Here is a 144,179-nt window from a genome sequence, read left to right on the forward strand (position 1 = left end):
AGGCAGATTACATTGATTAATATTTGCATATTGAAACAACCTTGAGTTCCTGGTATAAATCTTAATCATGACATATAATTGCTTTTAAAGATTACTGAATTCTATTTGCTAATCTTTTGTTAAGGATTTTTTACATCTATATTCTTAAGGGATACTGGTCTGTACTTTCTTGGGACTGTCTTTATCTAGCTTGGGGATCATGGTAATGTTAGCTTAAGAAATAAATTAGGAAGTCTTCTATTTTCTGGTAAAGATTGTGCAGAATTCATGTTCATTTTTATTCAAACTTTTGAAAAAATTTCCTAGTGAAAACACATGGGCCTGGAGATTTCTTTTTTGATAGTTTTAAAATTATGAGTTCACTTTCCTCAATAGTTTTAAGGTTGTTCAAGCGATCTACTTGATATTGGTGGGTTGTGGCCATTTGTGTTTTTCAAGAACTTGGTCCATTTCAACTAAGTTGTCACATAAATATTTGTGTTCACGACTTTCATAGTAGTGTTGTTCACAGCATTCCCTTAGTATCCTTTTGATTTCTGCAGAGTTTCAGTAATGTCCCCTGTTGCATTACTGATGTTGGTAATTTGTGTCTTCTTCCTCTTTTTTTTCCCCTTTGTCAGTCTTGCTAGAGATCTGTCAGTTTTATTGATTTTTTTTTTAAAGAAAAGAATCAGCTTTTTGTTTCCCTGATTTTCTCTATTGTTTTTCTGCTTTCAGTTTTATTGATTTATGCTCTCATCATTTTTATTTCCTTCCTTCTGCCTCTTTTGGATTTAGTGTGTTCTTTTTGTTCTAGATACTTGACAGAGGAGCTTACATGATTGATTTGAGACTTTTTCTCTTTTCTAATGTGTTCATGTAGTCTATAAAATTCCCTTTTGTCATTGCTTTAGCTGTTTGTCACAAATTTTATGTTGCATTTCATTTCCATTCAGTTCAGTATATTTTAAAATTTCTCTTGAAACTTCCCTTTTGACCCATTGATTATTTAGAATGTTGTTTAGTTTTCAACTGTTTGGAGATTTTCCTGTTATTGATTTTCAGTTCTTTCTTTTCCTATTCATTTTCTAGTTTCCTTCTGTTATTAATATCTAGTTTGATTCTGTTGTGGTGATAGAATATACTATTAATTAGTTTCTTTTAAATTTGATGAGGTTTGTTTGATGACTCATGTTGTGACCTTGACATATATTCTGAGGGCACTTTGGAAGAATGTGTATTTTGCTTAGTGGTATCTTTCATCCATCCATCCATCCATCCATCCATCCATCCTTTTATTCACTTAGTTAGTTGGTTTCTAGAACTACCTTAATTTTTTTAGGGTAGATCTAATGATGACCAATTCTCTTAGTTTTCCTACATCTGAGAATGACTTGACTTCCTCTTCATTCCTGTATATTTTCACCAGGTTATAATATTATGGGTTAATAGTTCTTTCTTTCAGCACTTGAAAATGTTATGTCATTTACCTCTGGTCTCATGTTTTCTGATTAGGAATCTGCTTACTTAAAATTGTTTTCCTTTTATAGACAGGGTCTTGTTTCTTTCTTCCTGCTTCCAATATTTTTTCTTTGTTTTTAGTTTTTGTAAGTTTGACTATACCGTGTCATAGGGTAGATTTCCTTGGGTTTATCTTGTTTGGGGTTGGTTCAGTTTTGGTGGCATTTTCAGGCATTATCTCTACGAGTACTTTTGTAGCCCTGCCCTTTCTTCCTCTTTCAAGATCCCAGTGAGACAATTGTTAGGTCCTTTGTTAGAGTTTTACGTATTTCTGAGATTTTTTTCTGTTGATTTTTTTCCATTCTATTTTCTTTCTGTTGTTCAAATTGGGTGATTCCTATTGTTTGTTGATTCTTTCCTCTGTCTCCTCCATTCTACTTTAGGGCCCATCTGCTGTGTTTTTATTTGATACTGTATTTCTCAGTTCTAAGACCTCCATTTGGTTTCACTTCCTATCTTCCATTTCTTTGCTGAAATTTCCTATATATTCATTTTTCTAAGCATGTTTCTAGTTGCTTCCTGAGTCATTTTATGATGGCTACTTTAAATCTTTGCCAGATCAGTCTAACATCTATGCATTCTTGCTGTTGTCCTCTACTGATTGTCTTTTCTCAAGTTGAGGTCTTTCTGATTCTTGATACAAGTGAGTTTTGATTGAAACTTAAATATTGGGGCACTACATTGTGAGAATCTGGATTTTATTTAAATGCTATGTTTTGGTAGGCCTGTTCTCACAACTTTGGAGCAGGGAATTGGGGTGTAGCCTCATTACTGCCAGATGGTAGTGAAAAGTCGAGGTGTTGACTCTGTTAATACAAAGGGAGAGGGCTTCCTCATCACTGCTGAGAAGGGTGGGAATTCTGGCTCCCCAGTAGTCTTTTGCTGATACTATTCTGGTTGGATGGGGCAAGGGAGCCTCACTACTGCCTCTTACATGGAGTCCAGTGACACTGTTGGGAGAGAGTGACCTCATCATCACTGAGCCATGGTAAGTATCCTGAATTTCCATGTCCTCCACTGATTATCACTTTACTGGAGAGGACTAGGGTTGCCTTGTTACTGCTTCATGGGGGCTCCCTATGTAGTTTCCATTGAAACTGCTGAGGGGGAATGCCTCATCACCTCCTGACGGGGATGCGAGTTCTGCCACCCAACTTCTCCTTTACTCTGGTAGAGAGTTTGGGATAAGGCTGGAAATCTGGGCTCTCTGTCTACATTTGTTTGTGGGGGTGAGAGTGGGGCTACGGTTCTTTCTGGGGTGTTTGGCTGAATTGGAGTGATTGTTTTTTTTTTTTTTTTAATTTTATTTATTTATTTGAGAGAGATTGAGATTACAAGCAACGGGAGCAGTGGTGGGAAAGGGAGAAGCAGACTCCCTGCAGGGCAGGGAGCCTGTTGCAGGGCCTCAATCCCAGCTGGGATCGTGACCTGAGCGGAAGGTAGTTGCTTAACCGACTGAGTCAGCCAGGTGCCCCAAAGTGATTATTGTGTAAAAGTTTTCTGCCCTGCTAGGCTGCCCCTTTTCTTTTATTTAGAGAGAGCAGGCTTTGCTGGAGATTTTTTGTTTGTGTCCCTTGCCATTTCAAGATTGTTAGCTTTCTCAGCTCTAAGTTTGGGATATACGAGTGTATTAGTTTGCTAAGGGTCATATAGCAAAGTACTATAAACTGGTTGGCTTTATCAACAGACTCAAAATTTTGGGTACCTTATCCAGGTAGCATAATATCTTCAATGAAATAAATTCATATTTTCCAAAATGACTTAATTATGTTGGGCCATTAAATCCTCTATTTTCTTTTTCTTTTATTTTATTTATTTGACAGAGAGAGATCACAAGTAGGCAGAGAGACAGGCAGAGAGGCAGGCAGAGAGAGAGAGAGGAGGAAGCAGGCTCCCTGCTGAGCAGAGAGCCCGATGTGGGACTCGATCCCAGGACCCTGAGATCATGACCTGAGCCGAAGGCAACGGCTTAACCCACTGAGCCACCCAGGCACCCCAAATCCTCTATTTTCTTAAGTACTCATATTTTTAATATTAAAAATAGTGACATAACTACGTGTATATTTCCCAAGCTCTGAGATGTTCCTGACTCATGTTTGTTTTTTAAACCACCGTGTTGAGATATGATTGACATACAAAGTGCTGTACATATTTAATGCCTATAATTTGATGAATTAGAAGATAAGTGTATGTCCATGAAACCACCATCACAACCTATATCATAAGCGTATTTGTTTCCAAAAATTTTCTCCTATCTCATTTTTGTTATTTTCAGAGCTTCATGTGTGTATATGTATGCATGTGTGTGTATACGGCATACATGTACTTATATACACACACATACACACACACATATATGTAGCAAACTTTGTATGTAGCAAACTTTGAAACCAAAGAGCTGTTTTAGCTTGGTTAGTCACAATTTTATCCATCAAAATCATTTGGGAATTACCCATCAAATAATTTATCTCAGCCAAGAGATATGTTTGGATTGGAAATAGTTTCAGCTCAAACAGTACTGACTTTTGGAAAATTTTCCCCAAGCTGGTGAAAATGAAGAATTTCAAAGCTTGTAATATTCTTGTTTTTAGAACTAAACAAAAACCCGAAAGAGATCATACCAAATGGGGAGAATGTTAGCTCCATTCTTTTATAGTTTATCATTTTAAAGTATAAAATTCTCTGATGAAGACAGATCTATTGTGCATACCTCAAGTACAATATAGCATAGTCTTAGTATTGGCCCTTTGGCCTCATCTTCTATAATAATTTTTTAGGCAGTTCACCGTATCTTTTAGGTAGTTCACCATAGAAGACCTATTTTTTAAAAGATTTATTTATTTATTTGAGAGAGAGAGAGAGAGGAAGCACGAGTCAGGGGGAGGGGTAAAGGGAAGGAGAGAATCCTCAAACAGATTCTCCACCAACTGCGGAGCCCGAGGTGGGGCTCAATCTCAGGACCTGGAGACCATGACCTGAGCCAAAATCAAGAGTTGTCTGCTTAACCAACTGAGCCAGGCATCCCCATTACAAAAGACATATTGATGAAATAAATGAAAACTTATTTTGAGTTTAAACTCAAACTCTGTGTGTTTCATGCAAAGCCAATAAGTTTTATCTCTGATAGGTTCTTCCGTATCAATTCTATGTGAGTGAATCGTATTCAGGAAGCCACACCTCAGGGTCTTGTGACACAGCAGAGATCTTAGTGATCAGTTATCGACTGTCAGTGTCAAAATAAGTATGGTTTCCTCTAACCACTTAGGTCCTGGGGAATTTTATTTCCCCCCTCCTTGGCAGGCAAGGGAGGAAGAGATTCGGTTTAAATTGTCAATTTTGTAGCATCTATCCTAGGGTGCCTCCCCAAGAGAGTTTCCCTATGAGTTTCATCCTGGGACTCCTAGGACTGCAATTCTCTTATGAAGATGGTAATTCTCACCACGTTGAGATTCAGTATAGATCAATTTGGAGAGAATTGTCATTTTAACCCCTATCAAAATCCCAGCAGTCCTGTTTTTGCAACATCAGGAACCTGACAAACTAGTCCTAAAACTTATGTGGAAATACAAAGGGCCCCAAAACAACCAAAACAAACTTGTAGGGGCACCTGAGTGGCTCCATTGGTTAAGTGTCTACATTCAGCTCAGGTCATGATCTCAGGTCTCATGTCGGGCTCCCTGCTCAATGGGGAGCCTGTTTCTCCCTCTTCCTCTGCCCCCACTGCTCGTGCTTTCTCTCTTTCTATCCCCCCCCCTACGAATAAATAAATAATATCTTAAAAAAAAAAGAATCCTGTGAGTTGGAGGATTTACACTTTTCAATACCAAAACTTAGTACAAAGCCACAAGAATTAAGACTATGTAGTACAGGCCTAAGGATAGACAATGGGTAGATTCCAAGATAGACCAATGGAACAGAATTAAGAGTCCAGAGTATATATATTCTGTGTGTGTGTGTGTGTGTGTATTTATATTTATATTTACAGTTAACTAAGTTTTCAACAAAAGTACCAAGACAATTTGATGGGGGAAAGAATTTTTTCAACAAATGATTCCGGGACAATGGCAGCCATATTTGAAAAGCTGAATCTGGACTCCTACACCACACAATACAAAAACACTAACTCAAAATAGATCACAAACCTGATGTAAAACTTAAAATTATAAAACTTTCAGAAGAAAATATTTGTGATCTTGGGTTGGGCAAATATTTCTCAGATACAATGCCAAAAGCACAATCCATACAAGAAAAAAAATGAATTGTACTACGTCAAAATAAAAAACTTATGCACTTCAAAAGACACCATTAGGAAAATGAAAAGTAAGCCACAGACTCAGAGAAAATCTATGCAAATCTGATATCTCATAAAGGACTTAAATCCGAACTATATGAAGAATTCTTATCATTCAGTGAGAAGAGAAATAATTATAAGATGGACAAAAGATTTGAATAGACATGTCACGAAAAAATATGGTTAATAAGCCCACAAAAAGATGCTCAATGTGATTAGTCATTAGGGAAATGTAAATCAAAACTAGAATGCGCTTCACACACACTGAAACGACTATAATCAAAGAGAGAGGAACAAGTATGGGAGGGGATATGGAGACTTGGAATGCATCTACATTGCTAGCAGAAATGTAAAATGGTACAGCTACTTATGAAAACAGTTTGACAGTTTCTCTTAGAAGTTAAAAATGAATATACCATGTGACTCAGAAATTCTCCTCCCAGCAATTGGCTCAATGGAAATGAAAACATATCCACACACAGACTGGTAGGTAGATGCTCATAACAGCTTTATTTAGAATAGCCCCGGACTGGAAACAATAAATGTCCATCAACGGGTGAAATGGATAAACAAAATATGGTTTATTTGTACAACCAAATAGCAGGCAGCAAAACAAAAACAAAAACAAAAACAAAAAACTGATGCATGCTAAAATACAAACCACCAAAAATTACTAAATGAGAGAAGGCAGATGCAAACATCGACATATTATATGAATCCATTTGTAGGAAATGTTCAGGTAAATGTCAGAGACAGCAGGTTGGTGGCTGCCTGGGGTTGCACATGAGGAGAGGGGGTGACCGCAGATGGGCACAGAGATCTTTTTGGGGTGAGGGAAATGATCTCAAATTGGGTTGTGGTAGTCATTGCCCAACTTTGTAGATTTAGTGAAGTATCATTGAATTATACCCTTGGAAGTGAGTGAAATTTATGGCACGTAAATTATTTCTTAATAAAACTGCTAGTGATGAAATAGGTTTACTTTATATTATAGTGCCTAGCACATGGCCTTGCATAAATGATGGCATTGTTCTTTGAGGATATATTTTGTTTTCTGAGCTCAGACCTGTTGCCTCAGAGGACGAGGAGGGCAATAAGGACTAACAGCTAGCATTTCCCGAGTACTCTCTGTGTTCCAGACTCTTAACTGTTTTCTGTGTATTACCTCTTTCAACCCTCAACCATTTTTGGACACAGTATTATGACTGATCACAGATAAGGAAATGGAACCTTTCTGGAGGTCAAGGGGCCAAGGTATGGGGAGTCATTTGCCTCCAACAGATCTAAGCTATCCTAACCATCAAGAACCTTTAAGACCTAAGAATTTCTAGTCTGGTCATGGGGCTAGCTAACAGCTCTGGGTACCTCCTCCACTCTACATGTGGCCCTGCTGAAGACTTCCCTGTTTGAAACCTCGTGATTCTGGATTACCTGGCAGTGCTGCTCTGTGATGAGATTGTTGGCCGCCATGACACTAATGGCCCACCTGACTCTGACTCATGTTTATTCTTGTTATAGGACTGACCCCTCTTGACCCATGTTGGAGGACAGTGATGAGTGGCAGCTTCTGAACACTGTCAGGGTGACTTCCGTGACTCGTGCCGATATTCTGGCCTCACCTCTGCCCTGAGAGTTCCCTGGAGGTCATGAAAACCTTCCCTCAGGATTTGCCCTCAGCCAGGACTCAGTAGGCCCATAGTCCATTCACTGTCATCCCTGGGCCACGGGGCAACCTCGTTAGAGGAGGGAAGAACCTTCTATTAGTTTAAATATTTTATCCTTTAGAGTTTAGCTCCTGGTGACACTCTAGGCTACAGAGTTGGAAGTGTCGGGCACCATTTCAGTTGCTAACGGGGCTTTAAGTCCTTGGGCCCAAATCCCTCATACACTTTCTACCATATTGCTCAAGTCCTAGGATTCTCGGGGCTTCATTTGCTCTGACCATGAAGCACCGTGGCTAATGTTCTGTATCAGAGTCCTACTAGACATAGTTGAAACATAAAAAGGAATGTGTACTCAGACAGACAGTCCTGTGTGAGCTGAAGGAATAGTGAAGGTCCCCCTCACATCCATCAGGTTTCAGACAAACTTTTATAGTCTGTACACTCTTGTGCAGCTGACAATTTCATACGTCTTGTGTTTTGTCATTTCCATAAACTGCCTCAAATTTGCTCTATTCGTTTTCTTTGCTGAAGGTATCGCCCTCCCCCACTGCCATATTTGGATTCAATTGTCCCATCAATCACTACTTACCAAATGCCTCCCATGACCAGGACCTGTGCTAGGAGAACAGGGGAGACAGGGTAGCCTAAGAGGACTCTTCTCTTCTAGGATCTTTCGGGCCCATTGGAGAGACAGGAGGCACATAGATGGATAGAAAATTGATATTAGTACAGATGGTGGAATGGGGAAGAGATAACCCCATACCACTGTTGAAATTCTGATTCTAGATTGCTTGGGCCAGGGTAACCGTGGGTGAGGCCTAGCAGGGACCTGGACAAACCCCCTGCCACGGAGGCCCTCTAATGAGGCAGCCTCTAGGATGCTTGGCTCTGGTGGTTCTCCCAGAGTGAGACCTGGCTGGGGCTGCCTCTCGGAGGCTGGTAAGTGGGTGACTCCAAGCTCCACGAAGCCAGAGCAGCTGTCAACAGACAATCCAGACTTGTCTTGACTGACATTGAGGGTTACCTCTGATTATCCAGCAGCCCACCTTCCCTCCCACAAATATGCTGAATTCCCAGGCCAGTTAATATGCTCCTGAGTAACTGAGAAGTTAAAGTATATATTGAAGCTATTATGAGGCAAAAGTTAACTCAGGTCTCACTTCTTCCTTGAGCCAAATTCCAGTGTTAGATGGCCTCCGGGGTCTTTCCCCGGTTTTCTTTCCTTCTCCTCCTTCTGTCGTGTTATAGCTAAATCATGGGCTAACATGGCTTTTGGAGAAGGGAGGAGGCTATAACTGGTATCCTTTGGTCTCTGGAGGGTGGGAGTGGCCAAGGAGGAGCCAGAGAGTGCGGTGGGGGGGGGGGGGGCTTGCTCCTTCCCTGCTCTCAGCAGGCAAACAGAGCTGGCTTGCTTTTTATCTTGATCATATCTATGCTAGGCTTTAGCATTTGATTCCTTTTGAACAATGAATCCCGCTGTTAAGCAAAAAAATACTGAAAACTACTGTTTTAAGAAAGCCCGTATTAAGTGCAATGCTGAACTAGTGATTTAAAAGAAGTTTGCTTAGGGACTTGAAATAATAATCCAGAGGAGCAAATTCCCTGTTAGTCCTGGACGTGCTCCAAGTTCATGCTCTCTTGACTCTGTGAAGTTCTATGAACACTGTAGCTAGATCTTTATTTCAGCACACAGTTTTTAATCATGTCTCCAGCCTGAGAAGAATGAAGTGGCATTCAGATTTAGGGGATTGTAAAGATACATGTATTTAAGCTTTTGCATTGTTTGCATTTGCATTACGGATACAAAGCTTTTAGAATTGTTTCTGGAATGCCCTTTTCCTAACACATACTTTTTTTCTTCCCATCTTCTAAAGATAACACTGAAAAATATTTTGCATCCAGGCTAGAAATTATTAAAAAGTTTTAAAGCGCCATAACTTGTTATTTTTCTCATATAGACTTTTTTGTGTACACTGAAGACTTTGTACCCCTCAGATGTTTTGTCATGAAACAGGGCTTCTGTGGATAAGCCTTGCTCACCATCTGCTTGCTTACAAAAGGTGATAGCTGGGAAGTAGGAAGAGCTGGAGCCAATAATTAAAAGCCAGGCGTCTCTGACTCCCTTGATTACCCTGATTCTAGAAGTTTCTTAACAGCTGGATTCCCAGAAACAAGGATTCTAGCCTTGCTGACTTCACAGGCTTGTTTTGAGTTGGAATGGATATTGCTGTGTGAAGGCTTTCTTCAAATATCAAGAGCTGTACACGGTCCCATCTCCTAAAGGGAACGGGGCTCTGCATTTCTCGCATGACAATGATACTTATCTAGACATCTTGACTTCATCTTTCAGTATGTTGAGATTTAGTCTTTTCGAAGAGAAAAAGAAAACCGTAAAAGCTGTAGGACTTACCTTGAATGACTATAGAGGGATTTTTCATAATCTTTATATAAATGTCATTTTTAAAGAAAGAATGGATTGTCATGTTTACATGCTTGTAACTTGAATTTTATTGTCCACTACCATGCTATTACTGTTGTATACAGATTTGGCATTTATGTTTTCAGTCCACAGAATTTTGTATTCCTTTATTATATTAACAACAGAGGTATTACAGAGAAGAATGTCACAATAGTAATGTTTTATATCTTCTTGATCTTGTTCATGTCCATGAAGTAGTTAACATTAACAGGAAAGCTTTAATCTCTGGCTGGCACATATATGTTAAGTGTGTAAATAGCTTGTTCCATGTCTCATTGTGTTAAAACAGAGACATTACAAGGATGAACGCGAAACCAGTAAAGCTGTACTGTTTTTTTTTTTTTCCTAAAAGAAATTTTAGGATGTTGACATAGCTCAAAATAATGTCTTTTCATTCTTAAAAATCCTCGAGTTTCCAGACCTAGAACAAGTGAGCTGTGCTCGATGCGTTGGTATTTGGAAGGCGGCATTCTCTTTTCCTCATTTTGTGTTATTACAGACGAAATGCGTTTTCAGTATACACGATTCAAGTGGGGGAAAAGCCCCATATTGAATTCCACAATATTCCTTAGACGGGGAAACAAATCTTTTTTGGAGTAGTCAACGTTTATTTTCTCATTACTCTGCAGCCAAACAATTTACTATGTAAATGTAGAAATACAAACAGCTTTATCGAACAAAATATTTTCTAGCTGCCTAACAGAAATGATTTCTTAAGAAAACAGAACAAAATTTCTCAGTTTCATTATTCAGCTTTGTAAATATTTTGCCAGAGCTTTTTTTTCTTGGGGTGGGGGAAGCAAATAAAAGAGTTTAAAAGCTCATACGTGTCTATTTTGTTTTAGCTTGGTGTATTTATTAAGAGTAAATTCTGTATGTCTTTGCAGTTCATCAATATGCGTATTTAGAAGTTTCTCAAATTCTTTTGCTCGTTTCTCTTCCTCCAGAAGGAAATGCTGTGCAGCCAGAGAGGCTGGGAAGACTATATCTGGGGGAGACTAAAGACAGAAAGAAATGTTAGATGAGGAAACACAAAGCCTTCTAAACCTTCCTGTTTCCAGACGCGCTTCATCCCTGGCATGGTCGAAGGGCAACTCTCAGGGAGATAATCCACGCTAAACTCTCCCTGCTTTTGTAATCCAGGGACTGCTCGGGAAATCCTGACGGAACGAAAACATCACAGCACCATTATATTCCAAAGCTCTAGAAACGAATATTACTGTGTCCAACTGCAAAAGCAGGGACAACATGGAACTTGCCTGAAACATACTTGACCAATTTGTCAAACCGAGGTTACTCACCTGAAAATAGGCCACTCCAAAAAGCTAAAATGAATTTATAGTAGACTTGGGCAAGGAAAGCTTAATAGGAAAAAAAAAAAAAAATTAAGGACTAGAGGAAAAAGGGAGCTAACTGCTGTCTGGAGTTGGCCAGGTGGGGAGGGCCGGCAGCATGGTGCATGTTGCCGTAGGAGAAGCTTCCTCGTGGGGAAGGCCCTAGTGCTGGAACGCAGCTCATTTGTCTGATTAGAGCTGACAAAGCCTCAGTCGTGAGCGCCCAGTTACACACTTTGTGGTAATATGGGAGTGTTCATTTGATTCTTTATGACCTGTGAAGTCCTAATTTATACCAAATGACTTAGCAGATCCCACACTAGAGGAGTCTCTGATAGAAAAAAATTGCCTTGTGTAGCCTCTGGTGAGTTTAGTAGGCAAGTTGCATTGAAGGCCCTTAAGATTCTGCAACAAGGCCAGAGAACTCTATACTATTTGTAAAACAGTTCCTGTAATGCTGCTGAGCCCTGGTTGAAGTAGAGCATCTAAGAAGTGGGTAGGATGACTGGATCAAGCTCTGTCCTTAGCCACTCAGTGGAAATTACAGATGGGTCCAATGGTGCGGTCTGCCTTTAGCCAAGGTTAAGTTAGCTAGCTGTTGCTATTGAGTATCTCATCTGCTTGCAACAAAGACCAAAGCTGAGGAATTCCTAACAGGGCAGCATCTCTCAAGGACACCAACAAGCCTCTTGGCAATCAGTTCACACAGGGTCCCTTACACCTTGGAAAGGGCAATGTTTCATCCTTACCAGCACTGACATGTATTCTATGGGTTTGCCTTTCCTGCCCAAAGGGCCTTGGCCTTGACCACTACCTGAGAGCTCACAGACAGACCGATTTACTGATGTGGGATCCTGATTAATACTAAAGGAACCTAATTTGCAGCAGAGCAGTATGTCAGTGGGGCATGACATTGGCATTCATTGGGCTTCCTGCATACAACACCCTCTAGAGGATGCTAGCCTGATAGACTTCTTGAAGGCAGGGCTGGGACATCAGCTGGGAAATTATACCCTGTGAGGATGGGGTACCCTTCTCCGGGATATGGTGTAGACAGTCAACCAATGGCTATTACACACTACTGTGTTTCCAACAGGTAGAACACAGGAATCTGGGAACAGAAGGGAAGATGGAGGAATGGCTCCACTCTCTGTCATTTCTGTTGACCCACTTGGAGAATTTGGACCTTCTGTCTTTGTATCTTGAGTATCGAGGTGGTTGGTCTCAGAGAGGAAAATGCCTCCAACAAGAGACCTATAAGACTCTCACTAAACTTAAAGCACTAGCCACCACCTAGCCACCTTGGGCACCTCATTCCAACAAGATCAGAGGCTCAGAAAAGAGGTACTACCCCAGCAGAGGTACCTGGCCCTAATCACCACAGAGACTACTGCTACATGGGGCACCTGTGCGCTCAGTCCATTAAGCGTCTGCCTTCGGCTCAGGTCATAATCCCGGGGTCCTGGGATTGAGCCCCACATTGGGCTCCCTGCTCAGCAGGGAATCTGCTTCTCCCTCTCCCTCTGCTGCTTCCCCTGCTTGTGGGTATGTGCTCTCTCTCTCTCTCTCTCTTTTTGTCAAATAAGTAATGAAAATGTTAAATAAAAAAGACTATTGCTACATAACAGAGGTTGTAAGGAACATGTCTGATATTCAAATGAGCCACTGAGATTTCTTTTAATACCCTCGTGCCTACTTTTAACTGTTTAAGTAGCCACATCCTGGCAAGGGCATGGGCGTCTAGAATGGGTGAAGAGATGATGACTAGCAGTCAAGTCCTTGAGACCAGTTGCAGCATCAAGGCCTGTATTGTGTTGCACTAACCCTCCTCTTGAGCCTTTCCCAGAAATTACGGCCAGCCAGAAGCTTGGAGAAGCTAGGCCGGAATGGAATGAACAACAGGAAGAGAATATGATCTGAGCGGTTCAAGAGGCAGATGGTAGCAGAAGCTGTTGGTGCCCTATGAGGATTCCCTTCAGTGGGCTAGTACATCCATTCCCCAGCTGCTGGGGGTGTTGGTTCTCTGGACACCTACCCTCAGCTGGGCTGGAGCCTCCTGCCTCATCCAAGAAGTTGCAGTAGCTCCTTCAGCCCATTCCCTCTCCTCCCAGAAGCAAGGACTGATGGACACAAGGCCCGGAACGCCTGACTTCCTGTCACCAAGGAAACCTACTCTGTCATGCAATTCATGCTCCAAGCTCCTGGTGAGACCAGGCCAAGTTAACTTCTTGCTGAGACCTCACCCTTGTTTAGCTTTTCTCCCCGCCCTTAGACTGCTTCCCTGACTCTCCTTCTGTCAAGAATACTACCTTCCGTAAATCACTTTCATAAGAATCTCCATCTCAGATTCTAGGAAACCTGATCTCAGATGGATGACTTCCTAACTTCTGGCTTGAATGATGAGTGGGTGACATCAATACCATTTACTGAGAAAAAATAAAACAGTAAAAGGGGCCCATTAGGGTGAAGGTCTTACTTATTTTCGATTCCCCAGGTTCTAGCACAGATTTGGGCACAGAGTATATTTTAAATATACAAAGTTTTTAATTAATATATGAATGGAGTAAGTGCTTTTGATTTTGAATAATGCTGAATTAGAGGTGACTTGGGACTCAGACAGATTGTCATATAGAAGATGCAATAGGTCATCAGTCCAGATCTCAAAAGATAGGTCTGGATCAGAGATATTTCAAAGTTATAGATAATTAAAGCCCTGAGTCTGATTGAAATCATTCAAGACATGCAAATAAAAAAATCAGTTCAAAAATGGGATCTTGGAAAGAACTTCATTTCAGGCCCCCATCCCATGTTCATGTTCTCGACCTTGTCAGCAATGATAACCGTATTATGTATTAATGGAGATTTTCAGCAACCCGTCTGCTACCTTCCAGCTTAGTCTAGTATCCCCACTTTCTCACGTCACTCATCCCCTTCTAACTCTGCTTATATTCCAGATCCATCCTTACAACCATTCAGAAACTTGTCCCCCATCCTCCCCGCCCCCTGCCCGTATCCTGTCTCTGTCCTAGGGACTGGGTAAAACCCAGGCCTAAATAAACAGCCTGAGCCATGCCTGCATCTGAGGGGCAGGTAGATGGGCAGGTGGGGGTTATATCACTGCAGGGACTGATTCTACTTGAAGTCCATGACCGCAAATGTCAGATGGTTAGTTAACACTGCCTGACTGTCCTACTGCCCTTCCCTGGGATATTCACTTTCTCACTCATTACCTGGTGCCTCCTTCTCAGGAGGGAGCTCCCTCACCTCTCCACGCCCTTTTGCACCTCTAGCCATATTTTAGGCCATACTCAGTTTCAGAGACTCTTACTTCTAGCTCTACTGTGGATTCTATTTCTTCGTATCTTGTTGATGGCTGTTTCTGCAAATAAGCCTTGTTGCTCATGGGTCCCACCTCCTTTGCCATCAGCTTTTCCTCCTCTCTTTCAAGGTTCCCATTGAACCACTAAGTGTTATGGTCTGAGGCTTTGTCTTGGGACAGTTTCCCCATTTATACCCTGCAAAGTATTCTCATCCAGCCCTACAGATTTCAATGCCAGCCACATGCTGATTACTCCCATACTTTGTTTCCAGCTCTGATCTCTTGCTGGAATACCAGAGTCCCATATCCCAACACCTATCTGATATCCCCATCACATGACTAATAAACACATTGAATGCAGGGCCCTGTCTAGAAATCATGGCTTTATCCTCTCACCCCGCTCCTCCCCCTTGTCTTTCATGTCTGCACGTGGCACTAGCATCCACCCGGTGCTCAGGATGCCATCCTAGGAGTCATCTCAGAGTCCCCTCTTTCCCTCACCTCCCAGAGCCAACCCCCTGTCAGTCTGGTGTGTTCTCCACCCCATTTCCCAGATCCCAGATGTTTCTCTCTCTCCACCGTAGCCAAGCCAGCACCATCATCTCTTGCCTTGACTACTGAAATAGCCTGAAAATTGTTCTCCCCGTTCCTACATTTGCCCCTCTATAATTTATTATTAATTTGGCAATCAAAAGGGTCTTCTTAAAAGATATTTTAAAAACAAAACTCAAAGTCCTTCCCTTGGCCTATAGTCTCTACAGATCTTTTCTTCTGAATACTTCTCTGTCCCCATTTCATTCCATCCTCTCTCTCCTCCTAGGTCCAGACTCTTCCACCTACTCCTTGACTGGTTCTCAAACTTAACAAACTTGATCGTGCCTTACGGATCTGCACCAGGGACTCCCTCTGCCTGCAGACCTCCTCCTCCAGATCTTTGGATCATTTGTTGTTGTTGTTGTTGTTGTTAATTTAGGTCTCAACTTAATTTAGGTCCCCTCAGTGTCCCCTCTGCATTTTCCAGGTCATGTAACTGAAAGTAATCTTTCACACTCCTGTTACTTTCTGTCACATCACTGGCTTCTCTTTTTGTCATACAATTTATCACTATTGGATTTTTTTTTTTATATTCCTTTGTTTCCAGTCATTAATTGTCCCCACCCTTTTTTGAGGTAAAATGCACATCAAATAAAACCAAATGAATCACTCAGTGGCCTTTACAATTTACACTCACAATGTTATGGAACAACCATCTCTTTCTGGTTCCAAAATAGTTTTATCCTCCTGACAGGAAACTCAACCCATTAAGCCACTGATCCCCATTCCCCATGCCCCTTGCCGCCCTTGGTAACCACCAATCTGCATCCTGTTTCTATGATTCACCTATTCTCAGCCCTTCATATAGGTGGAATCATAAAATATATGATCTTTGGGACCTATTGCTCTTGCTTAGCCTTGTGTTTTGGGGGTTCATCCAACACATTGTAGTATGTATCACTACTTCACTCCTTTTTATGGCTGAATAGTATTCCACTGTGTCTGGGACACTATTTGTTAATTCATTCATCCATTTTTTGGTGGGGGTGGGGTGGGGCATTCCTCTCTTTTGCCAGACTGTAGACCTGTCTGTCTCATCAAAGATGTGTTTAGAACAGAACCTGCCATACACTTCATGCTTATAATATATGTGTATTTTATGCCTGAATGATGAACATTAATATTTAAGGGAGATGTATAGGAGGCAGAAGCTTGGAAGCAGACTGGGAAAAAGGAATTCGAAAGACAACAGGGAAATTAGTGAAGAATAGGGTCATAGAAGCCAGAGGACATGAGAGTTTTAAGAAAAAAAGAGGAAGAAGAGTTCTTAAAGGCATATTTAATTAGCAGCTAGAAGGTTCCTCATGGTCTTGGAAGGAACAGAATTGACATAGAAATTAAAATGCAGAAGTGTGTGTGGGGGGGAGGAACCACTGGGCCCAGAAGAGTGGACTGGGCTGTGTCTTTCAGGGAACATCACAGATTAAGTTCTCCATGCCCAGACTTAAAACAGTAGAGAATTTTCTTTCCTGGTGACTGTGGAGCTAGGAATTTCCTCAAAGGATTAACACGGAATTTTAGAGACAGAAGAAAGCCTAGTGCTTATTAAGTTAATAAAACAGATGATCTCATATGCTTTCTATGTGCCTAATAGTGCCACACCCTATTTTAGGTGCAGGGGTTACAATGGTAAACAAAGAAAAAATCCCTACTTTCATGGAGCTTAAATTCTAAAGGAGGGAGGCAAACACACAAGCAGATGTAAAATGGTTTATGGTGAAGTGCTATGAACAAAACAAAAACCAGGACAAGGGGTCAGGGAATAAAGAGGGAGGTGCTCTGGTTGGTTGGTTGCCCAGGCCCCTCGGATGAGGTGATAGTTGAGAAGAAACCAATGATCCTACAATGCCAACAACTGCTGACATTAGAACATTTAGCAATTCATCATGTTTGCTTTCCCTGGGATAATGCTTACTTTGGAGTCCTTAAAGGTCCAAATTTTGTTGATACAGAATTTGCTAAATCCCCTTAGTGGTTCCTGTAGCTTAAATCAGGAAATTTATTTCAGTTACTTTGTCGATATGAGATTTTATTCTGTTCAAATAATTCTGGCATTTCAAGGCTTCAAGGGTTAATGGTTTTAAGTCTTCTCTTTCCACCAGAGCTTAAATCTTACTTCCAAAAGAAGGGGATAGATTCCAGAAAAGCAGAAAAATACTCATGGGATAGCCATCCAGTTTAAACATTTTCTGTTGTAGCCAATGTTTATAATTTGTATCCAATATGAGTATACCATGGGGAGGTGCTGAAAAATTACATAATATATTTTGAATACAAGTGAATGCAATTGGTAAGAGTAATACTAGTTACTTTCTGAGGTAAATACTTACTTTAAGAAACCCCGTGAATATTATGTTCAAGAAATTAAATAATAAGGCAGAAAATTTCAGCACAGAACTAGAAAATGTAAAAAAAGAATCAAACGAAAATTCAAGACTTGAAAAATAAAAGACTGAAATCAACCTACCGGAGACCATTTTCTTGAGACAGGGAGAGTGGCTCTTTTATGTATAGAAACCAATGCAGAAAGTCAAGGAAAATGAAGAAACATAAGAATATGAAATTAAGAACATTTTCCCCCTGTTTTATGAGGTCAGCATAATGCTGACAAGGACAGCAAAGGAATATTACAGGCTAATTTCTCTAGTGAACACAAAGCAAAAATTCTAAGCCAATATGAACAGACCAAATACAGTAATCAAGTGGAGTTTATTCCAAAAATTCAAAGTTGGGTTAATAAGAAAAGCAGAGGAGAAAAATTATATGGTTTATAATTCAAAGTTGGGTTAACAAGAAAAGCAGAGGAGAAAAATTATATGGTTTATTTTATTTTTTTTTTCGGTCATTTCAAAAGCAGTAGTAAAAGCATTTGATAAAATTCCATATTAATTCGTGAACAAAGTTCACAATCTAGGAATAAAAGGGAATTTCTATAATCTTTTCAAAGGAATCTATAAAATACCTATAGAAATATCATACATAATGGTGGACTACTGAAAGCTTTCTCTTTTCAACTGTGAATGAGAGAAGGATACTGTCTGTACCACTGCTCCTACTCAACATTTACTGGAGGAGGCCTTAGTATAATAAAGCAAGAAAAAGAGAAAAAAGGTATAAAGATATGAAAGTAGAAAACAAACTGTCATTAGTTTGATTCTGGATACAGAAAATTCAATAGCATCTACAGGAATGGAAAACATGTGCAAATTCAATTGAATATTTTCATGGGAAAAGGGTTTGATAATACTACCTTGCACCATATGCAAAAATTGATTTCTGGTGTAAATGTAAATATGAAAGGTAAAGAGCCAAAGGTTCTAGAAGAAAATATTTTTATAACTTTGGGACAAGCCAAGTTTTAAATAGGATACCAAAAATGTTAACCACAGAAGTTTGAGCGTATTAAAATTAGAAACTTCTGGTTACCAAAAGATGTTATTAAGTGAAGAAACAAGTAAGAGTAGGAGAAGATATCTAAAATTTATATAACCAACAAAGGGCTTATATCCAGAATATAGAAGGAACTCCTACAAATCAATGAGAATAAAGGTGGTCCAACAGGAAGTTGGGAAAGGAAATTGAACAGACATTTTACAAAGGAGAATATAAAAATGGCCGGTAAATATATGAAAAGGAGCTCAGCTTCATTATTCACCAGATATATAACTAAAACCACAATAGGAAGTTACCACACACTGACCAGGAAAACTAAAATTAAAAAGACTAATAATACCAAGTGTTGGAAAGAATATATAACACATAACAGGAACACTCATATACTACTTATTGGGGTATTAACTGGCTCAAACAATTAGGAAAACAGTTTTGCATTCCCTCCTAAAACTGACCTTATGAATATCCCCTGACCTAGCAATTTCACTCTTGGGAATATGCCCAATGGAAATGTGTACACATGTGTGCCAAAAACACATATGAGAATGTGTTTAGCGGTATTATTTGTAATATTCTCAAGCAGGATATAACTCAAATGCATGCCAACAGCAAAATGGATAAATTGTAGTCTTCTCCCACGTAGCATTTATGTACAATGGACTACTATAGCGAAACAAAAATAGATCAACTACAGCCATAGAAAACAATGTGGATGATGGACCTCAGAAGTAATGTTGAGTAAAAGAAGCCAGACATAAAGAACACATATAGTATGATACCATTTACATAAAATTTACAAATGGCCACAACTAATTTGTGACATTGAGAGTCAGGGTGGTGTTTACCTTAGGAGCAAATGGAAGGGGTGACTGGAAGGGAATGCGAGAGGCGCTTCCCGAGTGTCACCAATGTTCTGTTTGTTACTTGCATGCTAATTACACGGATGTTCCCTCTGTGATAACTCATCAAGCTGAACAATTCTGATTGTGAGTATTTCTGTATGTATGTCAGAGTCAATAAAAAGAATTTTTTTTTTTTTTTAAACAGGCATAAAAGGACTCTTGGGTGGCTCAGACGGTTAAGTGTATGCCTCTGGCTCAGGTCATGATCCCAGGGTCCTGGGATCGAGTCCCACATCGGTTCCCACCTCAGCAGAGTCTGTTTCTCCCTCTTTCTCTACCTCTCCCCCTGCTTGTGCTCTCTCTCTCAAATGAATAAATAAAATATCTAAAAAAGAAAAAAATTTAAAAAGAAAAAAAATAAAACAGACATAAAAGATCATTTGTTGCTCTTTAAAATACGCAGATCATTGAGGGCTCATGCAGTGTCAAAGGATGAGTCCTAAGCATTTGAATTTTTAAAAATTTGAATTTTTAAAATTTTAAAATTTTCACCAGTAATTCTGGCCTGCACTCGAGGGTAATAGCCAGAGACAGAAACACTTCATGGAGCATTATGGATCTCTTTTCCTTCTAAGGAAAGGCATGGCCAGATGACTTGCAGACCCACCTCGGAGTCCAATCCGGAGCAACTTTTTTTTTTTTTTTTTTAATGTGTACATCAGTATATAGGTATCAGTGTAAGAGTAATCACTCCCTAAAGGAAAAAAATAAGCCACTCACCAGTGGGAACACTTCGTCGTCACTAACCAGGGGACTTGTCATTTCTTTGGTTTGAAATGGCAAAGGTGGCAGAGGAGGTGTCACACTTCTGTTTGGCTCTCGATCTTGGCTAAGTCTAGAAGAGAAGGATGGTCCTCGTTTACTGCTACACCAAGGACACTGCTTATTCTCGCGGCTAAGGTAGTTTCTCTGATGTCTAAAGGTGGTGGCTGGGCGGGGGGAAGCACAAAAACTTTGGGCTTCTTATCTCGGTATCTCTTTGAAAATCATCTTCCTGATGAGTCATTTCTAATGATTAATAGTGAACCAGAAACTTGGTAATTGTTAAAAATATTCTTCTATTCTTATTCCCTGGATTGCATCCCTTTCTGTGTTTTACTTTTGGGTCTCTTTGCCATTTAATTCAATAACATGATACCCAATTTGGGAAGAATCTAAGAACAGCTCACACTGCTGCCCTTGATGATTCTAAATAATCCTCTTTTTGTATTCTCTATTTCACTTAACCTTGCTAGCTTTCTTAACAGAATTATGCTGCTTTTTTTTTTTTTAATGCTAAACTAAGTCCTTGTACAATAATTCTAATTTCTACAGGGCTTAATAATTTGCAACATTTTGCTGTGCCTGGGTGGCTCAGTCAGTTAGGTGCCTTCAGCTCAGGTCAGGATCCGGGGGTCCTGGGATCGAGTCCTGAGCTGGGCTTTCTGCTCAGCAAGAAGTCTGCTTTCCCCTCTGCCCTCCCTCCTGCTCATGCATTTTCTCTATTTCTCTCAATAAAACCATAAAAAAACATTTTTTCAATTTGTATTATCTCCTAAATTCTTCCACACTTAGTAGTTTTATGACCTTGACCTTGAGCAGGAAATTATGTCTTTCTGTGACTTCAATTTTTTCTTTGATAAAAAGTGGGTTGTTGGGAGAAATGAACTTCACAATTGGGATGAAAGGTACAGTACAGAATTGGTTGTTTGTACTAAAATAGAAGGTAGAAGGTAGAAGACTGAATAAAAAACCAGTGAGATTTTAAATTTTGGTATGCTGACTAAACAAAGGAAGAACAAAGCAAAAAACCGAACCAATTTCCCATAAAATTTTACATAAAGAGGTCCTAACAGTACAAGCTACTTGGGACCAAATAAATGTCTTTCTGAATATTAATTCATGAAATTGGGGTTGAAATTCAATCAAAATCATCAAAGCCCATGAAAACATAAGAATCCCTTCAACTTAAGATTATTTATTCATTTTTACTGATTATTCAAATTCTCCACAGGTATTGATTTACCATTTTCAAAGCCTTCATATTTTAATTTCCTGCAGTTGCAAAAAATTCACATTTCTGTTCTCTGTTCTTATCCAAAGACTATCTGTCTATACAGGCTTGTTTCCTATCATGTAAACATTCTCAAAGTGGTGCATACAAGTAACAATAAAAGTTAAGTGAGACATCTGTAAATTAGGACATAAAAACAAACACAACATGTTTTCCATTTTTACTGATCTTGAAATATATCCTTTTTAAAATCCATTCTTCCAAACCATAATTACCATGGAAACAGAACAGCAAATTAAACTGAAATAACGTGGTTTATGATGTGCATGTTAAGATGAAACAGCCCACAATTCGGATAGAATTATAACAATTGTAGGGTACATCTGCACAGAGTCTGCAGTCGAACCTTTTAACTGAGTGAGGGTAACATCTACACGTCAAAGCACAGTGGGAAAAATAAGATAATTATAGAAGGGACTCAAGAAATATATATCTCTTCATAATCTCAATTATACAAAGATTTCAGGGAAAATATTTGTCCTAAATATTCTATAGAAGTATCTCAATGACCCCTTTCGCTTTGGATGTATCGATACAGTTTTACAGTGTTAATTCCTGAAACTTATAGGTGAACATGCATTTTACTGTAAGATCCATAAAATATAGAGATTGAAAGGAAAGTCTACATTATGGAGTAAAATCCTTTTGTTTTAAGTCGTCTTTATATCTGAAAAGTTCTTCTAAAATGCAGCTACTCAAATACTTCATAAAACCGTCTTGCAAAAATGCTCAGTCTATCAGTTTAAAAGCTATCTTAAAAGTTATTTCTGAAGGCTTTTATTTCCTTCTCACAAGCTGGTCTTTTCAGTTTGCTTTTCCACAGGCCCTTGTCCCAGGCCTCTGCCTGCTTAGGCCAGGAGGGCAGGACCCAGTTGTTGGTGGGAGCAGAGCTCTGCCTCTGAGGCCATGGTGTCAGCTGTCCACAGTTTTCAGAGTTGTCTGACTGGACATCTGTTCCTGGTCCTCTGTTAGTTTTCCCTGGGCTACAGGATAATATTCTTAGCATGAACAGGTTCCCTTCACAAGTGCTAATTTGCCTGCTTCCAACCTTGCCTTCTAGCACTCCACGTGATGCTCCCCGTTCCACGAACTACTCATTATTTCCTGGCCCGCAACTGTTCAGCCTGCTATGTTTTGCTCCTTATTCAGTAACGCCTTGGTACAAAATTTTCTCAACTTACTTTTTTGGCTTCTGGATGACTATTCCTCCCTTGACAAGGGATTCTGTGAGAGTGGTTATGACAAACCCACCAACTTTGGTTTTCTTAATATTAGAATCTTTTTATTTCTTAACTAGATTTGAAGCAATTTTAATGATTAATATTTATGATCACTAAACTCTCTCCAGTGCATGATGTAACCTTTAAAACTTTACATTAACTTTTAAGTATGTATTGTATATAGAGATGAAGCCCCTTTTATTACAAAATTGAGGTGTCATTAAAATTAGTCATGTTAATCACTCTGGATACGGCTATTCAAAATTAGCTTGTAAATTACCCTTAAACTTCAAAACTCTAACTTTTAAAAACTTTAAAAATATTCAATACCTCCTCACCAAATTCAATTATATCTTATTCATAATTTTTTAAAGTGCTGAATAACTTTCTTATCAGAAAGCAAATCTTTTGGAATATCCTAAAATGCTTTGCATTTTAAGTGGATGAGCATGAAGAACTTCTTATTCTAATAGGAATGAAAAAAAATTGAGTTACTTCTGAGTGGATAAAAGATTATTTAAAAATGTATTATGTGAAATACATCAATCAGAGAAAGAAAATTACCATATGATTTCGCTCATATGTAGAATTTTTAAAAAAAGATTTTATTTATTTAGTTGACAGAGAGAGAGATCACAAGTAGGGACAGAGGCGGGCAGAGAGGGAGGGGGAAGCAAGCTCCCCACTGAGCAGAGAGCCTGATGCGGGGCTCGATCCCAGGACTTTGAGATCATGACCTGAGCCGAAGGCAGAGGCTTAACCCACTGAGCCACCCAGGCACCCCACTCATGTGTGGAATTTAAGGAACAAAACAGAGGATCACAGGGAAATGGAGGGAAAAATAAAACAAGATGAAATCAGTGAGGAAGACAAACCATAGGAAACAGAACTGAGGGTTGCCGGAGGGGTGAGGGGCTGGAGTAACTGGGTGATGGGCATTGAAGAGGGCATGTGATGTGAGCACTGGGTGCTATAGGCAACTGATGAATCCCTGAACTCTGCTTCTGAAACTAATAATACACTATATGTTAATTAATCCAATTTAAATAAAATAAAAAAGTTAAAAAATGTATTATGCCAATCTTCCTCAGCTAAAAGGAGGAAGCAGCTAAAAATCAGACTTAAAAATTTTGTGGGGGACGTCTGGGTGACTCAATCGGTTAAGCATCTCCCTTTGGCTCAGGTCATCATTGCAGGGTCCTGGGATGGAGTCCTGCATCAGGCTCCCTGCTCAGTGGGGAGTATTCTGCTCCCTCTGCCTGCCGCTCCCCTTGCTTGTGCTCTCTCTCTCTCTGACAAATAAATCAATAAAGTCTTTAAAAAATTTTTTTGTGGAATACTTTCTTCATATACTTGTACCTAAAAGATTTCTCCTTTCTGAAATAGTTTAATGAGACCTCACCGCATTAGCCATTGCTATGTAAATATGACTCAGTATTTTCTGATGATTTTTATGTCTCATGAGTACATAGAGCTTTTGCTATTTGGCTTCACTGAGCTGTGCTGTGAGGGAAAGAAGGAACATTTCATTTTTCACTTGCTAAAATTAATAGACATGTACTTTACAGCTCTCTACTGCTGAGCCCGCTGTCCTTGCAACTCAACAACGCTTTCCCCATAGTGGGTTCTACATGGTAATAATTTATTCAGAACATTTGAAATGCTGTTTCTTTTAAAAATCAGGTCACTGGAGAACACTGAAATCAGACAAGGCATTAAAACTAATTTAATGAAACTTTCAACAGATGAGACTGGCAGGACACAAGGGTCTGCAGCAGAAATAGTAGGTCCAAACTGCTTATTAAGATAATCTCCTGCTGAGCACTTTACCTCATGTTGCTTTCTGTGTCCCCTACTGTCTTATTTTTGTTAGGCACTTTTAACACATTCTGTGCCGTCCAACAAAGCAGAAAGGGGGCAATCCAAACAATAAAATTACTTTTTTTTTTTTTTAAAGATTTTATTTATTTATTTTACAGAGAGAGATCACAAGTAGGCAGAGAGGCAGGCAGAGAGAGAGAGAGAGGGAAGCAGGCTCCCCGCTGAGCAGAGAGCCCGATGCAGGACTCAATCCCAGGACCCTGAGATCATGACCTGAGCCGAAGGCAGCGGCTTAACCCACGGAGCCACCCAGGCGCCCCAAAATTACTTCTTTAAAAATAACAAAAGGCAAAGTAACTGTCTTTTAAATAACAACTCCTGGTACTGTCATCTAAGGCTTTCAGAGTTATTCCCAACAAGCAAGAACAGGAAACAGTGTTCTGCCCCTAATGGGTGCTCTATCCAGTCCAGTTCTGGCTAAGACCCACAGGAAGACCCTTTATCATATCTTTAGGGGTTTGCTTTTCTCTTGCCAAGGGGGAAAAAAAAACAACGTATACATGGGTTTGTGATTTGACCCATGGAGAAATCTGCATAGTAGGATTAATTCCATATTAGAAAATATACTTCTGTGCCACAATCAAAATGAGACCCCTTTTGGACAGATTTTCAATTCTACTGGCCAGCACATGGGCACATTTACCAGAGAACTGGCCCACAGCCATGTCTCAGTGGCCTGTTCCATTTATCTGCACCCCCTCCCCAGATCCCCAACCTCTGCCCTGGCCAGCATCCTGCCATCAATTTTTTTTTTTTTTTTGGTAGCAGCCAGTCTGTCCTCATTTCCTTCCTGAACTACTTGACGAAAGGCTATTAATTTAGCGCTTTCAAAAGGTGGCCATTTCTTGCATCCAATTAGGACCTATCCTCTAACTTGTTTAGGGATGAGGTGATACCAGTAGGAGAGACATACACAACATCCACAAGAATGTTGAACAGACATATTTTTTGGTATGTCCCGTGGATTTATGCATTTATCCACCTGTAGAACTGGGCATGCTTTGTTACAAGGATGAGCCTGGATTCACCCCTCCTCCATCCTAGCTATCTCTGAGGAAATGTCAGATTCAGCCATTTGACCATCAACACCAACTTTTTAGGCACTGTGAGTTGTTGAAGAAGTATTCATATTATTCTAAAGGCTAACAATTTTGTTAGTAATAATAATTTCAATAAGAATGGCTAACATTTATGGAAATACTTGTTTTACATGGAACTATGTGTTCTTCTCCAATTCTCACAAAGAAACATATAATTATTATCCCTATTTATTGATTGGAAATTGAGGATAACAAAGTTTCCATAAATTTCCCAAGGTTGTAAATATTATGTTATATGAAAACAGTATGTGTGGTCTTCCTGCTAAGTACTATGAGTTCTTGAACTAAAGTTGTATTGAAGTTGGGTCCTATCAATTCACCATTTTGTGGCACCACAAAATGTTAATAAATCAGATATTAAATGAGTTTGGGGAGTGTTGCATACTACACCCCTTCTTGACCCTTACAATGTACACTAGCATGTTAATAACTCAGAGCTGTACTGTGAGAAAAGAAGCTTGTTTATTTTGCTGAGAATTTTCCAAGTCTGGAGAAAGACAAAAAAGTCTCCAGAGACAGATTTGATTCCATAAATATTTTATTAAAGTTGAATAAATTAGTCTGATTTTATAGTTGACATATTTACTTAAATTCTGAACTAAGGCACTTTAAAAGGGATTCTGTGGCTAGCAGATATTAATTCCCCATATGCTTCTCTTCACTCAGGGGAAACCTCCTACCCATTGTCCAATTCTTTCCCTAGGAAGCAATCACTGGTTTGTTGCTACTGTTGGAGTGTTGGAATAAAGTGTGTATTTTGAAGTGAGTCAGAAGTGACATAGTCCTATATTTCTACTTTGTTTGAACAATATATGTAACATATGAAAATCTAGTTTTTCTTTTGACATTAAAAATAAGATATCTTAATCTCACAAAACAAACTGAGGGTTGCTGGGGGGAGGGGGTTTGGGAGAAGGGGGTGGGATTATGGACATTGGGGAGAGTATGTGCTTTGGTGAGTGCTGTGAAGTGTGTAAACCTGGTGATTCACAGACCTGTACCCCTGGGGATAAAAATATATGTTTATAATAAATAAAAAAATTATATTAAAAAGAAAAAAAAATAAGATATCTGTTTATATATTTTATTGCTGCATCAGTATCTAAGAAGGGTCTGAAGAGACAAAAATTCACTGTAACACTACCCATTTCCCTGTTAGATTTTGAAAGCTATCGACAGCACAGAATTTCACATAAAACAACAGATCTATACTATGCAGTACCATTGCAAAATAAAATTTTTAACAACTGAAGAGCAAGTTTACAAAATTCTATTTTTAATTGTTTCAAAATTCATTTCTATTAAATGTGCATACATTTTTGTCCTTATATAAGAGAGTTAACATACCTATCTTCATGTTTTTCCATTTTGACTTGGTTTTGATAGGTGTACTGTCCCATTTCCTCATAGGTATTTTGGTTAGCCCATGCTGATTTGCCATTGACACGAAGTTTTGCAAGATCATTTCGGAGCCTTTCATTCTCGTGTTCCAGTTTGTTAATAGATGTATGCCTTGAATGTTCCCTGTTAGTGAAGTCCATAGTCTAAAGAATTAAAAAAAAATCACTGAAAAAACTGTTTCTTATAAGTGATGCATATATTCTGTGCGTTTAAACACATCTGTTGGAAGGGGTCTTCCATTGGAGTCCAAAGATACGGATCTACTCCTCTGTACTTCCTAAGGCCCTTCCCCCTCACCTCCTCACAACACAGGTACTCAGTGACGGCTGCCATTGAACACATGCCCAGGAAAGCAATGCATACTCTAGTGTCCATGTACGCATTAGCATTCTCTGTATCTAGAACAGATTAGCTGGATTTAAGAGTTTTCATGTCTATGGGGTATGCCTTCTGGTGTTAATAATGGAACAAGAATAAATATACATTTCAATTTTGAAAGACTTTTCTGATGACAAGAACACATGTCATTAGAGAAAAATCACATATTGCTTCCCCACTCTTGGGTGATGCAACAAATTATATACAAAATCCATATAGACTAGAGTCTGCTTCTGGACCATTTTAAAGCAAAGATCTAACAGCTGAGATGGTCCCAGTACCCTAGTTTTGAGGAGTACAGCTTCATGATGGAGTTCTACTATCTGGTATAAGCACCCCCCCCAATTTTTAATGGGTCTTAAGAAGAGAATGAGACACATGTTTAAATCACAAGATGAGAGGTATAGAGCAAGAACAAAGATTTCCAGTGTTTTTTGAATTAAATGCCGTAAGAAGTTCCTTAGGGAGAGTCTAAACTTTTCTTCTCGCAAGTTTTAAAAAACAGGATATATTTTCCCAAGAAAACTCGTAAAAATGCTTTAAATGAGTCTACATAATCTTTTCTAGTCCTGTGATTTAGGTATCTGTGAGTCGTGTAGTTGCTGATTCAACAATACTAATGTTGTCAGAGGGCAATATTTAAGCACAAAAAGTGTAATATAGATAAAGTATCATTTTTGAAGCTCCGAACTTCTATGGTTAAAAGCCCATAAGACCATAGATGAAAATGGCTTAGAACTTTATTTTGAAGTTTCTAAATGTGAGGCTTTGACATGGCAAACATGTCACGGGCTAGGTACTCCATAAAATCATTACAATTTCTTGGATGGAACCATGTGTTTTAAATTATTCATATACTACCGTATTAGTATCAGGATTGACAAGGAAGGGTAGAAATGTATACATATTAGGTATGAAAAATATTTAGCCATTTGTTGTATTTTTTCTTCAAAGGACAAGCCTGCTTACTATATTTTCTGTTTACTGCCTAATGTGTTACAGAAACTCATGAATTGTTAGAATGAAAGAAAATTCTCTGGAAGAGCAAATTCCCCTAAAATAATAGGGTTGTGTGTTTATACAGCTATTGACCAAGATGTCCTTTGGAAAGGAGGATCTTTGACGTATTTCTCTGCTTGGGAGGCCCATGCCCTTAAGTATACCTCTTCACATTTGCTCATTTGAGATACACCAATGCAGATAAAACAGTAATTTGTACTATGCTTTATAAGAGAAGGGATTTTTTATTCTAAAATGAGAGCAGATTTGCAATACATACAAAGGATGTGGTCTTATAAAATTTGCCCTTCATAAGGAAAATATTCATTTGAGCAGATATAGTCAAGAAAGGTCATGGAAAACATTCAAAATTTCATTCTTAAAAAAATCTATTCATCAAAATATATAATTCTTGATGGTCTGCTTCTCAGTTATAACTTTAAGTTTTTTCTACAAACTTAGATTTCATCTGTGATTCCTTTTGGCCTAGTGTTGGTTTAAAGTAATTAAGAATGATAGTAATAATTTTTTAAAGGACTTGGTAATTTTCTAAATATACCATAATTAAATAAGTATTGTGAGCATGACCTGAAAAAATCACACAGGTGATGTATTTACATGATATATATTTAAAAGCATATTCTATTTTCCTTGACAACAACATTTTGGGGATCCCTCATTTCATGTTTCTTTTAAATTATTTTCTAGTAATTTCAGGAAATAATCCTCCACTAGATGGTTATCATGTGAAAACAGACACTGATTAAATTCTACCTCTGTGATTCTGATGTTTTATTTTATAGACCTGTTATTCTAAATTTTTACCCCCATATTTTAAAGGTTTGTAGTTTTAACCTATTGCATTCTTTTTTTTTCTTTTAAAGATTTTATTTATTTCTTTGACAGAGAGAGATCACAAGTAGGCAGAGAGGCAGGCAGAGAGAGAGAGAGGAGGAAGCAGGCTCCCCGCTGAGCAGAGAAGCAGATATGGGACTCGATCCCAGGACCCTGAGGTCATGACCTGAGCCGAAGGCAGCGGCTTAACCCACTGAGCCACCCAGGCGCCCCATAACCTATTGCATTCTTGAAATGGCAAAACCTCTTAGTGTGTACGCGCTTTGACATGCTAGCACAAGGCCAGTTGAGTTACTGAAGTGTCTGAATAATAATATTTTATATGTATACTTTTTCTTTTTAAGTTCATGTATATTCAACAATACTAGGCTAACAAAATATTTCTACAGAAGGACCAGCTTTAATCATGTTTTTTGGTTAGTATATTAATTTTTAATATGTAAATGGATGGATTAGATACTTATGAGGATACTAATTTTTTAGGCTAATTTTATTTAGCAAACTTTATGGATAGTGAAGGACAAATCAGTTAAAAATTACCATAAATTCCAAGTTCTGATAAAATCTGATTTTATGATACCTGTCTTAAATGAAGGAAAATTTACTAAATATACTTCTGGGTCTACAGAAATATGGAATCACAAAAAACTAGAATGATAAACTTGATTTTTCATTAGCTACCCAGCAGGAGAATAAAGGTCAACCCCTCACACTTTTTTCTATGTAACTCTTCTTGCACAAATGCAAGGAAAACATCTTTTCCAGAGCTACTTCTGCGCTATTTTAAGTATCTCATGAGACCTGAGGAGAACTGACATACCAGGTAGTTAGTCCCGTCAGTGGACTCTGCAGATGAGAAAAAGAGCTGCCATAGCCCCACGCATGCAGCAAGTAATAACTGAGAACAGGATTGACTCTTACCCCTACTGCAGGGGGAAGGCCTTTTTTAAACTTTCTTTCCCTAAGTGTGAATAAGCAGGGTGCTTCACAGTTAGTCAAGCAGATAATTGCAAAGTTCTAGTGATTTTGGAGGGACCTACCTTAATATCAGTAATTTCACTTGTCTAGAAAGGAAAAACAAACAATTACTGTTTGAATACTATCCAAATACCACATATTTTAGAAAACCTAAAAATAAGGATGTAAATATTTTGTTTCTTATTGCCTGAGGTAAAATTTCAGTGCCCATTCTTTAGTTCCATGCTTATTTATCCATTCCAGTTATTTCAGAAAGAATTAACTATCTCATTATGGGATTTTAACACATAACAGGAGTTTTCTGTAATGTGAAATCTTTCAACTAATGATTGCTGGGTAAGTGACATAATAGATTGTAAACTCTTAAAGAACAAAGAATTATGTTTATTTTATTTTATTTTTTTTAATTCAATAGACACTCCAGATCTTTCTCTTTGGGGAGTGGCTTGACTATTTCAATTATCAAAGTCAATTTCAAATCTTCATATCCAAAAAAAGAGAGCAATTATAAAGTCATCTTTCTGTGTAAATTACAATCCTACATAAAGTGTATGTGATTAAGTACTATTTTAATAAGGCATCACACTGAGGGCAATTCATCAGTGGCATTCCATTTTATGATAGTCATTTAAACAATCTTTAAACAAATATGTACCTTGTATACATATGTGCAGTATATATATGTGCTAAGTGCTACAGAGGTGACCAAGTATGAAAAGTGACCTTGTCTTCATGGAAAATACAATAAAACTGAGTAGATGAAATTAACATGCATTTAAAAAGCGACTCATATAAAGTATAATTACATATTAAATTATGTTGCACCGTGTATGAACTCAAATGTATTCTGAATCAATGAATGGCAAGAACTATTGGACTAAGATCATGTAGGAGGTGGGATAAAACAGGGCTCTGGCAATCTCTTTAATGATGTGAGCAAAAATTTCCATGCAAACTTATTCGTTGCCTCTTACACGACTGGTGAGAGCCACAAATTCACAAGTATTCATTGAGCCCTACCCTATACCAAACCCTATATGAGGAAGTATAAAATATAGTCCACTTCTTCCCTCAAGGAGTCTATGACTGATGGGACAATGCACACATACACCACACAATTAAAATATAAAAGAAGACAATTCAAAACTTGATGTTAAATTGTTATAACTGCTAAATAAAGTCCAAGAAAGAAGAAGTAATTGGAGTCTAGAGTAATTAAGATGATTTCATGGAGGAGATACAATTTAATCTAGGTCCGAAGGGACTGACAGGATTTAGTAAAGTAGAACTACGTCTTTGCTTTGGTAAAGTAAAGGAAAGCATTCAGGTGGAGGGCATATAATGGATTCATTCATTCATTCTCTCACTCATTCACTCATTGCTTTGTTCATTCACTCATCTAACGAAATATTTTCTCGTTGCCTCCTACATTCAGGCACTGAACTAGGTGCTTGGGTACAACAGTGAATGAACTAGGACCATAACTGCCCTCAATGAGCCTACTGGTAAGGAGATGGTAGCTGACAAGAAATAGGCAATTTTACCATTGTGCTATGATAGATGTTAAGTAAAAGATGTTATGATACTTTCAAAGATGGACACTTAACAGAGCAAAGGAAAATCAAAGAAGATTTTGTATAACATGTCAAATTTTGTTGAGTCACCTGACACATTAATAGGACATGGCTATGTGAAGTAGGAAAAGGGAATTCTTCGCTAGAAGGAAAGCATGTGTAAAGGTCTGGAAGCAAGAAAGAGCATGAGAAAGGACCATTACATAAGCAGATGAGGCTAAGACAGGCCTAGCTCTAGCAGAGGATTTGTGTAGGTCACTAAATGAGAACAAAGTGGGAGAGCCAGATTAAGGAAGCCACAGAATATGAAGAGTTCTGACTTCCTACTGGGAACTGAGCACATGTTCTTGAAAGGGAAGGTTATGTTAGAAAAGCACATCCGGTATGAGGAATGGAGAGCTTGGAAGTCATTGGGTAATGCAGAGGAAGTAACTTGGAGTGGTTGCTGGATCTATACTGTAAGAGAAAGCATATCACCAGAGGAGCAAGAGCCGACAGCAACACCTGTGGAATGAGAAGGGGTAGGAACAGTAGGGTGAAGAGCCAGTGAACAAAATGGAAGAAAGAGAAAATCACAGAATATAATAACAATTAGTATCATGCATTTGGAGTTATTCAAACCAACTTACCACCTATGTGGTAAGTGCTCGATCCCAGGACCCTGAGATCATGACCTGAGAAGAAGGCAGAGGCTTTAACCCACCGAGCCACCCAGGTGCCTCCCAAGAACAAATATTATTCTAAACAGTAGCACTCTAAAACAATTTCATGTGAAATCAGAAAAACTTAAAGAAAAACTTAAAGATTTCACTCCTTTTTCTATGAAATGAGATCGTCATACTTTCAGCATATACTTGTTATAAGGCTACAGGCACTGATATGGGTAAAGCATCCCGCAAATTATAAGGCATGTATGTGACAAGCACCCAACGAATGAGTAGCAGCTCCTTGTTATCACACAGTTCTCCCAGGTTCCCTGATTCTTCCTCATCTCTGCCCTTTGCACATTCTGTTCTCTCACCAGGACTCTTTCCCATCAATCCATCTGACTGACTGCTCCCCAGATGCCCTTTAGTGCTCCCAAAACAGGGTTAGGTAATCCCTGTCAGGGTCCCTGAATTCTGAGCTTTCCCATCACTCTGGTTCAATTATCCAGGTAACTGTCTATATCTGGTAATATATGGTTTCCTACTAATATTAAGTTTCATGAATTCAAGGATCTTTTCTGACTTATTCACAATACTCCCATACCACCAGATACAGACTAGGCATTTAATAAATATTTACAGAAAGAAAGAAAGAATGAATGAATGAACGACATTCTGTGGTGATTGAGGCATATGATAGATAGAGAACAGAATAGAGGGACCAGAAATAAACCCACATTGTATGGTCAAGTAATCTTTAGTAAAAGCACTAAGAACACACAGTGGGGAAAGTATAGTCTCTTCAATAAATGTTGGGAAGACTAGATATTCACAAGCAAAAGAATGATACTGACCTCTATATTCTATCACTCACAAAAAAAATTAACTTGAAATGGAATGAAGATATAAATATCAGACTTGAAGTTAAAACTAGAAGAAAGCAGAGGGGCAACAGATACCTGATGTTGGTTCTGGCAATGATTTGTTGTATATGACAACCAAAAACACAGGCAACAAAAGCAAAGAGACAAGTGGGACTACTTCAAACTAAAAAACTTCTTGCACAATAGGGAAACAATCAAGAGAGTGAAAAGGCAACCTATGGGACAGGAGAAAATATTTTTTTTTAGAAATTATTTTGAAAGTATTGAGAATATTGTCATATAGAATCCAGGAATATGTCAAAATTGTTAGAATAGGATTGTTTGAGGTTGAAGGGTTGAATTTTGTCCCTCCACAAAAAAAAAAAGCATGTTGAAGTCCTAATTCCTAGTACCTCAGGATGTGGCCTTATTTGGGAAAAGGATCTTTACATAGCAATTAAGTGAAAGTGAGGTCACTAGGGTGGGCCCTAATGTAATATGACAGGAAGTCTACAAAAAGGGAAAATTTGGACACAGAGATGGACACGCATGGAGGGAAGATGATATGGAGAAATAGACAAAGGCTGTGTGAAGGGAAATACAAGGAAGATGCCTTGTGAGGACAGAGGACAGAATGGTGTATCTATAAGCCAAGGATTGCCAAAGCTCACTGGAAAATCACTAGAAGCTATCGAGAAGTGAGTAAGAACCATCCTCTACAGGTTTTAGAAGGAGTGTGGCCCTGTTGACACCTTGATTTGGGGCTTCTATTTCCAGGACTGTATGACAAGAAGTTTCTATTGTTCTAAGTTATCTGATTTGTGGTACTTTGTTATGGTAGCCCTAGCAAATGAACACAATGACCAAGGTTTATTCTAAAAATTCAAAGATGGTCATATCAGGAAATCAGTCTATTATATACAACAACAAACCAACAGACAAAATCCAGATGATGTCATAAATGCTGAAAAGGTGTTTGGTAAAAGCCAGGAGCAAATTTTAAAAACTCTGAGTAAAACTAGGAATAAAAAGAGTTAAGACCATAACCTAAGAACAAATATTATTCTTTTTTTTATTATTATTTTATTTGACAGACAGAGATCACAAGTAGGCAGAGAGGCAGGTGGCGGGGGGTAGGCTCCCTGCTGAGCAGAGAGTCCGATGCAGGGCTCGATCCCAGGACCCTGAGATCATGACCTGAGCAGAAGGCAGAGGCTTTAACCCACTGAGCCACCCAGGTGCCTCCCAAGAACAAATATTATTCTAAACAGTAGCATTCTAAAACAATTTCATGTGAAATCAGAAATTAGTTTGTCAGCAATCACTATCATTATTTCATATTCTCTTGGTTTTAGCAAATGCAGTATGACAAAAAAATAACTGATATGAACAGTAAAGAAAAAGAGTTGAAATTACTATTTTTGTTAAAATGATTGTATATCTCAAAAAAACCCTAGAAAACTTCCCACTAGAATTAAAAGACAATTTGACTTTTTTGCTACATTAGCAATAAGTTCTTAAAGGAAAAAAGAAAAATATTCCACTTAGAAGAGTGGCAAGAATTATATAACACCTGAGCATAAATTTTAAAAGGAAGGCACAGAACCTATACAAAGAAAATTGTAAGCTCTTATTGAAGAGCATAAACTGAGATATGAAGAAATGGAAACCCATGTCATATTCTTGAATGAGAAAACTTACTATCATATAAATGTCAATTCTTTTTTTTAAGATTTTATTTATTTGTCAGAGAGAGAGAGACAAACAGACAGACAGTGAGCACAAGCAGGGGAAGCAGTAGGCAAAGGGAGAAGCAGGCTTCCCACTGAGTAAGGAGCCTGATGCAGGACCCTGGGATCATGAACTGAGCCAAAGGCAACCACTTAACTGAATGAGCCACCCAGGTGTCCCAAAAGTGTTAATTCTTTCAAAGTTATATGTATATTTATTTTTATTCCAAATAAAACCCAACAGGAAATTATCTAGAGAAACTGGATAAATTGAACTTAACTTTCCTATAAAAATTTAAATTGGGTTCTTGTTTTATATCATATGCAAAATTATAATCCATATGAATTAAAGACTTAGATGAAAAATGTAAAAGTCATTGAAAATACTCTAAAAAATAGTGTATAATGTCTAGAAGTTGGAAAAACCTTGTTATTCCAGGATGGATATGCAGAAGGTATAAACAAAAAGATACATGTGTCTGATGGATAAAAGTTTTTTTTTTTTAAAGGTTTTATTTATTTATTTGACAGAGAGAGAGGAGAGAGAGAGCACAAGCAGGGCGAATGGCAGGCAGAGGCAAAGGGAGAGACAGGTACCCCACTGAGCAGGTAGCCTGATGTGAGGCTCGATCCCAGGACCCTGAGATCATGGGTTGAAGGCAGCTGAAGGCTGAAGGCAGATCCTTAAACAACTGAGCCACCCTGATGCCCCGACAAATAAAAGTTTAAAACTTTTCATATGGTAAAAAGATATAAATAAGTTATATACAATAAATTTAGGAAAACGCTATTATAAACTGACAAGAAAAAGACATTCCAACAGAAAAATGAGCAAAAAATATAATTCATAGTACAATGCCAATTAATATACAAAAATATACTCCCTATATCCAGGGTAAGAGAAATTAAAGTACTACTGAGAAATCACTTTACATCCATCAGACTGACAAAAATTTAAAAGAGCAGTAACACCTCTCACTGCTGAGGAGGAAAGAAAAAGGTGCATGCACACAGAGATGGGAGAAATAGGATTTGACAAAAAATGTTTTAAAATTAAAACATACAGGGCACCTGGGTGGTGCAGTCTGTTCAGCAGCCAATTCTTGGTTTTGGCTCAGGCATGATCTCAGGGTCGTGGGATCAAGGCTCACAACGGGCTCCACACTCAGCATGGAGTCTGCTTCAGATTCTCTCTCCCTCTGCCCCTCCTGCCTACCGGCTTTCTCTTTTTCCTCTAAAAAATGCATATAAAGCAACAATTCCATTCTTTTTTTTTGTAAGAAAAGGAGAGAGAGGGTTGGGAGAACAAAGGGAAAAGGAAAGAGAGAATCTTAAGTAGGCTCCGAGCCCAGTGCAGAGCCCAGGGCTCTATCTCAGGACCCTGAGATCAGGACGTGAGCTGAAATCACGGTGAATGTGTAACTGACTCATCCAGGCGCCCCCAGTAATTCCAGTCTTAGGAAGCTCTTCCAAGATATATGTATGAGGATGTTTTACATAGTATTGTTTATTTGTGCAAAAATCCAATAAGAGTTGAATTAATTTTAAATGGATTGATTCTGAAAAATGGTTGAATAAATTTTGATATATTCACATCATGGGACATTACTAAGCCATTATGCAAAATGAAATAGATCTAAACCAGTTGATGCATAAGAATTTGCAAAGCATATTGCTGAGTGAACAAAAACAAGACAGAAAAGTGTGCAAAATGTAATCCAACTTTTAAAAAAAGTTAAAACCCCCAAGTAGGTATATGATTACATACCTATATGTACACACACACACACACACGAATTCATAGACAGAAAAAAGTACAAAATGATACATACCAAATGGTTCACCTGTTACCTGATGGATGGGCGTATGAGGCGGGTGAAGAAACAGAGCAAAGGAGAAGGGGAGAAGCGAGAACAAAGAGACTGCATGAAAATCACTAGCGTGTAAGTTGTAGTTCAATTTATTAAAAATTATATGTATACTACATGAGTATATATTAATTAAGAAATGAGGGGAAAATGATGCTTTCTTCCTGTCTTATAGAGATGTCCGTAACATACAGTTAAAAGCAGTTTAGAATAATGTACTTATTACACACTTATTTCTGGAGAGGGACACTCAGCTCATCCCTTCTATATGTGTGCAGGAGCAAGAGAAAGTTACAGAATGCTACACACTGGTTTGCTAGCACTGTTTCTCGCTGCAGTCGGACCTGGGACTGGGGATAGCAGCAGGATAACCAGCTTCTTCTTTACATATCTTTATGTGCTTTCTTTCTTGGGAAAAAAAAAAAAAATCAATGAAGAAAGCCAAATGCCTATACAAGTCAGTACGAAGCAGGCTCAGTGTGGGTTGTGATGACGCAGAATTCACACTGAAAAGCATTTAGTTTGAAATAAAAAGAAAAATAACACAAAAAACATTTTGTGAGAGGGGGGAAAAAAGATACTCATGGGGGCAGGACCTGATTTAAATTTTTGTGTGTCAAGCGTTTAGAAATAAGATTCCAAAATGTCATGCGGATTTTATGGAACAGATAGGGAAACATATATACTTTCCTTTTTATTCATCTGTCCTCCAATCACAGAATCTGTCACCAGGGCCAAAGAAGGCAGAATGCTTGCAGAATGCTTCTAACTCTCTGATGCTAAACGCTTACCATCATGGGAAGGAGTACCTACTCTCCCAGGAGTACAGTATCAGGGAGAAGTCCTGCTCCACCTTCCTCCCGTCATAGCCAAGGAAACCGAACCAGCCGGCCACGCTCATCTTTGATCCTTTCCATTCTCTCAATGACAGGAAAATTATTTCAGGATTTTCTCTCAGAGAAAATACATGCTAAACAAGTAATGGTGGTATTTCCTTAGTTCACTAAGTGCAAGTTCTCCTATTTACATCTAAGAACAAACCGTCAACAGATATACTGAACAAAAATGAAAGGCACGGAGCCTGTTTAGGCAGCCCTTTGTTAATTGATAGAGCAACTGCTTCAAACCACAAGGTCAGTCCTCGGTCATTCATTTGTTCATCCTTCCTTTTACTGAATCAACATTCAATGAGCACTTACTATACCCCTGACATTGCGAGGTGCTGGGGTGACAAACATGAATAAAACATGGTCCCTGCTTACCATTCAGTTGGGAACAGACAGGCTACCAAACGAGTGAGACGAAAATACAGATCAAGTGTGGATGGACCAGTTCACTCTGACTGGGTTTTCAGGGGCGGCTTCATCAAGGCTAAGCCTGACACATGAGTCAGGCCATGTTGGATGGAGGATTTTAGAGATAATGGCAGGAGCAAAAGCAAGCGAGGAGCATGTTGGAGGAAAGGATCAGAATTTAGCCCAATCCAAGAAAAGAACACAGGAGAAAACTTGAAATTCGAATGCTCTAGCCCGAGGATAAAAGTAAGTTCAATCCAAGTGCCAGATAATTTGCGGCCCAACCCCTGTGTGTCTGACACATAGGAGGTGCTCAGTAAATAAGGTCTGGGTAAATCCTGACCGACTGTGTAATCTCTCGGTTTGATTCACTGAATGATTTCAGAGTTTTTACCATGTACCGTCCAGGATCTAAATCTCCCATCATTCCTTTCAGGTGTGTGTTTTCCGTTCGGACAGCTTTATATCTCATATCTGAGACCTGAAAACAGATTGATAGGTAAAAGTGAGTGCAAAATATATAATAGAAGCTCCACAATAGTATTAGAATTAATTTTATTAACCTAAATGTTTTCTGAGTGTAGTGAAGACAAACACTGATTAGGCATGATCATCCTAAATCAGTATTTGCATTCCGTTTTCATTTTGGCAGCCTTCACTTAACCCTCCTTGCCTGATCAGTGCTAAATTAAAAACATATACCGACAATAATGACTCATTTACTTTTTTCTTTCCAATTCCAAAATTCCATTTCTCACTTCTATTTTCTACTGTATGAAAATTAGCACCAGAAAAATCACAACTTAAAAAACATGGAATTCTTCACTACGTAATTAAGTTTTACAATATGCAAACATGATTTTTATGTTTAATTTTGTTCTTTCTAATATTTCTGCCAAACTACCCTTTTTTTTGGGGGGGGGTGACTACTTCATTTTGTCTAATTTATTTCTTCTTCCCTGATTTCTTCTACTTGACAGCACTTAGACATAGTATCTGCTCTTTTATTCAATAGGTTTCATTTCTATATAAAACTCTCCCCTTTAAATAATTTACTTTCGTAGATTACAAAATATGTTCTCCCTAAAAAAAAAAAAAACTAAGAACATAGAAAAGTATAAAGAATAAAATGAGAATCACCCATAATCCAGCTAGCTACCAGATCACTGCTAACAGTTTTCAATATCTTTTCCTGTACAGGTACAACTAATGCTATTATCCCATCTACGCTATGTTTCTGTGTACTGTACAAATTAATCACAGTTTAAGATTTATCATTGGATAAGAGCCAACTCTCATTTTTATAATACACAGGATTTAAATAGCCATCTTATTGGTGAAGTGACCCTCAAATGCCTAGAAAGTTACTGAATGGTACTTTCAAACCCTCTCGATTTGGGGTTAAAAAACAACAACAACAGATAAACCCTAGCTTTAACTAACAAGTCACCAATTTGATCATGAGTATGAGATTGAGGGCATTTCGAAAGAAACAGAAGGAAGGGAGGGAGGGTAGACTTTGAAGTTATTTGCAGTATTTTAACAGTAGAATGGTATAATTGCTGATTTTTTTTTTTTTTACCATGAATCGTGCTGTGCATTGAGTCAATGTTCAGTAAATATGGACTAATTTTCATGTTTCAACATCCTTTTTTAAAATCCCAAGATATGGGGTACCTGGGTAGCTCAGTCAGTTAAGTGTCTGCCTTCAGCTAAGGTCATGATCCTGGAGTCCTGGGATCAAGCCCCACATTGGGCTTTCTGCTCAGCGGGGAGCCTGCTTCTCCCTCTGCCCCTTACCCTGCTTTCATGCTCTAATAAAGAAAATCTTAAAAAAAAAAGCAAACAAACCCCAAAATAAATACATAAGATGGGGGTGAGAAGTATCCACAAAAACCTGGAATAGAGACTTTTTTTTTTTTTTAAGATTTTATTTATTTATTTGAGAGAGAGACAGTGAAAGAGAACATGAGAGGGGAGAAAATCAGAGGGAGAAGCAGACTCTCCAAGGAGCAGGGAGCCCGATGTGGGACTCGATCCCAGGACCCTGGGATCATGACCTGAGCCAAAGGCAGTCGCTTAACCAACTGAGCCATCCAGGCGCCCGACTTTTTTTTTTTTTTTTTAAAGACAAAAATATTAATGGAACTACAGGACACAGATTCAGGAAGAAATCTTTGACTGGAGCGTTCTGTGGGAGGTGATCAAAATATGTGTCATAAGGAAATGTTAGGATGAGATTCAGTGCAATTATCTTCTGTCGTCACTTTAGCCCTGGATCTGTTTTGATGACACTTTGCGATATTTTGCAAAGGTTTCAGGGGGCTCCACCAAGCATTTCCATGATGCTAGTCTCAGACACAATACCGAGAAACACAGTGTTTTGTTCTTCCTCGAGGAAAACCAGGGTCTCCACTGGGCAAGACAGTGACCCAGCCGAGGGCTGTCCTGCCCGCTTGCGTACCTGTTGTTTTGCTAACATTTTTTCTTTGATTTCTAACTCCATTTTTAACTGTCTTTCCAGAAGGGCAGCTTTCTTCATGATAGTTGCTATAGTGATCTCCTTCTGATGAAGCTCCTCGGTTAGGTCAGAGATTTCGTTCCTCATTCTTTCCTGCTCAGAGCCATGGTCCTCTTCCTCCTGATAGAGTTGCCTTCTTATCTGCAGTAGAGACATTGTGGCAAATATTAACATGTCTTTTTCTTTATCAAGCAACTTAAGGCTTTTGTTAGCCATGTTCAGCCTTTCCGTCCTGTCTTAAACCTTTGGCAAGCCCCACTTTACCCTTCTTTTCCGATCAATGCTGAATTAAAGAGATACTTACAATAAATGACTCATTTACTTTTTTTCCTTTCAAGTTCAAAATTCTGTTGTTCACTTCTAGTTTCTATTGTATGCAAGTCATCACTTACTACCAATGCTACTTTGATAACTATTTTGACAGGAAGTCAAAGAAAATAAAGAAAATATTATCAAGCACTTACCTCCAAGCATAACTGAGGTCTAATTAGAATACAAAACCTGCACATAATTATTGTATACAATTTGGTGAGTTTGGACGTACACTCATGTTACTATCATCACAATCAATACAATAATCATACCCATTACCTCAGAAGTTTCCCTGTGTTCCTTTTTGCTTTAGACCCTCTTAAAAATTTAAGTGCATAATTCCTTGCTGTCAACTATAGATACTGTTCTAGAACTTAACTTTATACCCATCAAATGACCACTGAGGAATGCTTGGTAGAAGAGACTTGGACCCACTATGCAGAGACAGATGGATCAACCATGTTTTTAGGGAGAAAAATTTGGCTTAGAATGATTAAGTGACTTGTTCAAGGTCCCAAAGCTATTAACCAACAGAGCTGGGACTAGAACCTAGGACTCTGAGCTTTAAATTCAGTGCCTTTTTGACTAAATTATGTGTACCTTGTATGTCTAAACACTATGTTTTTCAGAATCACATTATAATAAATTTCAAACTTAATGTGTCTATGAAAATGCATCACCTCCTCCCCTTAAGCAGGTGGAGTCTCGTTCTCAACCATAGTTAGGCCTTCCCTGTCAGCAACCTCTGGACCACCTGGGGCTCCTCCCCACCCTTGTCCTACCACATGCAGACAGGCAGCAAGTTCTGTCCCTCATACTTCACCTCTAAACTGCCCCTCCGCTCTCCATTTCTACTACTACTGTCTTAGTCCAGCCTCTTACCACCTTTCTAGAAATCATTCACTGTCTCTCATTCTTGAGATTTGGAGATAAAGTACATAGTCGCCAATATCATGAAAATCATAGTCCCTTGTGGGAAAAAATCAATTGTTACAACACACAGTAGCAATCCACATCAGCAGTATGCAGTAGAGGGATGCTTAACCCAGGCTGGGGATATCAGGATGGGCTTCCTGGAGGAGGGGACATCAGACAAATACTGAAGGACGAATGGAAGCCAGATGGAAGGCAGGGATGGAGAAGTGCCCCAGGCAAAGAGTGCAGGGAAGACAGGCAGGGGTCGGGGTTTGTGGAGAAACCCATGCCCAGTGAAGCAAAAGGAGCCTGGGGTGGTGACGACTCGATGTGTTGTGAGAAATAAGGCTGGAGAGCTTAATGGAGCCCATCCACAAAGATTTATATGAATTTCTCCAGGGCACTTAATTCTAAAATTGATTTTTTTTTCATTTCATCTTTAAAGGTTTTAGGATCTATCTGTAAAAGAATAAGGGCACTCTCTCTCTCTCTCTCTCTCTCTCTCTCTCTTTAAACATAGCCAGAATATCAATATCTTAAAAATATTAGCAATTCCTCAATATCATCAAATATCCAGGAAGTATTCAAATTTAAAAATGTGTCAGGACTGTAATGAATGTTTTTTGCTTATTCGAATTGTGATCTAAATATGAGGACTGGCTCATATCTTTATAAAGCCCCTTGTTTTGTGTTTGTGTGTGTTCTAGTCTATATACATCATTTCATTTAATTCCTGCAACAGTTCTCTAGTTTGTGGAATGAGAAGTTAAGTACGTAACCTTTCTAAGTCATATTCCTGCTGACAGGACATCTGATTCCAAGACTTTACCCCCCATGCTATGTAACCTCTGGGAGGTTACATTACCACGGTGCTATGTAACCCCTGGGAGCCGAACCCTGAAAGGTTGTTCACACAGTGGAAAAGCTAGCATGGGATGACCTAATGTGGAAAGGATGCAAGTCCAGAAGGAAAACCTGATCTGTCCTCAGCTCTATACCACCAACCCCTCATGTGGGATTCTATGTTTATTATTAACAATCTTAGAATTTCAGAGTTGGGGGTGTGCATTGGAGGTTCACTCAGTTAAGCATCTGACTCTAGATTTTGCTCAGGTCATGATCTCAGGGTCGTGAGATTGAGCCTCATGTTGGGCTCCGCACTGGGTGTGAAGCCTGCTTAAATTCTCTCCCTCCCTCTCCCTCTACCCCTTAAAAGAAAAAAAGAAAAAGAATTTCAGATTTGGATATGACCTTAGGAGTCTCTCAGTCCAAGCCCAACCCCATCACTGAACAGATGGAGAGGGAAAAAAAGACTCCCAAGGAAGGGAATGGACTGGGCCTAAGTTACCCAGCTCCTAAGAGCAGGAGAGGAGTACAGATATCCTCACCCTGAGGACAGTGTGAAACATCTCCTTTCATTTCCAATCTTCTCTCTCAAATTTTTTTTTTCTTTACAATTTATTTGATGAAACCACGGGGTTCTTTGTGTGGCTTGTCCCAGTTTGGATTTTGCTAATGGCATCCCTGTTGTGTGGTTAACATGTTTTCTCAAAATGGAACTTTCAGAATACAAAAAAAAAAAAAAATGAATATACTATTAGTAAAAAGGAGTAAACTGTTTTTATTATTTTCAGAGCATTCAGATATTAAAACAACATGCTCTGCTGCAAAGCTTCCCTTTAAATGAGATTAATTTACCGAGCTCTAAATGACTTTTGGCTTTATTAAAAATGTCAATTTTATCACGAAGTACATGACAAAAATAGTTCTACACTGAAAAAAGAGAAAGAAAGCAAGCACTTGCAGGATTCATAATACGTGGCTCTTGTTGCTTTTATTACAAGAGAATGAAAATGCTCTCCACAAACACTTCCTGGGAGCTCTAGCTATTTATACACAATTCATTTGTTACCTTTCTTGCATGGCAGTGCATTATCTAGAGGTCTCCAAGAGCCTATGAAGATAATTTGTGCCTTGCCTTCTCTCCTTCCATACTGAAACTGTGCAATGTCAGTAGATTCCTATTATTCAAAGTGTTACTGAGTCTATGGGTTAAGAATAGTGTAACTCTACTTTAGGTAGCTTTAATCAACCTTTGTATCATAATGCCTTCGCTGGGGATACCAGCAAAGATGTAGTTTTTTAAAGTTATACGTTTAAATAGCAGTGAAATAAGTTTCATAGGATTATGTGAAAAATAAAAGGAAAATGATCTTTAGTTTATAACACCTCTTCTACACTTAATAGCTACGTGATGGTCAACTCTGTGGGAGAGAGAATTTGTCTTTTGCATCACTGTAGTTCCTACAGAAACAAGCAGAATAGCCATAGTCCTACTCAATGCTCAATAAATGTATTTTGAATTTATACAAATGGCAACTGAATTTATGAGCCTACACAATTATGGGAGACCTTCACGTTGATATTAATTCACTTGTTTTCCAAATATTTATTTTCACTTTTCTATGTCAGGTGCTGTCCTGGGCTAGATGATGATTTGAATCCATGCCCAGGTTTTCCCTACTTTTAACAATTGTTTAGATCATATAACATTGACTATTTAGGTGTGGTTCAAACCTAAAGACTAAAGACATGGGTAGTAGCCATGATAAGCTCATGGAAAGGAAGCCTCTACTGGATTCTGTTAGAGGGCGAAGAGAATATACTTTTTGTAGAGAGCTGAGAACCACAAGGTCTTTGACGACAGAGCTCAGGCCTTAATCATCCCTCTATTGCTTGTTATTGGAAGATTACTTGGCATGGCTTAGGTGCTCAGTGACAAACGTGGGTGTAGCCAATAACAGTGGCAGCCTCCACTCACTCAGCACCTCCTCTGAGCTAGGCAGGCCTTGTTCCAAGCACTTTACATGCATTTATAAAATGGATTTTAACTTAAGGGGAGGGTATGGGCTCTGGAGTCAGATTGCCTGGATCTGAATCTGACCTCTGCTGCCAATGGCTGTGTAATATTGGGGCAAATTACCCAACTTCTCTGTGCCTTAGTGTCCTCAAATGTACAAAAAGATGATGTTATACTACTTTATAAACTGTTGTGAGGAATCAATGAGCTGAGATTTGCTAGGCCCTCAGAGCCCCTCCTGGTGCATGGGGACTGCTATTTAAGTAGCAGAATTATTAGTAGCCCCTTTAAGCCGCATCACAGTTGTAGCAGGCAGGTACTACACATTCCATCTTCATCCTAGAAATGGGCAACTTGCCCAGGCAACTTCCCCGAGCTTATGTACCTACTCGATGGTTGGAGGCCTGAGTCTGGGCTCTCATACTTCTTGCAATAAGCTACTTGTCATGGAGCCCAGTGTCAGTCTCCCAGTGGCACAGTGAGGACTTAGGGTTTGTGTTTTTTGTAGCATCATGCAGAAGAATGTCGGAATTAGCAGCCTGGTAGCTTATTGTCTTAGGGGAATATATAGAAGGAAAAAGAAAGGAATGAGAAGGAAGGTTCCCCCCCACCCCACCCATTTTGTGTTCAAGGACTTCAGATCAGCTTGGAAGAATGAAACCCATTTTTTCCCATACCTTGTTCAATTCTTTTTCATGATTTGGTTGATCTAGGTTCACTGAAAACAGCTCTTTCCTCTTCCTTTCTGATTCTTTAGTAGAAGGTGAATAAGATGATTCAAGTCTACAAATTGAACAATGCGAATAAAAATTAAACTTAACTTGGTAAACTGTCATGGTTATATTGTCAATTTAGACTGTTGTAGGTTGTAGAGATAGATTATTAGTTTATTGGAAAAATTTCTAGTTCCAGATTGCAAATTCTAATACATTCAGATCCCATAAGTATTTATATATTTAACTGAGTGCAAATGGTTTGAGTGAAAAAAAAAAAAGGTAGCAATTAATATGGAATTTCAATTATGCCTTGAAAATTGACAGAATACTGAGTTTGCATTTGTAGATAAGATTTTTATATAAGGAGACTATTTCCTATAATAAAATAGCTTGGGAGCCCCTTTAAAAAAAGGAAACACATCTAACTAGCTTGTACATCATGGAAAGGAACTATGCCAAGAGAAGTCTGAGGGGAGCAGCTACTCCATAAAAGTGACCCAAAATAACTAAATCTGACAGTCTACCCAGAGAAAGCACAAATACATCTGTTCTTTGGCTGCTTAATTTATAAAAGGAATTGCCAGCGCATAGGGATACCAGAGAGGAAACGCAGAAACTAGTGTAAAAAGTATAATTTCTATAGGAGGTTTGGAGAAGTACAACTGGGTTCACTTCTAAATAAGGGAAGTTGGTAAATGAAAAAAAAAATCATTGAAACAGAAAATAAAAATAGCCAGGGAAGGACAGTAGCATGCTTTCTATTGTTTGACTAATCTCTTCAAGTCTGGTGTTTTGAGGAATGTACCCACCTGTAACGGAGTACAAGTTCAGATTTCCAAAGAACTTTTTAAAAGGCTCCATATATCACAAACTTAAACCACACAAACAGAATCTGAGCAATGACAGAGAAATACCTGATGTAAATACTGAAAAGAAAGAGATATTTTAAAAGGCATAGGTTTGTAGTGATATCCCTGAGGTACTTGTATCTAGACCGTATTGCCTTTCTTCTGATTATCAAATATATGTGTTAACTGAAGAAAACAGAGGATATCAGAGTATATGATGCTATTATATCATCAGGGAAAAAGAATTATTGGCATTTTTGTGTATATTATCATCTTTCTTCTATGCATGTGGTTATAAATGTATAAATGTTTCCCATACAATTAGAAAGTTCTGCACACATTATTTTTCAGTCCCCTTTTGTTTCCTACTCAGTAATATATTGTGAGCATTTTATCCAATATTCTCTTCCAACATTATTTCAGAATCAGTCTTAAATTTTTCTTATTTGCTATTATTTGAAAGGGGTGAAAAGTGACATTTCCTATTTTTCAATTCTTCCAAAGCAATTTCAAGGAATGGAATGCTGAATGAATTGGGGGGGAAAAAAACACCCTCATGGTGGTCTTGTAAATTTCACTGAGCAACTGGAACAAATACTGAAGGTCAATGTGGACAAGTTCAAAGAAGAAAACAGTAATCATGCTAATATAAAATGCTAATAATCATAGTATGTGAAGGAATTATCATTTGTTAGGTAAGAGTGTTGGAATTATTTTTAATAATTCTCAGAACATATCACACCATGGTGCTTCTGTAGCTAAAGATAAAGGAAAATCTAACAAAATCATAGCATTATTGAGAAAGGTTCTGAAAATGAGTAAAAAGCATTACTATGCTACTTGTATAAAACTACTGTGTGTCTACACCCAGGAGGCTGGGCTGCCTTGTGTTTATAACACTGGAAAGAAAAATAGAGTCCAAAGGAAAGAAACCGAAACAATAGAAAGGCTAGAATCACCTTCATAAAAGAACAAACCAAAAGCATGAGAAACTTTCAATGGGAAAGATGAAGGTTAAGAAGACTAGGCCCAAAGTCTGAAATACAATGGAAGCTGTGAAAAGATAAGTATCTATCTTTCCATCACATCTCAGAATAATACTAGAACTGAGGAATACCCTCCAAACAACAAAGCTGAAGTTTGGAGACGAAAATAAATACCACTTTAAGCAGAGAATGGCATTAGGCATAACAAAAGAATTGTATTGGCCAAATATGTGAATAACTGCAAGATTTTAGATGATATCATACCTTGAAGGAAAGCGGACCAGGTCTGGAGTTCAGCACTGGCCTTGTGGGACAGCACCACAGAAAGTACCTACAGTGCTCTTCCATAAAACCACAGCTACACAGAGGGTGAAAGGTTTGCTCTTCTGGGAAATTTCTTACGTATTTAGGCATATACATCCTTTGTACAAAGACATTTCTCATCAACTCACCACACTGGAACAGTGCCTTGTGCACTATATTTTCCCAGTAGATTTATTAATGATCAGTGATGAAATCTGTAGCTTGCATATACAGTATTCTCTAGCGCTGACTGGCTAATAGGCATTCTACTGTCTTTGGTGAGATACACAATAGGTCACTTTTTAGGAAGTTAATTTGCCATTTGTTGTAAGTGTAGAGCTCAAAAAAAAAATTCAAGCAAGTCCCGCAACTTTAAACAAAGAATCATTGCCTTTAAAATCAGGTAATCATCTTTCAGCAAAATATCCCTTACCATTTGATTATCAGTTTTTAAAATCCTATCATTAGCCTTCAGATCTGAGAAGGATTCAAGTTCCAGTGAGAATTAGAACATTAGTGAATGGTTCGAACAGTCAGACTTTCTACTCACAAGTATAAATATTTCATTATCCTTAGCAGTCCCATTTCCTTTGTGGTTCTGGAATATACAATATCTGTCTGATTTTAAAAGAGGAAAAAAATCTGCTCTAACAAAACCCCCTTAATGGAACTGACAAAGTAGTGAGTATGGAGACCAAAAGAAATACATTTACAAGTGAAAAAGTTAGTAACAGGTTTATAGGCAATCAAAATAAAAACACTTAAAAATATGGAATAAATCTTATTTATCAATATATGCAATTAAATATCAGCTTAATACTACTTTCTTTACAGTATCCTGAAAAATAAAAGTTCTAAGAAAATGTCCAACTCACTGTGCTACATAAGTATCCATAAATAAGAATATAATTTTCTAGCTAAGTAAATATATTCATTTTGAAGATAAAATAATCATGGATTTAATTTTTAATACCAAATATTATTCAATAATTAACAGCATGTTAATACAACAAAGACTTAATTCTCATTTTAAATCTCAAACTCTTAAGATATTCAAACACTGTGTCTTGAACTACTTCTCTCAGCCTGCTGAGTATAAAGAATATACCTTTTTTTACTTTCTTGAATATTTTGGCACTCTCCTATTTTTAATAATTCTCTGTGCAGCTGCAATCGTTCCATTTCTATGATTCTCAAGAGATCATCACGTGACTGTAACTCACTTTTCACCTCTGAGAGTCCTGCTTCCATGGCCTATATAAAAACATCAAAGAGGTCCAGTGCTCACATTTGGATATCATGATTATAATATATTTAAAATATTTAACATCTAGGAACCAGCCTAATTCCAAATTAAGTGGTATTGAGTCCTTGGTTGGCTCTAACAGAATTCCATTCATTCATTCATTTACTCAACGAATATTTGCTGAGTCCTTATTATGTGCTCAACCCTGACGATACAGACATAGACTCTGTTCTCAGCGAGCTTACAGTCTAGGGATAAGGAGTAATCATTAATCATACAAATCTGATCACACTGTATGGGAGTTTGAGAGATTCTAAAGGTATGAATAAAATATTAATGTGTAAAATTTGGATTAATGCCAATAATTCCTAATTTAAAGACAATAGCCAAGAAGAATCTAATTTCAAAGCTGGCGAACACAGTGAGTTATAAACCATGGTCTGCGGGTCCACTACTGTCCAACAATCCAGTGAATGCAGTGTTTTATTTTGTTGATAAAGGTTTGAGCAAAGCTGCTGGGAAGGGTCCAGGTAGGAGAGAGGAGGAATAATTGTAATGGTGTTGGTTCCTGGGAAGGTGGGCGGAGTGAGTTCCAAAGTCCAAGTGGAGGAATCGCCTAAAACAAAAAATGAAGGAAGGAAGGAAGATGGAATGTAGAATGGAGGTTTGTGCATCTGAATATGGAGAGATAAGACAGTGGCTTTCTGTTGGCTTCTATTTTTCTTTTGAAACAGAAAGATTTCACTAGAAGGAGAGGGGAGGTGGGGGTATCGGAGGAATTTTTAAAAAGATTTTATTTATTTATTTGAGAGAGAGAGAGAGAGAGCATGAGCAGGGGAAGGGGTGGAGGGGGAGGGGAGAAGCAGACTCCCCTCTGAGCAGGGAGCATGATGTGGGGCTTGATCCCAGGACCCTGGGATCATAACCTGAGCTGAAGGCAGATGATTAACTGACTGAGTCACCCAGGTGTGCCCATGGGATTGATGTTTAAGAGTGGAGAAGGTCTGACATGGCCAGCAATCAGGATGGGAGAATCTGCTGACTGGAGCAGCAGAAGAGGCTTCCTGGCAGTGCTGAGTACTCATTTGAGATTCGTGGCCATGACCTGTTGAGTGATTTTCTCCAGCAGTACTTGGCTGTTCTCTGGGAGAAAGGTTATGGCAGAGTTCTTTCAAATCATCAGGTTCCATCTACTCACATATACAGGGAAACTAATATTTATTAAGCACACCTGACCCAGGTCATCAGCTCCATTGCCACTTTAGTAGATGAGGAAATCAAAGGTCAGAGTTGGTCCACATTCACAAAGCTCAAAAATGGCAGATTTTAGAAAAGAAAAATCCAGGTCTTTTGTCTACTAGTCCAGTTGGAACATTCAAAATGCAAAAATAATTTGTTTCATGAAAAATTAATGAAACAGACTGTTGGTTAAAAACAGTCTGTTTCATTAATGAAACAGCTTATTGGTTAAAACAGGGTGGGGTGTTATGAAGGTGGGAGGTTCCCCTGCTAATAAAGGCTGTAGAAAATATCTTTAAAAAATCATTGGTTCAATAACAAATTTATTTGAATATAATCCACATTCCATAAAATTCATCCATTGAAAGCATATAATTCAGCGGACCTTAGTATGTTCACAAAGTTCTGCAGGTATCACCACTAATTCCAGAACATTTTCATCACAATCAAAATAAACCCCATATCCATTAGTACTCATTTCCCAATTTCCCTCCCCCTTGTCCCTGGCAGCCACAAACATATGTTCTGTCTCTATGGAATTGCCTATTCTGGACATTTCACACAAATGGACTCCTATAACATGTGGCCTTTGCAACTGGCTTCTTTCACTCAGCATAATGCTTTCAAGGTGCATCCATGTTATAGCAGGTATTGGGATTTTATTCCCTTTTGGTGAGGGATAATATTTAATTATATGAATATGCCACATTTTGTTTATTAGTTTGCCAGTTGCTGGACATCTGATGTTTCTTCTTTTTGGCCATAATACTGCTATAAAATTTCATGTACAAGCTTTGGGCATGTTTCCTTATTCATTAATTCTTATCCCCAAATTCAGAGAGCCTAGAAATATAATTATGCAGACAGTATAGGACATATGAGTTCCCAAAGAAACTTTTTTTTAACCAAAGCCTTAGATTTATATTATTTTCCGGGAGACCTAGAGACCTGCGTTTGTGGAAAGACCTCACTGCAATACATTAGCCCCACAAGTTCCCCGCTGACTTGGAAATAAGAGTAAAAATATATTCCAACAGGTGATCTAATAAACTTGTTTAGATAAAGATGTGTTTGAATAAAGCCCCTGTTTCAAACAGTGAGGATTTTTCAGATGAGGCTGAAATTTCAAAATAAACAAAAGAAATGTGAAACAATAGATTCACAAGTAGAAAAACAAATTGATTTGATGTATATGTCATCCATTACTTTGGCTAATTGAAGAAGGCACCATCTGGGCTCCCTGACTTGCAGATTTGCCACCACTTGAAGCTACACGTGGGCAAGAAGCTTCACTTGGGGAAAGGAGAGGATAAAAAGGCTTTAACTCCAGGCCATTGAAATGCAGAGTCACCATGGGCTAGAGTTAATTAAAATTCAGTAAAATGTGATAATAATAGTTTATTTGTTTACTGTTATTGGAAAAGAATACCTATAAGACTGATATTTGGGAAAAATAAGCTTATTTGTGATCTAGCTACCCAGGTAAGAGAATTTATCAAAATTGAAACTTTTCATAATATAAACCAATAATAATGATTTGACACGTTTTTCTAGCATGGATGAATATGCAAAATACTTTAATTATAATAGACAGAATTATGTAAATTGACTATAAAAGTACAAGAAAAGAAGCTTTGCTGATACAGATAAATTGAGAGTTTTTTGACTTAATGCAATATCCCTTTGAATTCAATGTCAATAATACTGAGATGACACAGAATTAGTGAATTTGTTTAACTTAGATGTAGCTTTAAAATTGGCATGCTTTTGCATAAAATCCAAATTAATTATTTGTCACTGTGGATGCAAATATTTTTTAAAAAAAGGACTCTTTGGTACTTGGTTCAGTGACCAGAATACTATCAAGATTGTTTGGAACAAATTAAATATGTAAATCTACTTTTTTTTTTTTTCTTAAGTAAACGTGACCCCCCCCCCCCCCCCGATGTGGGGCTGCAACTCACAACCTCAAGATCGAGAGTGGCATCCTCTACCGAATGAGCCAGCCAGGAGCCCCTGTAAATCTACTTTTTGAACTGTAAATTTTATGACATCTAAACACAGATCAAGTATTTCCAGTGACTACTTGTCTTTCAAATTGAGGTATGTTGTAAGTGTAACTACACACCAGATTTTGAGGACTTAGTATGAAAAGAAATGTAAAATATCTCATTATCTCATTAATAACTTTTTACGTTGATTATATGTTGAAATGATAATATTTTAACCACTAAGCCACCCAGGCACCCTGAAATGCTAATGTTTTAGATATATGTTGGTTTGAATAAAATAGATCACTATTATGTATTAATTTCATCCATGTCTTATGACTTGTTTTAATGTGATTACTAGAAAAATGTAAAATGATAGTTGTGACTTGTATTTCTGTGGGACAATGTGGCTCTAGTGCCTTAAGGATCCATTAACAAGCCAACAGAAAAGGTCAGTTTTGGGGGGGCATAGGTATTAGAAAAACGCAACAATTTCTTTTTGTCATTAACTTTTAATGGGAAATGCCACATATTTTAAAAATGTGAGCATAGTATAGCGTAGTAAATAAATATGTGCAATGGCATTAATATGTATGCAGACACATTTCAAAGTTGTGGAAAGACAAGTGAGATGTGATTCATGTGAAAATCCAGATGCAGCTGGCATTAAAGTGTGTTGTAAACTGAAGAGAATTGTATATACTATAAGTGACAGTAATTCAAATTGAAATGGTTGTCTTTCTAAATTCATGTGTGAGATGTGGAACACTGTCACATGACAGGTTTGCAAAAAGAGAAGAGAAACTTCTTTCTAAATATATGTACTGGTTAAGTGATTATTTACCTCTAATTATTCCCATTTGGTAAAATATGAATTTTGTAAAACAAGTTTAAGGCCCATCTATTTAGTTAGAAATTTGCCTAATGGTTTGAGAGCAGTGCTTTTTAAACCTTCAAACCAGCTACCAAATAGTAAATAATTGATAACTTCTTATTTCGTATTTGCTTTAAAGCAAGAGAATGAAACATAGGTCAAATTTAGAAATCAAACAAGGAAAAGGGCAAATAAAAGCATTATTTTCAGCATTTGTCTTCTAAAGACATCAAAAACAAGTAGTGTTTTCTTGGGCATAGAAATCTGATCTGTTAGCTACCTTCAAGTTTTTGAACCAAATTACTTCTCAAAGATCTTTTTCACTTAAAGCTTTAACATACTTTCATATGTTAAGCATACTCCAGAATAATTTGGTTTTTTAATACATGTGATTCTTTTGTGAAATACAAAATGGAGATTCTTGGTTTAAATTTAATAATATCCCTAGACCTAAGGATAACTAAATTATTTTTGTTTAGTGAACAAAAATCTGTAAAAATAACTTTGGCAAATTGTCTCATAGAAATTGGCATAGAAATAAAGATAAATAAGGGTCATATTAAAATGTATCATTAACTATGAAAAAGATCATAAAATAGAGTAGAAAATTCCTCATGAAGAATATGAGAAAAAGAAATATTTCAAAATTAAATCAAGTTTTCTCAACCTCGGCACTATCTATACTTTGTTCTGGATAATTCTTTGTTGTGGGGGTTGTCTTGTGCAATTTTGGATGTAGTGTATCAGGCCTCTACACACTAGATGCCAATAGCATCCCTCTACCCCATTATGACAACCACAGATATATCCAAGCATCACCAGGTGTCACTTGGGAAGCAAAATCACTCCACTAGAGAATCACCGATTTAAAGGAAAGTCATAACGTTTAGGGACAACTAATACTGTTATTTTATAACCTTTGGTATAAATATCAATATGAATTATTTTACAATTGATTGGCTTCTATGAGTGGCTGGGCTTTTATTTTTTTAGTATATATTCAGGAACATTGGTAAATCATTATGTATGTTAATATACATATATATCAGGAAAAGTGAAAGTGGATAACATGGCCTTTCCTTAGGCCAGACGAGCTATGGAGCCTTCTCAGGAGTGCATGTATGTAAGTCCTGAGAAGTCTGTAGAGCTCTTGGGCAGAAGGATGAGTCGTACCCTGCTGAACTTGGGTCAGGAGAGTTGATTTATTCCCAAAGGACACATCTCCCAAAGGACAGGGAGGCCTTGACCATTAGGTGGTCTGAGGTCTCTACTTCCTGCTACACGTTCAGATTCTCTGGTTGCACCTTCTCCCTTCTTGTCAATAGGAGTGTCAGTGTGAGAAGTGTTCATATAAGTCATTCACTTGGAGAGAGGGAAGAGATTATAGTCTGAACTGAGAATGTGAATTTATTAATGTTTCTCAATGTACACTTTTCCTATCTGCAATATTCTTTCTTTTAACCAGATTCCTCAACTCCCTTCCTGGAAAAATATAACAGATGAAATTCTGAGAAGGAGAAAGGTGGTGCTGGTCAAGGAAAGCATTATAGAGAAGGTCAGTCATGCCGCCAAGGAAGGAGAACAGAGGCTGTTTCTAGAATACAGGGTAAGAGCAGCCATTTCTATTTTCCAAGTGAGCCCAACAACTGAAGGCTGAACCTCAGCCTATAACAGAGAATGTTCTTGGATGCTATAATAGGTCCAGACAAAATTTTGGGGGGGGAGATTAAGAGGAACTGATGTTAGTGGAGAAGTTGAACCTCACTGAAGCATACAAGCAGACTCCATAACTGAGCTCACTCATGAAATACGTTAGGGAAAACTAAAGAGAATAGAACAGAAAATAGATCTCTGGGGACCAGAACCAAAAAGACCTCAAAAAGGGACAAAGAAGACTGACTCTTCAGTCTGTGCTGGAGGACCTAAAGCCCAGGGGAGAATATTTGGGAACGACCCACAAATATATTCTCCTAACTTACTGACTGTGATCCCGGTGCAGACTCTAGCAGTACAAAGACAGCTGCAGAATGTCTTGAAATAAAAGACAGAGGCCTGACCAATTGCCCAGGGAGATTGAGAAGGGAGCCCCTGAGAGAAAATGCCCTCAGAAGTAGAGGTCCTGCAAACCCCTCAGTCAGGACTGGTGGGCTGATAGGCAAACTGAACACCAGAAGCCACCTGACAGCCTCTCAAGTAGAAGAGGAAGGGTTAGTCTGATTTATGGTATAGCAAAGCTGGAGAAAACACCATTGGTACCACCCCCATTTCTAAACAATTTGTGGCTTGTTCAGGGCTTAGGATCTGTGGTTTGCTCACTTTGTTTGTTTATATCTATATGATAATTTGTATTAGAATCATACCCCTGCCCCGCCCCCCCCACCCCACACAAAGCTGGATTTAGGGATGAAGGAGATGTCCTTCTCTTAGAAATACCATGGAGGACGAGAAACCGGGAGCCTTGTGTTCAGCCCCCCTACAGACATGGAGAAAGAGGAAATGGAGGAGTAGATGCCGGTAGAGAAAGAAAGAAAAGAACGAATCCCATATATAATGTGGCAGGATGGGGAAATGAGGAGTTGGCCCAAGACTAAGAAATGACCTCGGGAATTTAAGTGGTAGAAGATCCTGAGGAATATCTTAGAGAAGTGGAGGTCTGCTCAGATAGTGACCTCCAGAGTTTATATCTCAGCGTGAGGAAGGGATGGAGTGGAACTAAGAATGGGCCAGCAGACATGCTCGAGCTGGTAGAAAGAGGCCAAATGCTTGTAGGGAGGAGATAAGACCAAAATTGGAGATAAAACTATAGAATCTGTCAACTAACTGGGATATCCATGAATAAGAAATATATATTGAGTAAAGAAATTGGTAATGGCCAATTTTGATGAATGCTGTATTACTTTCTTAGTGACGCAGAAGTAGACAAGAAAGAGAGAGAGAGAGAGAAGGAGGAGAGGAAGGAAGGAAGGACAAAAGAACAGAGAGAGGAAGAAAGGGAAGGAGGAGGGAGGGAGGAAGAGACAGAAAGATTGCTGGGTTAAGAAGAAAATTCATGCTTAGAAAAACCAGCAATCACATCTGCCAGGATAGAAATTTCTTAAGAACAAACAACTCCCCCCACCCCAAACTCCAGACTACTTGGTAAATGATTATGGTAAAGTGAACAGTGATAAATCCCAGGGAGTGACCTCCATGCCTCTCATTGAGGTAATTAGAGGTAATTGCCAGTTTTTCTTTTGTGTTGTTTCTCTTTTTCTTATGAATGTAAGAAGTTTTTGTACATTAAGAATTGTTGACCCTTACTGGTCTCCTGGGTCTTCAACCCAGGATTTCTGCAAGTCAGGGAGGCACAGGGTCAGAGAGAATCTGGGGACACAGGGCAGCGTGTGGCCAGAGGGCCACGTGTTAGGCACGGGGTCTGTGAGTGAGCGCTCTTCTGTCCTGGTAACGCCATCGTTCTGTACTACTGGAGGACTCATGTTCACTCTGGTGGGGAAAAGCATCTATGGGATTAGAGAATTTACCTATCAAGTGAGAATTACTAAGAAGAACTAGGAACAGAATTTACACATGGCATAGAAAATTAGCTTTCTAATCTATATACCAGTTCAGTCACGATTTCTACAACTCATGGGCAGTATCAGTTGTAAAATAAAGAATCACCTGGCACTGTCTTTGGTACATCTTCAGTTCTTGTAAGAGCTTCTGATTTTCATCTTGTAACTTATTCCTGCTTAATGCTATTTCACTCACAGCTGACTTTAGTTTTTCAATAATGAACTCATCTCTTTCACTGGCTTCGCAACTATGATCCGGGTCGCACATCAACCGAGGATCTTCTGAGGTGCTGTCTTCTGAGCACTGCTTTTTACCACTGAGTTGAGTTTGGTAACTTTGTGCCTGTTTCTGAGAAAGATTAATTAAGACTGTGTTAATGAAAGGGAGAACATCGTATTTAAGCTTCCATAAATAACATTCAAGAATGGGAGAAAAGGCTTGGGAAAAACATCTTTCAGTATGTTTGTAGTGGAGTTTCTCTTTGTAATTCAGTCTTGTTTGTTTTTTTTTTTTTTTTTTTTTTTCTAAAACCTCCATTTCAGATGATGTAAAGAGAAAACATAGTTGTAGAACCTCAGAGCAAAGGCACAGAGTAGGGGAGGGGGTTTGGAGTAGGGAAGTCTTAATAAGTAAGAAACAATGTACAGAAGAGGAAAATTGTGGCTACAATCACACAATAGTTGAAAAGGTCAATAGGATGGAAAATAACCAAAATGAACAAAATTAAACAAAGACACTTGGATTGTAGGAAAGACTTGTCAACATGTATAACAAGGGTCAACAATTCTTAATGTACAAAAACTTCTTACATTCATAAGAAAAAGCGAAACAACACAAAAGAAAAACTGGCAAAATTTATAAACAGGAAATCACAGAAAAGGAAATAGAAAAGTCTAAGAAGGAAAGGAAGAGATGCTCAACCTTACAAGTAGTCAGAGAAATGCAAAACAAATCAAGCCATTCTGCTATCAGTCCAAGTCAGTAAAAATAAAAAGACTGATAACATTCCATATTGGTGAATATATGAGTACCCCCACAAAATGTCCATGAATGAAAATTACTATAATCTTTTGGGAAGTAATATGCTGGTATTTATCATAAAAATTTGAATATACATAATGCCCTGTGGCTCAAGAATTATTTCTAGGATTTTTAATCTAACAAAAGAGAAATATTAGCATTTAAAGATGTATGTACAAGGATATTTGTTAGAGTATTATAATAGCAAAAAACCTAAAACAACCTGAATGCTCATCAATAAGGAAATGATTGAAAGAATTATGGTATAGCTACTATATACTATGATACATATGGTAATAGAAACCAAATTCTATTAAATATTATTCAGAATTAATTAATGACTTGAAAGAGTATCCATGAGGAAGGATAATTATTAAGTAAAACAACAAAATTTTAAAAAGGAAAAAATATACAACTTCCCCCAAATACATACTTTACATGTTTGTACAAACAAAGAAAAAGTACAGAAAGAAAAACACCTATTATTTGTATTAAATCAATAAGAATAGAGAAGATGAAGTTATAGGTTTTACACTGGATTATTTGTATTGTTGAATTCAGAGACCATATATAACTTAAGTAATTCAAGGAATGTAAAGAATGAAAAGTAAGAAAACAAACCAAAATCAAACAAAAACCACAGTTTCTCACTGGCTTCAATAAAAATTCCAAATTCCTTGGCCAGGACTTTAAAGCTTATTATAATCTGTATCCAACTCACCAGGCTTACCAACTCCTACCCTTCCTCGCCTTCCACAGGGACTCACAGCCAACTGGCCCATTTTCAATACCCATAATTTTCCTTTTGCTCTCTTGCTTCAGTCATTTTACTCCCATTACTTCCACCACCCAAAATATCTTCTCAAAATACAACCATTCTTCAAGGTCCAGCCCAGTCCTACTCCTGTTGGAGGACAATTGCTCACTATCTCAGCCCAAGATTTTCCCTTACTCCTCTGAACTCTAAAAGGGTTTCCTATTCACTTGCCATTAATTATCTGTAAATATATACATGTGTTGTCTCTACACCTAAGCTGTAAGGTTTTCGAGGTCAGGAACCAAGCAATCTCAGTCTTTTTAAGCAACTTGCCCATAGGCATGCAAAAACATACGTTTTTTAATGATATAATCAAACGGTCACTTTTAAAAGTACCATCCTTTGAGACATGTAGACTAAATTCACCATTACAAATTTTCATGCACTTGCGACTTTACCCAGTGTTAGATCTACTCTGGTTATTTTCTCTTAGTTGGCATTTGTATCTGTAATAAGATTGGTTACAAAGATGGTAATAGTTAACCTCTAATTTTTTCTAAGTTAGAGGGTAGTATTAGGTAATGTACCTGAAATTGATTACACTTCTCAGATAATAATTTTTGTTGAGCATCTAAAGAAACCAGATGAGTCTGATAGAGTATCTCTTGCTTGTCCCATTCTCTTGACTTTGCTCTAAATTCCTTTTTAAAAAGTAGGGGACAAACATAAATTGAAGAAAATTATTCACTTAAAAGCACAATGAGTAAGGCTTCTTTCATTTGTACATCTTCATTCTAAACAACTATATCCATTCTTTCCTCATTTGGAAAACAAAATAAAGTCACTCATCTTGAGTTTATTACTAGATATAGCTTCTGATTCTTATCACCAAACCTGTATTCTTAATTTTATTTGTTTGTTTTTATGGGATGAGGCTTGGACTGATTTAGTGACTTTGTCCCCTTGTGGATTTCAAGGCTACTGTCCAAGGTAAAGCCAAAATCAGCTCATTCTGGGGGAAAAGAACAGCTATTTCAGTCCTAACTTAGGATACCAGCAGAGCTGCCCTGGGGAAGAAGTGGGGTAATGAGTTTGATGCAACATACTTGGTTCTACAAGTTTTTGTTCAAAGTAGTGTATTTGTAGAACATGAATGTTCACAACTTAACACAAGGAAGGGATATGGCTTTGGGAATCAATCAGTCAAGGAAGGCTATAAATTAGGAGGCTCTTACAGTAATTAAAGATGACCTGAAATTGAGTGGTAGTCATAAGGTTGGAAAACTATATATAGATATGCCCCCCTTTGAATATATAATACCCTATGATAAATGGACCATGTTTATTAAGACAAATGGGAACAGTTCATATAAAGTTATTGACTTTGATTCTGACATTTCACAATTTAAAATTAGGTACACAAAAACAGGGTCTTCAATAATAGCGACAAATTTACAAAACTAGGCTCCTTTATAAAATAGCTGATATTTCAAATTAGTATAATGCAGATTTTAAAAATTCCTGTTTACTTTTAATTTTGGAAGGAATTTTTGGAGTTAGAAGTCAAAATATGGACAAGGTTGACTTACACGGTTCATATCTTTCAGATAATACTAGTATTTAGCAAACACACCCGACAATCTCAATCTTGAAAATAAATATTTCCCAGCATGCTTTAAGAGAAGGCAAATTCTCTTTACGAATTCTACAACAGGTAGAAATGAGGTCAAGAATGAGGCCAAGTAGGCTAGAAATTTGGGTCACAGAAATATCAGCAGGTGCTCATAACAGTCCTGGTTTCTTGATGTTACAGATGTATTGGTTTCAAAACTGGTTTCAAGCCCACAAACATATCTATAGGTTATGGGACCATAAAGAGACCTAGGGAGATTTATTAGGATTTTTTTTAGGGGCTGGAGTTGTCCCTACTAGGTTTCAGAGAGTCCGTAGACTTGCCTAAACCTCCAGAGTAAATTCGCCACGGCTGGAAAAACTTTTCTGGTTCTTCAAGGTTGAGAGTGGGTCAGGGTCATTAAGATTACTTTCTAGGGGAAGTCCATTATATTATATGGTTTTTAATCCCTTTACTAAATACTGGAAGACAAACTCACATTTCCTTAGTGATGGTATATGCCAAGGGCTCTACAAACCTCTACCTGTAAGATGGCTTTCACTTTTTAGTATGAACATTTCATACTTACATAAAAGTAGAGATTTAAAAAAAACTCCCATGTACCCTTCACCCAGTTTGACCACCATCAACCTAACCACCTCCATCCCCCCTCTCTCTCCACCCTTTCTTTGTTGGACTGTTTTAAGACAACTTCCAGACCTCATGTATCCTCACCTCTAAATGCTTCAGTGTGCATCTAAATATATACAAATGTGTATTTTCTTCTCATGTAGCCACAATGTCACCTATAAGATATTTTAACCCCAATTATTGGTGAAAAAATGAAATCTCTGGGAGGCTAACAACTTGCCTACAGGTCACAAGGCAAATAAACGAGTCAGTCAGGAAGTGTTCTAAATTATAAACTGTCATGTTCTTCCACATCAACATGCTATTTCCCATTTCTCTGTTACTAGACCAGTGAATAAACATTTGTCCCAAAGGAAAAACATGCTTAGATGCAGACTAAAACTGGAATAGCCCATCTCTTACACATTAATTTTTCATATGGCTCTAAGTAAAAAGTGTTTCCATAATTATACAGATTAAACCACCTATACAGTGTGCTTAAAAATTTTTATATAAGTAGAAACCCATCAAGTCATATATATATTATATACATAACATATATGTATATATACACATATGATATATATACACACATATATGTGTACATGTGTATATATGTGTATATATACATACATATATATTTTTTAGAGAGAGTGCCTGAGCAGAGGAGGGGAGTGGCAGAGGGAGAGATACTCTCAAGCAGCCTCCACCCCCAGCACGGAGCCTGACATGAGGCTCGATCTCATGACCCTGACATCATGACATGAGCTGAAATCAAGAGTCAGATGCTTAATCGACTCAACCACCCAGGTGCTCCAGCTCATATTTTGCTACTAATTTCATCTATAAATTCATGAAATCTATTCTATGTAAATATTTCATTCCCTAAATGCAAAAGTGTTCACACAAAGTACTTAATATTAATTTCAGACTTTTTTTGTCTGAATAATTTGTATGGCTGTGGTTGTCCCATAAAACCCCATGAGAAATCAATTAAAAGCTAATCAGTGACTTGATCTCAGCATTTTCAGTCAAAGCACATCTTTGGGCACCTTCTGAGATCAGGATATTTCTGAAGCCAGTCTGGTCATATCACCATAAGAGCCAGGTAGTTGGTTACACGTGGCACTTGGTGCATTTTCCTATAGAGTCAATTTTACTTAGCAGTAGTAATTTTGTATTTTTTTTTTAAAAAACCTGTATTATTCAGTAGAATGTAAAATTTATAGGAATTTAAGAGCTAAAACCCAAGTTTTTCAGTAAAGTTCTTGCAACAGGTTAATTTTAGGGTTGTGGTCCTAGATTTTTCTTTCTTCTTTTAAAGATATTTTGGAGGGAAAGTTTAAGAAGGACTGTGAATTGAAGAGTAAAATGATGAAAATCAAACAGGGCAACGGCAGTTAGCTAGGAGGAAGTTAAGAGGCAGGAGACCAGGGAAAAGGGCAAACCTGGGCTGGATATGGGGGGTAAAAGAAAAGATCAATTCCTAGGTATGCACCTGGGTGACTGTGAGAGGCCAACTATGATGTATCAGGCAAGTAGGAGGAAGGGAAATCACCAGCTGGGGATGGTAAGGGGGATGCTGGGTTTTAGGGCTTGAGAGCAAAAGAAGAAATGGAATAGGCTATCTTGAGGTCAACTAATGAACAATAATGGAAGGCCTAGGAGCTGGTCTCAGGTTAAACAACAGGAATTTAGAGTAGAATCTATCTGCTGTTACATGACCTCTAGCAGGAATGCTCAAGAGCTCCGAAAAATAATGGGTTTGCTTTTTCCAAGGTCGGGAAGTTAGGAGATAAAAATAAGTGAGTCCGTGAATAATAAGACAGATATCTCCGAAGCTCTGGGTAATATGTGGTTGCTGTCTTGGAGTGGCACTACCTCTTTAAGAAAAAAACCCTGAAACTCCAAGCCCTCTTCCAAAAACTGTTGGGAGGCTTCATTGGGATTTAAGTACCCAATAGTTAAATAGCCATTAAAAGATTTATTAGATATTCAATTTAACTGACCCCAGGGATGTCCTTCAATTTCACTCAACATCTGCAGTTTCTTTGAACTCTATTTTTTTTTGGCTCTCCAAAAATGCTGATCTGTATAAAAGATGCATAAATCAAAGTGATGTTTTAATTCGCTAAGTGCCTAAAGGGAAGGTGCACTAAGAAAATACATTGAATGAGCAGCTGATTTGTAATGGTGTTTGTTACCACAGCTGTACGTGCCATGGAGCACAGCGGAGACCGGAGACCGCCAGCCTGTAGCAGCGGCAGGAATCGATCCTGACGGTGCAGGAAAGAAACTAACAAAGTACATGGCTCACCTCTAATTTCTGGTTCAAGTTGCTCAGTTCAAAGGGTGTTTCTTCTTTGAGGTGTGGTAACTCCTTTCGCTGAACTTTACTTTGTTTCATCTGGTGTAGTCTCAGTTTCTCAAAGCTATTCGTTAGTTTGGAAAACTGGAAGTAAGAAAGAATGCCAACGTCTCACTGTGACTGGCTTTTATTTTTTTTTAATAGTTTTTTTTTTTTAAGATTTTATTTATTTATTTGACAGACACAGATCACAAGTAGGCAGAGAGGCAGGCAGAGAGAGAGGAAGAAGCAGACTCCCTGCTGAGCAGAGAGCCTGACGCTGGGCTCAATCCCAAGACCCTGGAATCATGACCTGAGCCGAAGACAGAGAGGCTTTAACCCATTGAGCCACCCAGGCACCCCAGTGACTCGCTTTTCTGACTTGAATTCACAAGAGTTCTTTTCTTGGGCACATCTTTGATGATTTAAGTCATGATTGGAAAATGCAGTAATGCTTAAATCTTCTGATTTGTGAAGACAGGACCAGTTATTAAAACTAAATTATTGGAGCTGAACACCATTCGGTTTTCATGTGAATTCGGGACTTCATCAACTGCACAGTTAAATGAGTCACTCATTTAACAAAACATAAATGTTTTGTTTAGCTTTGTTTTAACCATATGTAGCAAAGCTTACAAGTTTTAAAAACCAAGTTTTTTCTTTTATTTAGTGCCATCTTGTGTTGACAATTTTAATTTCAGTAACCCCTTCTATAAAATAACAAGTATGTATATTTTATTCAAGAAACTGAAAACTGCTACAAATAGCATAAACTACTTGTTCATGTTGATAGAAGTTTAAATAAATTTAAGTATCAAATTGATACAATTTTTTTCTTAGCAATAATTCTTTTAACTTAGACTGTACTATTTTTTCTGTTTTTTTGTTGTTGTTGTTGTTATACCTTCAATAATAGATTAGAAGCAGCATGATCCATCAACATCTGTGGAGAAATTTCTAGATAACTATTTATAAAAGTTTTTTGGTTTTATTTTGAACTTTGAAATAATTATAATTACAGTATAATTATAAGGTATAATATTAAGCCAGGAAATGACATTGGTACAATAGATGTATATAGTTTTATGCTATCTTATCACCTGTGTAGATTTGTGTGACCACAACCACAATCAAGATACAGAACCATTCCAACAGCACAGAGACCTCCCTGCCTTTGTAGTGATACTCAGACCTCTCATCTTCCCACCCCTAACCCCTGGCAACCACTAATTTATTTCTATATCTATAATTTTGTCATTTGAGAATGTTATAAAATGGAATCAAATAGCATATAACATTTTGAGATTGGGTTTTTTTAGTCCCCATAATGCCCAGAAGATGCATGCTTATATCAATAGTTCATTCCTTTTTATTATTCAGTCTTATTCCATGGTATGGAGGGAACTGCATTTGCTTGACCATTCATTTTGGTTATTTCCAATTTTGGCTCCCACAAATAAAGTTATGAACGGTCACATCTACTTTTTCTGATATTAATATAGTCATTTGTTTTCTTCTTCTCATATTATTTTTAAAATTGAAATATAATTCACCTGCCATAAAAATCACCATTTAAAAATAAAATTAACTGGTTTTTAGTATATTCCATAGTTTTGCAACGATCAGATTACCTGATTTCAGAATATTTTCATTACCACAAAAAGAAACCCTAGAATGTTAGAATGGTTATATATTTCCTCCTACCCCCAGTCCCTGAAACTATTAATCTGCTTTCTCTCTCTAGGGATTTGCCTATTCGGATCAGTTCATTTTAGTGGGATCATACATTATATGATCTTTTGTATCTGGCTTCTTTCACTTTACGCTTTCAAGGTTCATCTGTGTTGTAGCATGGATCAATACCGAATAGTATGCCATTGCATGGATATGCCATATTTGGTTTCACTGTTCATCAATCGATGGACTTTGGATTCTTTCTAGTTTTTGCATATTACAAATAAAGCTGCTATGAGCACTTGTGTACAAGTTTCTGTGTGGATACATATATTTATTTCTCTTGGATACATAAGTAGGAGTGGAATTGCTGGATCATAGGGAAACTCTGAGTTTAACTTTTTAAGGCACTGCCGAACTACTTTCCAAGTGGCTGCACCATTTCCCAGTATTACTGAGAACATACAGGGTTCTAATTTCTCCATATCCTCACTGACATTTGCTATTGTCCATCTTTTTGATTATAGCCATTCTGGCCAGGGTAAATGAGTATCTCGTAATTTGATATGCATTTCCTCAATGACTCATGATGTTGAGTATTTTTTCGTATGCTTATTGGATACTTGTATAGCTTCTCTGAAAAAATGTCTATTCATATCTTTGCCCATTTTAAAGTTAAGTCATTTACTTTTTATTATTGACTAGTACAAGTTTTTTTTTTCTGGACACTAGTCCTTTATCAGATATATCATTTGTAAATATTTTCTCCCACTTTGTGAGTTGTCTCTTCATTTTCTTGATGGTGTCCTTTGAAGCACAGAGGTGGTTTGATTTTAATGAAGTTAAATTCATCTGATTTTTCTTGTGCTTTTGGTGCCAAATCTAAGAAACCATTGCCTAATCCAAAGTCATGAAGATCTACTCTGTGTTTTTTCTAAGAGCTTTATAGATTAAGTTTTTACAGTTAGGTCTTTAATCCATTTTGAGTTCATTTTTGTTTATGGTTTAGGTTTAACTTAGTTCTTTTACATGCGGATATTCAATTGTGCCTTTATGTTTGTTGAAAAGACTCTTCTTTCTCCACAGAATTATCGTGGCACCGCTTCTGCTCTGATTAGTATTTGCATGGTATTTTTTTCTACCTTTTTATTTCAAATTACCTATATAGTTATGTCTGAAGTGAGTTTCTAGAACAGAACATACTGTGAGGTCATATTTTCTTAATTTACTCTGTCAATCTCCATCTTTTAACTGATGTATTTAGACATTTCCCATTTAATGTAATTATTGATATATTAGAGCTTAAGCCTTACTCTTGTTGTTCTTTTTTGTTTTCCAGTTTTTGGTTTCTCTATTTTAGCTTTTCTGTTTTCTTCAGGGTTATTTGAGCATTATTTATAACTCTTTCTTGGTTTATCTATAGGGTATTTGAATATTATCTATTTGAATAGCTTTCTCAATTGGTGATCTAGGTATTACATTATATATACATAAGTCATTACAGTCTACTGGTGTCAACATCTTACCAGTTCAAGTGAAATGCAGAGGTTTTACTTTTTTTTATGTCTCTCTTTGCCCTGACCCATTTGTAACATAATTGTCTTAAGTATTCCTTCAATATACATTAAGAACTGTGTTAGACATGGTTATAATTTTTGCTTTATCTGTCAAACAATTTAGAAAACTCAAAGAGAAGGAAAGTATTGCTTTATCCATTTTTTAAAATGCTTTCCATTGTTTTTTATTCCTTCCTGATATCTCAAGATTCTTTCTTTGTCATTTCCTTCCTGCTAAAGGAACTTTCTTTAGCCATTCTTTGAAGGTAGGTTTATTAGTGACAAATTCTCTTAGTTATACTTCATTTGAGAAGGACTTGGTTTTCCCTTCATTCCTAAGGATATTTTTTCTAGGCATAGAATTCTGGGTTGACATTTATGTTTTTCAGCAAATGAAAAATGTCCCACATTCTCTGGCCTCCATGGTTTCTGATGAGAAATCTGTTATCTGAATTGATTCTTCAGGTAGGTAAGGTGTTATTTCTCTCTTCTGCTTCCAAGATTTTTTTTCTTTGTCTGTTGGTTTTGAGAACTTTGTCTACAATGTGTCTCGGTCTTGGTTTCTCTGTATTTATCTTGTTTGACTTTCACTCAGATTCTTGAATCTGTAGGTTTATATCTTTTACCAAGTTTTGACACTTTCACCTGTACTTCTTTGAATACTTTCTCAGTCCCTCTCTCCTCTCTCTTCTGGGACTCTATGACACAAATTTCCAATCTTTTGTTATAGTCCTGCATGTCCCTTAGCTTCATTTTCTTTTAGTCTGTTTTTTCTCTGTTGTTCAGATTGGTTAATTTCCATCCCGTTATCTTTAAGCTCACTAACTATTTCCTCTGTCCTCTTCATCCTACTTTTGAGTACATCCACTGAATTCTTTTAGTTTGGCTATTTCATTTTCCAGAGGTAAAATTTCTAACTGGCTGTTTATTATAGTTTTGTTTCTTGGCTATAACTTTCATTTGTTTCAGTTGTGTTTGTAATTGCTTGCTGAATCATTTTTATAACAGCTGCTTTAAAATCCTTGTTAGATAATTCTAACATCTGTATTCACCCAGTGTTGCCATCTCTTGGTTGTCTTTTCTCATTCAAGTTTAGATCTTCCTGGTTCCTGGTGTGATGGGTTGTTTTTTTAACTGAAACTTGGACATTTTGGGTATTGTACTAGATTTTCTTTAGGGATTGTGTTTCAGCCATCCTTTTCTGACAGCACTCTGGCAAGGAAAGGGAGACGCTGCCTCATCACTGCCAGGGGGCAGTGGGAGTTCAGCTCTTGGCCTCAGTCGGTAACCCGAGGGAGATGTTCCTTATCCCTGCTGGGTGGAAATGGGAGTTCAGGATCCCCACTAGTCTTCAATGATACCACCTTGACTGGAGGGGCCTTGGTGCCTTATTATTGCCTCTCACCTGTCCTTCAGTGAAAGTGTAATGAGGGCAAGTGGACTCTTTACCACTGAGAGGTGGTAAACATCCTGATTCCTCATTAGGCTTCCCTTGATACCATTCAGAGAGGAGGGGGATTGCCTGCTCACGACCAAATGGGCATACTAGTCCAGGCTCTCCACATGGCCTCCATTAACACCATGGGTTGGGGAGGGCCTTGCCAACGCTTACTGGTCACGAGATTCCTGGCTCTCCACTCCAGTCTTCTCTCATACCACCCAGGCTCCGGAGCCTGGACTACCTCATTATAAGCTGATGAGAAAGAGGCTGTCTACATAGTCTGTGCTGAGCTGGGGGTGGGTTTGGGGCTGAAGTCTTTTTCGGTGGTGTTGGCTGGAGTGGAACAGTTATTATCTAAAAGTGTATAATCTTGCTAAGTAGTCTTTTTCTGGGTCTTTTGGCTGCAGAAAGTAGGCATTCCTTGGGATTGTTTTTGTTTGTGCCTGGGTTGTCAACTTCTCCATTCCCCAGCATGGGATATAAGGGGCAAAGAGAAATCCCAGGGAACTCACTACTATGTCACTCCTTGGATACCAAGGTTTTAGTTGGCCTGTCTCCCTCTACTTCTTAGAGTCTTCTCATTTTATAAATAATGTCCAGGTTTTCTAGTTTTAATTAGCAGGATCTAAATGCATCTACTCCATCTTACCAGAAGTGGAAATCTCAAATATATATGTATGTATGTATATATATATATATATATATATATATATATATATATATAATATATATAATATATATTATATATAATATATAATTTAATCATAGTTTCATAATGGATAGAAGGAAAAGAAAATATTCTCTTTTAAAAAGAAGCAGTTTCTGGGGCGCCTGGGTGGCTCAGTGGTTTGGGTTGCTGCCTTTGGCTCAGGTCATGATCTCGGGGTCCTGGGATCGAGCCCTGCATCGGGCTCTCTGCTCCGCAGGAAGCCTGCTTCCCTCTCTCTCTCTGCCTACCTTTCTGCCTACTTGTGATCTCTGTCTGTCAAATGAATAAATAAAATCTTTAAAAAAAAATAAAAAGAAGCAGTTTCTATGAGAAAGTTTTGATAGAGTTGAGTTATTCAAATAAGAGTATGGTAAAGTATATCCTTAAAATATTTTAGGAAAACGAAATTGTAGATAAACCAGGAATTTCAAAGAAGGAATCAGTAGAGTGAGCTAGCAGCAACCAAAGCATGTTTGCTACAAGATAGCATTTTCTAGTTAGAAGAATGACATATTACGAGCTATTATGCAAACCAGTTCTCTCTTTTTCCCTCTTTCCTTCTCTGCTGCTCTCCTCTTTAACGCTTTTCTTTCTTTTAACATGAGAAGAAAAGAAGAGCAGAAAACTGTAGTGGAAGCAGATGGCTGCTCTTTCAAGAACAATGTAGTTTTTCCAAAATGTATCCTATGAAACACATGTTTACAGTGTTTACACTGTAATAGTGTACTACAGTATAAGCCGGTTTTAGCTTAAAAAATACAGTTCCATGATCAAATATGTTTTGAAAAATGCTGGATTAAAAAGGTTAAATGGATTTGTTTGAAACAGGAATTTGCACAGCCTGTCATATGCTAGCATGCACTGTGAATGTCCAGGAGCCACCAGGAAGTAAACAGCATTTCCTAAAACTTTCAATATTAGCATTCCACAGAACACAATTTTGTGAAATTGCCATAAGGCAATAATTTGTTGGTTAGCCAGCAGCCAAGTAATAAAATGAAGCTGCAAAGCAACTAATGGCAGGGATTCATGTATTACATGACCACTCAGCACCTGTAAACAAGCTTTACAACTTTTTAACAATGGACATGAAAAGAAACCCAGAGATTAAAGATCTGGTAAGCAGTAACTGAACTAATGAAATGTAATTCTGAGATGGTATATCACTTGTATCTCCATTTCTTTATTTTTTTTTAAAACTTATTCCAGATCGTGTTTATACTGAACAAATACAGTGATTTAATATATATATTGGTATTTCAGAGCTTTATGATTACAGGAAAAACAAGGTTGATTGAGTTAAGTGTTAAATGCTTAGTCTTAGAAAAACCATTTAGTTTTGTAATTCAAGCTACCATCTAGTGGCAGCTCTTTGAATTGCAGGAAAAATGTGTAAATTTACTAGCTGGCCAGTCTTTTAAGATTATGCTGAATGGTATCAAATGTTTCATATCCAATCTTAATAGCTGATGACTTCCCTAAGAAGGTACTTAAGAAATAATTAACTACTTCAAGCTCACTTAATTGTATTATCACTTGTGAAATCTTTGCACTTCATAAATTTCATGATCAAACTGTTATTTCCCATTAATTCATTTATTAAGTTAAGCAAGGACAAGAGCAGCTACTAGATCTGAGATGCACAGATAATGATTGCCCTATGCAATATTTGTGGTAAGGGAGAGAAGATTTTTGGCTTGCTAGCACAGTGAGGAAGTGGAGGAATAAATAACAAAGAAATCAGTATTCCTATTCAGAAGACCTATAGCCCTACCAGTATCGAAGTACCAAAGACCAGTTTTTTTCTCTTCAATTATCTATTTCATAATAGCAAAGTCATTTTTGTTGTTCATATTGCTAGCTATTATCATGTAATTAATCAACAAGTCATCTGATGAATAGAAAGGTAATAGTCTTGCACTATGCTAACAGTTAAAGGGATAAAGAGCTGACAGTCTTAATAAAAGAAACAATCTAATAAAACAATGAAAGACAGTCAAACATATAGCCCTTCATTAAATATAAAAACTTCACTTGTATTAAAAATATACCATTTTAATAAAATCAATACAACTTATAAATACATAAATTTGATATAATTTTATATGTGAAAACATGTATCAAAATGTGTTAAATCATCAAAGGAGATTAATTTACATTGTTTCCTTACTTGAGCTTTTAGGGTTTGCAGTTGTCCTTCATAATTTTGCGTCATTGCTAAGTTACATTTTTCCAGACTGTCCAGCTTCTGCCTAAGTAAGCCCACCTGCAGCAAGAACAAAACTTAATTTTGATTTTTTTCTAAATTTTGCCTGATGAAAGCAGAAAATGTGCAAAGGAGGAGCATGCTTTAAGTAAAACTGCTGTCCTCAAACGAGAATAAATATTTGCACTGCAGTTCTTAAAATAGCTATTAATAATGAAAGTCACAAAACCCCACATTGCTGGTGCTATTCCACTGGGTACACATAAGAACGGGGCGGTATGGATGTCTGACAAAAGATCCGTGTCACCATCACATCTGACATTAAGGTTTAGAATTTACTTTGCATTATTTTTTCAGGAGGCCATGTCACCATCACTCAGGCAGAGCCTCTGCGGATGCAGTTCTGTTTTTATTTTGGGCACCACTGTCTTCAGTGGGTGCTCTGCTTCGGGGGCACCACAGAGTGTGGGCTGCATTTTTAGAAGAACATTTCAAAAAGAGAAGAATGATGTCTCAGAGGAGTTCCCAGGGGTTTGGCTTGCAGAATTGGCTGAAAATGCAAGGGAAGCACCTGTGTACACATCTGGGTCATCACAGATATGGGAGCAAGAAAATAGTCTCTTGCATATTCCGGGCCTGATGACCTGTCTCCACCCTGAAGGGAAGCCAAATGCCAGTAACTAAATAACTCAGTTAACTATGTCAAGAGAGAAGTTCTACTGGGAGGCCAACAAAGGTAGAGAGATGGCTGAAGAACAAGTTGGCTGATGATGGTTTTGTATAAGATTAAAGTAAATACTTCTCTTAGGCCTCACTCAGAAGAAAAATTCATAGACACAAAAGTCTGCATTAGGTCAAGTTCGTGATTTTTCTGGAACTCGTCTGGAAGCCCGAGAGTACTCGTACGTTCCACGTGCTGTAAGCAACCTTGTGGAGGCTGGGGGCACTCCTCTTAAGAGGGGGCCCACATATATTCACACACCCCCTTCACCTAACTTTTTTCTTCCCTGTCCCACAATCATGTGTTGACATTTCACTTCTTTCTGGAAATGTTCTCCTAGTAGATTTGAAGAGATACTTGACTTAGCCATTACCAAAGACAGAGTTTGGACAACTAGCTTGTTTCTACAGTTGCAAAAGCACTGACATCTTTACTTGCAAACAATATTTATTTCACATATATATATTGAATATCTATTTACTTTTATAGATTGCATTTTGTTTTTCTGCATCAGCAAATTTTTATGGGTTGAGGTTCCAATTGTCACTTATTTGATGGAACACATTTAACACGCTACGACAGAATTCCAAGCAGTAAAGGCTACCGCTGTTGCCTGATAAAAAGTATACATAATGAAAAACATACCCTGGAGAGAATAAATATTATTTATAACTGCCTGAGGAATTAACAATACATATATTCAGTACCTCTTGGCCTTTCTGATCCAAGCATGTTTGTGCATTTGCCAACTCTTGATCCCGAAGATCTAATCGTGTCTCCAAAGCCCGCATTTTCCTTTCCCAATCCAATTTTTTGTTGCTTACCATGATGTCAATTTGCTCCATTAATTCCTGAAGTTCGGCCTCACAAGGAGAAGCTCTGGCAATGGTTGAAAAGTGAAACACATTTTAAAAGAGGGAAATGTGAGGACAAGAAAAATTATTCCACTGCTCTGAATAGTGCTCTGATCATTGTTTCCTCAAATTGTTCAAATACTTAAATAGAAAGAAGTCTGGAAGCCAGAGGTTAAATTTTAAACTAAAACTGAAAGCCAATTTCAGAGTAAACAATGAATATACATTAATTTTTTAAAAATGACATCTCCTAAATTATAGTTGCTGTCCTAATATAATGCAATAATTGATAAAGACACTGCTTCTGTTCTCTTCTTAGTATATGTGGTAGCACCTGGGTCTCCCAGAGCCAAAAATTTTGACTTGGACAAGGAAGTCCTAAAGTGAAAACACATGTGCAGATTATGTTATATCAGAAATAAGGTGACAATAAATGAAGTTAGCTGAAAAAAATTAAATAAAATAACAATTTTAGAGTGGACTGATTCTATGGAAAATTTGAATTATGAAAAAGGTCCAATGCTCTTCTATGTAAATGTACGAACATGTACCTATGTCTGTCATAGCTTGACTAAGTTTAGTGGCAGGCAACCTGGGACTCCAACCATGCCTATCAGGCTAGGAAGGGCCCGATTCAAGGGTACTAATTGGGTGACAGGGATTGTAGTGTGATCTGACTGGTGTCCCTTTGGAAGGAATCTGATCAGGCAGGTGTGGGCAGAATAATGTAAGTCTTTAGATAATGGGGATACTGTGAGTCGGGTAAGGGGAAATATCTTGGTTCTCAGAGGGTCTATTTATAATTGAAACAAAACCCTTGTAATAGCTAGATTTATAGAGGTGCTAATTGTGAGGACAGATTGCTGTTGCTCCCAGGGCAGGGTTCTCCTTCAAAGAAGCTGATGTATTCCACAGGGGCCTGGAATAAGTCCAGTTATTCAGACTGGATATGCAGGCAGATGTTGAAGCCTCAGATTTCAGCCTACGGAACACACACACATCCAGGATTAGAAAGCGAGTTATTTCAGTATCCATTCAATGGTGGTGACGGGGCTTCTAATATATTTGTGTGGGTGGAAGGAAGGCAGGAGGAAAAGGCAGGCGAGAAATATCTCCTCCATTTAGTTTCACCAAATCAGAATTTTAGAGGTAATTAAAAGTCATTTAGCATATTCTGAAAAATGTCAGGCCCAGAGAGGTCAAGGTCACACAGTAATTAGTGGGAGACCCAGGTCAAGATCGTAGGCAGCTGCTTCCCATCTTCAGCTCCTTTCGGTGTACCACATAGCAAAAGACACAATGTTTTGAATAAGAACTCACTTGAAAGATACAGCGTAGATTAGCTCCATTGCAATAAGGTTAGGAAGAGGTAGGAGAACCCAAAGAACTCAGAATTCCCAGGATCAATTTCTAAAATGCCCAGGCAACCTGAACGAAGGGTGTCCCTTTGATAGGCTCATTCACCAGTGGACTCAGCAGTTTTGACATCAGAGAACTTCTAAGTACAAATTGCCGTTCTGAAGTCTTGTAGGATTTCTGGTCTAAGGCCCAAAGGCTCTCCATTTTCACTTAAAACCTAAAAAAAATCTGAGGGAAAGGAAGTACTAATTCCTCTATAAATAAGCTTATTGAATTTTAATTGGAGTTACGACATGGGGAAAACCAGCAGAACAAAAAGAATCGTTTTCACACCATTTTCTTTTCATAACAATGTGTATCACCTTTGCCATAATTATATTGTTTTTCTGCTATTGTAAGCTCTGAAAGGGCCATTTTATCACCATCTCACTGGAGCTCAGCACAGTGCTCCAGCACATAGCAGATACTCAATAAATTTTTGAAAAACGAACAAATGAGTCCTTTTCATCATTATTTGCTCAGCATGTAGGAATGTACCATGCCAATGGAATTAAAATATAGGCCAAAAGTAGAGAGCAACATAATGGAAGCCACTCAGTCAATATTGTTAAATAAAGGAGCGTATGGTTTCTTTCCTGACTATGACTATGCCATGCAAAAATCAGGATATTATACTCAGATTGGAAGGACTTTTACAAGTCACCGTGTCCAACTACCCACCCAGTGTTTGCACGTCTTTCACAATGTTTCGTATGAGAATCATCTATGATGCCCTGCTGATCAGATTCAGCAGATCTAGAACAGAGGTCATTCTGCATCGCTAGCAAAGATATCAGGTGATCCTGGTGAATGCCAAGGCTTGTGATCTGTTTCACAGTATCACTGCCAAAAGGTCAACCAGCCTAGGTCTGAATTTCTCCTTTACCAGGTAACCGCTATCTGAGATTGTAGCCAGATAGCAATGAGTTTTAAGAAGTTCTTTCTTATTTTGAAGAGCTCTTTCACCCCCTGGTTCTAATTTGATAAATTAGGACCATGCAGAACAAGTGCCTTTTCAACACAGTAGACCTTTGAGTACTTGAATACAGTTATTAATATGTCAAATACATTATCTGTACCTCCAGATTCTTCCAGGTTTTCTCAGTATTTAGTAGTAGATACTGAACATTCCTACAGACAATGGCCAGAACACTTACCCACAACTTCTATAGCAATAGTCCTAGAATGGTCAGGACTCGGTCAATGACTGATGGCTTCCTTAATTTTTGCCCCCACTTCCAACTCAGGACCAACTGGAGAAAGTCAAATACAGTCCCCAAACTAATCATATAGAACACCCCCCTTCTACTAATCCTGCCTCCATCTTCCCTGTAACAACCTCCATCCAAAGAAAGCATGCCCAAAGCCTTCTCTTTTGTTTACTGTAAAGCTTTCCCACTGGCCTTCAAGTCTCTGCCAAATGTAAGTGATGTTTGCTGACTCCCTTGCAATAGCAAGCTTTGAATAAATAGGCTTCTTTTGTTCTCATTTGGGTGGTCTTTGCTTATGTCCACAAGTATCTTTATTTCCTCCAATTGCCCGTGGAAATTTCTTTTTTCTTCACCCCTCACTACCTACTATACTGCCTGGAAAATACTAGATGCTTAACATACCATTTGTTGAATGAATGAAAAAGTGAATGACTACGTTAAGATTTTCAGACCCTTTATAATCCTGGTGGCTCTCTACTGAACAAGAGTTCCTGTGTTGATTCCTCCTTGAAATGTACCATTCAGAACTTTAACAGAACACCCCAGGTGTTGTCTAACCAGTTTAGGTAGGGGTTCTCACATCCTGTTTTTGGTGCTATGCATTTTTATTCAAGCAGATAAAGATCACCTTAGCTTTGAATCTGGGAAGGGGAAAGGCAAAGCAGTGATATAATACCATTTCAAGGTGAGTTTATTCATGTCCGAACACCTTTTTCACATATGCTACAAACAAAGCCACTATCTTGTGCTTGTTTCATCCTGGGGGGTGGGGGGCTGCTCTAAGGGCAGAGCTTTATATTTATCCTTATTACATTTCATTGTGATAGTTTCAGCCTCTCAACGTGTGTTGTCATCACTGGTTCGTTAATGAAGCAAACATCCATTCAGGGACTGCTGCCCGCTGTGTGAGGAACTGGGAAGACAGAGACACATGACCTGTGCATAGAGACACCTGCAAGGCAGGGACAATACAAGACTGATGAATACGTGCAGCTCTTCGGGGACTAGAAAGCAAAGGTACTAAATACAATCTTGGACAAGATGGGTTACCACAGAAGCCTTCCTCAAGGAGCTTATTATGTTTTGGGATCCTGTTTGTCAGAAAATATATTCACTATACCTCTCAGTTTTGTGTCATCTGCAGATCTGATAAGCAAAGCATTAGTTGTTTCATATATAAATACATTTTTTTCCTACAAGTGACTGTAAAATATCACACCAGACAAGACAGAGGACAGGGCTCTCTGGCATTCCACTACCAAGCTCGTCAGAGTGACAGGGATCAGGTGATTATTTCTTTTCTTATAATAAGTTTCTAATCCACTTATTTAAATTTATAATCTTTTCTCTTTTTTCCCCCTATAAAAATGTCATGAAAAGCCCTGTAAAATAATATGGCAAAGCCCAAGTAAGATTCTATCTATAAGCTCCCTGATGCACCGGTATATCAGCCCCGTGAGCCCGGCTGATCTAGTATGTGTTTGTGCTGAGTCCTGGGGTCACTGCTTCCTCCTTTGGATGCTCACAAGCCACCCATAATCCCTTCCAGAATCTTCCTGAAGACTTAGTCAAACTCAGATTTACATCCAGCTCAGCTTTCTGTCAAATTTAATATTCCTTTTTGAAATTCAATTGACTAATCTACTGGTGTATCTTCCCTTCTTCAGTTTTTCAGGGATAATTAAGAGCAAGTTGGTCTCCACAGAATCAGTATTTTCTCCTAAATTTAATGAACTTCAAAATGAAATACAAAAGGCTTAGTTTAGCATTCTCCACAGAGCTGGGCACTAACACTATTCATAGTTTCATTTCTTCCCATAGTCAAATGCTGACTAACACTACGCTAATTACTTTCCTGTTCTTCCTCTTACAGATCCTCACAACATTCCATAAAGTAGGTCTTATTTTTCCAATTTTAGAAAAGTTGGTGGAGGCATTAAAAAAGAAAAAAGTCCTCTGAGTCTTCCAGCTTTAAGAAGTAGGTGGATTGTGGCTGATACACTACTGTAGACATATAAAACTTGGCTCTGACTACTGGGTTTATCCCCAGGGGGTAATTCCCAAGAGAAGGATTGTGCGGTCAGGAGAGAGGTCTCAAACCAGAAGGAAGGGGACACACTGAGATTTGCAGGGTGATGTACTAGTCTGAGGGGACTAGAGTCAAAATATGTGAAGAGAGCAAAATACAAAGCTGATGGCTTAAAATGGTAGTAGGTGGCCAGAGTGTAGGGGGGGCAGGAGAATGGAAAGTAGAGAGTCATTCAGAGTAAAAAGAGCTAGAGTAAGATACATGGACATGTAGGTTACTCCAAAGTCCTTTCACGTATGGGCTTACGTGCTGGTCCTTACAAAGGCAGACCTTCATCAGACAGACGGCTATGGTGACCATATTATCTATTATCCAAACCAGGACAATTTTGAAAGTGGAAGAGGCACTCATGACAATTATGCCAGGACAAAGGTATAAAACAGTGATTGTTCTGGGCCAAGGGGGATGTAGGGACAACCTGCCTACCCATCATCAATCTGGAAAATAGAAATGGAAAAAGAGGTCTGTAAAAACAAAGTGAGTTCATTTGGGGACGTAAGAGATGTCAGAATAGAAATGGATCTTGGGTTTGAGAGAGAGAAGAGGGGGTTTGAAAAACAAACATGGAAATCATTGTGGAGGAAGTGGAGGGATTGAGAAAGGAAAGCATAAGCTGAAGAGAAAGAGAAGACTATGTTCCGCAACATGGAAGAGTCTAAGAGAATGAGTCTCCAAAAGGTTGATGGGTAATATAGACCATCATATCAGGTCTTAATTTTTCAAGATATTTTAATGAAACTCTTCTAAAATGAAGCAGTTATATTACTTAGTTATATTATTATTATATTATATATTATATCTATTATATATAATATATATTATTATATATTACTTAGTTATATTGCTATATATTTAGTCATACCAATATAATTTAACTTTTCTGTGGTGGCTCATAGACCCTGTTCTGTATATCAAATACTGTACCACCCCAGAAACTTAAATAGAACCAAATGGGAGAGATTCCAGATGCCCCAGAACCCACTTTCATAGACATATCTGTGATGTCAACCTGCTCTATAGTTGACTGTTCCCCCAAGACAGTAAAGTGAAAGGCTTACTACTTTATGACTCCTCCATCACAATTTCACAGTTGCCTTCCTTCAAAATTGGCTACCAAATTATAGCTAAAAATAGCTTTTCTCTAGCACTTTTCTCATTGTCCAAAAAATGCTATTTACTGTCATCACTATTGTGTGCTGACTTACCAGCTTTACAACGCCTATCTTTACTGCATATTTAAGATGGTGGCTTATTCTTAGTCTATTCTTCTCACTCATCTGTAATAAGCTTAATGTTGGAATGTGGAGGGGTAGAAATCCCTACATTCCTCAAAAGCATGCTTACATGTACTTATCAAGGCTTTATTCTAGAGCCTTCATCAAAATCATCAAAGAGAGACATTTACAGAAATAAAATGCAATGTGATAGCTTTCAAGTCCCTGTCAATGTTTTATCAGAATTCTAGATACAGGGGCTCGGTGGGTTAAGTCTCTGCCTTTGGCTCAGGTCATGATCTCAGAGTCCTAGGATCGGGCCCCACATTGGGCTCTCTCCTCAGCAGGGAGCCTGCTTCCTCCTCTCTCTCTGCCTGCCTCTCTGCCTACTTGTGATCTTTCTCTGTCAAATAAATAAATAAAATCCTTAAAAAAAAAAAAAGGAATTCTAGATATATACAAATTTAATATCTAACAGCTTTTATGTTCTAAAAAGAATGGAAGATCTTGTAAATACCTGTATTACAGTTAAACTTTTTCTAAAAACTTTTTCTATAATGACTACTCCTCTTCTGAGTAACATCTTGGCTCACACACTGAATAATAGAAGAGGATAGCTGAAATATTAGCAAATACCAACCCTCTTTCTGCAGGTGATTTTTATAATTACTTAAAAATACAAATAACCAAACTATCTCCATAAACTTATATATCTGACACATTTCATATTAATATGGAGAACCATGATATGATTAATAATAAACTATATATAGGTTAGTTTGGATTCTATAAGCCAATCTCTGGGACAATTAAAACTCCCTCTTGCTAAAAGGTCTATCTGATGAAAGACTGCAGTGATAGTACAAAGGAGGGTAGCCACTTAACCCCTTTTTTATTTAAAACTAGAGCCAGCTAGTTCACTGGATCCTAACAGCAAAGAATTAGCTAAGCATTGATAAAATTTGTTTTTCCAATATTAGGAAAATAAAAAAGATGCTGGTTCCTGAATGTTGGAAATGAACCGTCCAATGCCTGCTTATTCTTATAACTTCCAAATCTCTCTCTGCAGACAGAGCTCTGAGCTCCAGACTTCAATATCCAACTACCATTCAACATCAACATTCCCACAAGACGTCTATAGGCATCTCAAACTTCTCATATTCAAAACAGCACTTGAACCCCCACACCACAGACCTGCTCCCACTCCAGTCCACTCAGTCTCTTTAATTGGCATTGCAGCTATAGCAGCTCAAGATCCAAACCCTCATGACTTGAGATTCGTGTTTCCTCAACCCCCAGAATAACAGGTCTATTGGCATTGCCTCCAATATATACCCTAAATTCTGATCACTTCTCACCCTGTCCAGTGGTAAGAACTTGGTCTGAGTCATCCTTATCACTTGTCTGATTCCATTCTTATCTCCTACTTGGATAGGTGCCTGCACCCAACATCCACCCTTCCTTTCTTCCATAACAGATCTCCAGTGTTACTCAGAGTGGAAATGTGTCCAGCTAAAAGTACAACTACATTGGCCAGTCTCTCCTGGAGCTAGGCATGGCCATGCAACAAAATCTGGCCTGTGAGAGGTAATAGCCCTGAAGCTCTTTAGAAGAGAGCTAGAGTGGTGGTCCTTGTGCCTATGCATCGCTCATACTTTCCACTTGGGGGCACTCAGCCTGATTTCCAGGGTACAGAACCTGCATTTCTTTGCTTGAATCCCTCTTCTTGCCACTAGGGTCCTCTGTGCCACCTGTGTGATAGGCCAGAGGTAACAGGAAATTAAAGCCCTCCCGGAAGCAATCCTCAACCAGTGAATGTCAGTTATTGGTATGTAAATACTCACTTTCTCCCTGGATGGGGAGAAAGGGCTGTGCTCTAGACTGCGCTCTAGACTGGGTTCCAGAATCTCCCCAGTAGGTTTTGTTTCAATCACTCTCAGTGGTAGCTGGTTTCATAACTTGCCCTTTCTTATTTCACTTCCCTGTCCCTATAGGTGGTAGGCCGAAACACGATCCCCAAAGATATCACATCTGAAAGTCTGCAATAAGTAAATAAATGCTACTTTATTTAGAAGAAAGGTCTTGGCATAAGTTGATGATCTTGAGTTGGGAGATTAGCCTAGATCATCTGCTTGTGCCCTAAGAAAGAGGCAGAGGAAGATGGGACACACACAGGAGAAGAGATATGGAGATGAACCAGAGAGGGGCGTGAAGATGCTGGCTTGAAAGGTCAGAGAGATGCGGCCAGGAGCCAAGGAGTGCTGACAGAAGCCACCAGAAACCAGAAGAGGCAAGGAATGGATTCTTCCCCAGAGCATCTGGAGAGAATGTAGCCCTCCAGATGCCTTGATGTTGACCCAGGGATACTGACTTTGGACTTCTGGACTCCAGAACTGTGAGTGAATCCATTTTGGTTGTTTTACACCATGTTTGTCATATAGCAGTCAGAGGAAACTAATACACCACATTTTTCATCTCCCAAAGAAACCACATGCATCCAAATCCTTGTTTCTTGGGGCTTTGGCTTCTGGAAGAAGCCAAAATAAAATGCTGGTGTGCGCTCTTCTGCTTTTACCCTATTGCCCTTGCTCTGCTCCCACTCTGGAAGGAGATGTAATGGTTGGGGCAGGTAGCCATCTTGTGGTCATAAGGGGACCACAAACAAAAAAGCCCCACCCTGAGGGTGGGGAAGCAGAAAGCTACACAGAGACTTGTATACATAGCTAATGATTTGGTATCTTCAGCTGGATGTGTAACAGGCATCTCAAACCAAGCTTGCGTTTTCTCTAGTCTTCCTTGTTTTAATAAATGACAGTCTTATCCTTCCAGATGGTGGGTAAAGAGTCTTGCATCATCCTATGCCCATCTATCTCTTGCACACCACATATCCAATCCACGATCTCTAAATATTGTCAGCACTTGGCTCAGTGGTTTAAGCCACTGCCTTCAGCTCGGGTCATGGTCTCGGGGTCCTGGGATCGAGTCCCACATCGGGCTCTCTGCTCAGCGGGGAGCCTGCTCCCTCCTCTCTCTCTCTGCCTACTTGTGATCTCTCTCTCTCTCTGTCAAATAAATAAATAAAATCTTTAAAAATCTTTTAAAATCTTTAAAAAATGTACCCATTTGTTTCTATTACTACTTTACCAACCTGATCCCAATCACTGTCATCTCCCACCCGAATTACTACAATGGCTTCGCTTGTCTATCCGTCCTGCTCTTGCAGTGCTGTGGTCTCTTCTCCGCAGAGTAACCGGAGTAAGTGTTTTAAAACGCTAAGTCAGAGAATGTCACTGCTTTCCTCCATGCCCTCCAGTGACTTCCGATTTTAAACGGCCCCTGTGCCTCACCCATGGTGTACGTTACTGCAATTAACCTCACTTAAAAATTGTGCTGGAAAAAGTTTATGCAAATGTTTTCCTTCTTGGTGGTGTTTTGAATCTTTGCCTAAACTCAGTAGCAGCTGAGTTGTCTCTCAAAGGAGTCTTTCCCTTCCTTTGTTTCTTCCCTGCTCTCTCCCTCCCTTCTCCCAACCCCCACTCCTTCCCTTCCCAGTTTCTTCCTCCCTTTCAAAATCACTCAGTGAATTCCTATAAGCACTAAGTACCATCTAACATTTCAGGATCTACCTTCAAAGTAAAATATCAGGATTTTACCCTAGGTCTATTTCACTTTGTTTCTTCTTCAGAAAAACCGGGAAGTACAATTTACCAGATTTGATTACTCTGGAAAGGAATATGTGTGGCTGGGAATAAAGAGTAGAAGGAGAATAATGGGGCCATTCAGAAGACAAGAGAATTAATCATATTTTAAAAAAGAATTTTCAATGTGAAAAAGAATAAATCACAACAATTTAGGAGTGCCTGGGTGGCTCAGTCAGTTTAGCGGCTATATTCAGCTCAATTATAATCTCAGGGTTCTGAGGTGGAGCCCCACATTGAGCTCCCTGCTCAGCCGGGAGCCTGCTTCTCCCTACTCCTCTACACTCCCCCTGCTTGTGCTCTCTTTCCCTCAAAAAAATAGATAAAATCTTTAAAAAAGAATATTTTACTGCAACTTATTAAACTGTTAATATATTAATTACACTAGAATGTTTTACAAATTATAATTAAAATTGTATTAAACTAAGAAATTGGGAAAGTAAAGTTGTGATTATGAATTAACACATCTCAGAGGGAAAGAACACATAAAAGGTTAAAGATGCACACACAGAGTACTGCTTTAAAGATCTTTCTGAATTAGATGTGAGAAGTTTATGCTTTATTATCCATCTGCCTTGGCTCTTTGAAAATATGACTTTCATGGCAGATTAAAAAAAAATTGGCAGATCATGCAGCAGATTTTTAGGAAGGATTTGATAAGATTCTATGAACGAGATCAATGACTAAGATGTAAGTCACAGAATCAAAAAATAGAGTAAATGATTTAGTAGAGAAAAATGAGACTTTTGGTTGAAGACAGATGAACATAAATATTTTTCCTTCCCAAATCCTACTAAAATAAGGCAAAGGGATATGTTTAACCTACAAGGGTAAAGATAATGGTAGCCGGCAAAGAAAAGCCAAGAAGCAACCCAGTGAAGTAGAAGGTAAGTGCTGGCAGCCCAATTTACACCCTCTAAGCCGGAGAATTTAGAAGAGTGTTCTCTAGAATCTGATCAGCCTGAGACAGAGACTGAACAAGATGGGGCTGATGACATGCCTTGATGCTCCCTGTCAATGAGCAGCTTCTGTATACATTGGAGTTTCCTGTCAGCTTTGACTCTGCCATCTTACACAGGGGTGAGCAGCCGGCAATTACAGACGTTTGAGGAAAGCAGTTCACGCAACTAGGTCAAATGCAAACAGAAAGACATTTTTGGAAGGAAATCATGAAGAAGAAAACTTAAAAATTATAGCTAAGTTTCTAGAATTCTTAACTCCAGGAGAAAACAAAACATTCTATAAGAAAGGAAGAGTCGCCACAGCATGCAATATGTCTCAGAGGTGAGGAGCATTTATAAAGGCATAACGAGGCAAAGGGAATGTTGATGAAATCAGAATTAGGGTGTATTGGGTGGATGGAAGAATAAGAAGTATGGCTCTGTGTGTGTGTGTGTGTGTCTGTTTGTGTGTGACTGTGTGTATATTTATGTGTGGGACTGTGTATATGTGCATGTGTGGGACTGTGTGTATGTGTGTGACTGACTGTATGTTTGTGACTGCGTATGTGTATGTGTGTGACTGGATATATGTGTATGCGTGTGATGGGGCTGTGTGAATGTACGTGTGTGGGAGTATATGTATGTGTATGACTGTATGAATGTGTATGTATGGGACTGTGTATGTGTACGTGTGGGACTGTGTGTATGACTGTGTATGTGTATGTGTGGGACTATGTGTATGTATGTGTGTATGACTGTATATGTGTATGTGTGGGACTGTGTGTGTGGGACTCCGTGTATGTGCATGTGTGTGGCTGTGTATGTGTATGTGTGGGACTGTACATATGTGTATGTGTGTTTGTATGACTGTGTATGTGTATGTGTGGGACTGTGTGTATGTGTATATGTGTGTGTGTGAGACTCTGTATATGGTGGGGATGAAGTGGTGGAGGCAGGAAAAGTAACCAAAATGGGCATCAATAGATAATGCCTAAAACTGAAAAATCAAAAAGTAGCAAAATAATCATGTTATATAGAGATACGGAGATAAATACCAAAATAATCTGCCAGAAGAATTTCCTCTGGGGAATGGAAAAATGGGGAGGCAACAGGAGACTGTTGTTTTTTGATAACAGTGATAAGAAACCAAATGACTTTTTAAACTATATATATGTGTAACTCAACAAAGAAAGATCTGGATAAATGTTCTGTTTCAGTTAGAAAAGATATTTTAAAGAAGTAAGCCACTATAGGGGAATCCACTTACACAAGGGAAAAAAACATTTCTTAAAAGCAACACTCTGGAATTCATACATTTTGGAACTCTATATATGCATTTCGTTGAGCTGAGGATTACTTAATGCATTTTATTCTGATCAAATTCCTTTTTAGAAATGTCCTTTAGGGGTGCCTGGATGGCTCAGTCAGTTAATCCTCTGACTTTGGCTCAGGTCCTGGCATGGTTGCTGGTACTAAAGATCTCAGGAGAGGCAGTAAAAACATGAAGTCAGTGCTGAAATAAAAGTGAGAAAACTCAAGAAATTCCTCCAGGACAACAATGGAAATTACAAGAGAAAAGAAAAAGATCAGATCCTTCTAGGAGATGAGACTGACAGAAGAGAGTGTGGAATCATTAACCAAAGAAATAGAAGAAAATGTCACTGAGTTGAGGAGATCTGAATCTTTTGTGTAAAAGAGTTCACCAAATGCTGTGAAGGATTACTGCAAAAGAATCCATACCTAGAAAGTTTTCCTGATAAATTGTAAGTTCGAAGGATAAAAAGAAATCCTATAAACTTTCACACACACATACAGAGAGAAAGAGAGAGAGAGAGAGAGAGAGAGAGAAAGGAAGGAGGGAAGAACAAACCTGAAAGAGAGCCTCAGGCTCCCTGCTCAGTGGGGTGTCTGCTTCTCCTCCTCCCTTTGCCCCTCCCCCTGTTTGGGCTCTCTGTCTCTCTAAAATAAATAAATAAAAGCTTTATTTATTTAAATAATAGGATGTAAAAATCCTTAAAAATAGGATGTAAAGCTTCTAAGAGAAAATGAGGAAAAAGAAGATTAGATCAGACTAGTAAGTTTGGGGAAATCAAAATGGGTCAAATATTAGCATAAGTAAATAAATGAATAAGTAAATAAATCCTCTTTTTAATGGCAAAGACTCTCCAATTGAGGTATATTTTTATATCTAATCATATGTTCTTTACAAGAAACACAATATGATATAAAAAATTTCAAAACAAGAGTGTGAGATGATAGAAAATACGGACTGGTCTCTGTCCTGATTCCTGGCACAGTGCTGCTAAAATCCTTGCCATTTCCTTAGTGATAATAGCACCAGGAGCATCTTTTGCTCTAACATCTGGTCTTTGACCTGGGTTCCTGGCTCAGGGCTCTTGAAACTTTTGTAATTTCCCAGGTGATAGGAGTGTCTTTTATTCTAATGAGGCAATACTGGGTGGTCTCCTGGCTGAGGGCTGGTCACTGCAAAGACCAAGCCATTACTGGAAGCTTGGAATTTTCAGCCCCACCTTCCATTCTCTTGAGAAGGGAGAAAGGCTGCAAATGGAATTAATGGTCCATTAGGCCTATCCGATGGAGTGGCCATAGAAATCCCCAAAGCAACAGGGTTCGGAGAGCTTCTGGGTCAAGTAAGACAGGAAGTGCTGGGAGGCTGGCCCGCCTGGCAAGAGCCTGGAAGCCAAGCACGACTTCCCACACACCTTGCTTTGCCTCTCTTCCATCTGGTGGTTCATCTGTAGCCTTTCTCCTTCATCCTGGTAAACATGTTTCCCCACCTTCTGTGAACCGCTCTGGCAAATTAGGTGGGGGGCACTGGAATGTCCTATCTACAATGGCCCGAAGCATAGGCAGCAACCTGGGCTTGCTCCTGGCATCTAAAGTGGCAGCAGGAGCAGTCTTGTGGGGCTGAGCCCTTCCCCTGTGTGGCCCCGTGCCATCTCCAGGTAGGCAGTGTCAGAATTGTGTTAAATTGTACAACACCCGGGGTGGGGGAACACAGACAATGGCTCGGTCGGGGAAAACCTCCACACATTTGATGACCAGAAGTGTCAGAGGTGAAGTGTTCTCTGTGAAGATAAAGGCACACAGGGAAGAAAGACATAGGAGAGAAGAACTGGTTTCTCCCTACAAGAGAAAGGAAAAGACTGAGTTTCTTCCATTACAAAAGGGGATGATGAAGGACATGACAGACTAAAGTAAACGAAGGAGAGGGAGGTGGCAAGATGAATATCAAGCGAAGCAGAATTTCAACAACAAAAAAACACATGAACCTATACTTGTGAGTTCTTTCATAAAACTACGTCATGTAATGCATCAAGATACAACATCCATGAACCTCAATGCATTAAGCAACAGAACACTGAAATCTGTTTCAGATTTCATTCGTAGAATAAAATGGTAGACAAAACACCAGACAAAAACCGTTTCAAATATAAGAATTGGACAAAACTACAAAATGGTAAAGAGCTTTCTTAAAATTTGACAGATCAAATAGACAAAAGGTAAGGTAACGATGGATTTGAAAAACATGATTTAAACATAGTAAAAGGTCAGATGACCTGTGTGAAAATTTGTTAACATTTTTATGTAAGCATTACAGAATATACATGAGTTTTCAAATGTCCAAAGGACATTTCTAACAGCTGATCATGCAATAGATTATAAGAACACGCTAAACAAAACTGGAATATTGGATGGGCCACAGTGGCAGTAGTGAGATTAAAAAGTAATAGTAATAAAAATATAATTACCCCCCCACCCTTGGAAGTTACATGTCTTAAATATTTCAAATTAGTCACAGAGGAAATCCAAGTTGAAATACCAGACTATTTAGGAAATGAGAGTGGAAACACCAATAGTATGGCCCACAGCAGAGCTGTACTCAGGAGAAACTTGAGTTTTGATGCTTTTATTACTTAAAGAAATCATAAAATTCAGAAATCATAAGAATAACTGAACCAGGTTTTTCAACTCAAAAATCAGGAGAAAAAGATAAGTAAGAGAAATCATATAAGGACAAGCTAGTCAGAGTAGAAATTAAGAAGGAAACAGAAACAAAGCAAAATCTAGACTTAGTGCTCTTTAACAGGCCCAATACGAATAGACCTTTCGTTCATTCTGCAGTAATTTATGTTCTGGGCACACACTCTAAAAGCAAACGGAAAGGACAAACTCAGATATGGATGTTTTGATTAGAAGGAGTGTAGGTTGATTAATACAACAGAAATGTAAACACCTATAATCGGGGGAATCATGGATTTAAAATTAAAATCAAACCCTGTGCTAACCCAAGTGTCAGAAAATAATGATTCACCCAACAAGTGTTCTGTGCAGAAGCTCCCTCCTTATGCCTTCACACTTTCTGTTCCTACTGTCTACAGAGCTCTCTTTGCCCAATACAAGCTCTGCTCCAATACCACATTACCAGGAACCTTGTTTGATCATCCCATTCAATCTCCCAACCTTAGCCTGCTTTGCTTTTCTTCATATGACCATGTGAAACATTTCATATCTCCCACTAACCCTTGGAGGAGTGGCCTTGTTTTGTTCACTGCTCTCTTCCTTGTGCTGAGACCAGTCAATGGCTTATAGTAGACTCTAGATATCTGTTAGATGAAGTCGTGCCACAAAATATTACTGTGTATGTAGGTGACATGGTTTGCTCTTTTACATGCCCCCATGAGGTTTTATTGTCTTTATGATCTAGATTTTTACATATTATCTCAATAGCATGAAGGACAGAAGCAAAGCCAACCTGGCTCCCCATGCTTTGTAGACCATGGTAGACAACGTCTGGTCCCATGCATGCTGGGATGAGTAGGGTAGTTCCTCATGGAAACCTCTAGTGATTCTCATTCACTTCTGGCTTGCAGTTACATTGTACCCAGACAAGCTCTATGACTCTCGACCAATTCTAAGTTCTTTAAGGTCTGTTTCTTATTGATCTTTGTATAAACCAAGAGACTTAATGTTGTGCTTGCCATGCATTCAATATTATACACATTCCCCCTGAAAGAAAGAATGAAGACAAACAGCAGTCCCCATGGCCTCAGATCTGCAGGAGTGAAGAGGTATCTGGTACCAACCGAAGGTTTAAGACCTTCAGTCTGCCTCTTAGCCCTCAGTGCCATCATCACATCAGGGACCTAATGCCCGTTCAGTCCCAGATTCTAACCTGGCTCTTCTGCACATAGTAGGCAGGCTGCTCCCACATCTCACTGCCACCCATTTCCAGTGTAGCAAAGCCTGCAGGGATTAGAGCCACATGTATCTGAATTCAAATCCTGCTTTTCCATCAACCAGTTGTACATTCGGAGCAATTTGCTGCTTTCTTTCTCTTTCTTTCTACCTTTCTGAGCTCAGAAATATAGCAAAGGCTGCTAACTGCCAATATTCATTCTTCTTTCGTCACCTAGACTTTAGCTGGCCATCGAGCTACTCAGTTAGAGAACACATGTCCCAATCTTTTCCTGCAGCTAGCTAGCTGTAGCTCTGGGATCAAGTTCTGGCCCACAGGAAATGGCTAGAAGTGAGGCCTGCTATTTCCAGGACACATTCCAAAAAGGACCCAAATCTCCTCTCCTCTTGCCCTTGCCCTTTCCCTCTGGCAGGAGCACAGGGTTGGAAGCTGAAGCCATTGCTTCGGGTCCAGACATAAAAATCATGCAGGGAGGATGGCAGAGCTGCCCTCCCAGTCCTGCACTACTTATCCCAAAACTTGTCCATGAAACAGAAATAAACTTCAATCTTATTTAAACCACTGTATTTTTGGGGTCTCCTTATTATAAGACCTTAGACTCGAGTCTAACAAGCACATTTGATTTTCTTAGTTATACAATGAGAACAGTACCCAGCCAGGCTGTTGCAAGATGTGTGCAGCAAGATCTAGAAAACTGACCATTGTTCTTACCCAGACCTGTGCAGCTTTCCTTTAGCCTGATGTCAAAGTCATGATCTGAGCAGAACAACTGAAAGGATTTATTATTGGAGTGGTTTGACGAGTGCAAGTCAGACACAGTCAAGATTAGGCACTAGAGCACCACTCCTACCCACTGTCCCTCCCATGTTCACCCCTCACCTGCCCCCGCTTCCCAGTCCCCAGCTTTGGGGTTAGCCAGTGGCCAGCTGACTAATGAAACAACAGGAAAAGAAACCTTTGTGGTACTGGTGGCATGGAAGGGGTGGGGACAAGATATCTGTGAAAGGGAATTTAATTTTTTACAGTGCGGAACGCTATACAAATTTTATTCCTTATCTCTTCATGAAACCTTTGGTAAAATATCCAGTTCTTATTGTTGTATGGGAAGCCAAATCTTTTTTTTTTTTTTTTTTTTTTTTAAGATTTTATTTATTTATTTATTTGACAGAGAGATATCACGAGTGGTCAGAGAGGCAGGCAGAGAGAGAGGGGGAAGCAGGCTCCCTGCTGAGGAGAGAGTACAATGTGGGGCTTGATCCCAGGACCCTGGGATCATGACCTGAGCTGAAGGCAGAGGCTTAACCCACTGAGCCACCCAGGTACCCCCAAATCTTTTTATTTTTAATTTTATTAAGTTTTAAAATTTTAATTCCAGGATAGTTAACATATTGTTATATTAGTGTCAGGTATACAATAGAGTGATTCAGCAGTTCTATACATCACCCAGCACTCTTCATGATAAAGACACTTTCATCCTTTTCACCTATTTCACCCATCCCACCACCCACTTGCCTTCTGGTGACCATCAGTTTGTTCTCTGTAGTTTGGAGTCTATACTGGCCAAATCTGTTATGAGGTTATGTTTACAGACTGAGCTCAGCCTTAAGGGCAAGTGTGGAGGGAAACCTGGGATACTCAGTGCAGCAAGAAAGGAATGAACTGGGTGGGACATGCTGGGAACCCAAGAGCCCGCACATTGGCCTTTGTGGGCAGCCATCATCGTAAAACACCAGAAAAACTCACTAAAAGTTGGAAAATGGTGATTTTCGAGTACAGACCCATAGTCAAAATTGGAGAGATTCACACCATAGGTTCTTGATTAGAATCACTTGAATTTTTCTCCATCTACCTCACCAATACTAATCGGTACATCCTACTATTAATATTCCAATTTCAAAATTCATTATCTGAGAGTTTAGGAGATAGTTAAAGACTTACTTATTAAACAGAAAATTTTCAATCAACACTTACCCCATCGCATTATGGGTTTGGTTCTCCATGTCAAGAAACTGTTGCATCTGGTTTGTGTCTTGATTTTTAATCTGTTAGGGGGAAAATGATCTAGATTACTAAAACGCTTACTTTATCAACCTTTGAAACAGGAAAATTCTACTACTGGCAAACCATGGTGTGTGTGCTTCTCCAAGGGTAGTAGCTCTTGATTCTACAAAATGTAGAAATTTGGGCCTTTTTAAAAATCCCTCCCCTGTATTTATGACATCGGCTTAGTCATAAGTTGAAATAGGTGGTATTGGCTGAAACGAGCGTTCACTGGCTATTTTCTGAAGAACAGCCTGATGCCAGGTACCTTGCAAAGCGCTCATCACAAGAGATGAGTAAAACAATTCCTGCTGTAGAGGAGTTATAGCTAAATGTTCTCAAACTTTCTTGTCCCTTAAAAGTTTGCCTTTTATTTGAGTAAATTCTCTCTTTGGCCCTTTCTGGGCTTTGTTAGAATGAATATACCACGAGATTTAGGACAAACGGATTAAGAGTTGCCTAAAAATATAAATCCTACAATTCCTCAGTGGCTTCGTGGGCACCTGCTTATCTGGATGTTAGTACTTGCCTAAATTCTAAAAAAGAAAAGAAAAGAAAGATAAAAAAAGTTTTCCCAAGCAACAAAGTTTTAATTACAACAACAACATATGAGGATAAGTGGACAAAGTACTGAGAAGAACTTCAGCTGCTCTGAATCACTGAATTGAAGCCACTAAAATAGCATTCAAGATGGTAGAACGAAGAGGAAGGCTTCCCAGCTCACATAATTTCCAAATTAAAGGAATTTAAAGAGAGGCTCTGAGACTCTGTGGAGCGGAGAGGTGCGTAGCAGGGATGGGGAGGGAAAACTTGACAGAACAGACAGATGAGTAAACTGATTTTGCAGGTTCTTCCAATCACTCACTTTAACGTCAGGGAAACTGAGGCACAGACAAGCTAGTTGACTTGCCCAAGGCCACAAAGCTAGAACCTACACCTGCTGACTCGGGGAGACCCGGCTCTGGGTTCTGCGCTCTGCGCTCCCCTCGGGACATCCGAGGCTCTCCCCGCCAGCGCGCGCCCCCGCCCCCCGGACTGCGCACGGTTCACGTCCAGCCCCCCAGCGCAGCAGCCGGCCTGTAGGGGTACCCCGGGCCTGGCCGAGGAGCGAGGTCGAGGACGGAGGGTCGAAACCGGGTCCCGGGGACCAGGGCGGGTTACCTGCGCCGCGCCGCGCTCTCCCGAGAGGTCTGAGGCCCCGGGAGCAGGAACGCCGGGGTCAACCCCAGCCCGGCCCGCCCCCAGGGGCCCCGCCGCCCGCCGCCGCGCTCCCGCCACCCGGGCCCGCCCGCCGCGCGGCCTCCGAGGCCGTTAGGGCCTCTGCCTCCCGGCCACTCTACGGCCCGCCGCGCCGCCACTGGTTGCCATGGCGACGCGGCCGAACTCGTGGCCGCCGCGGCCGCCTCAGGGAAGGGGAGCGGGGGGATGGGCTCGGCAGCCGCCGCGGAGCACCCTTGCTGGGTGGCACCGGGGTCCTCGCCCTCCCCCGGTTACCCGTGCGGTCTCTGCCCCCTGGACAGTCTTCCCCGAGACCGTATCCTGGGTCCTTTCCTCTTCTTGGCTCTCCCTAGCCCAGGGTCGGGCACCCAACAGGGCTGGAGAAATATTTGTTCAGTGAAGGAAGGAAAAGTGGGGGGAAGGATCTGAATCCACGTTTCTTTTCTTTTCTTTCTTTCTTTCTTTTTTTTTTTTTTTTTTTTAGATCCCATTTTAATGTAACCTCTGTACCCAAGGTGGGGCTCGAACTCACAACCTGAGATCAGAGCGTCTCGTGCTCTACTGACTGAATGAGCCAGCCATTCTCCCCAGCATCCAACTTTCTTACTTGGGGTAAAGAGAACTCTCACTTGGGGTAAAGAGAACTACCTTTCTCTTGGCCAAGGTCAAGGTGTCCTTCCTCTCGGAAGAACGGGGCGGGGAGGGAGGGGGTTCGGTTAAAGCTGCATTGCTCCGCCCACAGCCGCTCAGCCAACAGCAGCAACCGCACCTGTCTTTCCCATACAGCGCCCAGGTCCTTTGGGTCCTCACAACTTTGCCAGTTAGGCGGAGCAGACAGGATTGCCTCCCTTTTTTAGGGAGAAGGAAATAGCTCCTAAGTAGGTTAGGAGGGAACCGACTGACTGATTCCAGATTCTTTTCTTTTTTCACTAAATTCCAAGAATAGTTGATGATAGAATCTCTGTGTCATAGTTCTGATTTCAAAGAACAGGAAAGAATATATGCATATATACATGTATACATACATGCGATTTTTTCTATTGATACCTTGGGTGATATTTTTAAGCACTTGAATTTGTAATTGGAAAATATTTTTGCACCAATTTTAGGAACATCATTCTTGCTCGGAAATCTGGTTGATTAACATCTAATTCTTAAAATCTTTTCTTTGCACTCCACTTTCATGACAGTAACATTAATTTGCTCCTTAAAATGACTGTCAATTTACCATTGACCCCAATCCCTCCATCCAGGTTCCATTTGAATTTCAAAAAACCGTCTGCTGTTTCTTGACAAATTGAGTTTCCTAGATGAATTGTGTAAAGTAATTTAGGTCATTAGTTCTAATAAGTGTTTCATAGCTCTCATTATGATTGAATGAAGAGAGTGATCATTTCATCTTAACTTGAAACTTTCCATTATTCAGGAAACCTTAAGTCATATTCTTTATTCTTGTCTAAACTTAATGGGTCAATGTATTTATTCTGACCCGAAGAAGGGAAAATGGAAGCAGGAACAAAATTTCATGGAGTTTCAGAATGTCCAGTATCACTCACGCTGTGTAGCGCTTTACCACTGTAAGTACTTTCATGCTCATTATTTCTTTAGATGCTCAGAAGTACCATGTGACATGTGTAACAGGGGTTATTCCAGCTCCTTTTGGCAGATTAGGAACCTGAACCTCGGAATAGTGAATTTGTCCAAGATGATACATCTAGCTCAAATGCAGCTAAGATAACAATCCTAGATCATTTTACTCTAAATGCCGTGCTCCTCAAACTCTGCCGAAACGTTAAGATTGAGTAGTTTTCTTGAGCAGACAGAATTTTGCATAGGTAACTGTAGATGTGTTTAAAGCCACATTTTTACAAAAAAGAATGGGTGTGGGCAGGGCTTGCAAAGCGTAAGTGTGTGATAGAGTTTAAGAAGATTTAAATATAGGATGGAACCACTCCCCTCAATTTAATAGGAGTAGAGGCTTTCATATGGGGATGAAAGTTAAGGCCTGATATGAAAGACCTACCTTCCCACCACCTCACCACCCCTCACCGCTCAAATAAATACTAACTGCAAAGACTGGAACTTACCCTGAAGCGGACCTATTATTTTACCTTTTCAGATGAGATTGTTTTGAAATGGATGAGGAAAGCAGGAAGTCTCCGAGTCTAAAGGAGGAGACGAGTGTGACCAGGCTGCTGGTGAGAGATGGCAAGAGAGCTCAGTCCTGTAAGAGAATTGGAGGACACAGTAAGGACAGAATAAAACATAAAATATAACCAGAAACGGTCAAAAGAGAGTATAGGAGACATGTATGATTGAGGAATGAGAATGATCTGTGGAGGAGAAGCTGGAGGACCAATGATATAAAATAAATAATAATTGTACCCATCGACTGAACCTTAAAAATGGAAAAACAAAGTAGTTTTCACAGCATAACTTGTAATGCTAGCACAGAAAAGGAACATGCACTTAAGCATAAGTAAGCTTATATAAATTAACGTCTGTCTTTTTTACAAGGGAAATACTTATTTTTATATCTCCAAGAGAAGATTCAGAAATTGTATAGACATTACAATAAAAAGTTTATCTTATCCATAGAAAATATTTTAGAAGAAATTTTAACATAATAACGATCAAATACTCATAGAATAGAAGAAACCATAGAGGGGATGTTGTTCAACCTTTTCATTTTATATGAAAAAACTCAGATCTGAAGAGTTAAAATGATTTGACTACCTTCATTGCTAGTTAATAAGAAACATAGAGATTTTAGAGTGCTTTTTTTTATTATATTATGCTGCTTCTATAAATAGAAGCAAGTTGAGGAATTTTCTGGAGATACTTCAATACATATTCAGTACATATTCTAGTTGGGAATATAACTATTCAGGAAAAGGAAATTTAGTTTTTACAAACAAGATCACCATAGGGACAGTACTGTCCAATAGAAATATAATGCAAACCACTTATGTAATCTTAAATATTCTAGTATCAAATTAAAAAAATAAAAAGAAGTAGGTGAAGTTAATTTTAACAATATACTTATTTAACTTAAGTTATCCAAAATATTATTTCAATACATAGTTAATATAAAAAAATTATTAAGATACTGTGCATTTTTTTTCCATACTAAGTTTTCAAAATCTCCTGTGTAGTTTATACTTACAGCACAATCAGTTCATAGAGCCATATTCAAGTGCTCAATAACCACATGTGACTGGTGGCTACCATATTGGATAGACCAGCCCCAGAATACAGGTGCCTGGCCAATGTACTAAAGCCCTTTGTTAAGTGTGAAGGGTCATGCAATGACAGAGATTCTAAATTATTTGGATGTGATTTGAGAGGGACTAAGAAAGTCTCCTCCACCATCTCTAGGTTGGAAGAAGAGAAATGCATCCCTGGGACCCTTAGATGGGCAGGGAGAGGTCTCTCACTGCATTATGATTCACAGTCCTATCAATTCTCCTAGTAACAGCTGCTTTTCCAAAGAGTTAGGGATTTTTGTGGAATGTCCCTCAAATGGAATTTGTCTAATGTTTTTCTCCTGGTTAGACTAGGGTTATGGGTTTGGGGGAGGAAGATCACAGAAATAAACTGCCATTTTTAGCATATCATATCAAGGATACCTTCTACCAACCTGATTTATGTTGGCATTGATCTAGGTCACTGGCTGGTTTGTCATTTCTCTCCATTATAAAGTTACTCCCCCAACCCTTTCCATACTATACTCTTGTGAAGAAAGTCACCATGTGTGGCCCACACGTAAGGAATATGCTCCATTGCCTTCTTAAGGGTAGAGTAATTTCTTTTTAATTTAAAAAAGGGTTTTTTTAAAAAAAGATTTATTTATTTTTTAAAAGATTTTATTGATTTATTAGAGTGAGAGAGAGAGAGTGAGAGCACAAGCAGGAGGAGGAACAGAGGGAGAAGCAGACTCCCCGCTGAGGAGGGAGCCTGGCATGGGGTTTGATCCTAGGATCCTGAGATCATGACCTGAGCTAAAGGCAGATGCTTAACCCACTGAGCCACTCAGATGTCCCAAGATACATTTATTTGAGAGAGAGAGAAACAGATAGCTGGAGCAGGGCTGTGGGGAAGGGCAGAGGGAGAGAGAGAATCCTTAAACAGACTCCCTGCTGAGTGGGGAGCCCAACATGGGGCTCACAATTATGACCTGAGCCAAAGGCAGACGTCTAACCAACTGAGCTACCCAAGTTCTCCAAAATGCCAGGAGATTTTTAGCAGATGCTGTGCTTGATGGATTTAAGTATTCGTCTTGAATTTTGTACAGAAACTCATTATCATCATAGACAAATAAGACAACCACTGTAGTAGTAGAAATGGAAAGAAAGAAAGAAAGAGAGAGAGAAAGAAAAAGAATTATAATAAAAGAAGTGACAAGAAATCCTTGCAAATGACTGTTAAAAAAATCATCCAGGTAATTCTGGTATTCTATTTTCCTCTCACAAAACATTTCTTTTCTATTCCTTTTAATATTCCCTTTCCTGAAGCTGTTCAAACCTCATTAAATTGTCATGTTGTCGCGGTAGCCTTATCTCCAAACGTGAATTAACTATATGTTGACTTGAAGAAACATTTTTTTCTTCTGTGGTGTTATGCCAATATTGCCAGTGAAGAGATATGCAGCACTTTGAGAACTCTCAAGTAATAAAATTCTATTAGTCATAGTGCTGTAAAGCTTCAAACTATATCTTCATGTTCATGTTCAGAAACCTAATGGCTTTTTTTTTTTTTTCAACCGTAGCAATTTCATTGGAGTAATACAGTTCTAGAGTGGTGACTTATACCCTTTAATTAAGGTATTTATCAGAATTAGGTATACCAGGATATAAGTAGTACAGAATTTCTGTATACCATAAAATATATTCTGGGTTTGTTTTCACTTAAGTTCAGGAATGCAGGTCCAGGCCTCTAAGAGACTGAGTATTTCCTCTGAGACTAAGAATGCAGATAGTTTTCATTGGACGACCCAGCTTCATTACCTAGAATAGATATTGGGAAGGTTTGTGAGTTTGTTTCCAGGCCCCAGAAGGAAAAAGAGCTGTTATCCATTAGTAGTATCTCCCACAGACCAAGGGTCTGTGTTGTGCATTTCGCACTCCAAAAGATTGTTCTCATTGTTTCTGTTTTCTTTCCTTTTGTTTCAATTTTAATTTTTATCAAACTTATACATATGCATAGTTAGAAACTCAAATATTCGTGGTTAAAGAGCCCGTTAGGAAGACGAAGGCTTATAATAAGAAATAGTCGTCTCCTGATGCAGCCTCAGGAGCTCCTCATGTCCACCCCCAAGACGACCTTTTGAAGTTCCTGGGTTCTTCTTCTTTGCCCCAGCAGTTCTCAGGGTTGTTAGTAGCAAAAGCAGACCAATTCAGACAATTGGGTAGCTCACAGGGGTGCTTAGTTTCTAGGAACAGAGGTTAAAGCCATGTGACACACTGCCCTAAAAAAAGAAAGTTCTACCACCGCTTCACCACTGGTACCAATGTGTTCGGAAACTCGACTTGTGGCCATGTTCTGAAGCTCAGTGATTCTGCCACTCCCTTACTGGCCAAATGTTCTCCCAAGGGGCCCCTTCCTCGAGGTGCCCCCTTCTAAGGCAGACTCTCAAGGGAGCGAGTCTGGCAGTGGAGTCCAGGTCCCAGGTGACTATGCCAGCCGCCGAGGACACTGGAACAGAATTGGGGGATTATTTTGGGGGCACATATGGCAGTAAATTTCCCAAATATAATAAGAGGTTGTACAAAAGGAGCTGGACAGACTGAAAAGAAATGACAAATATCTATCGCAGCTTTTTTTTTTTTTAAGATTTTATTTATTTATGTGACAGATAGAGATCACAACTAGGCAGAGAGGCAGGAAGAGAGAGAGGAGGAAGCTGACCCCCTGCTGAGCAGAGAGCCCGATGCGCCCAATGAGGGGCTCGATCCCAGGACTCTAGGATCATGACCTGAGCCGAAGGCAGAGGCTTTAACCCACTGAGCCACCCAGGCACACCTCACAGCTTTTTAATGGATGAGTTTATTTTACTATTTTTAAATTTTGTATTTTACATACTACCTAGGCTGGTCCCCACTATTGAAGACAATCATAACTCCCCCCAAACACAGATTTCTCTGCATCCACCCATCTGTATAACCATACATTTTTTCATAGATCAGTATTTGAGTTTACATTATTCTATACATGTAAAATTATTTTTATCGGAGCCAATATCTTATTATATTCTTTTCTTGTATGTTATGTTTCCCTTAAAATTAACAGTTATCGCTTTTTTCATTTCATAGTTTCCTGACAAGTTTTTTTTTTAAGACTTTATTTATTTATTTGACAGAGATTATAAGTAGGCAGAGAGGTAGGCAGAGAGAGAGGAAACAGGTTCCTTGACGAGCAGAGAGCCTGATATGGGGCTCGATCCCAGGACCCTGGGATCATGACCTGAGCCGAAGGCAGAGGCTTTAACCCACTGAGCCACCCAGGCACCCCTGATAGTTTTCTATATACCTGTCATTAAATTTTATTCTAAATTTTATTCCAGATTGTACTTTCTGGTGTCATATTTTAAAATTTCTAGGTGATCTGTTTTGTTGTGTTTCAGTTTTTTTTTTTAATATTTAATTTATTTATTTGCAAGAGAAAGATCATGAGCAGGGTTAGGGACAGAGGGAGAAGCAGACTCCCCACTGAGCAGAGAGCCCAACACAGGGGCTCGATCCCAGGACCCTGGGATCATGACCTGAGCTGAGGCAGATGCTTAACAGACTGAGCCACCCAGGTGCCTCTAGGTGGTCTGTTTTGTTTTCTAAATGTTCTTTTTTCATAATGTGTGTGTGTGTGTGTGTGTGTGTGTGTGTGTGTGTGTGATGGATGTAATGCTTTTTCTTATTTTCCTGAAGATAATTATTGTCTGTTTCTCTTCTGCTTCTTGTCAGTTTCATCTCCGTTATCTTTCCTATTAGTTTTGGTCTCCATGATCTTAAAAGTTGCCTTCAAATCTCTTATCATTCTTATTTTGGCTCATATTTAAGAAAGAAGCCCTATGTTGTGAGACAGGGTAGGCCTTATTAAATACTGGACTTCACTGGAGGGTAATTGGGCAGAACACAACCATTTCACCAGGGGACTCCCAAGTGTCAACATTTTATTTCTTCCCCCATTTTTCTCTTTGGCTGATCACTTTACTCTGAGAGAATTCCTTTAATATCCTGCCCCTAAACATGGCTGCCAGCATCTAAGAGCTGAGCCATGGAAGTTGTTTAGAATAGAGGCTTTCATTCAGTGGCCCCGTGTTTAGTTGGTAGCACTATTTTTACGCTGAGTGCACTAAGTCTAGAGACCTCTGGTTTGCCATCTTCAGAGAGTAAACCTCCGATTTTCTGTCAACTTCATGAAGAGACAGTTATCTGGCTGGGGAGAGGACCTAGGTAATGATCTATATCCTCTGTGGACTTTCAACCAACCCTGTTGTTTTCTTCTCTACTTGGTCTCCCATATTCTGAAGTACTTGGTAAAGTCAGTTTCTTTTTCTTTTTAAATCCTTGGCATGGGTTGATATGCTTCTAGGTTTAGTCCTGGTGGGCTTGGGTTTCAGCTTCCTGTGGAGTTAGTCACCATTTATCCATAGTTAATATTGTGAGAGTTATCCAGAACAGTTATCCAGCTAAAATTATACCACTGTCTTCTTTCCTACTCTCTCCCTCTGCTCTCTCTACTCCTCCTCTCCCTCCATCTCTAACTGTATCTCCCTCTCCTCCCTTCTTCTCTCTCACTGTGTGTGTGTGTGTGTGTGTGTGTGTGTGTGTGTGTGTGTGTGTGTATGTGTTGGTAACCCCTTCCTGTCACTGTAGTGGAGTATTAGGAGGGATGAATAGGTAAAGCATGTTTCAGTCTTCCATACTTCTGTGTTAATTAGAAATCCCTTGTTACATATTATTTCTTACAATCTTGTCAACATTTACTGTTTAGTACCACAAGTAGAATTGAAATAATATTTTTCACAATTGACATGTCTGCTTTTATCAGTTTCTAACAAATCAAATCTTCAGTAGGAACAAACTGGTTTTCTTCCTGGAGATTTGATCATTATGTTGAGACTTGGCTAGGATATCATCTCTGTTCTCTTTCAATCTCAGTTCAATATTTATAACTAACTATTAAATCTCTCAATTCTATACCTTGCTACCTTCTAATTACATAAGCAACACAGGTTTCTTTTAGCACGTTTGGAAAACACAGAAGAACACAAAGCAGTAAAAACAAAACAAAACAAAACAAAAAAAACAACCACCTCATTACTCTTTTTTCAAAGTAATATGTAAAATTCACTCTACCAGATCTCTGTAAGCACTATCAACATTTTGGTCTGTAGGCTTCTAGATAGTTCTGTGTTTATACATACATATGCAAGGTTAGATTTGTTTCTCCCAAAATACAGGATCATGCTATACATATTATTATAAAGCTTGCTCTGGAGGGCACCTGGGTGGCTCAGTGGGTTAAGCCTCTGCCTTTGGCTCAGATCGTGATCTCAGAGTCCTGGGATTGAGCCCCGCATCACATCGGGCTCTCTGCTCAGTGGGGAGCCTGCTTCCCCCTCTCTCTCTCTGCCTGCCTCTCTACCTACTTGTGATCTCTCTCTCTCTGTCAAAAAACAAAACAAAACAAAACAAATAAAACACCACTACAAAAAACAAAAAACAAACAAACATACAAACAAAAAAACTTAAAAAGAAAAAGCTTGCTCTGTTCTTTTTTACTTAATGGTATATCAATAACATTTTTCCAAGTTAGTATTTTTTTTTACATACTTCATTAATTTTAATGGGTATTGAGGTAGTTTTAAGACAGATTCCTAAATAAAATAACTCCACTTGTTCTTGATCGTCCTCTCCAAGATTTGGAGCATAATTCCCTTCTGAGTGTGGGCTTAGTGACTCACTTCTATTGAACAGAATATGGCAGAAGTGACAATGTGTGTCATTTGAGAATAGATCATAAAAGATATTGCAGCTTCTCCTTTGCTCCCTCTCTCCCAGACCACTCATTCAAGGAGAAACAAGTTCTATGTTACCAAGACACTCAAGTATCCCTAAAGAAAGGCCCACATGGCAAGAAGCGAGGGGCCCCTACCAACAGTCAGTGAGGAACTGTGACCCCCGGCCAATATACATTTCCGTGAATCATCTTGGTAGTGGGTCTGCCAGCCTGTGTCAAGCCTTCAGGCCCACAGGTTACTAAAAATAATTATAATTACAGAAATACCACTGTATTAGACTGAAGGAGACAGAGATAGTACACATTGAAATGAGGCATTTGGAATCCAAAATTTTACTGAGAAAGCTACACAGCTCCAAAACAGGCTACCTTTCAAGGAAAAGGCAGAATAAATCAAAAGAGGTAATCAAGCAGCCGGAATGTGGAGCCAAGGGCCACAGAGAATCATTCCTAGGCAGGAGTAAGACTGAATTCAAATCAAGAAACTTCTAACTTGTAACTTAGAACAGTGATTGCTTTGGGCCTCCCATTTTCCCTCTTTTTAGTCAGGAATGTCTAGAGTGGTTATCCTTGGCCTGTCTCATATATGTATGCTGGGTGCGTATGTTATCTTATCTTTTTAGTGCATAGGGCTTGAGATCAAAGGGACTGCACTTAAGGAATGACACCGAGAAGCTTCAGCCATTCCTTGATCCAACTAACATGACATGTTTCTGAACTTTAAGCTGATACTGTAAAGTTTTGAGACTCGGGGGGTAGACGGGGGTAGGCTTAGAAGGGGATGAGTATATTTTCTCTGTGAAAGTAATTTTAATAATTTATGGCCAGAAGACAAGTTGGGGTAGTTTTAAAATATGTCCAAGAATCAGTCAACACTTCCCTCCAAAAAGTGGAGACAAAATCACTTTTCCTTGAGCTTAGACTGGACTTGATGACTTGGAATATTGTAGAATGGATAGAATCGTAATGCTGTAGAGTATTGTAGAAATGATAGTGTGTGACTTCTAAGGCAAGGCCACAGAAAGCATGGCAGCTCTTTCTTGCTCTCTCTTAGATCACTCGTTCTGGAATAAGCCAGCAGCCATGTCACGAGAATGCAAAAACAGTTCTAGGGAGAGAGTCGTGTGGTTGGTGTGGAGAGGGATTGAGGCCCCCTTGACCAACCGACATGTGAGTGAGCCTTCTTAGAAGCAGAACCTCCTGTCTCAGTCAAGCCTTCAAAGACTGCACTCCTGGCAAACATCTTGACTAACGAAGGACCCTGAACTAGAACCGCCTAGCAAAGCCACAGCCAAATTCACCACCTTTAGAAACTGGGAGATAATAAAGAACTATTGTTTTGAACTGCTAATCTTGAGGAAAACTTATCACCCAGAAATACGTAACAGAAGTGTGTTGTTCTCCCCGATTCCTTTTTTGCAATTATAAGCAATGTTGCACCAAACCTCCTTGCATATATATCTTTATGTCCTCGGGATATTATTTCTATAAGATGAATTCTTTTTTCCCCCCCCAAGATTTTATTTATTTATTTGAAAGAGAGAGAGAGAGTACAAACAGGGAGAGGGGCAGAGAGAGAGGGAGAAGCAGGCTCCCTGCTGGGCAGGGAGTCTGATGTGGTACTTGATCCCAGGACCCTAAGATCAGGACCCAAATCGAAGGCAGACACATAATTAACTGAGCCATCCAGACGCCCCTCTATAGGATGAATTCTTTCCTTTTCTTTTCTTTTAAGATTTTATTTATTTATTTGACAGAGAGAGACACAGCAAGAGAGGGAACACAAACAGGGGAGTGGGAGAGGTTGAAGCAAGCTCCCTGCCTAACAGGGAACCTGATGTGGGGCTTGATCCCAGGACCCCGGGATCATGACCTGAGATGAAGGCAGACGCTCAGTGATTGAGCCACCAAGGTGTCCCTGTAGGATGAATTCTTAAAACTGGTCTGGCTGTGCACATTTTAAACTTAGATATTGTCAAATTTCCTCCCCTAAATAATTTTAACAATTTACACTCATCTGGTTGGATGAGAGTGTCTCTATATCTTTGCCAATTTACATGCTATTAGTCTTTCTAATTTTTCTCAATCCTATGAGAGAAAGTATCTGATATTTTTATTAATCTATATTTCTTAACATTGGCTTAGGATGAGCTTTTTTTTTTTTTTTTTGGGTATATTTACAATTCAGATGAAGACTTGCTTGCATCCACCTATTCCTTGATACTTCCTCTTCCCCAGTGCCTGTCATGTGACATAAATGGGCAGTTTCTGAATGGATGGGTGATGGAATCATTGAAATTCAGATATGCAGAAAGTCTTCATTGAACTCCATGGGATGGACTTTTAATTGGGGGAAAAAATACCTTAGCAACCAATTATTCTAATCAGCTTTTCCTTTTCCCTTTATCACTATTTGATTATCATTCAGGTATTCTCTGACTAAGCTCTTTATTATATAATTTGCTCAGGCCAATCTGTTTCCAGAAGTAGCCATATACTTTCCTGTCTGTTTTAAACATAGCAAAATAGCTACATGACAAATATACAAATAATAATACTGGTAAAACAACAATAACTAATTACAACCATTATTAGGCGCCTATTATGTGCCAAGTGTATCATATACATAACTGATCTAATTTAATCTTTTCTGCAGCCCTATAGGCATTATTATTTCCCGCTATAGAAATGAGGAAACTAATATCCAATGAAGATAAATAAGTTAGTAACAATCATAGCTATTAAGCGGTAGAGCTGAGATTCAAATTCTTGTCTGTATGAATTCAAAGCCCACATTCTTTCTACAAAGCTCAGCTGACTTTCTTGGAAATAGACATTTATATAGTTGTGTCCCTATATCGTATGTTCAAAGAAAAAGGAGGTTTCAAGAAAAGAAAACAACGGCACAATTTTAAATAATGAACACTGAAATTATGTTTTTCTTGCCTGAAGGGTAACTGCTCACTGCTGTCGATTCCTTTCTCAGAAAAATGAACTTTTTTCCCCCTTCATGGTTTGCAGACTTAATTCAGCCATCAATGGGTAAGTGACTTATGCCCAGTTAAAGTGAGGAAATGCAATTGAAACACTTAACTATGAAAAGAGAAAAAAGGAAAGTGTGGTTTTTATTTCACCGCTGATCATCATTCTCTACCATCTAAGGATTTATGTCAAGCTGAGAAAATTTCCCCAGTCTGTTCGGAAATAAGACCGCGTAATGAATTTCAACACAACACCACTGATAATGAGATTGATGCCTTCTTTACAAAGCAATTTACAAGACTTCCGAGATAATTTGGGTTTCTGCATGTGGAGGTAACCACAGACTGAAGGCGAGTATACCGCTCAGGTGCATTCCAAAATGTCCCACCAGAATAATGTGAATTTAGTTTTTAGAGAAGATAGCTCCCCTAAATTGCCGAAAGTTGCTTCTAACAAGCCTTGTTCGGAATCACAACACTGTAGAAGGCAACCATGTGGGCAGGAAATAGCTCTGTTTGCAAGAGCACCATGAACTAGATCTCGTGCTACACATTTCTTGGCTTCTTTTTCTGGACGCATCTGAGAGTTTTCATAATTTTAGTCTGTGAAAAGGAGAAGAGAGAAATGTTTGGGTCTTCTTCCCCAGCTGGAAACGGCCAGCTCACGTTCCCTCAATGCGGAACTCAAAAGCCTCCCCAGAATCACATTTTATTAAAGGCGTAACGACTCATCTTCAGCCGCAGCAGTGACAAGGCTAGAGTGCTTTATACTGGGAACAAAAGGAGGCAATAATGGTGGCAACATGATGAGTAGTCTTGCCACACAGACCTAAGCAACGAGGGTTCTGGGAGTCATTTTTCTTCACTTTGTGTGTTGTTGCACGTGATCGTTGAAGTGTGACACTAAAATGGATAAAACACTGGTATCTCTCTAAAACAGGCCCGCACCGTGATGACAGAAGGTTTATTCATTAATGTTTGTTTGAAGTACTTTTTCATGTATCTCTAACTCAATTTTATTCAGCCAAGTGTGCGGTAACCATTGTTTATAGGATAACCAGAAAACATGACACGCAGAGATACACAGAAAGTCATTCTTAATTCATAGAAGTCATTTCAATAAAATTAAATAACAACACAGTAACAATAATTGAATTTCCTAATATGAATTTCTGTGTTTTAAATAATTTTTAAAGCCATATTGTCTTGTTTTATAAATGGCTGTATTGTGGTCTTTAATTTGTATAGTGGGAATTCATGTTTAGTCTAATACAGATATGAATGGTTATATATAAATAGTTACAGATATTTATATATACACGAGTTAGTATAGATGTAAATATTTCCTGGCTTGTCAACTAGGAGGGCTTAGAATCAATGACACTCAAGTAGAAATGAACATACCTACTGCTCATATCTTGCTTGCCCTTTATAAAAAAAAAAACCATAGATCCTTGGAGAAATATCGGATTCTAGGACTGAAGAAGGAAATATACACATACAAGATGAGCCTGGAACATCTCAAAATACAAAACCAAACTCAACTAATATGAAGGTATGTCAAAGCAATACAGAAATCAGCTGAAAGAACATCCAATGCCAAAATTAGAATACTTTGAGAAACAAAATAAATGAAGTAGCTTTGGATTATAGTTCAGAATATACAATAAATACCTATGAGTCCATATGGATATAAATAAATGGGAGAGAGGAGACAGATCTTCTGGGCAGAAAAATTTCAAATAATTTCTATAAATACTCTACCCTTGGGGCACCTGGGTGGCTCAGTCGGTTGAACATCCAAGTCTTGGTTTCAGGTCAGGTCATGATCTCAGGGTCTTGGGATCCAGCCCCATGTCAGGCTCCCTGCTCAGTGAGGAGCCCACTTCTCTCTCTCTCCCTCTCCTCCTCTCTCTGCTTCTGGTCTCTCTCTCTCTCTAATAAATAACAAATAGAAATTTAAAATTTAAATCAATCCATCTATCTATCTTTGGTACTTTTCAATGGCAACCTTTATATTTCTTGGAATTTGACTGTATTTGCTTCATCTTCATACTAATCACATGACTAGTATGCCAGGGCAAACATTCACTGCTTGAATTTTCTGGCCCACCGAGTTTCAGAGAAGGTTGTATTTCAGGTCTCACAGAGGAAGACCTAACAGTGCATGGTAAATGAGATAAGGCACAATTTGAATAATGGTAAAATGTTAGAAAAAGCACCAGAAAACCTAGTCCCAGTTTCTGCCAAACCAGTAGAATGACTTTGGGCAAGCCACTTAACCTCTGAATCTGTTTCTCTCATCTGTGAAATGAGATGATTGGGTTTAATGATCTCTAGGATGATTCCCTGCACCCAAATCCCTTAATATCTACATGGCATGTTTTACATCTTTAGGATTCCTATGGATGAGCGATTAAACATAGAAAGTATGTGGGTAGAGTAGCCTGTATTGTGTTAGGGAAACCAAACGGCATGACCAATATTAAAAATAATGCTAAGACTGATTTATTTCACTTAGTGTAGTACACTATAAGTCCATCCATGTGGTCTCAAATGACACACTCATCCTTTTTATGGCTTGAAATATTACACACACACACACACACACACACACACACAACCATGTTTTCTATCCCTTCATCTATTGATGGATGCTTAGGTTACATACATAATATTTCATACATATACATATACACACACCACATTTTCTTTATCCATTCATTTATTGATGGATGCTTTGTTTCTTCCATATCTTAACTAAATAATGCTACAATAAACAACAATAAGCAGGGGTGCATATATCTTTTCATATTAGTGGTTTTTATTTGGGTAAATACCCAATAATGGAATTGTTGGTATATGGTAGTTCTATTTTTAATTTTTTGAATAACCTCCATACTGTTTTCCACAGTGGCTGCACCAATTTGAATTCCCACCAGTAATGCACGAGGTTCTTTTTCTCCACATCCTCACCAACACTTGTTATTTCTTGTCATTTTGATTTTAGCTATTCTAACTGATGTATGACTATGGTTTTGAATCACTAAATTGTACACCTGAAACTAATGTAACACTGTGTGTCAGCTATACTCATATTTAAAAAAATACTAAATTAAATGCAAACAGGAAAGAAAAGAACAGCATCAAGACATGTATAATGTATATACATGGGAATCCATCTTGGTGGTTTAAGGTTGCTATAATTATGTTCAGTCAGGAAAAGGTATTAAGAAGCCGAGCATCATTAAGAAAATAGTTCTCCGGAGACTACCTATTTAAAGAATAAATCTTCCCCCCAAAGAATAACAATAAAATCCCTAAGGGTACAAAGTTTGTTTGTTTATGAACAATTATATGTTATTGTTTTAAAAATTTTTTTTTAATTTATTTGACAGACAGAGATGACAAGTAGGCAGAGAGGCAGGCAGAGAGAGTTGGGCGGGTGGGGGGGAAGCAGGCTCCCCACTGAGCAGAGAGCCAGATGCGGGGCTCAATCCCAGGACCCTGAGATCATGACCCGAGCCGAAGACAGAGGCTTTATTTAACCCACTGAGCCACCCAGGAGCCCCTGTATTTTTTTTTTTTTTTAATGAACCATTATAAAAAGGAATAGTGTACTCTGGTAAGGAGACTGACTTTGGTTGGGTTGCATGTGGATGACAATTCCGGTCACAGCCTTAGCCCTGTCTCACAAATTTAGACGAATTAATTATTTTTTCTTTATTTTTGGTCATGTTAAATTTTGAAGGCTTACTGTTTACTTTTTAGGACTATATAAAAGAACATAATTCAGCAAAATGGTTTGGGGACAAGGCTTTAGAGTCAGAGCTGGATTTGAATCCCAGCTTCATGATTTACCTCTTGTGTGTCCTTGGGAAAATGAAACACTCTTTCTGAGCTCAGTTTTCTTTCTGTAAGGAGAGAACATATCAGTAGTAGAAATCTTCCCTTTTTTTTTTTTTTTTTTTTTTTTTTTTTTTTTTCCTGTAGGGACGCTCACTCCATGTGGTTCGTTCAGGTAGGGGCTGAACCCACTCTGTCCTATTCACATGGTTGGGTATGACCCAAACCTGGCAAACCACATTACCTTTCTCCCTAATTTCTATCAACTTCAGAGATAGGCAGATGACCTCACATAGCCAGTCAGACAATTGTCTGAGATTTAACTCCCAGAGCTATAAGGAAGATGCTCCCTTGCTGTCTGGGTTGCTAAGGGGGACGGTACAAGTTTGGGTCTGTTGATGTCCACCATGATTGCTATAGGAAGAGAGACTTCCAGAGACTTGTGGGGATCAGGATGGGATTTCGATAGAGACTGGGATGGAAATGAGGATAGAGTTAGAGGTGGGGCGGGGCATAGAGTTAGAGATACGGACAAGGATGGAGTTAGAGGTAGGGACAGGGACAAGGAACAAGGCAGAGGCAGCAAGGGACAAGAACAGTCAGATGTAGGGAGGGATACGTCCAGCATTTAACCGTGTCGTTCAACCCCTAGATCCAGCTGAACCCATACCCTCAGATCTTCTGGTTACATGAGCCAGTAAATTCCTTTCACTTAAACTAGATTGAACATGATACTCACCTCATAAGGTTATGGCAAAAATTTAATAAAAAAAAATACATAAAGCACTTAGCACAATACTTAGCCTGGCCAAGCTGCTGCTGTAAGGTGCTGAAAACACAGTGGCCATTATTAGAACTGATTAAACCTCAATTGTTCTTATTTTTACTTTATGCCACTTTTAGCCCCAAAAAGATTCAAAATGAAGAAGGTAAAAACAAAAACATTAAAATAGGAGACTAGGGGTGCCTGGGTGGCTCAGTGGGTTAAAGCCTCTGCCTTCAGCTAAGTTCATGATCCCCGGGTCCTGGGATCGAGCCCTGCATTGGGCTCTCTGCTCAGCAGGGAGCCTGCTTCCTCCTCTCTCTCTGCCTGCCTCTCTGCCTGCTTGTGATCTCTGTCTGTCAAATAAATAAATAACATCTGAAAAAAGATAGGAGACTAGAAAATTCTAGTATTATTGAAGCTCTTTGTCACAGAGGCAACTAAGGAGTTGAAGCTGTTATTTAAAGCGGGGACAGTGCTTCCTAATGGAAGGAGTCCCCGGCAGCATCACCCATTCATTCCTTTTACTTTCAGCTTCATACTTTGAGTGAGTATATTGAGCTTGATAAAAGATGTACAAGAAAGAAGTAACGGAGTCCTTACTCAGCTGCAGCTTATAGTTTAACATGGACACAGGCATGCAAGGGAGTTTAGTACCATTAGTTAGCCCAATGCAGGGGCATTTAGGAGAAAGGGCGCATTTGTTTGCTCTTGTTGGGGAAATCCCGGAAGATCTCAAAGAGGGGTTGAGTATTTGAGCTGAGACTTGAATTTCTCCAGTTTTTGAGCATGGGGAGAACATTCTAGACTGAGAGAACAAACCCTGACTGGGAATGTGAGGAGGCAGAGCAGTATTGCTGAGCCAGGCAGTTTGGAGATGAGGAGAAACTGCAGACTTGAGGCTGGACAGAAGGGCCGCCATCAGATCTCGGGGGCCTCACGTGATCAGTCAAGGGTAGACAGGCAAGCACAGGCACCCCAGGAGCACCACAGCAACCTGGATGGCAGGGTGGAGAGTTGGGACAGACGGGCTCAAGGGCAGGTGTGGAGAAAAGTGGCCAGAGCAATTTCATCAGTTTGTCTGAGCACACGAGAGCAGAAAAAACAATGCCTTGAAGAAGATCGAGATTTATTTCTCCCTTACATAAAAATACTCTGAAGATGGGCAGCCTGGGACTGGTGAGGTCCCCTGGGAGTCAGAGCACAAGTGTCCGTCCAGGTCACCATGTGGAGCTCACTTGATATTTGAACAAGATGGCGGTGGGGCTCAAGCCGCTGAGTTGGTGTTCCAGGCAGCAGGTGGATGGAAGGGGTCCCAGGAGTGTTCTTTTATGTCTTAATGTATAAAGTGAGGTCATTTGGGGGCCCCCCGGGTAGCTTAGTCGGTTAAGCATCGGCCTTCTGCGCAGGTCATGATTTCTGGGTCCTGGGACTGAGCCCCTCATCGGGCTCCTTGCTCAGTGGAGAATCTGCTTCTCCCTCTCCCTCTGTTTGTCCCCCAGCTTGTGCTCTCACTCACTCTCTCTCAAATAAAAATAATAAAAATAATAAAAAAAATAAAAGGAGTTTATTTGTTCAGAACTAGCTGTGTGGAAGATAGGAAAATGTGTATTTTGGTGGGCAGCAAGGAGATAAAATAAATATCAGGAAGAAATTAGCAGTCCCTGACACAGTACTGGAGGGATGAAACAGCATGGAGGGGAGGGGGCTGACAACAAACCTGTACAACATTGGTCAAGAGGAGGCAGCAGGAACAACTCCACTGTATAGGCAACAACAATCACAAAGGTAAGACCACGTTCATGCATCCAATTGTGTATTTTCAGAAGTGCATAAAGATCTGTGCACCTATATACATGTGTACCTGCACACACATAAGCTTATGCACACACGCTACACAACAGCTCATAAATATTGTACCACAGTTCTAATTAGTTGGGTCCCAGCGATCAATAATAAATAGGAAAGAGCCCTGTCAATTCTAAACCTCAGATGATCCAGCTTTCTCTTTAATGATAATAAAACCAGAAACATCCTTATAAATATTTTTAAACACAAACTCCTATGCTATGCTCCTTACGAAAGTTTTCAAGCCCCCAGGGGATCTCTGAATATACCATGATGCCAAAGGACTTTTTGGACACTTGAGAATTTTTCAGAGCTAGGATTTAAATGTTTGAGGGGAGAGTCAAACGAAGTATAGCCTTGCGATTACTGCTTTTAGACACTGTGTATATCTGTCAGTCAGAGACTGGTTTTCAGATGCCCAGGAGGACAGGTCATTAAAATAAATACTCTGGAGGGTTTCGGCATCAGCAGAGAAGGAACTCGTGCAATCTACAACACTGTTTATATTTCCATCTGTTGCAGGAGCCACTGACAATACATGTGGGGTTATCCAGGCACTGTTTCAAAATGATGTGAGTTGTAGGGGCTGTTAATCACCTGCAGACTCACTATGCAAGGAGGACACATGCCAGGTGCCATAGAGCAGGTGCAGTCCCCAATTTACCAGGATCGTGTCACAATTCATTTCCATTATGGCAGTCTGGTGTTCAAAATCTGCTTGAAACTAGACAAACATATGCTGGATGGCTGCTAGGTAAGCATGTTTCTCAGGGTAATATATTACACCTAGCAGGTTGCTGGGTAAATTAATGTATTCCTGATCTGCAAGAATCATTTGGAATTGTCTCTGGATGTCTACGTCAAAACCTTAAAGCGTTAGTGACTAGACGAGGTCGAAACTCACCGGCTTGCCAGACCCACGACAGAGCATTCCGCAGTTGATGCTAATATGTTGTAAAGTATGTGCTAATGAATTACAAATAGTGTCACACACTCTGTGCACATTGTCATATTAATTCAAGATTTCAGAATTTCAAAATGCATTTTCAATATGATTCAAGTGTATAAATATTAAGGAGGCATTAACCTTTATCAAAACGATTTTTCCTGTGTTTAAAAGATCAAAATTTAACATAACAGGGCACACAATTTGACTTTGCTGCGAAGTGGTGGATGAGAAGAACAGGATCTGCCCCAAAATTATTCATGTGAAAACTGTGAAAAAACTGAGAAACCTTTCATTTACACTTCTGTGGGAACGGCAGGAGTGCGGTTGGGAGCTGGGAGAGGAGGAATGTGGCAAGTAGGGAGAAAAGAGTAAATTGAAGGATGTCAGTTCTTTAATTAACATGCTGCTTGTCATCTTTGAGCACAGAGAATAACAAAACCCTGCAGGCACCGAAGAAAATGAGCCTTGGAGAGATTTCTCATCCTAGACAACCTACAGGGTTTGTGTCAATTTGGAATCATTGATGCAAACATTTTGTTCAAATACTTCATTTGTTTTCTAGCCGCATGGTATCAACAAGAATGTTTTCAAGGTCAAATGAATATTTTGATAAGTCAGACTGTGGGATTCCAGAACTGGCCTCCTTGAGGCTGATCAGGGACCTTGGCAAAGCAAATTGGAGCTTAAACTCGAGTCCTCAGACCAGTAATATCTTACACAGCTGTCAATCCCCTTAAAAAGGAAAAAAATTTAAAAAAGAAAAAGAGAAAAAGAAAAGAATAAAAAAGCACTTCCTTGCAGGATTTGCAGCTGGAATCAATCAGTTCCATCCTCAGGGAAGAGCAGACTGAAGAAAGTAAAACAGCAAAACTACTTATTTTGGTCTTACCTTGTCAGAATCTTCAATTTGTATAACCGACTGAACCACCCAGGCGCCCCTTAGAATTTTCCATTCGGAAGCAAAGGTCGGGACAGTTTTACGACCGCTGTGTCATCATTCCTCATACCTTGGGGACAGCAATCACGTTGAACTTGGTGACTGCCATGTCCCCATTTTCTGATCCAGTGCTTGGCATTAGTAAGTTTACAATAAATTTTTATTGAGCAAAAACTAGACATCCAGAGTCACACAATTAAAACCACCTCTTTAAATGAACGTAGAAAACATCCGAGGGACTATTAAATGGTAAACCAAATCTTATATTTTATTTTGACCCATGTCCCAGAAACTTCTTAAGGGACTTACGAATTTCTAAATAGCTAAGCTGTCATTTTTTAAAGCATCTGTTTGTGTTTCTGAACTTATATGCAGACAAATCACTGAGGTTTTCAGCAACTCTGGACTAGAGAAAATGAGTCCAAATTGTAAGGGGCTTCCAATTTCAAAACAAAGAAGATGTACTCTCTGGCTGAATAATGTGAATTATGGGACATTTTAAATTGTGATTACATGAACACTTCTAATTATTTATTTATTTATTTATTTGACACACCGAGAGAGAGAGAGAGAGAGAGAGAGAGAGAGATCACAAGTAGGCAGAGAGGCAGGCAGAGCGAGGGAGGGGGGAAGCAGGCTCCCTGCTGAGCAAGAGAGCCTGATGTGGGACTCATTCCCAGGACCCCGAGATCATGACCTGAGCCGAAGGCTGAGGCCCAACCCACTGAGCCACCTAGGTGCCCTACATAAACACTTCTAATGGTGCACCACCTCATGGAAGAATAATACATTTTACCCAATATTCCATCTCCTCCATTTGGGAAGAAGTCCCTTCATGAAATTAACCTACACGGCAACCGTTAGGGAACACCATTAGCATGATCATAGAACTTTGGGGGTGGGAGGTAGGATCTGTTTTCCATCCTACTGGGCAACAATTACTGGGTGGTTTGGGCTCTTGAGTTGAATGCTGAATGGAGTTCCCGTGGATTTATTTGGGAAAGAAATGGGAGAGTGAGTGATGGTTTAACTTCTAAATAAAAACACAGTGGGACATCAAGGCTGAGTTTATTCTCCCCATTCCTAAGTAATACCATCGCCAATCAAATCGGTTTCATTCTTTCCTAGTTTATAATTCCAAAGTAGGATATGTCAAGTCATTTGCCGAAGCACCTCCTAAATTGTAAATGTTTAATACTTAATTCAATTTGTAAATGGTTGCTTTGGCAGTGACTGCTAGTTATTGCCCAAAATGTTATATAAATGAGCCAAAGATGGTTTGTGGGTATTGACCGGTAGGTTGCTTATTACTTCCCTGCAGGCTGAGATCTATTAGTTCAAAAGCCTACTGGCACCGCACTCAAGAATTTTATACAGCCAATTATTTAAAAAATAGCCCAAACAAGCAGGTTTTTTAACCATTTAGAGCCTCACTGCTTTGTATAGCTGGTTGAAATCTGAGCCCATGTCTGGTGGCCATGGCAAGGTAGAACCTTCTGGTTGGAAGCTGCTATGGCCCTTCAGGGATCCCTCAGAGACATATCACCTAGCCACGTAAGCCCCCTCCCCTGGGAGACCCCTTGCCCACCTTTCCTCCTGAATGGTCACCTTTACACCAGAAACTTTGGACATTCTCACACAATGAGGGACCTTGCTTCTCATGAAACCCTATCCAAGTACCATCCATGCAAGGACACAGCAAGAAGACAACTGCTTATGAACCAGACACCAAGTACTGTGAGAAATTGATGTTTGTGCTTTAAGCCACCCACGGACGGCATTTTGGGATAGCAGCCTGAACAGACAATGACAACAGTCATCATAGAAAACAGATCACAGCCATGGCTCAGAGAAGCAGGCGCATGAGGGATATCTGGGGAATCGCAAGCAATCCAGTTGATTGAAATCATATAGTACCCGCTGAGGAAGATTGAGAGAAAGTTTGAAAAGTGTGTGCAGGTCATATTTATATGGCCCTTGAACACCAGACCCCTGAAAGCTATTGATTTGGGTTGACAGTGGGGGGGTCCCTGGAGGGTCTTGAGTGAGACAGGGATGCTATGGGAGCTGTGTGCCTGTAAGATTTATCTGGAAATAGCGTGAAGCCTAGACTGAAGAGGAGAAAGACAAGAGATTAAGAAGATACCACTTCAGGGGCTTTGCAGTAATCCAGCAAGATAATGAAAGTCTGAGCCAAAGTGGTGGAAGGGGAAGAAGCCAAAGACATTCAGAGGTTATTGATCATTTCTCTAACCATAATACAGATGATGCCATCCTAACTATCTCATTCCTGTCTATTTTTATCATCGATGCTATAGGTAGCTAGCAGCAAAGTGGCATTGCTTATGTGATTGTGTTTCTTCACATTGAACACATTAAAATATTCACAAAGAGATCCTGAGCCTCCCAGAAATAAACACAGAGTGCATAAGTAATTTACCAGGCTGAGAGAATTAAATACTTTAATAGAATAAAAACAAAACAGTTAACTAAAGGGCCTTGTTGGCTGGAAACAGCCACTTCCCCTAAAGACATTTATTTAATTAAAAATGGAGTTCGTGGGACTTCAGCAGTGGTTCAGTCTGTTAAAACGTGGCTCTGTCGGTTGAAAAGTGCAGAAGCAATTCGGCTCAGGCCATGATCCCTAAGTCCTGGGATCTAGCCTGGCATTGGGCTCCCTGCTCAGTAGGAAGCCTGCTTTTCTCTCTGCCCCTTCCCCCTGCTCATGTTCTCTCTCTCTCTCTGTATGAGAAATAAATAAAATCTTAAAAAAAAAAAAAAAAGAAGTTCATAAATTTGTGTGTTGATTTGGTATCTTTCTATAAAATAGCTCTGTATTATTTGGGGGGAAAATATCTATTAGCCTCATAAGACAATACAACTTAAGTTAAAATTTTCATTGGAAAGGAAATAATCAAGCATAGTGGACTTTTTCAAAGGGTGAGAAGCAATTGAATGAATGTTAATTGTCCAGGTGCTGTTAACAGAGCCCAGGCAACCAGAACATTAAAACAACAGTCACAAAGGAGAAGGCTTTGCCTGTATTCTCAGTGGGGTATCTGCCCCTCTGGCATCCCTTTACATTTTCCCCTTCCCCTCAAATAGAGAGGAGCCTGTTGGGTTTGGAAAATGACTCCCACCCCTGGTTCTAGTGAAGAAACAGGTGATGATGCTATGCTCATTAATGTTCTCCATCACTCCATATTTCCATTGGTTTCCATTAGTAAATGTCTTCCACAACCAAATGCTTTCCGCTACCAAATATTTCCACAATGAATCGTTCACGCTGGAAAACCTGACCCAGGGAATGCATAGATCACAGCCTTTCGTTTGCTAATAACAGAAACCCTGAGTCAAATGTAGACCTTTATCTCCCCTTACAAGAAGTTTAAAGGGGGGCGCCTGGGTGGCTCAGTGGGTTAAAGAGTCTGCCTTCAGCTCAGGTCATGGTCTCAGGATCCTGGGATCCAGCCCTGCATCGGGCTCTCTGCTCAGCGGGGAGTCTGCTTCCCTGCCCCCCCGCCCCGCCCCCCGCCTGTCTCTCTGCCTCCTTGTGATCTCTGTCTGTCAAATAAATAAATAAAATCTTAAAAAAAAAAAAAAAAGAAGTTTAAAGGGGCAGCACTCCAAACCACGCCAGCATCAAGGCTCCAGGTCTCAGCTTTGCCTCCTCCATGGCTCAGTATTGCTCTTGGGCTGTTTTTCTCATGACCATGAGAACCTGCATAGACCAGGAGAATATAGACTGCATAGAACAGCCATAGACCAGGAGAATATTTTCCTAGTTAGTCTAGGGCTGCTTGGAATCTACACGAGGAGCTAAAGATGGGATGGATAGCCCAAAAAGAGCAATGCTTTCTGAGGAAGGCGGAAGCTAGAGGTGGGGAGACGTAATGCTAAAGGTGACGTAATGTAACGGAGACATAACGCTAAATGCAAAAAGGTGTTAAAATGCTTGTCTCCCCCGAGGTGACAACGTGATACAGGTGACACCGCAAAATGTTCAGAGTAGGTGGCAGAGACTTCCCACTACTGATTAGGTGAGTCACTCCTGGGCTTAAAATGGCACAGGGCAGAGACTGAGAGAGGGTATGGTGTGAAGGGCTTGAAAGAAGATGCTGGTGTGCTTTGTATCTCAAGCCTCATCCTAAGGGGGCGCAGTGTCTACTCTTAACATAAGCTGAGCAAGAGGGGCTGTAAGGGAATCCCTCTGGGAGCTCTCTGTCCCTTCCTGCCCCACCCCCCACCACAACCCAGTTAGAGAATCAGCATGGGTGTGGCTTGGCTCCTATCCTGGAGGGTTACAGGCTGGAGCGGGCTCACCCACTGTGCTGGTGACGGAGGAGGGAGGGTGGCTGCCCTGCCACACACGGCTTCTGTGTATCCGGTTTCTGGAAGAGGAATGTGTGAATGTTTCCTGTGGCAGAGGTGTGTGCCATACGTGTGTACTCCAGAGTCAGTAGGAGAACTGTTCTAGATCTTGTCCGTTAGCCACGCTGCAGGAACAATGAGACCTCACCAGAAATGAGGCTGAGGAGCTCACGCATTCCCTCGGGCTCGACTGGAGAGCAAGGACATGCAGGAATCACCGGACTTGGCCCCGATTAGAACAACCGCAGGGGACAGACAACCATGATAGGGGGGCTCTAAAGAATCCTGGAAAGTGAGTCAACTTGACACACCGACCAAACCCAGAAAGTATGAGGTCATCTGACAGCAGTACCTGTAAGAACCTCCTTTTCCACTTTTCTTTCCAACCTCTCTGCTCTCTGCTCCCATAGGGGCCGTACCCTTGAAAGCAAGCTGGGTAAAGAACAGGGAAAGAAAGAAGGGTGATACCCTTAAACACCCTGCACGTGGCCAGCCTCTAGCAGTCCCTACCTAGTTTCAGGGCGGCAGGAGAGAAAGTTGTCAATTTAAATCAACTTTAGAGCCAAAGGGAGATTGCGTACCATGCCTTTCAATAGCCAGGAAGTTAATCCCCAGACTCTGAGATCTCTGCGACAACTGCCTCAAAAAACCAAAACAAACCAAACACAGGTACTAATTGCTTTGACCATCATGCTTGCAAAAAAGCAGTAGCAGAATTGTGGACCTTTGTGCATGATGTTCATGGCCTCCCAAACCCGGCGTGGGGCTATCGGCCAACAGAGTCTAGATTGAGTCTGGGTATACAGTCAGAGCTTCTGGCCTTCAGCAGGGCGCAAACGCACTCCCTTGAGGGGTGGGCATGGAATTGGGTGAGCCAGCCTGCATGCCCACCACAGGGCCGACACCACAAACCCGGCAGTTTATATCCTGAGTAGATTTGCTCCCTGAATGTGTTTACTTAAGAGGCAGGATTAATGAGAAATCAGTTCATAGCCTCACCATACACTCGAAATCTAGCTACTCTATTACTCTATTACAGAGACCTCTCTGTTTGCCATTCAGAGACCACCTTTTCCCCAGGCCACCACCCCCCTTCCCTGAACAATGAAGCTTCTCCCCAGAGGTCTTACCAAAGCCTATTTTACCCAAATTTTGGGGGTCTCTCTCGAGTGCTATCTTCCCTAAGAGACTTCCCTTAGCTTTCTGTCGAGTTCCCTCCTATCTGTGATTTCTAGCGCTTCCTGTCCCGAATACCATTTTTATGTGGCATTTATAAGCTTTGGATTCATTTGCTAATTTCTTCCTTCCTTCAGTCAACAAATGTTCAAGGAGCCCATCCAAGGAGCTTTGCCAGGTGCTAGGTGGTAAATAAGACAGTCACCCCTGTCTTCTTAATGTTTACAGACTAGGGAAGAGGAGACAGACACTCAACAAAGAGACATGGAAATATAAGAACGGTGAACGAAAATATAAAAAATCAGATGTGTTGAGACGGAAAATCCAGAATCTATCTTCAGTGCTGTGGTCAGAGAAGGTGTCTCTGAGGAAGTGAAATCTAAAACAGTAAGTCTGAGTAGGGGTTAGCCAAGTGAACAGTTAGGAGGGGACACATTCCAGGCAGAAGGAATCGTTATGTCCTGAGTCCTGAGGCAGGCAAGAGATCAAAGCATTTCCGGAATTGAGGGGATTGTATGATTGGGACATTGTGGGTGGGGACCAGGGGGCAGGAGTGCGATAGGTTAGAATTTATATGGGCAGATTGCATGGGGCCTTCCAGGTTGGATTAAACACTTCGGATTTAAGGTTAAGGATACTGGAACATTTTGGAAGGATTTATGGCAGAGCAGTCCTAAGACCCAATTAATGTTTTAAAAGAACGCCCTATTCCTCGATGTTAAATGGATTGTAGAAGAGTGAGGTTAGAAGAAAAGAAATTAGATAGGGAGCAGTTATAAAAGCCCAGACAAGAAGTCATTGTGGTTGGCCCACTAATGGTGGTTTCAGGGGAGATGGAAAGAATGGTTTATAATTGAGATCATAAGCTTTGTGTCTTGTGCATGCAAGGCATCCTGCTCAATAAAAACCTATAGCTGTGCTCAGTAAGTAAATATAATGAATCAATATGGTAATTAGTTAATTAATTACATGCTGTTTCAATCTTTTTAAAAGAGGAGCGGATCTATATTGTTAACTGGATCAAACAATTCACAATGGCTGAGAAAGCAATTATATAGACACATGGTTTATCCGGATTGTTTGCTAAGAAGACAGACTGGTTGCAAGTCTGGCCATGTAAAAACGAAATAATACAGCCCACATGGTTACCCAGAGTTATGTTTAGTCACTATCCTAGTCCAAATGAAAAATCAATTTGGGTTTAATTCAGTAGATAGAGCTTTAAATGCACAACATAGAGCACTACAATACACAGCAGTGGTTCCTAGATATTTTTAAATTTCATACGCCAGTATCTGTTTTTTTTTTTTTTTTTTTTTTTTATGAAATTGGGGGAATGGCTTAATATTGGTCCTTTTTAGATTGTCTAGAGGAGTATTAAAACAAACCACCACTCTCACAGTTAAGGTTCTTGGCTACAAACAACAGAGACAGATTCTGGCAGCTTTAAGGAAGAAAGAATTTATGATGAGGATTTTAGGTGGCTCGCAGAATTGCCAGGAGGGCTGGAGGCCCAGGGCCAAGCTCACAAGGACACTGCCCAGATCTCTGATGCGATGAAGACACCACTGCCATTGCCTTCAAGCAGGAGACGACACAGCTTTCCAGCTATGGCTGTGTCAATGTCTCCGTTAGATGACTCAGCAGACACCTAGCCCCCAGAACCGACAACAGCCATTGCTGCTGCCACCATTCATCCCCCGAGTGGATTCTGGGCATTTCTTGCTTCTTCAGAACGCTGGTCTCAAACTCAGAGTCTTGGGTCATTTTAGCATTAGTGAAGCGTTGCTCCTGGACTCACGTCCTCGCTGCTACAAGGTCGGTGGGGGAGCGAGTTTCTAGGTGTGGAGGGCGGCTGTGCTTCCCAAAATGATTTACAAAGGGCACACTTTCTCAAATGTCAGAATAGAGTGGAGATATTGGGATCCTAAAAAAGAGTGGCAACTACTATTTATTATGATGGGTTCATAATAAATAGTTCATGAGAGAAAAAAAATTTAGCACAAAACTATAAAAAGGGGCAAGTTGCAGTATATAGGACAGCTTATTAACGGAATATGGTTTTTTTTTTTTTTTTAAAGATTTTATTTATTCACTTGACAGAGAGAGATCACAAGTAGGCAGAGAGAGAGAGAGAGGAGGAAGCAGGCTCCCTGCCAAGCAGAGAGCCCAATGCGGGGCTCGATCCCAGGACCCTGAGATCATGACCTGAGCTGAAGGCAGCGGCTTAACCCACTGAGCCACCCAGGCGCCCCTTGTTTTGTTTTTTTAAGTAGAAAACTCACAGTACTGTCCTCACTGTTTTCTTTCCTAGATTCATGGTGAAACTGCTGCCGCTGGGCAGCTTGAGCCACAGAACTGTGCTGGGAGCCCACATATGGAGCGGACGTGGCCTTGGGAGTAGCAGACTTGGTCTTTGCATGTCAACTCTACTACTCCCTTAGCCATTGTGCAATCTCACGTACGTTAAATCTGAGATTTAAGGTTATCTTTTGGAATGTGGGGGCAAGAATTCCTAACTCAGAGTTGTTGGGTGAATTCAATGAGATAAGGTATGTAAATGTTGGGCAGGAAGCCTAGAACACAGAACAAGCCGGGGGAGGTGCTCCCCTTCTGTTCTTAGGCGTGGTCCAGAAATGGCATCAGTATCTTGCCCTAGAACATTGACTGTTAGCCCTTTGCAGGCATGAACTGAGCTTGTACTGTTTTGTTTTGTTTTTTTAAGATTTTATTTATTTTATTTGAGTGAGAGAGCATAAGAGGCAGGGAGGGGCAGAGGGAGAGGGTGAAGCAGACTCCCTGCCTAGCAGGAAGTACCATGTGGGGGAGTCCACTGGGGAGCTCGGATCATGACCTGAGCTGAAGGCAGACGCTTAAGCGACTTAGCCACCTGGACACCCCTGAGCTCATGCTGTTTACTGTTCAATCTCTAGCATCTAGCACTATGCCTACCTACTTCAAAAGTACGTAACTACTCAGTGGCTGCTTGCCGAAGAAACAAGTAGCTCTTACTTAAATTACTAATTATATGATGTAATAATGGAAAGCACATGGCATCATTGTTGGCAAAGAATAGTTATTTACTCAAAGCAAATAAATGTGAGTTGCCAACTTCCATTTCTAGTAACAGTCAACGAAGTTGTTTGAGTCAACCCTCCTCCTAGAATTTTTTTTTAATATGGTAAAATACATATAAAATTTACCATCTTACCCATTTTTAAGTATACCATTCAGTGGTATTAAGTACTTTCACACTGTTGTGCAATCATCACCACAATCCATTTCCAGAACTCTCATTTTTTTTAATTTTAAGATTTTATTTTTTAGAGCAATTTTAGGTTTACAATAAAATTGGAGGAAAGGTACAGCAATTTCTCATAACCCCCCTGTCTGCACACCTGCATAGCCTTTCCCATCATCTGTATCACTAACCAGAATGGTACATTTTTTACTAAGGATGAACCTACATTGATACATTATAATTATCCAAAGTCCATAGTTTATCCTAGGACTCATTCTTGTGTGTATTTTCTATGGGTTTGGACAAATGTATAAGGACATATTACATCATTATATCATACACAGTACTTTCACTATCCTAAAAATCCTCTTTTGTCTGCCCATTTATCACTTCACTTTCCTACCCCTGGTAACCACTGATCCTTTTACTGTCTCCATAATTTTGTCTTTTCCAGAATATCACGAATTTGAAATCATACAGTATATACTCTTCCCAAATTGGCTTCTTTCACTAAGAAATGTGCATTTATGGTTCCTCTTGTCTTTTGATGGCTTTATAGTTCATTTCTTTTTAGTACTGAATAATATCCCAATGTCTGGAGGTATCACAGTTTAACCATTCACCTGCTGAAGGACATTCCAAGTCTGGCCATTACAAATTAAGCTCCTATAAGCATCCATTGGAGGTTTTTGTGTGGACATGTTTTCAGTTCCTTTGGGTAAATACCAAAGAACATGATTGCTGGATTGTATGTTTAGTTTTATAAGAAGCCTCCAAACAATCTTCCAAAGTGCCACGGCCTTCCCACCAGCAGGGAATGGGAGTTCCCATTGCTCCACACCCTTGTCAGGCTTTGGTGTTGTCAGTGTTTTGGATTTCAGCCATTCTAATACATGGTGTAGTGGTATCTTATTGTTTAAATTTGCATTTCCCAGATGATATATATGGAGCATCTCTTCACATGCCTATTTACCATTTGTATATCGTCTTTGGTGCAGTGTGTCTTGAAGCGTTTTGGCCCATTATTAAGTCAGGTTGTTTGTTTTCTTCTTGCTGAGTTTTAAGTGTTCTTTATTTTGTATAACAGTCATATAAAAAATTTTTTGCAAATTTTTTCTCCCTGCTATGGCTTATCTTGTAATTCTCTTGATATTGTCTTTAAAGGAGCAGAATTAAGTCTAACTTATCAACTATTTCTTTCGTGGATCATATCTTTGGTGTTGTATCTAAAACCTCATCACTATATCTAAAGTCACCCAGGTTTCTTCTTATATTATCTTTTAGGAGTTTTATAGTTTTTCACTTCATGTTTAGGTCTATCTATGATCTCCATCTTGAGTTAATTTTTGTCTCTCTCTTGGTTGCTTACTGGGTTCTCCTTTTTTTTTTTTTTTTTTTTTGTTTGCATGTGGATGTTCAGTTGCTCTAGCTCCGTTTATTGAAGAGGCTCTTTTGGCTCTATTGTATTGCTTGTGCTCCTTGGTCAAAGATCAGCTGATCTTAGTACTAATAAGAAGGCTAGCAAATAAATTTATGGGAATCTATTTCTGACCTCTCTATTTTGTTCCTTTGATCTGTTTATATATTCTCTCACTAATACTACTCTGTATTGGTTACGACAGATTTATAGTAAATCTTGAAGTCAGGTAGTGTTAAGTCCATCAACTTTGTTCTTCTCTTTCAACATTGTGTTGACTATTCTGGGCCTTTTGCCTTTTCATATAAACCTTAGAGTCAGTTTGTTAAAACCCATAAACTAATTTGCTGGAATTTTTATTGACCTTGCATTGAATCTATAGATCAAGTTGGGAAGAGCTGGAATCATGACAGTATTAAGTTTTCCTATCCATGGGGTGCCCAGAGGGCTCAGTCGCTTAAACATCTACCTTCTGCTGGGGTTATGATCCTGGGGTCCTGGGATCAAGTCCCACATTGTGTTCCCTACTCAGCAGGGAGTCTGCTTTTCCCTCTCACCCTCGCTTCTGCTCCCTCTCTCTCTTTCAAATAAATAAATCTTTTTAAAAAAGTCCTCCTATCCATGAACATAAAATATATTTTCATTATTTAGTTTTTCTGTGATATTTTTTCCACCAGAGTTTTGTAGTTTTCCTCATATAGATCTTATATATATATATTGTTAGTTTTATACCTAAGTATTTCATTTTGGGGGGTGTTAGTGCTTAAATGGTATGATGTTTTGAATTTCAAATCCACTTGCTCAGAGTTGGCATATAGGAAAGCAGTTGATTCTTGTGGATTAACCTGGTATCCTGCAAACTTGTTATAAGCACTTTTTAAATTGCAGTAGGGTTTTTTTTGGTGTTGTTGTTTTGTTTTATTTTATTTTTTTGGTCAGTCCTTTTGTGTGTTCCATCTAGATGATCATGTCATCTGCAAACAGAGACAGTTTGATGTCTTCCTTACCTATCTATATACCTTTTCTTGCTTTTCTTCTTTTATAAAAGGACTTCCATATAATGTTGAAAAGGAGTGATGAGAGGGGATATCCTTGGCTTGTACATTCTTAGTGGGAAGGCTTCAGGTTTTTTTATCATTAAGCATGATGTTAGTTGTAGCTATTTTTGTGGATGGTCTTAATCAAATTGAGAAAATTCACCTCTATTTCTAGTTTACCGAGAGTTTTTATCATGAAAGAGTATCAGGTTTTCTGGATCCTTTTCATCTGGCAAAACTGAAATTCCATATTGTACAACAACCCCCCATTCTCTCTCTTCCACTCATCCCCGAGCTCCTGGCAACAATTCTACTTTCTGTCTCTAGGAATCTGACTAGTCTGGGTACCTTATATGAGTAGAATTGTATGATATTAACCCTTTTTTGACTGGCTTATTTCATTTAACAAAATGTCTTCAAGATTCATCTATGTTATAGCATATGTCTGAATTTCTTTCCTCTGTAAGGCAGAATAATATTCCATTGTGTGGAATAAACATTTTGTTTATTAATTTGCCAGAAAACACTTGGGTTACTTCTACCTTTTGGCTATTATAAACAGTAGTGCTATAAGCATGAAGACATACAAATATCTCTTTAGGATCCTGTTCTCAATCCTTTTGGATATATACCCAGAAGTAAAATCGCTGGATCATATGGTAATTCTATTTTTAATTTTTTGAGGAATGACCAACCATACTGTTTTCTGGAATAGCTGTACCATTTTATGTTTCTACCAATACTGTCCAAGAATTTCAACTTCTGCACAACCTTATCAACTTGTTATTTTCTATTTTTTTGATAGGAGACATCCTACCAAGCCAAAAATAACCAAATTATGGAAGCAGCCCAAGTGTCTATCAATGGATGAATGGATAAATGCATATGAATTATCCGTTCATATACATATATATGTATATATATACATATATATATCAGTTATAAAAAACAACGAAATCTTGCCATTTTCAATGACAATGACATTAATAGAGAGTATTATATTCAATATCATATTCAATGACAATAATAGAGAGTATTATATTAAGTAAAATAAGTCAAAGACAAATACCATGTGATTTCACTCATATGAGAAATTTAAGAAACAAAACAAACAAGCAAAGGGAAAAAGAGAGAGACACACCAAAAAACAGACTCTTAACTATACAGAACAAATTGGTGGTTACTGGATGGGAGGTGGGTAGGGGGATGGGTGAAATAGGTGGTGGGGATTAAGGAGGGCACCTGTGATGAGCCCAGCGTGATGTAGGGAAGTGGCGAAACGAATATAACACTGTATGTTAACTCACTGGAATTAAAATTTTTTAAAAACCCACAAAACTTTTCCTTTGAGATCAGGAACCATACAAGGATGCTGCTATCAGCACTTCCATCTAACTTTGTACTAGAGGTCCTTGTGAGAGCAGTCACACAAACAAGAAAAATGAATAAAACATATAGAGATTTTATAGATTGACACTGTCATTATTCACTGATAATACGAATATATATATGCACTGAAAATCCAAAAGAATCTATAGAGGAGTTGTTATTACTAATAAGAAGGCTAGCCAGCTAGCTGGATATAAAATCAACCTACAGAATCAGCACGTGTTCCCAGTGGAACTATAGAATATCCCAACTGTACTAATAACAGAAAGGATCAATAAATTATGCTGTAGTCTTACAGTGGTTTATATACTGTAATAAAAATGAATGAATTATAGGTATATGCAAATTTATGTGCGAATTTTATAAATGTAATGTTGACCAAAAAAGCAAGACTCAGAAGAATCATAGCATGCATTATGATTCTGCTTATATACAGATCAAAATCAGACATAGATTATGCTTAGTGAAAGAAGCCAGTATATGCTGTATTGTTCTATTTATGCAAAAGTTGGAGACTGAACTAGCCTATAGTGATAGGAAGTGGATTAGTGGTAGTCTGGGGTTGGGACCGAGAGGATTTACTGCAAAGGGACACGAGGAAACTTCCGGGAAGACAGAAATTCTATATTTTGATTGGGGTAGTGGTAACATAGGCATATACACCTGCAAAACGCACTAAACTATATTATTTAATGGTGCATTTCCTTGTACATAAATTTTGCCACAGTATAAATGACACGACACATTTTAAAATAGCTGCTGCAGTAAAACTACAAGGAAAAGTGAGAAAATAATTATCCCAAAGGCAGGCCAGTGGTTTCCTCTCAAGAGAGGAATACATGGGGCACTTGTAGAGTCTTCACAGTGTTTTATTGCTTGGCCTGAGTAGTGGCTCTATCAGTTTCACTTAAAAGATTTTATTTATTTATTTGACAGACAGAGATCACAAGTAGGCGGAGAGGCAGGCAGAGAGACAGGAGGAAGCAGGCTCCCTGCTGAGCAGAGAACCCAGATGCAGGGCTGGATCCCAGGACCCTGGGATCATGACCTTAGCTGAAGGCAGAGGCTTTTAACCCACTGAGCCACCCAGGCACCCCTCAATTTCACTTCAGAGGGGTTTTTTGTTGTTATTGTTACCTTGCAAATATATGTTTCATGTACTTATGTGTGTGTATTTCACAATAAAACAAAAAAAAAATGGGAAGCATAACTAAACCCACAAAAGAACGTTTCCCTCTTGCACTCATGGAGTAGAAAATCATAAGACAGTCCTCATTACCATTCACATTTAGGGAAGAGGTACTGTGGACAGACCACATTAGCAGTGATTGTGTTGGTAGAAGATCCCACGCACATTTTCTTAAAACGGATTTTGCTAAATATCTTGTTTCAAAAAGTATTGCATCTAATTTCCTTCTGAGGTAAGTACAGGATTCGGTTCCTGCTGACTACAAGAGAAATTTCTCTAGATTTTAAGAAGGAGACTCAAATTAAGAGAGACTTAACAACACTTATAAAGTAACTAGAGTCTCTGTGTTATGGTTCAACTCTCAGATGTACATTTTTTAGACAAGTTTTTCACTTATGCTTTTTATTTTGATTATTACCATGTTTATTTCACCAGGAAATTGCTATTTTTTTTTTCGAAAGTGATTTGGTGACTAGCAGTCAGGATAGATTATTCTGTGGTAATGAATAAAATGGCAAAGAATCAGAGGACTAATAGAATACACATTTATTGCTCAGTCACACCAAGTGCCTTTTGGTTTCAGTGCCTCTTTACCAGTGTGATGGGAAGAATAATACCTTATATTTGTTTAATACTTTGAAATCGATCTTTTCCTCAACATCTTTTTCATTTACTCTTCAGCAGATTTTTAAGGACTGCTCCTGAGCCAGGCACCATGCTAGGTACAGAACGTGGGAATAAGACAGAGGCTCTCGCCTTCTCTGTGCCAGTATCTTGTGGTAACTACAGTATAAAAGCCTGATGGGTACAATGATGGCCAAGAGGAGAGAGTGTTTAACACCATCACAGAGAGACACTCCTAACCGGAAGCTGTACTACATAAGCCAAGGTTTCAAAGAGAAGTAGAAGTTATCAAGGAGAAGGGATGGGGAGGTAAGAAAGGCAATTCAGGGAGTGAGACAGGCAGCTTGAGAGGCATCGAGGGTTACCTTACACGCTCTCCCCAAAACACCAAGAACTGGGCATTCACTGCTCTCCCAGTTTTGTAGCTAAGGAAATGCAAGCTCAAAGAAGGGAATGATTTTCTCAGTTCACACCCCTAACGAAAGGCAGAGGAGAACTCAGTCTTTTATTTTATTTCATTTTTTAAAAATTTAAATTCAATTAGCCAGCATATTGTGTATCATTCATTTCAGATGTAGTATTCAATAATTTATCAGTTGTGTATCATACCCAGTGCTCATTACATCACGTGCCCGCCTTCATGTCTGTCACCCACTTACCCCAGTCCCTACCCACCTCCTCTCCAGCAGCCCTCAGTTTGTTTCCTATAGTTAAGAGGCTCTCATGGTTTGTCTCCTTCTTTGAATTCTTCCCCTTCAGTTTTCCTTCCCTTCCCCTAAGATCCTCTGCTCTGTTTCTTATAGTCCACATATGAGTGAAACTGTATGATAATTGTCTTTCTCTGATTGACATATTTTGCTCAGCACAATACCCTCCAGTTCCATCCACAGCTATGTAAATGGCAGGTGTTCATCCTTTTAAATCCGAATATCATGCTCTAAGTACTTACTATCATCATCATCCGTATAAAAAGCATACTTTAAAGTAATGGACATATATAACTCACATGACCTATCTTGACCTTATTACTGCCTGGCATAACATTGGTATTCAGTAGATCAAAGGAGTAGCAAGCTCTAGACAACTCTGCTTTCTAAGTGCAAGGTATTTCTTCTCCATATGGGCAGAAATTTCATCTCTCTTTTTCTCTTTTCTTTTTTGTTTTTGAAAATTGAGGCACAATTGACATGTAACATATTAGTTTCAGGTATACAACATAATGATTTGATATTTGTATATTTTGTGAGATGATCACCACCATAAGCATAGTTAACATCTGTCATTAATAATATACATAGTTAAATTTTTCTTGTGATGAGAACTAAGGTTTCATCTCTTTGCAACTTTGAAATATGCAATACAGCATTATTAGCTATCATAACCATGCTGCATGTTATATCCCCAGAACTGACTGATTTTATATCAGGAAGTCTGTACCTTTCATATCTCTTCTTTTTTAAATCATCCTGTCTTTGGTTTCAAGTAGAGCACCTGATACATTATTGGTTCTCTATAAACATTTATTAAGGGAAAGAAGGAAGGAAGTGGAGGGTAATGAAAGAATCTCTAAGTCTTTATCCTTAAACCAATGGGAAAAGTTCCTTTGATTTATTTTTTTTAAAGATTTATTTATTTATTTGACAGGGGGATAGAGAAAGTGTGAGAGAGAGAGCAGGGGGAGGGCAGAAGAAGAGAAAGAGAATCTTCAAGCACATTCTTTACTGGGTGGGGGGCCCAACCCAGGACTCGATCTCGGGACCTAGAGATCACGATCTGACCCGAAATCAAGAGTTGGACACTTAACCAACTGAGCCACCCAGGTGCCCCTCCTTTGATCTATTTGAACACCAAAATAACCATTTACTTTGCATTCATAGAACTTCCAGTCCACTTTTTTTGTGAGCTGGTCCATTTTTCATCATGACATAGAGCAATCAGGACACGGAAGTGTGGGTCACAGGAAAAGAGCCCCGTTCAGTATTTTGAACTTGGCAGGTTCCCTAAATGTGGGTCCAGTGACTAGATGGCAAAATCATGTCTGTCGTTATTCATCTGAAATAACACATTCTGCGTGATTTAAACCCTTGGACACTGGAGATTTATTACCGCTTAGTGATTACTTCAAACATTGCAGATTAATGAGGCGTAAGAGACTACCTCAGACTTTAGTGATCTCAGGAGTTTAGTAAACATCACCAGCTCTTCAGTCTGTAGTGAGAGGTCTGATGGGGCCACAGCAGGCCTTATTTATAGAAACTCTGGTTCTGCACCAGTGGTATACCTGCCCTTTCTACTGTGAGGGAAGATGCGAAAGACGGTTTGGGGTGATTGCACAGCAGTACTTATCTCAGGGGCACATCAAAATGCTGCAGTCAGTCACCTTTAGAATTAACCATTTAGATGGCCTTGGAGCTGAAAACAGAAGCTAAAAGGCCACCGTCTGTCAGTCAGCAATGAGTTTTAACAACCTCCGACACATAATAGTACACTGTCTAGTTGCTGAAGTGGCTCCTGAAGAAACCAACAGAAGGCATATTCTTTGCTCATGAGAAGGATGCAAACCAGATGGGAGAAGTATCACAGAATAACAGAAGAGGTCTTGAATCAAGTGCCAAATAATTGGGCAATGGGTCTATAAGAAGGGAGATGCCACAGGGTACCGAGAGCGTCCAGGAAGACTTATTGGAGGAATAGGACTTAAGATACGTAGGTGTGGATTGTCACCCCTGCCTGTGGACTCCTGTGATCCAGGCACACGACGTTTCACCCCATGGAAAACAGACACTTGTACTTCTGAAGGAATATGTGAAATTGCAGGTGTCATGGGATTTTTTTCTTTAAGGATTTGATTTGTTTATTTGACAGAGAGAAAGAAAGAGAATGCACAAGCAGGGGGAGAGGCAGGCAGAGGGAGAGGGAGAAGTAGGCTCCCACTGAGCAGAGAGGCTGACATGGGGTTCAATCCCAGGACCCTGGGATCATGACCTGAGCAGAATGCAGATGCTCAACCCACTGAGCCACCAAGGGCTCCCTGCCTCATAAAGTTATTTATAAGCTGCCCATTCTGCCTAGAATATTCTTCCTCCACCTTTCTGCCCTCCCCGAGGGCATTCAAATAGGGTTTCCTCTTCCAGATACCTCCCCAGCCTCCTTTGGCACCTGGGCAAAGTCGGCTCCTCCCTCTATGGCTCTCCCATAGCCCTCTGTATGTGTCTCTAACGCATCAGCAACCACACTGGAGTGTAATGAATTGTGTATGTGTCTGTTTCTCCCCTCCACGGTGCCAGGCAAATCAGGGGTTCTCAACAAATATTTGTTGTATGGGTGGATGGACAGACAAATTAACTGGAGGAGGGCTTTCTAATGAGAGACCAGTGGGAGATCTGGTAAGATGGGTCTAGATTTTGAGGGGCCTTTTTCCCCCTAGTTTTATTGAAAAATAATTGACATACATCACTGTGTAAGTGGAAGGCATGCAGCCTGGGTGGTCTGATTCACAGATACTGTGAAATGATTATCACAGTAGGTGGGCTCAGAGAACATCCATTTTTCATAGATACAATAAAAAGAAAAGAAAAAAGGAAAAAATTCTCCTTGTGATAAGAACTCCTAGGATTTACTCTCTTTTAAAAATTGTAATTCACTGATATATTCATTTCAGGTGTGCAGTACGGCACTTCCATAGTTCTATGCATTACTTCGTGCTCATTGTGATGAGTGTTACCCTTACTCCTCATCATCAGTTTCACACCCCCTTCCTCCCCTGCTCCTCTGGTCACCACCATCTGTTTGTTTTCTAGAGTTAAGAGTCTGGGGTTTTTGTTGTTGTTGTTGGGTTGTTTTTTTTTTGGGGGGGGGGTCTCTTTTCTCCTTTGCTTGTTTGTTTTATTTCTTAAATTTCACATTTCTTAAATTTCACATGATTTTCACATCACAGCTGGTGTTTTGTTTTTCCCCGACTGGCTTATTTTGCTTAGCATTATACTCTCTAGATCCATCCACATTGCTGCAAATGGCAAGATCCCATTCTTCTTTGTGGCTGAGTGATATTCCATTGTGTGTGTGTGTGTGTATGTGTGTGGGCGCACACACACGTATATGTCACCTCTTCTTTATCCATTCATGTATTGCTGGACACTTGGGCTGCTTCTATAATTTGGCTATTGTAAGTAGTGCTGCTATAAACACAAGGGGTGCAGAGATCTTTTCAAATTTGTGTTTTCATATTCTTTGGGTAAATACCCAAGAGTGGAATTACTGGATCCTGGTAATTCTATTTTTAAGTTTTTAGAGAAACTTCGTAGTGTTTTCCACAGTGGCTGTACCAGTGTGCCTTCCCACCAACCGTGCACGAGCGTTCCTTTTTCTCCGCGGGATGTACTCTCCTAACAACTTTCCTATATATCATAAAGCAGTGTTGTGAAGGCCTTTTTAAAAGCTAAGACAAAGGTAGAGGTAAAGAAAGAGAGAAAGAGAGAAGGAAGGAAAGCAGGAAGGAAGGGAGGAAGGGAAAGAGGGAAGGAAGGAGGGACGTGTTTGAGTAGGTTAAGGGAAAACACTGGAGTTGGATGTTTTTTGTTTTTTCTTTAGATGATCCAGAAAATAAAACCCATCCATAATCTCACTTCTCAGAGATACCCACTATTAACATTATTTGTGTTTCCCCAGCAGTTTTCCTATGCATATAAATATGCTGGCAAATTTCCCTATAATTTATGTTCCCACTCTTCATGTACAAGAGTGTCCAAAACTCCAGTCAAGCAAGAAATATTTATTGTATGCTTAGGAATTGCTGTGTAATGGGGAGCAAAACATTGTCCCTGCCTTTCACAGATTTTGCTGTATAGTGGATAAAATAGCATCTAAAATTATAAATTGTTCAGTAAATGACTAAAATGTGCCAAGATTCATCTCCATCATTGTCATATGTTTTCAATGGACATTATATGATGAAACCAGTGTTTCAAATGACTAAGTTGGCACCAGGAGAGATTGAGAAGGAGAGATGTTAATAAGGGACCTGGGTGTGGGTGATGGCAGTGAGAATACAGAAAAGACAGTGAAACCAAGAAATACTTTGAAGCAATACTTTTTTTTTTTTTTAAGATTTATTTATTTGACAGAGAGAGAGACAGCCAGAGAGGAACACAAGCAAGGGGAGTGCAAGAGGGAGAAGCAGGCTTCCCGCTGAGCAGGGAGCCTGAGGTGGGGGCTCGGCTCCATCCCAGAACCCTGGGATCATGACCTGAGCCAAAGACAGATGCTTAATGACTGAGCCAACCAGGGGCCCCGAATCAAAATTTCTTAATGTAGGGACTACAGATCTATTTTGGGATACAAAGATAAATTTTAGGATTGTTGAGTCCTCAAATTTAGATAGTATATATAGTTTATTTATGTATTTTTCTATGGACAGTAAGTCTGGTCGGTCTTCCTAACCTCTCTGCAGAGGCACTATACATAGTAATGTGTACTGCATTGGATTTAGAAAATCTAGGCTCAAACACTGTCTCTACCACCACAACTTTTGGAACTTTAGACATGTTACTTAAACTTCTGGAGAGAGCAAAGCAATAAAACAATAATAATGTGAAATTTTTTTCATCCCATTAACTTTATTTTATAAGGGTCTACTACCTAAAGGATAAAAATCCTCACTGTAAAGAAAGAACAGCCAATGCTTGATGTCCGATTGATAATGAGGGAGGAGAAAGAAGTAGAAGAAAGGGGATTCCAAGGTTTCTGGTATGGGAGATGAAATAAATGAAGATTTATTGCAGGAGCATGAAGGACTCTGAGCATATGTTCCTATAGGGGTACAGTCCCTCTGCATTGCATAGTTTTTAGAATACAAGAAGGGGGTACATTATAGATTTGCTATAAAAAATTTAGAGTTTGGATCACTTTGCTGATTATCAAAAATGTTGACTCATTTTAATCGAATACTAAAAGCCAATGTTGGCAGAGTCGGGGGGGGGGGATGTTGGGGGAGGGGAGAAAGCTGAGTGGAGAGTGGGTTGGCAAGAAGACTTCCCAGGACCTTCAGATTTGGAGCATCTACAAGTAGGCACTATTCACATAGCTACTGGTAAAATTATTATGTTCTTGGTTGGGAGTCAGGGTTGGACCTTAAGACACTGTTTACAGATAATAATATACACATTGCCATAGAGACATCTTGACAAGGGCCCAGTTGTCAAAGGTCGTACCACTTAAAAATGCGTATCTCATTGTTAGACCACACCATCCGTATACACTGGGAGTTAATATATTTATCATATTGTATTTTTCCTTTTTCCTTTTATCATCCTGAGAAAAATTTAAGCTATAGAATCTTGTTATCTGACCACTAAAATTATTTTTGTTATATTTTCTTCATTAATAGTTGCATAAATCTTTTCTTATGAATAATAGTTACATTGCATTGTTTTTCTGTTTTATAATCTTCTTTTGGCTAAAATTTTTTTTAATGCAGAAATCACAAAAAATGGAAATGACTTGGGTCTTTCTTGTTTTCTATGCAACCGTAGATCTACAAAACACTGTGATAAATGTGGTGGAGGAAAGGGTCTATAAGGAGGAAGCACAGCATTTTCAAAAGACCCCAAGAGAATTTCTGCACCAGTCATACTTTGAAAGTTGTAAACAAGTGCCCTTCGTAATACCCATCCTCCATGCAACCCCTCGACCTGCCTATCTCCCCTCCAGCAACCATCAGTGTGTCCTCTACAGTTAAGAGTCTGTATTATGGTTTACCTCTCTCTCTCTTTTTAGCCTCACGTTCATCTACTTTGTTTCTTAGATTCTGTATATGAATGAAATCATATGGTAATTGTCTTTCTCTGATTGACTTACTTTGCTTAGCATTATACACTCTAGCTCCATCCACATCTTTTTTTTTTTTAAGATTTTATTTATTTATTTGACAGAGAGAGAGATCACAACTAGACAGAGAGGCAGGCAGAGAGAGAGGGAGCAGCAGGCTCCCTGCCGAGCAGAGAGTCAGATGCGGGGCTCGATCCCAGGACCCTGAGATCATGACCTGAGCTGAAGGCAGAGGCTTATTCCACTGAGCCACCCAGGCACCCCTCCATCCACATCTTTGCACATGGCAAGATTTCATTCCTTTTGATGGATGAGTAATATTCAATACACATATTCAACACATCTTTTTCTTTCATTCATCAGTTGTTGGAAACTTGGGGTCTTCCCATAATTTGGCTTCTGTTGACAATGCTGCTATAAACATCAGGGAGCATGCGTCCCTTCAAACCAGTATTTTGGTATCCTTTGGGTAAATACCTAGCAGTGCAATTGCTGGATCATAGGGTAGTTTTATTTTTAACTTTTTAAGGAACCTGTGTACTGTTCTCCAGAGTGGCTGCACCCGTTTGCATTCCCACCAACAAAAACAACAATAACAAAAAATGCACGCTATTCCTATTTACCACTCAGTAGAAGTTTAAATGTCTTCAAAAAGACAGGCCACAAGTGCTTTTTGAGAATCTATTATTTATTTGCCTAGGAGTCTGGGGAAATAAAAAGAAACTAAAATATATAGTTTTGTGTTAAGCTCCCAATCTGGCTATGGCATCAAGATTTATGTTTAGGAAATATTTAAGAAACAAATATAGATAAATGTCCTTGTCAGTCCCTCAGGATGCTATTCTACTGATTCTACTGTTTCTTTCCCTCCGTGGTCAGAGAAAGCAGTTTGTAATAATGTTTAATTATTTAAAGACCAAACTATATCTTCCAGGCTTATGATGCTAAATGCATCTCATTTTCATGCAAAAATGGGACCTTTCTGAACAATACGTATGGTGGTAAGTGCCAGCCACTTACCATGTTTATCATCTCTTTAGAAGAAAAGATAATTTTTTGCATTTAAATATATCAGGATTGGGGCATGTGACCCTGTTACCTAGCCAAAATGCATTGACCCGGAAATCAGAGTCAAAAGTAATTGTTAAGAGCTGAACATAGTCACAATAGGTAAATATTTAATGAGCACTTACTGTGAGTCAAACACTAGGCTGAGGTCTTCATTTGTTTTATTTAATCTTAAAATTGTTCTATGAGGTGATCAGAATATTATTAGATGCATCTTGATAACAGACACCCTGACAGGACTGAAAAAATTCTCAATAATAATTCAACTTTAAACACATGTCCATGACCAGCTCATGCCCCCAGAGAATCTTAGTAATTGGTCAATGTCACAAGCTAGAAAGTGGAGTTGCTGGGGCTTGAACCCAGGATCTTTTTGTCTGCCTAACTCCAGAGTCTTACTCTGTTTTTTTTTGTTTGTTTGTTTTGTTTGTTTGTTTGTTTGTTTGTTTAAAGTAAGCTCTATTCCCCAAGTTGGACTTGAACTCATAACCCCAAGATTAAGAGTTGCTTAAAGAGCCCTTACTCTTAACCCATAGCCTGTGTGGTCATCTCATTGTGCTTAATGAGGGTTTTCTGTATGGCTACAACTCAGTCAAATCCTCTCTTCCTGGAGGGTGTGTTGAAGGTGACACTTACAGTTAGAAAGTGTGGAAGCAAAAGAAATAGAAAAGAGGTAAAGATAGAGAGCACAGGCTTAGGAGAATGGGCGTTGTCAGGAACCAGAAAGAGTGAGATAATAACTATGTCACTATAGCTCAGAAATGCCAGACACGCTAAATGACCCTGAAAGACATTCAGCATCCCAGCTCTCGTTAGGCCTGATCATGTGACATTTCCTCAAAGAAGTCACCTGAGGTCATCTTTGGCCCTAGCTCCCTGAGCAAACCCTAAGTAACACAGAAATGATCTTTTGCTTGGGCAAGAATCAGGTTCCTGATTTCTATGAAGAAATCGTCATAGAAGAAAGTTAATCCTGACAACATTCCTCACACCTGAAACACACGGAGTACTCTCTAATTAATGACATAGATGACCTACTCTTCAAGAGAATTTAGGAGTTAATTTGACTATAAATTGACACTTGCTAAAAGCTGACTTGAAGCACTTTCTGAGGCTGAGTCTAAGAGACTTGTTAGTTTTCCAGACCTTCAGCTTCTCAAAATTCTCTCCCAGCATTAAATTAGGCCACTGTTGAGTGAAGATTTAGTGTTATAGGTTTTGCTCCAATGAAGAGAGGCATGTACGGAGCATCATTTAAAATAATAAATCACTTTTGTTTCACTGGGAGGAAAAATTCATTTTTCCAAGTGAACAACATATGCTTCCTTTAATTACAAAGAGAATTTTAATAACATTAGGTTTTCTGCCATTTCTTAGCTGCCAGGAAACTCACAGCCCCAGGATAATGTGCAAGGCTCTCATTAATCGATCTTATATACCTGGGACCATTTATATACCTGGTGTTTCCAGTACATTTTGTTCTCATATTTTAAAAATGACCTATTTTTATTATAAGTTATCTCCAAACATTTTTGAAAGTGTTAAGTTGAGCCATCTGAAGTTGCCAATAGTCAATCATTTTGAATCTATAAAAGGAGCAATTCCAGATGGTTCAACTTGTACATCAGAAGTAAATACAAGATGTATGTGTGTGAGGAAAAGTTCCAAAGGGCACATGGCAAAAATTTAACTGTGAAATCCTACAGTGAGTCTGTATATGCTTTTTAAAAAAAAATTTCTTTATTTATTTGAAAGAGAGCATGAGGGGGAGGAAAAAAGGAGAGGGAGATAAAATTCCAAGCAGACTCCCTGCTGAGCATGGAGCCCTACTCAGGGCTCGATCCCACCACCCTGAGATCATGACCTGAGCTGAAATCAAGGGTCGGATGCTTAACCAGCTGAGTCACCCAGGCACCCCTGCATATGCTTCTTATTTTCTTCTTCCTGCTATTTGTATTTTCTAAATTTTTTATTGCTTTTGCTTCATTCACCAACACTGTTGCTTCTTCCTTTTTGCTTCTGTCGCAGATTGTGCCTTATTACTCTGTAGCTATCACCCTGGACTTATTATCTTGTATTTATTATCCACACCTATACTTATTACCCGCACTTGATACATTGTACTTACTGCATTGAACTTATGACCCTGTACTGCACCTTCAAAAACAAAAACCAACCAAACAAAAATTCTATGTGTCTCTTCTGTGAATTTCTTGAGAGCAAATACTGTATCTTATTTATTTTCATATTCACTGTACTTGCCTCATAGGAGGGACTCAACAAATGTTTGTCTAATTGAATGAATAAGTGTATTCATGTCAGCCTTAACCAAATTAGAACATAATTCATATATAACATTTCAAGTAATTGATTTTTCTAAAAATAACTGAATAAAGCTTTATAATTACTTTTCTATATTTTACATCTTCTCTTCTATTAATGTGTTAACCTTTGGATGACATACATTCTTTTATTATATTCAGGTGACATTTACATTTCTTTTCAGTTTATTTTAACCTGGCAGTAGCTTTTAGTATTGCATGACTACAGCTCTAAGATCATACTTGGATGTTTTCCAGATTTCTTAAATTGAACTGGGGCTATGTTCAAAGTATGTCCTTGACTTTTGTCCTTTTTGCTTGGAATCGTTTCTTTTGATGAACCCAGTATCTATCTTTGCTCTACAGCAGATAACCTTGAGGGCATTTGACTCAGAGCTTTCCTCTGTGTTTTACATCAGTCAGTCTGTGTAGGGTTTATGGCATCTCTTTAAGAATGACCAGTTTCAGATCATAATGATGCCCTGAGCCTAAAATGTATAAACAGCTCTATGTTTCTATGAACAGGGAGGCAGTAAGCTGTGACAAAAGCCAATGCTCCTCAAAATTCAACGTACATACACAACACTGGGGATCTTGTTAAAATATGGATTTTGATTCAGTTGGTCTGGACCAGGGCGTAAGTTTCTACGTCCTAGCAAGGTGCTGCTGGTGCTAAGGGCTTGGGCCCAGTGTGTGAGTAGGCAGATGATGGGCCTTCTTGTATAGCCCTGGGTATCCTTAAATGCTCCAGTTGGAGCCTGGAGAGGGTTCATCTCTAGGAAATGTAGAAGTTCCATGGGCGGGTGGCATTGTATCTGAAGCACGCCCCCAAGTTAGTTCAAGTTTTTGTTGCTTCTCCATCCCCCTTTATCCTTCCAGATGCCCTCTGCAAGGTATGTCATGGAAGCTCAATGTTCTCACCGTGGCATTCCACTTGAGTTTAGCCTTTCCCTATGCTCTGAATTGTCCTGTTATGCATCCAATGAATTCAAGTTCCCATTTGAAACTAATTTAAGGAACACATGCTCAAGAATGTGTCAATAGACAACACAGTTCAACGTGGTAATTTCAATTTGAAAACACAAGTCTTTGGTTTGCATATTTGCTCTGCTATTAACTGGCTAGGGATCTTGACAAATCATATTTTGCCCTCAAAGAAGTCCACACCCTAATCCCTGGAACCTGTGCATGTTACTTTGTCTGGAAAAGAAACTTTGCAGATGTGATTACATTCAGATCTTGAGTTGGGGATATTGTCCTGGATCATCTAGGTTTGCCCAAGGTGATCAGAGGAATCCTTACAAGAGGGAGGTAGGAAATGTCCACAACAACCAAAATATGGAAAGAACTCAGATGTCCACAGATAGATGGATGGATAAAGAAGATGTGGTACATATATACAATGGAATACTACTGAGCCATCAAAAAAATGAAACCTTACCATGTGCAGTAATATGGATGGAACTAGAGGGTACTATGCTAAGCGAAATAAGTCAGTCAGAGAAAGACAAATACCATATGATTTCACTCATATGTGGAATTTAAGAGACAAACACAGGGTTAAAGGGGAAGGAAGGGGAAAATAAAATAAGATAAAATCAGAGAGGGAGACAAACCATAAGAACCTCTTAATTATAGAAAACAAACTGAGGGTTGCTGGAGGCAGTGGGGTGAGGGGATGGGGTAACTGGGTGATGGGCATTAAGAAGGGCACGTGATATAATGAGGACTGGATATTTTACGCAAGTGATGAATCACTGAGCTCTACCTCTGAAGCTAATAATACATTACATGTTAATTAACTGAATGTAAATAAAATTAAATTAAATTTTAAAAAGAGGGAGACAGGAAGATAAAGCAATGTGGAGACAGAAGGAGAGACTGTAGTGATGCAGGCATGAGCCAAGGCAGTCTCTAGAAGCTGGAAGAGGCAAGAAGCAGACTCTCTTTTGGAGCCTCCAGAAGGAACCAAGCCTGCTGACACCTTGATTTTAGTCCAGTAAAACAGATTTTAGATTCCTGGCTTCCAGAATCATGAGAGAACAAATGGTATGGTTTTAAGCCAAGCCACTAGGTATGGGGTAATTTCTTAAAGAAGCATTAGGAAATTATTTCTAATATATGACTAACGATAACAAGACTAATAGAAGCTTTGATGCTAGCTTTATATATATGGAAGTGTTTTGAAAACTCTGAAGCTATGGATCTCAGACCTTAGTGGATAAAGGAATCATTTGAGAGCTTATTAAAATTGAGATTTTTTAGGGAGCCTGGCTGGGTCAATTGGTAGGGCATGTGACTCTTGATCTCAGGGTTGTAGGTTCGAGCCCCAGTGGGTATAGAGATAACTTGTAAAAAAAAAAAATCTTGAAAAAAATAAAATAAGAAAGCGACTGATTTCTGTACATTGATTTTGTGTCCTGCCACATTACTGAATTGCAATGGACTCTGAGAAACAAACTGAGGGTTTTGGAGGGAAGGAGAGTTGGGGGTTGAGTGATCCTGGTGGTGGGTATTAAGGATGGCATGTATTGCACTGGGTGTGGGGCATAAGCAAGGAATTTTGGAACACTGAAAAAAAATTAATTTAATTTAATTTGAATTAATAAAATAAAATAGAGATTTTTTTTTCTTCCCTAGGGATTCTGATATGATACGCTTGGGGTTAGCGCATGAATCTGCATTTCCAACAATCACCTGAAACTTTCTCATTTAGATAGTCCCTGGACCACGCCTGCAGGCATTGTTCTTATGTGTGAATATTGATTAAAATCCAAGCCTCCCACCACAGACGCGCCAAAAAAAAAAAAATTCCAAGCCCCCTGGTGGACAAGTGGGGTAGATCTTGGGGGGAGTGGGGGAGGAAGAAGGCAAAGCTCTAAATCACCTGACAGAGTCTCCCACAAATGAGCATATCTTTGTAAGGTGCACTCAGATGGGGTTGGTATGTATCATGTCAGCAACAGCATCTATAAAAACAATGATCTTCTGTCCAGTGGCGGGATGTGGCAGCAGCTTATACGGGTACAGGCTCCTGGTCATGGTTCTCCCATGCCATAAGGCACGACCCTGGGGCAGCTGTCTGTCCTTCAGATTCAGAGCATATCGCTACCTCCATGTTCAACTGAACCAAATGCTCTTATCTATAAAAGTAATGGTCAGAGGACAAACACATTTAAAAAAAAATAAAACATAGCCGAGGTCTTATTTTGTGTTAGGCCCTGAGTTTCCGTTCTAAAGAAACACACAGTAGGCTGGGCCATAGACAGGGAACCATCCCAGGGGCATGCGCAGAGGGTCCAAAAGACTAGAAGAATCTGCCAACAGAGGACTGAGAAGAGCCAACACTTAAAATGTTGTTAATAACTTTAAAGTGCTAGACCAATGGCTTTTACTTTTCCCTAATTATCCCTGTCTTTCAGAGTGTTACATGAACCCAGAGGGGACACCTAATTCAACTTGGGTGATGGTTAATTTTTATGTGTCAACGTGACTGAATCACAGGGTGCGCAGATATTTGGTCAAACGTTACTTGGGGCTATTTCTGTGAGGGTGTTTTTGGATGAACTTAACAGTTCAGTTGATAGACTGAATAAAGTGGATTGCTTTCCCTAACGTGGATGGGCCCCAACCAGTCAAGCCTAAAGAGAACCAAAAGGTTGACCTTTCCCAGAATAAGAAGGAATTCCTCCTGCTTGGCTGCCTTTGAACTGGATATTGATTTTCTTCTTGTCTTCTGGCTCAAACTGCACCATCGACTCATCTTGGGTCTTGAGCCTGCTAACCTTGAGACTAAAACTGCCATCGGCTCTTGTGGCTCAGCCCTCTTGACTGCAGATCTTAGGGCTCACCAGCCTCATTAATTGCATGAACCAATCCCTTATAATAAATCTCTCTCTGTGTGTCTCTCTTACACACATACACCCTGTTGGTTTCGTGTCTCTGGAGAACTCTAATGCAGATTGAGTATCAGGGAAGGCTTCACAGAGGAGCTCACTTCTCAGAGAGGTGTTGACATCATTTCTAAATATTCTACTTTATACACTATAAATTCCTTTGTCATTCATCCATTAATTTCAACCAACACTTAGGGTTTGGATGAATTCTGTGAGTGCTCATGGCACACCAGGCACTTTGCTAGGCACAAAGGTGGGGTCTAAGCATAAGACATCGGCTCTGATCTTCCAGTGAGAAAGTCAGGCTTGAAGGCAAAGCACTGCCGAGCAATATTGTACATACAGATGATCTTCTGAAAGTGGCAGTCCCATTCTTACAAAATAAAAACAGGCTATCCAGCTAGGATTGCCAGCTAAAATATTGCATGGAATATTCAATTATTGGTTGCTTATCTGAAATTCAGATTTACCTGGGCATCCTGTATTTTTAATTGCTTGATGTGGCAATCCTTTCTTGTTCTCCCTCTATATCCAGACGGTATAGACCTAAGGAAGACAAGGGCCACCTTGGACTCAGAAGGGAAGATGCCCTTCTCTTCTCTTTTAGAGTATTTCTTCCACCCTGGCCAGCCCCCATCCCCTTGGGACTTCCACTGCAGACATTGCATACTGGCTGACAGCAAATCCCCCATATCTCATTCCAGAAATGGTGTAAGCAATCCCTACTGGGACACAGGGGAATGCCTTTGACTCTGCCTCTGGGGAGAGAAGGGGGCCCACATGGCCTGAAGCTAATTCTGCTTTCCCCAAAGGCCCTCCCACCTGGATTTGCTGCTCCAGGTACTTTAAGCTAGTTAAAGCCAGAGCCAGGTTGGGAAAGAGGCAAGCACTCCTGAGTGCTCTTAGAGACAGGACTAAGTGGAGGCTGAAAGCAGGGAATTTGGAATGAGCCTGCATCTGAATCGTCATTTACTTGCTCTATAAACTTGGATGTGTGGCTTAATCTTCCTAAGCCTCTATTTCTTCAAGGATAACATGAGGAAGATCATTTTTCTGTGAGGATTAAGTAAAATGCTGTACATCAGCATAGTGCTTGATATCCAGGGATATGTGCTCAGCACATGGTGGTCATTACTAATGCTTCTGAGTCTCTTTTACACCTAGCTTATTACTGGTTTTTGTGTTTCGAATATGTTGTTGTAAACATTTTTGTGCATTTTAATTAATTAATTAATTAATTAATTAATTTGGGGAGAGAGAGAGAGAGAGAATCCTAAGCAGGATCCACACCCAGTGCAGAGCCTGATGCAGGGGTGGATCCTATGACACTGAGATCATGCCCTGAGCCTAAACTAAGAGTCCAAGGCTTTCCCATCCAGCCCCTGGAATTTATTTATTTATTTATTTATTTATTTATTTATTTTAGTTTTGAATGTGTGTCTTGGAACAAGTTCCTAGGAGTAGTATTATTAGGCCAAAGACTATCAGAGGCACAGAGCACAGATGCAGAGCATAGACTCTGAAGCCAGAGAAGCTAGGATCTTCTTCCTGGCTACTCTTCTTCCTGGTTATACAATTTTGGGCAGATTCCTTCACTTCTGTATGCTGTGGTGTTATGGAATTTAAATCAGTATTAGTTTTTACAGTGAATGTATGATTGGTCTCTGTACCTATTGGCAGGTTACCTTCTAACTATAATAGTTTGATTATGATAGTAACTATCTTCCCATTAGACTAAGAGCAAATCATATTCCCCTTTGCATCTACTATTTTTTTAAAGTGTTTTTACATTTCTCTGCTTTCTTTTACTTTAATCTTTTTTTTTCATCATATCTGTCTTCTATTATGAAATTTTGCTTCAAGCTTCAGAAGTTATGTTCCATTTGCATCTAAATGACTCTAACTTGGTACTTTAGGAAGTAAATGGGGAAGATATTTTGGGAACAGGAAGCCTTTTTAGTGCCCTTTATTTAGCACCAGCAATGAGAAATTTGAGGGCAATAGCAGGAAACAGGGACTCTGAGAACCACAGTAAGATTGACTTTGAATCTGAGGTAGAATTCTTCATATAGTAATGGGATAGTTGAAAAGTGGAAACAACATCAGATCCAGAATCAGAACATCTTTTTGTTAACAGTATGATCTTCGGCAGGTGGCTAGAATGTCTCTTGATTTAGTTCATTTTCAGACAGCCTTTTAAAATTTAGCCTACCAACTTATACGCTTTTATTAAGTTAAAGACCCTATAAAGAAGACACTTAAAAGAGATAAGAGGGGTGTTTTTGTAATTTGGGTGATATGGTCAAAAAGGAATAAACAGAAATAAAACTGGGACACCAAGGTGGCTCAGTCGGTTAAACGTCTACTTTTGGCTCAGGTCATGATCTCAGGTTCCTGGGATGGGGTCCCACATTGGGCTCCCTGCTCTGTGGGAAGCCTGTTTGTCACTCTCCCTCTGCTCCTCCCCAGCCCCTGCTCATGTGCTTGCACACTCTCTCTGGGTGTCTCAAATAACTAAAATCTTAGGGAAAAAAAAAAGAAAGAAATGGGACTAACTACCAAATGGCACATATTTTTACTCTTGGCTCTAAGATACACTGTCTGCATGGATAGGCAACCTTATTTTTGAGATGAGTGGAAATATACCTCCCGATTTCTCCAGGACAATTTTCCTATACCAAGGTATTAGAGAAATAAGCAAGCCTGTGTCTCAGGGTATGTCCTGAACAAGGGATGTGGTAAGGAGACTGCCGAGCTCTATAGGAGCTCTCTCCTTCCACACCGCCCCAGCTACTGCCCACTGTATTGAGGGGGCTTTCCACTGGTCCCATCTCTGCAACATCAGGCATGGTTCTACTCATTGGTTCTCATTGGTTTATTTTCTCCTCACACCCAACCGAAGAGCAAAGATCTAATTTTTATGAGCTCCCAATTTTTATTTGGCAGGAAGACAAGGTGAATGAAGCACACCATTTTCCTGGCTGCCTTCAGCTAGCTGGATCTTTATACAGAGTTTTAAGCCCAAACATGCTTGTTGTCGGAATTCAGAATGTCGGAATGCACGATAGTATGCATTTTATTCCTCTTTCCAGGGGTAATGAACAAAGTAATGTCAGGCAGGGGAAAATTCCTAAACAGACACCAACATCTGTTTTACCTTTCCTCACTCTCTAGGGTTAGATAATCACAAATGAAATTTAAAGAATATTCCGTACGGCAGGTTTGTCAGCTTCTCTCAATCTCAATCTTCGTTTGTCAAATAGGAATAATAAGAATGCCTATCCCTATCCCAGAACTGTTGTAAGTGTTAAGAAAGAAAATGCAGGAGTGCCTGGGTAGCTCAGTCAATTAAAGTTCTGACCTCGGCTCAGGTCATGATCCCTGGGTCCTGAGATCGGTCTCTCTGCTCAGTGGGGAGCCCGCTTCTCCCTTTCCCTCTGCCTGCTGTTCCCCTTGTTTGTGCTCTCTCTCTCTCTGTCAAATAAATAAATAAAGTCTTAAAAAAAGGAAGATAATGAAACATTGTTTCATAAGCCACTAAAGGGTTTACAATTATTAGTTAATATTTTTATTAGCTTCAAAATCTAAACCATAATTCCACTCATTACTAACGGAAACAATAAAAGTGGCAAACATTCGGTAACATACTAAGGATGGTAAGGATCAGAAAATATTGAGGATAATTTTTCTGTTTATTTTTATATTTGGAGTTTATAGATTTGCTTGTGGTTTACTGTATGATCAATTTCCGTCAATACTCCTATGAACACATGAAAAGGAAAGGTACGAAATTCCAATTTTCTTAGGCATAAAATTCTACATATATTTATTAAATACCTCATTAGTTATATTATTTATTTTCTCTGTATTAAGATTTTTCAAACTGGCGATCTATGGATGAGCTTCAGGAGAGCTGTACTTTTTTTTTTTTTTTTTAATAGAGGGAAGGTTCATAGTTTTTTCATGTTCTCAAAGGGATCTGTGACTCCCCTGCTCTATTAAAAAAAAAATCTGCTCTATACCCTACTTGATCTGTGGAGGA

General features: G+C 39.2%; 1 protein-coding gene and 2 long non-coding RNA genes across 7 annotated transcripts; 2 read left to right on the forward strand and 1 right to left on the reverse strand.

Moving 5' to 3' along the window:
• Window positions 1-9,939: 9,939 nt before the first annotated feature.
• Window positions 9,940-92,116, reverse strand: DEUP1 (deuterosome assembly protein 1). Of its 5 annotated transcripts, none has more exons than XM_059186674.1 (15): window positions 92,011-92,116; window positions 89,955-90,025; window positions 72,065-72,236; window positions 70,601-70,696; window positions 63,021-63,155; window positions 59,049-59,162; window positions 56,790-57,032; window positions 48,888-49,033; window positions 45,604-45,709; window positions 40,783-40,980; window positions 38,713-38,799; window positions 30,404-30,427; window positions 27,078-27,274; window positions 20,197-20,311; window positions 9,940-10,932 (listed from the first exon to the last, which is right to left on the reverse strand). In XM_059186674.1, exons 2-15 carry the CDS (start codon window positions 89,999-90,001, stop codon window positions 10,756-10,758), a joined length of 1,857 nt encoding a protein of 618 aa, XP_059042657.1. In that variant the 5' UTR covers window positions 90,002-90,025; window positions 92,011-92,116; the 3' UTR covers window positions 9,940-10,755. The 5 variants fall into 5 exon arrangements, with proteins under 5 accessions (XP_059042657.1, XP_059042651.1, XP_059042674.1 ...); XM_059186668.1 differs by lacking the exon at window positions 92,011-92,116 and adding an exon at window positions 91,185-91,339; XM_059186691.1 differs by lacking the exons at window positions 59,049-59,162; window positions 92,011-92,116 and adding an exon at window positions 91,185-91,339.
• Window positions 52,204-63,027, forward strand: LOC131839356 (uncharacterized). Its single transcript, XR_009356931.1, has 3 exons — window positions 52,204-52,367; window positions 54,595-54,735; window positions 62,913-63,027. It is a non-coding gene; the product is annotated as an uncharacterized LOC131839356 (long non-coding RNA).
• Window positions 91,433-101,691, forward strand: LOC131839351 (uncharacterized). Its single transcript, XR_009356930.1, has 3 exons — window positions 91,433-92,818; window positions 93,361-93,488; window positions 101,314-101,691. It is a non-coding gene; the product is annotated as an uncharacterized LOC131839351 (long non-coding RNA).
• Window positions 101,692-144,179: the final 42,488 nt, after the last annotated feature.

This window comes from Mustela lutreola, chromosome 1 (genome assembly GCF_030435805.1).
Source record: "Mustela lutreola isolate mMusLut2 chromosome 1, mMusLut2.pri, whole genome shotgun sequence".
Taxonomy (NCBI): domain Eukaryota; kingdom Metazoa; phylum Chordata; class Mammalia; order Carnivora; family Mustelidae; genus Mustela; species Mustela lutreola.

Bases quoted from the DNA above. Each gene is read 5' to 3' on its own strand.
- DEUP1 (XM_059186674.1), bottom strand. From the start codon at position 90,001: ATGCAACAGTTTCTTGACATGGAGAACCAAACCCATAATGCGATGGG. The intron at 38,800-40,782 runs GTACGCAAGCGG...ATCTGTTTTCAG, and splicing joins AAATGTTAGCAAAACAACAG to GTCTCAGATATGAGATATAA. The intron at 30,428-38,712 runs GTAAAAACTCTG...TTTCCTTTCTAG, and splicing joins TAGATCCTGGACGGTACATG to ACAAGTGAAATTACTGATAT.